Below are 144,179 nucleotides of genomic sequence, written 5' to 3'. Positions count from 1 at the left end.
ATGAAGATGAACCCAAAGAAGCCCACACCAAGACACATCACAATTGAATGGCAAAATTTAAAGACAAAGAGAAAATCTTAAAGGCAGCAAGAGAGAAACAACTACTTACCCACAATGGAGCTCCAATAAGTCTAACAGCTAACTTCTCAACAGAAAACCTATAGGACAGAAAGACTGCAAGATTTGCTAAAGGAACTGCTATAAGAAGAAGAAGAAATAGAGAGAGGAACACAGGTACAAAGGAGAAAAAGGGCAATGAATATGTCCCTATCAATAATAACCTTAAATATAAATGGATTGAAGGTTCCAATAAACAGAGCTGCCAGAAAATCAAACTGTATGGAAGTNCTAACAGCTAACTTCTCAACAGAAAACCTATAGGACAGAAAGACTGCAAGATTTGCTAAAGGAACTGCTATAAGAAGAAGAAGAAATAGAGAGAGGAACACAGGTACAAAGGAGAAAAAGGGCAATGAATATGTCCCTATCAATAATAACCTTAAATATAAATGGATTGAAGGTTCCAATAAAAAATAGGGTAGCACAATAGATAAGAAAATACAACCCATAAATACACTACCTACAAGAGACCCAACCTCAGAACAAATGATATACAAAAAACTTCTGGCCAAGATGGAGGCCTAGATGTATATACTTTGCGTCCTTGCAACCAAAAGAAGGACAACAAAAAATTTAAAAACAAAAAGTAAACAGCTGCCAGAAAATCAAACTGTATGGAAGTCTGACAACCAAAGAGTTAAAGAAGAAGCATTCATTCAGACCGGTAGGAGGGGCAGAGACAGCCAGCTGGGCAGAGAGGACTCACAGCAGGGTGGCAGCTGGCAGACCTGGGCAGACAAGGGGCAGCTGGAAGTTCAGGCAGTTCCACACTTGTGTGCAGATAAACCAGGAGGAACAACTGGGGAGCAAGACAGACTACAATGCAGGTTTCCAGCACAGGGAAATAAGCCTCAAGACCTCTGGCTGTAAAAATCTGTGGGGATTGTGGTGGTGGGAAAAACTCCCAGCTTCACAGGGGAGTTTGTTGGAGAGACCCACAGGGTCCTAGAACATACACAAACTCACCCATACAGGAATCAGCACCAAAAGGGCCCAATTTGCTTGTGGGCAGTGGGGGAAGTGACTGATACCCAGTGAAGAGCTGAGCAAGTGGCATTGTTCCCTCTTGGACTCTTCCCCAACAATGGGCACCAAAAGGCAGCGATGTGGTTTGTCCCACTCTGGTGAATACCTAAGGCTCTGCACCTCACTACATAACGGGTGTGCTGAGACCAAAAAGGATGGCCCAAATGAAAGAACAGATCAAGGCTCCAAAAATAGAATGAAGAGATGAAGAGGTACCCAACTTATCAGATGCAGATTTTAAAACGCTGGTAATCAGGATGTTCACTGAAACGGTTGAGCACAGTTGCAAAATAGAGGAAAGAGTGAAGGCTATGCAAAGTGAAATAAAAATATACAGTCTATTCATTCCATAAAATAGAGTCTATGTATTCTACAGAACAGATTGACAGGTATAAGATGGGAGGGAGGAGGTGGAGGCTGATGGAAAGGTGAATGGATTAGTCAAGGAACATACATGAAAGACCCATGAGCATAGACAACAGTGTGAGGATTGGCTGTGGAAGTGGGCAGCATGCTGAGTTGAGGGGGTAGAGGGGAAAAATAGGAGAATTGTAATAGCATGAAAAATAAAACATTTAAAAATAAAAACAATAAAATTGTGAATTTATTAAAAAGTAACTACCTCCCAGAAGCAATCCAAAGTGTAACACTCATGCCCACATCAACAAAAAGATTATATTCTCTACTCCTCTAACTTCTCCTTCCCTTTTATGTCCCAGAATTCCTCAGAATGCTTACTTTTTATGAAACACTAGCATGTTTCCGTTTGGCTTGCAGCTAGAACCAGAACTCAGATTGTTCCCTCTCTGAGAATGATAGACTCAACAAATGCTATGAGAAACTGGGTGTCCAGAACGTGCTATGCTGCATCTGCCAAAACAGCTGGAACCTGTGTAGTCCAAGGAAACTCTCCATCCATCACAGCCAGTGCTGGGTCACGTTCCTGCTGCCTTTCTGGCGATGGTTGCAGCAATCACCACAGTGCTTCTTCAAGGTGTGAGAAAGAATAAGCATTGCCACACCCACGAGTGTTAGCATAAAATTGGCCTGAGCTCCCAATGTGACAGTTAATAATGTCACCCAGATCACTGCTCTCTAAGTACAAAGGCCTCCCCCTCACCCCACCACTCTGGATGGCTAATTTGGGAGTAGTTCTAGTGTCTTCCATCCCATGGACCCAAATTCACAGTTCCCTTTGACTACCAAGAGTGAGGCGAGCTCACCAATTGTGTCTCTGCCTGCACGGAAACTTTTTTCTTTGGGACCTTCCACGACCTTCTCTGACTTAGTCGGAGTACCTGGATTTGTTAACTTTTGGATGGGTTTCTTTTTTCTCATGCCTTCAAATTCACTAATCTTTTCTTCTGCAATGTTTAAGGTACCATTAATGCTATCCAAGGGTATTTTCCTACTTCTTTGCATGCATGGTAATCTTTGATTGGAAGCCAGACATTGTAAATTTTATCATGTTGAGTACTGGATATTTTTTGTATGCTTGGGCTTTGTTCTGAGATATAATCTAAGCTAGTGGAAAACAGTTTGGTTCTTTTGAGCCTTGTTTCTTAGATTCCTTAGGTGGGACCAAAGCCATGTTTAGTCTTGGGCTAACTGTTCCCGGATACTATGGCTACACCCTTCTGAACAATCAGTTCAAAGCTCTGTGAATATTGAGGTCTTCCAGTGTGGTTGTTGGGAGTGGTCATACTGTACCTGGCTCTGTGTGAGTGGTCATACTGTTTCCTTTAATCCTTACGAGTAATTTTTCCTTTTGCCTCTGACAGTTTCCTCACATACGTGCACTGTTGAGTGTTCTGCCCATAGTCAGGGGGCACTACAGATCTCTGGGTTCCTCTCTTCTCTGGTGCTCCATCCTGCAAACTCTAGCCAGCTTGTTCTTCTGGGATGCTCAACTCCATCTTCTCTACTCAGCTGTCTCCTAGGCTCCTCCACTCTTTGCACCACAGCCTGGAAACTCTTTTAAAGCATCAGACTGTGGCAGACTGATCTCATTTGTTTTCTGTATCTAAGATGACTGTCCTATATTGCCTGATGTCTGGTGTCCTGAAACCATATATTTTATCGTTTTCCCCCAATTTTTTGGTAGTTTGAGATGGAAGGAAATATCTGATCCCTGATACTCATTTTGTTTGGAACTATAAATCCACCCTAATTATGAATATCAGACAGACTTCAATAATTTTCCATTTTGGGAGGAAGAAGTGGTGCTTTGAGAATGTCTAAATAAGAGAGGTTCTTATTGGAAGGAGGAACTTAAAAGTTGTATTTGCACAGTACTTTACATAATATTGATAAAAAGCCACATTTTATCAAAGAATATGGGAGATTATGGGGAAGGGTCCAAACCTGCTCTTGGTGCTGCTGCCACTGGGTTGGCGTCTCAATCTAACCAATATGCTGTGCGGCTGAAATGAACACAAATTTATATTGAATTCAACTGTAATTGAAAAATAAAATAATAAGTTCAAGAATTTTTAAAAAGATGACTGTTTCTGGTGCTTCTAAAGCAGAAATATCTTTCAAGAACCAACATGCACTCACATAGAAATACATTCATCTTTTTAATTTTTAAAATTATTTCACAAAAATGACAGCTTTGGATGCTGAAAGAAATACAGAAGAGGCTGGCATGGAGCCTTGGCCAGTTGGCTCAGCTAGTGAGAGCATCATCCTGATATGCTAAGGTTACGGGTTCGATCTCAGGTCAAGGCGCATACAAGAACAAAGCAATGAATGCATAGATAAGTGGAACTAATCAATGTCTCTCTTTCTCTCTCCTTTGCTCTTTCTCTAAAAATCAATCCATAAAAAAATGTAAAACAGAAGTGTCTGGTGTAGAAGTGCCTGTAATCTAGTAGGAGAACAAGTCATATGTTTATTGAAGGTCGCACAAGGAAAGAAGAGACAACTAAGTACATAAAAGTACAAAGTGCCAATAGAAGGAATGTTGTGGGTCATTCAATGAGTGGTAGAAAAAATACCAATGTGTTTCAGTTTGGAGGAATGGGCAGTCACTAGCAGGGATGGTTTAATAAGGTCTCCTGAAAGGAATAGAACTTGTGCTGTGCTTGATAAAATTTCAGTACACAGATTTTAGATTTTTACCCTGAACGATTCATTGTGATTTATTTCCAAATAATATTCATTTTGAAGAATGCCTGCAGAAGTAAAGTCTCAGGAAAGGGAAAGTGGCAATATTATACAATTTAATGTCCCCCACAATACAAACTCTAAAACATTACTTCCTATAGACACTGCTCCTGGGCTTTCCAGCTGTGGTAAGTCCCATAAAACTGCTTTTAAACTCTTACCTCACCCAGGTTGGAAGAGAGAGACATTGTTCACAGGCCGGTACCAATTCACTGAGTACTTAATAGTGTGAGGAACCACCATTATTCCGATCATTACCCGATTCAGTGAACATGAATGATGGACGGGAGATGAAGCTGTTTCAATGCTGCTGGACACATTCATGTAAGATTGGCGGTATCATTTTTCTGCTGCCTGTACAAGTCTCTTACAGAATGGATGCAGAAACACTACTGGCAGTGGAACTGCTCGCCAGTGCAGCAGGAGGACCATGTCATTTCTTCCCGTTTCCAGGAAGATACAGAGGAGCAGTAGCATGCAGCATGTATCAAGGGAAACAGTAAAGAAAGCGGGTGAAAGTAAGACTCATGGCATCAGGCAAATGAAGACAAACCCACAAAGAAGAAAAGTACAACCTTGTGGTCTCTGCTTCAGAGCAAAGGTAAATCGGGGACAGTTCAAGAAAGCTAGGCGCATCCAGTGGGCAGTAGTGAGCAGAGGTCATCAAGATTAGAACACAGTAGAGAAGCCCTGCCTTGCTTTGTTTATCAGTGAATGCAAAACAGTCCCTTGGGTAATGAGACTGTTTCCTCCGGACTTGGCTGGATTGCGTTGTTCAAAACATGAAGCATAATTTTAAAAGACGTTTAATAAAGCTTGACATTTTGTTTTATAAAATTATATTTGCCATTATAATTACTTTTCAGAGTAAAATTTTAGAAAGTCTTATTTATTTCTTTTCCTGTATCTTACATCATTTCCTCTATCTTACAAAATTTGATTTCTAATGTCAAATTGAACTTCTTTCTCATCATGCAAAGAACTTATGAATTTCCAAATACTGTAAGTGCATGAAGACAGGATTCAAAAATACTTTTAACTCTCATGTTAACTTGTTTTTATTATTCCAATGCCAATCAAATATTTTTAAATTATTTCTACATGAAGAATAACTATGGATAATTAAATCCAGGAATTCCATCCTAATTTACTTTCCTTTAGAAACAGCTACCAATAAATAAATGAGATAGCATTATTGCACCATTCACACCAGAACTAGAAGCACACACATTGCAGTGTGAACACCAAGATGGACACACTCTCCAGGGGTGTCCACCAGGCAGTGTGACTACGGATTGAAACCCATGAGAGTCAGATAACCATACAGTCAGTATCGTGTGTATAATAATCATGCTTGACTTTTATAGCCTCAAAAGACAGAGATAAATGAAAAGCACCAAGATATTATAATCACTATTTCACATTGAAGCTGAATCTCCACACTCAAAAATGTTTGTAAGAACTTCCTTCACGTTCACTGCTCATTCCTGTACTGCTGATTTTACAGATCGCCTACTAGGTGACCGACACTGTGACAGTGGAGAAATGAGTGGACAGAGCCCTGGGCTAGGTGTGTAACGCGGCTCTGCCATCTCCTGGCTCAGTGGCCTTCGGAAGCTTCCTTAGCCTCACCCTGGCTTTCAGTTTTCTTACCTGCAAACTAGATTGTATTTAAATTGCATTTTAGCTTAAAATTTTTATTTTCTTATGAAAGATAAATTTATTTTTATTTTTAATGCCCTGGCTGGTGTAGCTCAGTGGATTGAGCACAGGCCTGTGAAGCAAAGAGTTGCCGGTTCGATTCCCAGTCAGGGCACATGCCTGGGTTGCAGGCCAGGTCCCCAGTAGGGACACATATGAGGCAGCCACACACTGATGTTTCTCTCCCTCTCTCTCTCCTTCCCTTCCCCTCTCTCTAAAAATAAATAAATAAATATTACAAAAATTATTTTTATTTTTAAATCAGTGAAGATATAGGCAAGTATGGCTAACTAAAATTTTAGAATGAATTAGAAAAATAGGTTAGGCTATGTTGTTAGTGAGACCATGGTATTGGGTTGGCCAAAAAGTTTATTTATTCTGTAAGCTGTCTCTAGTAGCACTTAGTTGTCCTTAACTTCGCTCAAAACAATTTTGTTAGATTGTATGGTGAGAGCTGTCATATTGGCAGGCACTTAAAAAAACAACAACAACAAAATTGTTGAATTTTTGTGCAGCCATTTTAATATTGAAGAGGGAAGAAAATCAGCAACCTTTTTAGCACGTTAGGCTTTATTATTTCAGGAAAGATAAAAATGCAACTGAAACACAATGCAAGTCTTGCGCAGTATGCAAAGAAGGTGCTATTATCAATCAAATGTGTCAAACGTTTGTGAAGTTTTATGCTAGTAGAGGTTTCTCGCTGGATGACGCTCCACAGTCTCATAGGCCAGTTGAAGTTGACAGCGATCAAATCGAGACATTAATTGAGAACAATCAACATTATACCATATTATAGCCAACATATTCAAATCAGTAAACCTATTGGTGAAAATGAAAATATGTGTCTTTTATTTTATGGAAAGAACTAAACAGGCCTTTTGGCCAACCCAGTATAATTCCCATTCGACCTAAGTTCTAAAACAGATTCATACCAACTCCTACTGGCCAACATTGCAGAATAATGCTCCGAGTCCAGATTTGGGCACATGTGTAATAGGTAAGCGATATTTCAACTGAGAAAGCATAAGCCCTACTGACAATAGTATTGTAGTTTCACCTCTGTAGACCAAAGGGCAACACTGACATGTGCTGACTGAGGCTGATTTCCTGTTACAGAAATGAATTGGAATCTCTCCAGGTACTTGGTGAAGTCAGAAGATGGAAATGCAATCAGGACAAAGTGGCCCTTTTGATTTGAGAATGGTGACAAAGAGAAGGTGAGGAACTGAAAGAAAGGACTTTGCCCACTCGAAGATGGAAGGTGTGTTCCTTATGTCCTGAGCAGCAGATCCTGTAGCCATTTTCAGGAGCAAATAAGGCACAGCTCCTGCACATTGCTCAATGCCCATTTTTATTTCAATCCCCAAACAAAAGGCATTTACTTTGTGCCTGTTCTGTACCTGGCACACGTCTAACACAATGGGGATACAAGAAAGAGTTCCAGTTTGGTGGTGCTTACATTCTAGCTAGGGAGACAGATAATATGCATTATGAAAAACCAAGTGCACTAAGTGCTGGTGGAAAGAGGGCTACAAAAACTATGAAATCGTGTAATGAAATAGGAAATGCTAAGGAGGAGGGAGATGGGCAGTAACAATGAAGCTAAGGCAGTCGATGAGGTCCACTCTGAGGTCAGGATGAGGTGTGAATGGTGCAAAAGAGGCAGCCTTACAAAGATGATGGGGAAATGTGTTTTAGTCACCCAGAAATGGGACTCCAGAGTGTCTGAGGAACAGAAGGAAAGTTCAAAAGGGTGGAGCTTATGGAATAGAAAGAAAAGACATATTGCAGGCTCCTGTATGTCATAGAAAAGTGTTTCAGTGTTCTTTCAATTGCATTCGGAATCTGTTGAGAATTTTAAGCTGAGGATACTGTTTATGTTTTAAAAATATTATTGTGTCTGCCATGTGTATCGTATTGTTTGGGAATGAGAAAGGAAAAAATAGCCCTGGCTGGTATAGCTCAGTGGATTGAGCACGAGCTGTGAACCAAAGTGTCATCCGTTTGATTCCCAGTCAGGACACATGTATGGGTTGGGGACCAGGTCCCCAGTAGGGGGTGCATGACAGGCAACCACACATTGATATTTCTTTCACTCCCTTCCCCTCTCTCTATAGATAAATAAATAAATACAATCTTTTTTTAAAAAGGAAAAAATAAACTTCACATTGAAAAATTTTGCAAAGCATTTCTTTACTAAAAAAATAAAAACAGATTTTAAAAGGTGAAACATTTGATTTATCTTCATGTGTATCTGAATAAAGGCTTAACAAAGTATTCTTGTTGTTTGACTGTTCTGTAATCCATGTTGTTAAAACAGTCTCCAGTGGAAGGAGTGATTTTAATAATGCCTGAAAGAGGGTCTCAGCCTGGGCTGGGTGGATGAGGAGTGGGAAAGGAGACTAGAGAGGAGCAGATAATATATGGAATGTAAATACCAGCACAATCAATATTTATTTGACTTCAGCAATCAAAAACATGATTTATAGAAAAGTAGAAAAAGGGGAAACCCAGATAAATAATTAAACTTATCCTAATAAATTAGAAGTATGGAATGATGATAGGAAATAAATCTGTACTTTTTTAGAGACAGAATAAACACCTTTTCTTGGTTTATTTAACTTAATAGGTCAAGATTTGGAAACAGGTGATTATTAAAATACAAGGAAGTAATAGCCACTAGCAAACATCTAAGTATTTCTAATGAAGAATTTGACCCAGTATAACATGTATGTGTATTTATTTACTAAATACTCAAGTAATATCTTTCAGAAAATTTTCTACACAAAACAAAATAAGAACAACACAAAAGGGCAAAATTTTTTTCTGTAGCTTACATATTACCAAAGAAAACAGCTGTTTTTTAACATTTTGTTATGTTTTCCAGTCTTTTGGGGAGTTTTGTATTGCACCTATCATTTCGTTGCCTGCTTTTATGCCATAATGTTTGTACACACATATTACATTGTGTGCATTTTCTTATTTTTCTACAATAAGCCTATATTGGTCAGTAATCAAAATAGTTAAATACAGTAGCATAATAAAATTGATAACTATTTTAGGGAGAAAAGCTGAAAAATGCTTTTACATAAACTTAGTTAAACTTTTAAATCTCTAAGTAAACTAGAAAATGAATTTTTATTTCTGTTTAAGTGTTATCTGAGAAGTGTTATCTGAGAATAAAGTGTTATCTTTATTTATTCATTCTATTTGTCGCTGTGCAATGCATTGTGGGGTTAGAAAACACTGAATGACTCTAATCTCAAACTGTTAGAGGGGGAAAAGGCACATGTTATGTTAAGCCAGTAGAAAATAATTCAGAACATCTAATAAACAAGAATAAGACATATACAATCTAAGTTCTGCAGCATGTTAGGACAGTGAAGAGCGAGTTCCAGGACACTGAGGTTACTTTGTTTGGCCAAACACACTTGTGTGCCAGACATTGCCCTAGACATTGTGAACACAAACAAGCATGAGATGAAACCCTTAAGCTCTAGTGCTGCACTGTCCACTAGGGTAGCTACTGGCCACGTGTAAGTGCTGAGCCCCTGAGACATGGCCAGTCCAAAGGGCGATGCACTGTTAGCACACAACACGTTAAATTCTGATACATGGAAGAATATCAAATACGCTATTGATTTTATATTGAACACATGTCTTTATTTTGAGTAAATGAAGTGATACTTTTTATATTAAATACATTGTTTTTGAGTACATGAAATAATAATGTTTTGAATATACCGTGTGAAATAAAAGTAGTCTGCCTGTTTCTTTTTCATTTTTTAAAGTGGCTGCTGAAAAATTAAACTTTTACATATATGGCTCACTTTGTATTTCTATTAACCAGGGCTTCTCTGGATCTTTAAAATCTGAACAAGAAAATGGCAACTTAAAGCCATATCAGGCTGTTGGGAACCGCTCTGCCTGGTTTCAGGAGTTGTAACTGCCCCTCATGGTTAGGACTGAGTGAGTGACCTCCAGAATGTGAGCCACAAGGAGACAAAGCTTGTTTCTGCTTCCTCCCCCTGCCCCCAATGCATGGTCAGATAGTCGATGACAGGTAAGACCCCTGGGGTGGACGCGGGGCAATTTAAGCCAGACACAATCACTTGGGAAGCCATCATGGAAGGACTTTCGGGATTGCAATAAAGAGGAAGTGATGGACCCTCACCCCCCACCCCCAACCGGCTATTCTGACACAGCCCGAGTCCCCGAGTCTTCTGGGAGAAGCGCTTCCTGGCTCTAATCCACTTAAGCCTAAAACCTGTGATGGGGGAGGTGATGCAGCCCCTTGCCGGCTAGAACGGGATCCAGGGTGATCTGGCCTAAGAAAGAGTTTTCTGAAGTCCTGTGGAGCCAGCTTTGCTAAGAGTGCTTTCATTCATATGATAAGGGCGAACAGGAAATGAGTATGTCTCCCAAAGTTTTTGCAGCCCCCTACCCCTTAGACACTGACTAAGACTAAGCCCTCAGATTTCTTTGAAATGTTATCTACAGTTTGATCCTTGCCACCTGTATTCCTGTATATTACAACCCAATAAAAGCCATTGAGGAAGGGGCTCCTGTCCTTTCTCCTCTGAGAGATTGGCCACTTCTCCTCCCCAAGCAGATCATGTCTTGGTAGTGTTACTTTCATCTGTGGCAGACAGGGGGACTTGCTGGCAAAGTTGCCCCCACACCAGACAACCTGTACAAAGTGCCAAGAGAGAGAAAGAGACGTTGTAATTGCCAAGCACCTATGACCTACCCGGCAGTATGTCAGGTGAGGGATAAATCTTAGCTGGTGCCAAGGAGGAATAATTGTAACTCTGATGGAAAAAATAAAAAATGGAAAAGGGTGGGAAGATATGATGTTTCTGTGGTCAGTGATAATAGACAAAATGAGTTGCGAGCAATGGTGGAATATGTAAGTAAGCATGGACTGGAATAGTTTGACCTTGAATCTCAGGAGAAAATATGGATTAGTGATGAATTTTGGGAGTTGCTGGAATAGATGTGTTGGTTGACTTATCTAACGGAGGAAGAGAAAGAAGAAAAAATGTCTCTCTTGTGGATGAACTGCATTTAGAGGACGAAAGAAGACAATGGAGAGAGAAGAACCAAAGCAATGTCATGTCATAGAAGCTAAGGGAGAGGGAGAGTCGAGGACAAGGATTGATTCATTCTTTTTTTTCTCTTTGTGCTTTTATTTACATTCATTCAGTTTTGTTCATAAATCATTGATCAAACACTCTCTGTCATCCACTGTGGGAATTGCTGAAACAGACATGGGGTGACCATTGTACAGTGCAGGGGAGGACAAGGGGAGAGGGCAATGGAGGCGGACAGAAAAATGGGGAGGGTACAGAGCTTTGCACAAATGACAATTTAGTGATCAAAGCTATCAGTCCATCACAGCACTAAAACAAGAATCTAAATCAATCAAAGGCAGGATCAGGAGGTTACTAAATGAATCATATAATACAACTAACCAGATATTTTGATGATATTTACTTTTGCCATGTAGATATAGCCTAAAGCAGGGTTCATCAAGCTCAGTGACACGGATGTTTGGACCAGATGACATGTAAGGAGCCGTCCTGTGCACCTCCCAGGGTGTTTTGCTGCATCATCACTCTCTGCCCACTAGGTGACAACAGCAACCACCTCTGCTTCTGTCCCCAAGTCCTGACAATCAAAGATGTTGCTAAATATGGCCAGACGTGTCCTGAGAAGGGGCAAACTGTCCCTGAAAGACAATTACTCGCTTGAAGTAAAAATTCAGCGATTAAATATGTATGACAAATAATATTAAAGTCAGGCTAGAGGACAACTCCTACACCTTTTGATAGGTTCATACATGGAATTTATCTTGCTCCCATAAAAATGCCTTGGCGGAGTGCAGTTTGGGAGGGGGTGTATGTAGTCATCTGAAGCCCAGACTCCTGCCATCTTTGCCATCTCCAGTGGGGGGTTATCCAGATTTCCCTGGGTGTCCACGTCGAGCTGGCAGACAGGATCGCACAGATGGTTTTTATGGACAAGTCCTGAAGAGAACATACCACTTCTTTTCACATTCCATGAGCCAAAACTGAGGCGCATTTCCACTGGGAAGTAGGCTAAAAAACATCACCCAGCTACGAGTCCAGGAGGGAAGGGAAGTATGCTTCAGGAGCAATTATCCAATCACTGCCAATAAACCAAGTTACCTTGGACCTCAAATGTAACTCTGTTCTTAATGATCAGATTTCAATATTTCCGTGAGTCAAACTGATAACATTGTCAGATGAGTTTCCATGTGTCTTATTGCCACGCACAGGCACTGTTGCTTTAGAGGCAGCAGGATTGAATTTCCGTTGCTAAAGAAAAGCAACAAGATGACTCAGGGATTCTGTGCTGAAAGACACATACTCATTATGCAAATCACTTTAATAAGCAGTTGGGGGACGTTAACAACGCTGGCCTTCGGAAAGGGGCAGAACAGAATGCTACGTGTTATGACTGAAATCACAGGTGGGCTCGAATAAGCTGCCCAAGTTACCTCAAGAGAGGGATGAGGCTGGCTCTTTGAATGTGGATGTGGGTACAGATACTTCATGTCTATAATGTTGTAGTTGAGACACGCAAAACATCAGTCATCAGGAAAATGAACTAGCCTTCATTAAAATCATTTGAAACAATAACTCCCTCAGTTTCTCAAAGCTCCGACTTAGTTTAAAAGTAGAATAACAATCAGTTTGTTAAAAGAGCATTAGCGCATCACACTTTCTGTTCTTTTTTGTTCTTTCAGCACTTGAACAATTGCCATAATTTACCTAGTAAGCTAGGCAATCATACTCACATTGCATAGATGACAAGGTTACAAGCTAACAGGAGGTAAGCTTGCCCTCCAGCACCAGAGGGCAAAAAGTAGTGCGTTAGCCACCCCAGCTCAGAGCGTGTTGGAGACGGGGACCTGTTAGAGACGGGGACCACCCTGGTTATTCAGAGGACTGACCACCAGATAAACAAGTCAGTCTTCCATTTGGATCTTGAAGCACATTTCTTCTTGGAAACAATATTATAAACCTGACTTGTTGCCTGGGCTAGATGCAAAGGTCTATGTAGCTCATAATGTAACTAAAATGCAAAATTATTCATGGAGCAGTCTGGACTAGCCCATTGACGGGACTAAATTTCTTCTATTAGATTTGAAGGCAGGAAGATGTGGTTGAGTAGCAACTGGGGCTCATAATAAACCGCTTCTGGGTGCATAAAAAAGACAGCAAATAGAAGACATCTGGTACCAAGTACGACCATGAAGGTTGGTCCTGTGTCATTCATTTCCATGTCCTTCCATTTTCCTTCCACCTCAATGCAATTATCTTTCCTGACAGTTGTTTCTATGGTGTGCTGAAGTGCAAATACAATGACCTTTTGCAAAATAAAATAGGAAGTTGCTGTACCTGGACCACTTCTAGATGCAGTGTGGGACCTGGAGTAAATCATTTTGCCTGTACCCTCCTCAGTGTAACAAGTCTGTTCAGGGGAAATTACGTCAGAGTGAATTTTTAGAGCAGTCATGATGGGAAATAAGCATCAGCGTATTAATGATGTGGCTGAATAGTTTCATACACGTGTGAAGAGAGAAGGCACTAGGCCTTGGATATGTAGCCTTAGGCCTCTATGAAAACTTCAGCAGCAACTGGCACACTAGACTTTTCCTACTCATGACCTTCTTCTTCTGAGTCTCTGCACTATACCAGCCAAATAAATCCTAGGAAAAGAAAAAGGGGAGGCCAGCCTGGGTGGACATGGCTACCTGACCAGCAAAGACACGGCAGAGTCGTTATGGCCTCCATGTCCCAGCCCCTTTGCTTTTAAGAGGACTTGTGTGACTAGTTCTGGATGATGGTTGTGAGTCAAAATACTGTGAGAGACTTCAAGGCCGAGGGGGTTAAAAGCCCAGCGCGAGCTCCTTGTGCCCTCTTCTCTTTCTGGGACTAGCTTGGGGGCCTATGTTGTAGGGGAAGCATCACAAGCTGGAGGGAGCCTAAATCCCCAGGTCACAGCTTAGAAGAGAGCTATCTAAGAAAGCCCTCTAACAAACATATTCACTTTAGGTGTGGCCTGAGTGAGAAATGAACAATATAGCACCGATGTATTGGTATAGCTCGTTCGGCTCTCAGAATACCTTTACTAATACGTAGCATAATTGGCCCAAATTGGACTGGTATGAAGATAAATGGCGAATGAATAATATCACATATAAATGTTTACAGGAGGTTAGAGAAGTATTATTTATTGTGGCCTGCCTGGATCAGTGAAGTTTTACTTGGGAAGAAAAGTAAGCTGGGGGCTGAGACTGATTAAAAACAGAAGAGGAAGAGAAACCTGGCCAGGAGCATCAGCACAGGCAAAGCACTGTGACAGCTCTGTGCAATGATTGTCTGCAAAGTATAATCAGTGGACATCTTCGGCTTGGCGGTAAATTTGAAAAATGATTTTGAGAGGCTGGTAACCTTCTGGAGGGAATAATAGTGGAGTTTTGAATAACATGCCCAAACCCGATTCAGCTGGTTAATGAGACTCACTGGAGATTTTTACACAGTGCAGCGGCAACAGGAAGTTGGTTTTGGAAAGAAGTGAGCAGACAGGTAAGGTGCTGTGACGTGGACTCCAGCCAGCGGGGTCCGTGTGTTGTGGCTTCGACAAACAAATTGACATGGACTACAGAAGTCCTGTGGAGAAAAAGGGACATCGTGGCCACTCTCTACATAGGAGAGGGCCCTGACCCTGCCTGCACAGGCCTTTTTATTGCTTTTCTGGGCACTTTACATTGAAGATGGTCCTCATTTACTATGCGCAGGTTCCCTTTGATGGTTACCTTTTATAGATAACAAAGGAAAGAATGTTGCTAATTACTTCAAAGAAAAGGATGTTTGCAAATCAAAGGGAAAAGTGGTTGAACTGGTTACACTCCATACTTGGTAGGTTTAGCACAGATTTTAGGAAGTTACTTTTGTTGCAGACCGCTCTGCCTGGTTCTAGGAATTGTATCTTGACCCCTTGTGGCTAAGGGTGAGGGACAACCTCTGGAATGTGAGCTGCAGGAGACAAAGCTTGTCTCTGGTAGCAAACGTTGCCTCAGTTTCTTCTTCCTGCCCCAAAGCTTGGTTGGAAGTCAATGACTGGTAAGACCCCTCACAGTGGGGGGGCGGGGGCAACCTAAGCCAGACTCGATCACTTGGAAAGCCTTCATGGAAGGACTTGGGGTGGGGGAGCTGCAACAAAGAGGGAGCAATGGACTCTCACCCTCTGGCTTGGACATAGCTCAAGCACCCATGTTCTCTTGGAGAAGTGCTTCCTGGCTCTAATCTGCTTAAGCCTGAATACTTGGGGAGAGGAGCAGCTCCTTGCGTTGCTAGAGCGTGTCCTGGGGAAAAATCTGGTATCACCAAGACTTCCTGATAAACCTGGGAAATCTGCTCTGCTAAGAGTGCTTTCATTCATATGTTAAGGGTTCGAGCAGGAAGCCCTAAAACTCTGTTCCTGACAAACTCTGACTCATACTATGCCCTCAGATTTCTTTGAAATGTTATCTACTGTTTGATCCTTGCCACCTTGTATTCCTGCGTATTACAACCCGATAAAAGGCCCTGAAGGAGAGGGCTCGAGGCCTTTTTCCTCTGGGAAAATGGCCACTTCTCCTCCCTAAGCAGATCACATCATATCCCAGTCATGATTACTTTCTTCCGTGGCACATGGGGGGACTTGTGAGGAAAGTCGTCCCCACATTCTTTAAAGATACGCAGGAAACATTTGCTGCATCAATTCAGGATAAGGGAGTTTTAGCAAAAAGGAAGACTCAAAGCAGCCTAGGTCCAAGGCAGGCCTGATTCCCCACGGGAATTCCTGATTCCCCCGTCTATGGGCTCGGTTCCTGTGGGCTGACTCGCTCCCTGATGGTTTCCTGAATCAGGGGCTGTGCAACATCCACCATGCCACTTGGATAGGTTCCCTGTAGGGCTGGGGAGGAGGGACAGCAGGGGGAAGACAAGAGGGAGCACACACACTGCTGCTCTCAGATCTGTTCTCCTCCCCACGCTTAGGATGTGTTCCTGAATCTGTGCGGACATCTTCATCTACCCAACAGCCTTTCCTCACTTCTTATTTGCTAACAAATATCCTGAGTTGGTTAATGGCAGTGATGTGTATTGTCTTGCAGATGAGTTGCAGTTGTTTCGAGTCAGTCATTTTTACCACCTTCCTCTCTTCTAGGTGAAGCCACAAAAGGACTGCGTGAGTCAGGACTGCTGAAGGAGATGTCAGGGAAGCCTGTGAGGAAATCATTTCCCATCTGGGAAACTATTTTCTTCATTGATAAAAGAAAAGAAATCTTAAGAAAAAAGTTTTTACTCTTCCTCACTCTTTCCTCATACTCTTCTTTCTTTGTCAGCGATTGTCATAGCCGGAGCTGTGACACCCAGCTTGAGACAACATAACGAGTATTGTGGAATGGAATGAAAAGCACATATTTGTTTGTTTCTTTTATTTTTCTTGAGTTTCTTTCTTTAAGAATTTCCAATGACAGGGACTTCTGGTCAAGATGGAGGCATAGGTAAACAAGGCTAGCCTCCTTGCACAACCACAGCAACAATTACAACTAAAATACAAAACAACTATCATCCAGAATCACCAGAAAATCAAGCTGTATGGAAGTCTGACGATCAAAGGATTAAAGAAGTCCCATTCATCCTGGTGGGTAGGAGGGACAGAGACACAGAGATGTAGAGATTTGGGGACATGGAATGGGCAGTCCTACACCTATATGTGGTGGATAAAAATTGAGAGGGATACCTTGGGAGTGAGGGATTCCAGCCTCACACCAGACCACCCAGCCCAGGGTTCCAGTACCAGGGAGATAAGTCCCTATAACTTCGGTCTGTAAAGTCCAGTGGGGTTTGGGGTGGCAGAAGAAAGTACAGGATTTTCAGGCATCTCTGCTTAAAGGGCCAAAAATGGTCTTCGGACTTAAATGCAGACACACTCCCTCTGGGCTCCAGCACCAAGGCAGCACCTGGAGGGACACTGGTGGCAAATGGGGAGAAACTGAAGTGTCTGGCATCAGGGAAAGTACCGAGGCACAGCTTCCCCTTGGACAAAACCCCATAGGGTAGGCAGTGGCCAATGTCCCTTACAGAGCCTTCTCCAACACAGAGTCAATGAGCTGCAAGGCAATATCCGAGACTCCATCAACTTGGTTCACACAGATTGTCCCACCCTGGCAATTACCTAAAGTGCCACCACATCCAAGTAACTGGTGTGCTTTTCTACAATATACCACACTACTAAGACAGGGAGTCAAAGAAGCTCTACCTAATACACAGAAACAAACGTAGGGAGGCTGCCAAAATGAGGAGACAAAGAAGTATGGCCCAAATGAAAGAACAGAACAAAACTCCAGAAAAAGAAGTAAACAAAATGGAGATAAGCAATCTACCAGATGCAGAATTCAAAACATTGGTTATTAGGATGCTCAATGAGCTCATTTGGCATTTCAACAACATAAAAAAGATCCAGGCAGAAATGAAGGTTACAGTAAGTGAAAAGAGGACAGATTTAGAGGGAATCAACAGTGGAGGGAATAAAGTCAAAAATCAAATCAATGACTTGGAACATTAGTTTGAAAAAAATATTCAATCAGAGCTGCAGAAGAGAAAAGAACTTTTAAAAAGGATAAGCTAAGGAGCCTCTGGGATAACTTCAATTACACCAATATTTGAATCATAAGGGTGCCAGAAGGAGAAGAGAGAGAGCAAGAAATTGAAAAGTTCTTTGAAAAAATAATGAAAGAAAACTCCTTAATTTGGTGAAGGAAATAAACATACAAGTCCAGGAAGCAGAGAGTGTCCAACAAGTTGGACTCAAAGATGACTACACTGAGACACAGCATTATAAAATGTAAAAGGTTAAAGATAAAGAGAGAATCTTAAAAGCAGCAAGAGAAAGGCAGAGAGTTATCTACAAAGGAGTTTCCATAAGACTATCAGCTGATTTCTCAAAGGAAACTTTGCAGGCAAGAAGTGACTGGTAAGAAGTATTCAAAATGATGAAGAGCAAGGACCTACATCCAAGATTAATCTATGAAGCAAAGCTATCATTTAGAATGGAAAGGCAGATAAAGTGCTTCCCAGACAAGGTAAAGCTAAAGGAGTCCATCATTACCAGTGCATTATTATATGAATGGTTAAAAAGACTTATTTAAGAAAAATAAGATGAGGCCCTGGCTGGTGTAGCTCAGTGGATTAAGCATGGGCTTGTGAACCAAAAGATTGTGGTTCGATTTCCAGTCAGGGCACATGCCTGGGTTGCAGGCCAGTTCCCAGCAGGGGCCAGTTCCCAGCAGGGGATGCACGAGAAGCAACCATACATTGATGTTTCTCTCCCTCTTTCCTTCCCTTCCCTTCTAAAGATAAATAAAGAAAAGAAAAAAATATGTGAACAAAATTTAAAAAAAAAGAAAAATAAGATGGTCAGAACTGTGAACTTTAAAATGGCAATAAACTCACAGCTATTAACAATTGATTCTAAAAAACAAATTGAGCAAACAAACAAGCAGAACAGAAACAGAATCAAAGATATGGAGATCATTTGGAGGGTTATCAGTTGGGAGGAGGGAGGGGAGAATGGGGAAAAGGTGCAGGGATTAAGAAGTACAAATCTGTAGGTTCAGAGTAGACAGTGGGATGTTAAGAACAGTATAGGAAATGGAGTAGCCAAAGAACTTATATGTATGACCCATGGACATGACCTAAGGAGGGGATTGCCAGAGGCATGGGGGATACTGGGTGGAGGGGTGCAAAGGGGAAACGTGTATATATATATATATATATATATATATATATGGTTTTGTGTGTAATATATAAAAATCATTATATATGTAATATACATAAATCTTTACATATATTGCCGCAGCCCGCTGCAGCAGACGTGATCACGAAGTGAGGCGAGGGACTAAAATAATGGAGAGGACCATAAGCTCTGCTGGCATTATGGCAACTTTATTCAAGCAACAGCTGTCTTAAATACAAACTGTTAATGCCTAAAGCAAGACTGCAGGGAACTAGAAACAATATTGTTTTTCAAAGTTAGTGCACTCCCTTAAGCTACCAAGGGCAAGAAGTTCTCATAACCATCTGGGAACATGACACCTGCACCAGAGCCTTGTTGTGTCCTTCAAGGCTGGGAACTAAAAGGTTAGGAAAGTGTCAAGGTACCCGCCGGCTCCAGGGACCAGAAACCAAGTTCGTCCACCATTTTCACAGTGGAGAACTCTGTCCTTGGCCCCCTTAAGGCCTGGCGGACCCCCACAATATATCATTAATATATAATTACGTGTGTAATATATAAATCATTATATATACCAACGTACTAAGATAATCATTACGGGTGTAATTTAATTATATATAAATTTTCAATTACAGTTGACACTCAATATTATTTTGATTTAATTTCAAGTATACAGCATAGTGATTAAATAATTCCATAATTTACAAAGTCATCCCCTCAATAACTCAAGTACCCACCTGGCACCATACTAGTTATTACATTATTATTGACTATATTTTTGTGCTGAAGTTTGCTTGGTGAGGATACTCCCTACCTCCAGATTTGCTATTATGGGTGGTCATTAGATGTCTTCGTAGATTAAATGATAGTTAACTAAGTTTTCTTTGCTTGGAACTAAAAGCATATCTGACTCATAAATTGCACAATAGATTCTTTCTGAAATGAATAAAAAAATTTTCATATCTCCAACCTATGGTAAGCTGCACCTGACGATTTCACACATGGAGACATGTCAGAAAATTGCATAAAAAGATCTTAAGCAATCAAGCTAAGACCCTTGCAATATATGCATATAACTATCTTAGACCCAAATAAGAAAGATATCAGACAAACAAAGAATAAAAAGTCACCTGAAAACCCTATAAAAGCTAATAGAAATCAAGTCGTCAAAAAGCATATAAATGTAGAAGCCAAGCAATTCACCAGATTACCATCAATGACAAGGATAGAAATAAATAAGGCAAAATATTCAGAAGATAAAAAGAAATCATTATATTCAGAAGAAATAGTATTATTTTGCCCAAGGTTTGTAACATCATTGACAATAAAGCATCTAGAATTAAAGCTTCCAAATAAGAAGTAAATATAATTTTTTCTCCAGACACAAATTTAATACATGATGTAAATAAATTCAGTGGGAGTTATAATGTTCATACAGAAATACATTCATTCTGTTCACTGAAGAAATAGTTTATCAAACTTGTTAACAGATATCCCATTGTAAAATCAATTGGAAAATAATTGCATAAAAATCCTTTGAAGCCTTGAATAAGATCTATATATTTCTTGAACAACAAAAACAGGTGTTCTGAGGAAACTCAGAAGTGCGTGCAAGGAAAGAGAACACTAGTGTGCAAAAAGCAATATTCTATCTGATTCTGATTCTCTTTCTACCTGGGAAAAACTATTCTGTTCTGAGACTGTTTTCATTTGTGTTTTTATTCAGTGCTTTTCCATCAGTTGAAATATCTGGCACAATTTTATTCTCAATAATAAATAACAAATAATAAAAACAACTCTATTAGTTTTCTCTGGCTGCTGCAACAAATTACCACAAGCTTCATGGCTTAAAATGACAGATATCTTTTCTATCATATTTCTGAAGTCAAGACATCAAAAACCAGTATCCCTGGGCCAAAATCAAGGTGTCACCGTGGCCACACTTTTTCCAGAAATTGTAAGAGAATCTGTTCCTGCTTCTTCCCCCTTTTGGTGGCCACCAGCATTCTTAGTTTTGTGGGTGCATCACTCCAGTCTTCAAGACGGTCATCTTCAAACCCCTCTGCTGACTCTGCATTGCCTGCGTCTGTGTACACAATGTTTCTCTGCCTTCCTTTTATAACAACACAGGATTGCTGTCAGTATTAAAGGGCCCAAGCACTGACTCACTCACATAAACTCACTCACTCTGAGCTCCATTGCTGGGGTAACCATTAGCAAAGCAGCAGGAATGTGTGTAATGGAGCTATTTTTAGGGCATAATAGTTTAGGACCCACTCTGATAATAGATAATTCTGGGGTAGTCTCTTTATCTCAAGATTCTTGACTTAATTGTGTCTGCAAAGTGTTTGCGTGTGCGTGTGTGTTTTACCATGTAAGGTAAGATTTACAGGTTTCAGGCATTAGGATGTGAATATCTTTGGGGATGAGGAACATTTTTTTGCCTTAAGACAAAAGTATGCTGAAAAGAGATAAATAAAAAATGGAAGAGATGCCAAGAAAAGAATACCCCAACAGCAGGAATAACATTCCTATTACTCATATGGATGACTTTTAATATCTTACTGCAGTCAACATCTTTATTACCAAAGAAAACAGAAATTAAAGACAACTTTATTTTATTAAATTAATGTGGTAATAAAGAAATCTTCAAATAAAACAGCCAATTCTAATAAGCATAATTTGGAAAATTACTGGCCTTTCCTCTGAAAGAAATAATATTACTTAAGGTGAAGAATGTATCTCAGAATTTTTGTGGGGAACATGATCCAAAATCATCACTGCTAGTACAATTCACTTGGACTCCTTATGGAATAAAAGAACATTGGGTGAGATATTTTCCGTACACCAGCATTGTATTTGCAGACTTCTGTAGATAAGAAAGAAGGAAGGAAAATATTGCCAAGAATTTTGATACTACAAAGACTAGAAGAAAATGCTGAATGAATTAAGCATGTTAGGAAATTTTATAACCCAGAGTAGAGATCACTCAGAAAATTTATAAAATAACTTTGAATTATAATGGAACTATGGAAATTGAGACTATTATTTTTCTCCTGCCATTTATTTTGTCATTCTCTCCAAATGTATTATTGCATACTAGCGAACCCAATAAAAAGGCAGTTTAAAATTACAAGAATAACAAATACTTTCATTTTATTTTCCTTGCCTTTCTGAATATTTCAAAACTTCAACATACTAAGAGCAAAGCAAAGGTTTACATACATGCCTCTAAGAGTATTTACTAATATTTCCTTTAATTCTCACATTTTAGTTTATCCTATAATATTCTGCCTGGTATATATATGTTGAAAACTAAATATTAGGCTTCTGGTCAAAGTGGCAGAGTAAGTAAACACTGTGCTTTCCATCTCCCACAGCTACACCAAAATTACAACTAAGTTAATAGAACCACCATCATTGAGAACCACCTATCACTGAATTCCTATAACTAAGCTATAAAGAAGCAGCCATGTGGAGACTGATAGGAGGGGTGGAAATGGGATAGACGGGTTCCCCAATCATGGTGGCAGTCTGGGAATGAGAATGACGTCTCAGCTGAGGAGGTTCCCCCCGAGGAGTGATGGGTCCCAACTCCACACTGGGGTCCCCAGATTGGGGCTCCAGTGCTAGAAAGAAAAGTTCCCATAACATCTGGCTGTGAAAACCAGTGAAGATTACATCTGAGTGAGATGGAGAGCTTCTTTCAGTATTAAAGGGCCTAAGCACTGACTCGCTCACACAAAGTCACTCACTCTGAGCTCCATTGCTGGGGTAACCATTAGCAAAGCAGCAGGAACGTGTGTAATGGAGTTAACTATTTTTAGGGCAAGGACTGGAAGGGAAAGGTCAGGGCATCTCTCCAGGGACAGAAATGCTGGCAGGTACCATTGTCCTTTGTTGAACCTTCCCTACAACCAGCCAATAGACTCAAGGAGACACCAAATCTCAGCTCTCCCTTTACTTGGCTAATCATTCACTGTACCCTGGTATTTTTCTGAGACCCGGCCCCACCCAATTCATACTCCCCACCCAAACGACTTCCAGTGGCTCTTCCACTCAAGTAACCTTCATCAGCTCAAGCTGCATCTTTCCTAAAATCAAAGGTGCAAAAACACCAAACAAGCAGCAGCTGGTCTAAATGTGCTTCATACTACTTGCAAAGAGGCACCAAACCCAACCCGAGTGGCAGCTGGTCTTTGGAACTATGGAAATTGGGACTGTAACTATTATTTTCCCCTGCTGTTTGTTTATTTTTGCCATTGTCTCCCAATGTATTATTGCACATTAGCAAACCCAATAAAAAGTAGTTTTTTTTTTCGCAGCCAAACTTCACCCAGGAAACTCTAAGCCCAACACAGGTGGAAACCAACCACAGATCACTTGGCAGATTCTCCCAGGTGGTCCTGGGTTGAGCAAAAACAGTAGCTAAACTTGGCTTGCATGAGAGACACTTTCAAGAGACCCCAGTACCAACATGTGTAATGGCTGGCTTCAGATCACACCAGAGCACAAGCTAACCAGCTCCACAAGTGAAAAATTTTCCATGGGCACACTCAGCAAACACCAGAAGCTCGCTACAAGTGAATCCCACTTCATAGAGTCAACCCCCATGAAAAATTTTCTCCACTGGAGTCAAGACCATTCTTCACAGCCAGTCAGCCTAGAGGTCAGTCCCACACACTGACATGCCAACAGCAATCAAAGCTCAACTACAACATGAGGGCACATACAACCCTAACTAGGCACACCCTTGGAGCACCTGCCTCAAGTGATCAAGGAGACTGTACCAATTGGTCCCGCAGGACACCTACTACATAAGGCCACTCTGCCAAGACCAAGAGACATAGTAGGTCTATCTAATACATAAAAACAATTACAGGGAGTGAGCCAAATTTAAAGGCAATAAAACATGTCCCAAATAAAAGAACAGGTAAAAAACTCCAGAAAAATAACTAAATGAAATGGAGTCAAGCAATATACCAGAAGCAGAATTCAAAATACTGGGCAGAATTCAAAATAAGCTCAATGAACTTAGGGGAAGACAAATGAACACAGAAAAAAACTTGAACAAAAAAACAGAAAACATAAAAATGGAGATAGAAGACAAAATAGAATCAGTCAAAATGTAGAATACAATAACTGAAATAATGAATTCGATGGAGAGAATCAACAGATTAGATGAAGCATAGAATGAAATCAGTAATCTGGAAAAGAAGCTAACAGAAAACACCCAACCAGAAGAGCAAAAGGAACAAAAAAAAAAAAAGAATTAAAAAAATAGGACAGTTTAAGAGACTTCTGGGGCAAGATCAAGCATGCCAATATTCATACCATAGGGGTACCAGGAGAAGAGAGAGAATGAGTATTTAAAAATCTATTGAAAGAAGTAACAATAGAAAACTTCCTTATCTTGGCAAAGAGGATAAATAAACATACAAGTCTAGGAAGCAAAGAGGGTCCCAAGCAAGATGAACCCAAAGAGGTCCACACCAAGACGCATCATAATTAAAATGCCAAAGGTTCAAGACATAGAGAGAATCTGAAGAGTAGCAGAAGAAAGGTAGTTATTTACATACAAAGGAGTTCCCATATACTCTCAGATGATTTTTCAATAGAAACTTTGCAGGCTAGAAGGGACTGCAATATTCAAAGTGATTAAAGCAAGGACCTACAACCAAAATTACTCAGTAAACCTATTATTTAGAGTTGAAGGAAAGACTCTCTTCCAAACAAGAAAAAAATGTATGGGAGTTAATCACTGCTAAACCAGTACTACAGTAAATGTTAAAGGTACCTAATTAAGAAGAAAAGATAAAAAATATGAATAGGAAAATATAGGAAAGGAAAAAATCCTCGCTGATAAAGGCAAACACATAACAAAAGCAATGGATTAACCAACCATAAAGCTGTAGAAGAGTTAAGAGGCAAAGTAAGATCACATCTAATTACAACAATAAGGGCATTTCAAAATGATAAAGGAATAAATTAAACAAGAGGATATAAATACCACAAGCATTTATGCACCCAGTGCAGGAGCACCTAAATATATAAAGCAAATTGTGACAGATATAAAGATAGAGAATAACAGTAGCAGAGTCGCAGTATGGAAATTTGACACCCCACTGACATCAATAGATAGATCATCCAGGCAGAAAATCAACAAGGAAACAAGGGCCTTAAATGACATATTAGACCCCAGGAAGTTAATTAATATTTTAGGGCATTTCAACCCAAAGTAGCAGAATATATATTCTTTTAAGTGCACATGGAATGTTTTCCAGGATAGACCGTATAAAAACAAGTCTCAGTAAATTTAAGACTGAAATCACATCAAGCATCTTTTCTGATCACAATTATATAAATTTAGAAATCAATTACAAGAAAACTAAAACAAAGCACAAATATGTAGACGCTAAATAATCTGTTCCTAAACAATGGGTTAGCAACGAGATCGAGAAATAAAGGGATGCCTTGAGACAAATGAAAATTAACACACAGATATCCAAATTCTGTGGGACACAGAGAGAGCAGTTCTAAGAGGAAAATTCATAGCAATACCAGCCTACCTCAAGAATCAAGAAAAATTGGAAGTAAACAATCTACTCTTACATCTAAATATGAAAGAAAAAAAAAGAGGGCCCAGCCCTGGCTGGTGTAGCTCAGTGGATTGAGCGCAGGCCTGCGAACCACATGATCGTGGTTCGATTCCCAGTCAGGGCACATGCCTGGGTTGCAGGCCAGTTCCCAGAAGGGGACACACGAGAGGCAACCATACATTGATATTTCTCTCCCTCTCTCCTTCCCTTCCTCTCTAAAAATAAATAAATAAAATATTTTTAAAAAAGAGAGGGCCCAAATAAATAAAATCAAAAATGAAAGAGGAGGTATACAAAGTGACATCAAAGAAATACAAAGGATCAAAGAAATACAAAGGATTATGAGGAACTGGTACAAACAATTACACACCAACCAATTAGACACCTTGGAAGGAATGAATAAATTCTTAGAAATACAGAAACTTCCAAGACTGAATTAGGAAGAAACAAAATCGAAAGAGACTCATAAGTATTACTACACTTGAATTGGTAAACAGAAAAACACCTAGCAAACGAAAGCTGTGGATCTGTAGCTCCACAGGTAAGTTTTAGCAAATATTCCAAGAAGAATTAACACCTAAACTTCTCAAACTATTCCAAAAAATTGAAAGAGAGGGAAGGCTACCAAACTCGTTTTATGAGGCCAGCATTACCAGATACCAAAAACAGAAAAAGACACTACAAAAAGAAAGAAAGAAAGAAAAAATTATAGGCCAATATTTTCAATGAACATAAATGGAGAACTTCTCAACAACATATCAGCCAAATTCAGCAAATCATCAAAAAGCTCCCATACCAAGGTCAAGTGGGGTTTATTCCTGGGATGAAAATTTGGTGCAATGTCTGTGATACACTACATTATCAAAATAAAGAATAAAAATCATATAATCAAATCAACAGTTATAGGAAAAAATGACAAATGTTGCTAGTAAATGGAGCAACTACTTAATAGTGCCTCCTATCTGGGACATTCACAATGTGCCCTCCCATCCCGGGCTCTGAAAGAATGGAATATGGTGACAACACCTTTTAACTTTTTCTCACCCAGCATTGCCTGCTCTGTATGTTTGTTAATACCCACAGATTGACCAAGTTTTTCCATAGTTACTCACCCTTTAAATATTTCTTCTCTTCAGAGAATAGAGGTTGTGAGTTAGATATATGGACTTTGCACTCAGACAACCTGGGATCAAACCTTAATTCAGCTATTTACCTGTTGTATGACCTTGAGCAAATGATTCAACCTTTTCCAATGTCAGTTGTCTCCTTTCTAAAATGGGCATCATAATAGTACCTTTCTTAGAGGGTTGTTGGGAAAATTTAAGTAACTTCTATGAAGTATTTAGCCTAACACTTGGCATACAGAAATTTCTCAATTTTTTAATAATTATCATTGCATTGCTACTATCAGAGAGGGCTCAGGTGTCTACATTTCAGCTACTCATAAATAGGGGGTGGAGGGTTCTGTGCTCCACCCCCACCTAGACCTTGTCATTCAGAAGCAACAGGTTTGTACACATAATGAATCTCCCAGCTGGCCTCCCTTCCCATCAGAATCTGTTCCAAATGTGACCTATCACATCAAAGTCTAAAGAAAAATCTCACTTGGAAGCAAATTCCAGAGATAAATTTATCTACTCCAGTTATCTAACCTAACAAAACTGCATAACAAATTTACCTTGCTTATAGCTCTGATTCTTCAACCCTTTCCCCTTCTGTAGCTCTCTTTCCTTCTTTGGCTTTTCAGGTCCAGTACTGCTTTGGCTAATTTTTCTGTGTTGCCCCCCTCTTCCATCCAGCATTCACTGTACTCATTTAAGGTTACCTGGCTATGCTTACTAATCCACCAGTTCAACAAATACTTACTGAATACTTAAGTGGTTCTTGAGTTCATGCATCACTCTGAGCATCTAGTTCCAGAATACGACTTTGGCAAAGGGCAGGATTTGCATGCTTACATAATATGAAAAAGAATGCAAAGAAAACACTTCGCTTCCTTAGCAAGCTCCCTGGTAAAGAAAGTAGCTTCCAGTCAAGAAGCCCTTTGGTTAGGAGAGAGGTTGTGAGCAGAGCAAGAAGAAGCGCGACCCAGTGACAAAGGTTGAGTTTTTCTATTGCAGGCACACCTCTTGCCCAGATGTTTTCCAGAAAGCTGCTGACAGAGCTTTGGCCAAGGATCATCCTTTTGTCGGCTGATAAACTAAGCCCTGTTTTATATTTAACTCCCTCCAATGACAGAGGGGTGGGGTGGGGATGCTCTGTTTATAAGGAAGCCGCGACACTTTTCTCTTCAGTCTTCTTCCTGGGGCTCGGCCACTCTGCTACCCGCCCCCCTCCGCCCCCCGTTTCCGCAGTCATCCTGCAGCGGCTGGGCGGAACGCGCAGGGAGAGGAGAGGAAAGAAGCCGGAGAGAGGTGCGGGAAAAGCGAAAACAGGCTGCCAAACCGGGGCACTCCTTCCAAGTTAAAAAGGAAGTCTGCCGACGTTAGCTACATTTAACATCCTTTCGCGTGTAACAGTCTACTTTGGAAACAAAAATGAACTTTGCGGAGGGAGAAGACTCGAAGAGATACTGCATCAAAACGAAACATGTGGCCATCATCTGCGCGGCGGTGGTGGGTGTAGGGCTGATAGTAGGACTTTCTGTTGGCTTGACCAGGTCCTGTGCTGTCCCAGAAGATGCCCCTTCTCCCAGCCCTTCCACAGCGAGCCCTCCCACGGCGAGCCCTCCCACGGCGAGCCCTCCCCAGGACCAGGGGGCCTGCCCTGCAAGCACCGATGAAAGCGGAGCCTGGAAGAATTTCAGGCTGCCGGACTTCATCATCCCGGTGCACTACGATCTGGAGGTGAAGCCGGTGATGGAGGAGGACACCTACACGGGCAATGTGACCATCGAAATCAACGTGACCAAGGCCACCCGGTACCTGTGGCTGCACCTCCGGGACACCAAGATCAGCCAGCTCCCGGTGCTGAGGCGGCCCTCAGGGACGCAGGTAACAGTCCAGCGGTGCTTCGAGTACAAAAAGCAAGAGTATGTGGTGGTGGAAGCAGAGGAAGAGCTCGCACCCAGCGGCAGCGAGGGTCTCTACCGCTTGACCATGAACTTCGCCGGCTGGCTGAATGGCTCTCTTGTGGGGTTTTATAGAACGACCTACGTGGAGAAAGGACAAACCAAGTAAATATTAACTTTTGCTCTACTCACCCTAAACTCACATACTTGCTTTCTATTTCTTTTCCTTTCTTTTTCACTCTCCACCTTTTAATTATTCTGTTGGTCTCACATTTATCCAAACTTGGTGTCAGTGCTGCCGGTTCGTCTGGGAAACAAAAATTATTGCCCTGTTGTATTCTCAGTGCCTATCGTAAAACTTGAGAGTACCAAGTGACCTGCGCAAAGTGAACAAACATCAGTGCAATTCTTTCATTCTATTAGGAAAAGTCATAATGTACCAAACCCCATCCTTAATATTTAGTATAAACTAAGATTTGTAAAAATTGTAAAATATTTGATCAATTTAACTGATCATATTCTTGGCCTCTATGGCAATGATTTTTAAACTGAACCTTTAAAATGCTATTATACTAAATTTAAGTGAAAGTCAGCACATGTCAATTATAATTTTGACCATTTTGTTGGAGAAAAGACACTGATAGACTAAGTAATGTTCATAGAGTTGTTGTCTTTGTATCTCCATCTGGAAGTGAGGGCGGGACTGTGCCCTTTTATTTCGTATGGCCAGAACCATTTACAGATAAGCTTTCAATAAATCTCACTGAGTCCACACATCAGTGGCAAAACAGATAAATCTTTGCCCTTATCACCTGTAATGCAATATGTATGTGACAGAAAATTCTATTAAGGACATAAAAAGGTATATAATTAAGGACATAAAAATATTTTTCCTCCCCAGTCTTCCAAGTGTGTGCGTGAACACACAAGTTCCTTTCCTGAGTCTACAAAGATGGTTACTTGCCTTGGCCATCAATCAGAGGCTATTATTAGACCTGCGTTGAAGGCAGAAAGTCAAGGATCTTAACAAACCTTCACACTGTGGGTGTGGCCCTGTATCAGGGAAGAAGTCTACACCTGAGGTGTCACTGAACTTAAAACTGCTTTGGCCTTTGCTTATTACTTGGACTCTGAACAGGTAATGATTAAGAAACCTCAGTGTCACAGTTAACAGAAACGAAACTGGGGCCGGCTCTCTGGGTCAGCTCACAGATCCTGCAGCATCTCTTTCTTATGTTGTTTTAAGCATCTTACAGAGCAAAGCAAACCTTTTGGTCAAAATTCTTTCTGTTGTTTGTCAGAGACACCCAAGGACTAAAATAAAATATTTAAATAGCCCTATCTTACTATGGTACACTAATACATTGAGTAGAAATGCTAGTTTGAAAAAAAATATTTGAAGAAGGATGCTTGATGGTGTATCTTAATATCACTAGTGACAAAATAAAAAGAACCTATAAATACTTTCACCATCCAGTGGTAACCCCATTAACATGTTAATGTAATTGGGATATTTTTCTAGGCAATCAAAATTGTAATTATAGTTTTCTATGTATCTAGAATCTTTGTTTAATTATATTTTATTGATTATACTATTACAGTTGTCCTGATTTTCCCCCAATTTGCCCCTGTCCACCTAGATGGTTGCCACATCAGGGGGGCCCCACTCCCTCAGGCAATCCCCTCACTGAAGTTCATGTTCATAGATCAAGTGTATAAGTTCTTTGGCTACTCCATTTCTTATACTTCACTTTACATTTCCATGGCTATTCTGTAACTACCTATTTTGTACTTCATAATCCCCTCACCTCTCATATCCCCTTCCATCTGACAACCATCAAAACTTTTTGTGTATCCATGACTGTCTCTGTTCTTCTTGTTTTTTTTTAGATTCAACTGTTGATGGATACAGATTTTTTGCTATTTAATAGTTCATAGTTTTGATCTTCTTTTTCATAAGTCCCTTTAACATTTAATGTAATAATAGTTTAGTAATGATGAACTCCTTTAGTTTTTTCTTGTCTGGGAAGCTCTTTATCTATCTGATTCTAAATGACAGCTTTGCTGGGTATTGTGATCTTTCTTGGCTGTAGGTCCCTATTTTTCACGACTTTGAATATTTCTTGCCAATCACTTCTAGCCTGCAAAGTTTCTTTTGAGAAATCAGCTGACACTCTATGGGAACTGCCCTGTAGGTAACTAACGTATTTTTTCTGGCAAATCCTCTCTTTAACCTTTGGCATTTTAATTATGATGTATCTTGGAGAGGACCTCTTTGCATCCATCTTGTTTGGGACTCTTTGTGCTTCCAGGACTTGCATGTCTATTTTCCTCAACAAATTAGGGAAGTTTTCTTTCATTATTTTTTCAAATAGATTTCCAATTTCTTGCTCTTTCTTTTTTCCTTCCCTATGATGCAAGTGTTGGGTTGCTCGATGTTGTTCCAAAGACTCCTTTCACTATTCTTGTTTTTTGGATTCTTTTTTCTTGTTGTGCTGATTGTTTTTTGCTTCCCTGTGTTCCAAATCATTGATTTGAGTATTGACTTCAACCACTCTAATGTTATTTCCCTATAAATTATTTGTTTCAATTACTGTATTCCTTATTTCTGACTGGATCTTTTTTGTGCTGGTGAGGTCTTCACCAAGTTCCTTGAACATACTTTTAAGCAGTGTTTTGAATTCTGCACTGATAGAATGCTTACCTCCATTTCATTTAGGTCTTTTTCTGGAGTTTTGATCTGTCCTTTCATTTGGGCCATGTTTCTTTGTCTACTCATTTTGGCAGCCTCCCTGTGTTTGTTTCCATGTATTAGGTAGAGCTGCTTTGACTCTGTGTCTTGGTAGTGTGGCCTAGTGTAGCAGGTGCCTTGTAGGTTCCAGTGGCACAGCCTCCCTCATCACCCAACGTGGTTACTCAAGGTGTGACCTTCGTGTGGGCTAAGTATACCCTTCTCTTGTAGTTGCACCTTGATTGCTATTGGCAGATCAATGCGAGGGTAATACCCAGGCCAGTCAGCTGCAAGGACTGGTTATGACCACTTACCACCAACCTCCACTCTCCATGGAGGATCAACTATGCAGGAGTAGGGTGGTGGTACTCAGACATGGTCTGTAGCTGTCTACTGTGTGCACTGGCCCTGGGGTTTTCCAGGTGGTGCATGCCAAGGTCAGCCCCAGCCTGTGTTTCACCCAGGGTCATCCTGCCTGAGTTGTAAAGCAATCTGAGATGGCTGCTACTTTTGCTGAGCTTGGAGATTCCCACGTGAAGCCAAGCCATGAATCTAGGCTGGCTGCTACTAGTGCAGGATCTGGGGTTCACTGAGATCAGCTGTTGCTTGTTGAGAGGATTTAGGAAATTGTGAAGCATGAGCCAAGAACAACCATTTATATGGAAAAGCTGCTTGGGTGGGTCTATAAGTTGTGTGGGGCAGAGTCTCTGGGAATCTCTAAGGCAGGTCAAACAGTGTTAGCCACGTTGATGGAGTCTCAGTTAGAGTACCAGATTGCTGGCTCTGTGGGGGGAGGGTTTTAAAAAGGGACAATGATGTCTGCCTGCCTTGATGCCAGACACTTCAGCTTCTCCCTATATGTCACTGGTGCCTTTCAAGTTGCTACTGTGGTGCTGGAGCTCTGAGGGAGTGAGTCTGGGTAGGTGAGTCCATATGTGGGTTCTTTGAGAGGAACTGCTTGGAGCTCTAGCAGTTTCTTCCATGGATGCAATTCCCAGTGGTTCTGCAGTCAGAAGTTGTGGGAATTTATCTTCCTGGCCCTGGAATCCTGGGCTGGGGTTCCTGGTGTGGGGCTGGGAATCCTCGCTCCTGAGACATCCCTCCAGAATGTTTAATCTACCACACTTGGGTCAGGGACCAGGTGGCTTCACATCGGTGCTCCTCTTACCAGTCTGGATGGATGTGGTTTTGTTCTGTAGTTTTCAGGCTTCCATTCAACTGATTTCTGATGGTTCTGAGTGATGGTTGTTGTATATTTTAGTTGTAATTTTGGTGTGATTGTGTGAAGAGGCAAGTCATGTCTGCCTGTGCCTTCAGCTTGACCAGAAGTCTTATCTATATACCTTCTTAACTTAACATGTTATAAGCATTTTCCGCCCATTCTTAAATACTTTCATGAGTCTGGTTTAAAAAAAAACTGCAATATTCCATTGCATGAGTGCACTTTTATTTTTTAAAACCAATTCCTTGTTAGACTTTTGAGTGCTTCCACTATTTTATTACTATAAACAAGTCAGAAAAGAACACAGTTGTAAGTATGTCTATAAGTGTGTATCTGTGTATTACCTAATGTTAGTGTATAAAAGGTATGAATAAACCCAGAAACTTGTAACATTTATTTTATTTATTTCATAAATAATACACATTCACTGCAGAAAACTTGGAAGCCAGAGAACATTGTAAGAAAAACTAAAAATCCATTTTTAGGTCCATCACTCAAGTATAGTTTTTGTTAATATTTAGGCAGATATTTTTCTAGTATTTTTTCTGGACACCGATAAGCATATGACATTATGCTGTACATAGTATTGTGTAACGTGCTTTTAGGATATATCAACACTTAACATGTCATTTGGTATTCTTCCATAAATAATTTAATGGATACATGATAGTTCATTGTATGAATCTAATGGGATTTATTTAACTTCTCCTTTAAACCTGGGCATTTAAGTTGCTTCTGCTCTTTTACCTATAAACACCTAATGTTCATAACATTTAATGAACATCTCTATAATAATCTGTGTAACATTCCTAATATTTCTTTAGGAAAATGGTGCAAACTACATTATGTATGAATGCATGCACACATGTATTTTATACACATATATGTATATATAACCTGGGCATGCACATGTGTGTAAGTGTGTGTACGTGTGTGTCTTCAAACTGCTTTCCCAAAGTATGTCCCAAGTTACATTTCCACCAACAATGAATGAAAGTACCCATCTATCTGGGCTACACTAACACTAAACTGCTTTTTTAGAGTGTTTGCATTTCATTGGAAGAAAAGGCATACTATTCTCAAGAATATCCATCTTTGAGAGATTCAAAAAGTTCATTAGTGCAAGTTAAAAATGAGTCAGATCTTTTGAATAATTATTTCTAAGGTTTTAAAATTGTTTCTCGGGTTGTGAAAACAATAGAAATTTCATTCAAGTAAAGCCATCAAAACACATTATAAAAATTCCGTACACTACAGGAAGGCCAACAAATATGAAACAATGTTCCACTAATAAATGACACATTTTAAAAAGCACTATATACAAAAATATATATTGTTCACTCTGATTCTTTGAGTTATTTGACTGTACCGGTTAATTTTACCATAAAATGTATATACGAGAGCTGGCGTTCTGAAACTCAGGTGTCTTAATTGTTGGTCAAAAAATACGACGTGTCAGTAAGATTGGCAAAGAAGGCCCGTGCTCAGTTAGGTCCTCCGGGAAGACTGGTCTTCCCCAGCTTGTCTGTTTTCATTGGTAGCTTTCGAGGTTCTCACATTACACAGGATGCTGCCAGTTCTGCTCTGCACACATTCTTTGGAATAAATAGTTCTGGCACATACTCAATAACTTCATTTAAGCAACATAGAATGCTTTCGGTTTTGCTTGTTATGAACTATTTCAAACATATGAGAAAATGCATTTTTAAGCCTCTGGACAATGTAAGCCCCTCAGGGTTCCCATACCCAGCGTCCACGTAAGGACCACGGGAGTGGATGTACTGGAGCAGCACCATCTTTTCACATCCTGCAGTGAGCTTTATCATATTGGGTGCTCATATACTGAAAATTCCACTGTGGTGATAGATTTTCGGTATGCAACCAAAATTATATTCTCTGACTTGTCTGCCTTTATGTGAAATTTAACTTCAAGATTGAGTATTAGCAAGATTGGGATAGTATTTGTTGCAACCATAATGCAGACTAAACACGACTGCACTCAGAAGTAACCCAGATTACTTGATTTCTGCACATATAACCCGGACTTGAACTTCACAGAAGGGAGACAACTATCTGAGCTTCTTTCCCTCAAAATTGTGAAATCGAGTTGTAGGAGAAGGCAGAGCCAACTTAAAGTTCCCTAGTACCAGTCTCCACATCATATTGCTAAAGACAGGCTTGTCGTGAGGCTTAGGGGGACAAAGTCTGGAAATACTTCGGTCACTTTTCCTCTCTGGTCTGTTCCTTAAGGTCTGAGGAAAACCACTCAAAGGATTGGAAGCTTTGGAATGTTTTCCTGTGTGCACCACCAAAACCCTCACTCTTTTCAGTTGTTCTTGTCCCAGACAGAGTCCCCTCTACACTAATCTCCAAAATATGTAATGATATTTTTTACTCTCCCAGGTTCAGCATTTCTTTCTCAGCATTTGAATTGCTCTTATACGGCATTTCCCAAAGTAGGTTCCACAGAGCTGTAGCTGCATGGGTCATTAATAGATTTTGCCAAAACAAAACGGGAGGGGAGGGATTCTGTTGCCAAATTAATTTTGGGCAATAATATTAAATATGGTATGGTTTTTTAATGGTGGGACTTTTCAGAGACTTTTATATGACAGTGTCCATTATGAATTTCCAGAGACTGCCATAGTTGTCATTTTCCAAACTTGTATGAGTGTGGACACTTCTGTGGGTGTGTGAGAGTACACCGAGTGTCTCTTGTTCACTGCCTGGCACACAGTGAACACTCAAACATTATTGAATGGATATGGAAAAACAATTTCCTGCAGGCCTTTGCACTCCTAATGCCCTCTGGCACAAACTGGGACAAGCCACAGTGCTATCGCCCCTTTCCCATGAAGGGCTCCGAGTTCTGCTGATGACATCCCTACCTCCCGACTCAGTCAGAGTGAGAAACTTCCCTTGGTTTCTTTTCTGCCCTTCTTACGGAGGAAAGGTGGAGTTGGTCAATGTTTTTTTTTTTTTGATTTAAGAACACAGTCTTTATAAGTCAAGGACTGAGAATATTGGAATTGACAGAAATCACAACAATGTAAAATGGGGACAGATGGTTTCCAGTTTGAGAGTTCTTTGTAACATTGGTAGGCTGGACACCGAATTTTGATATTGTGGGTGGGATTTTGGTAAGCAAATGAGAAGGTGAAAGCAGGCAAGAGGGAAAGGCACTGAGTCAGAGAAGCAGAGTGGGGAGCTAAAATTCGTTTGTGTGAGAGGTTTATATGAAGAGGTGAGCTAGAGATAACCCTAGAACACCTATAAGAAAGAAAAGGAAGGAGAGCTAAATGATGGGCATTATAAAGGAAAAAGTAACCGGTGACTATTTAGATGTGGAGGGTGAAGGAAAGAGCCAGGTTTATACTTGGATACAGGAGAGACATTGCAATGACCCAGGAGAGAGAAGATGAATATCAGGTAGGACAGTGGTTTGGAGACAGGAGAGGACACAATGGAGAAGATCGTTGGGAGGTAAGAGAGTCAGAATTTGCAAACTGGTTGATTATGCAGAGGGTTAAGTTAAAGTTATGGGCCTAGGATGCCCCAGATACCTGATCCGAAGAACAGACTACACATTAGTTTGAAATACAGGAGAAGGATTAGGTTAGAAGAGAAGGCCCCAAGTTCAGTGTCAGGCATGCTGAATGCCAGTAAGACATCTAGGGAGAGATGTCTAGTAATCATTTGGATAAATAAGTATGAAGCACAAGGTTAAGCCTTGTGATAAAGATTTAGGAGTTAAATGGAAATATGATAAAAAATCAGTGTGATGGTCTTAGCGATATGTGTGTGTCTTAGTGACATTCTCACATGCATGGACATGCAAACTCATTTGTAATGTTGATCTTGAAATTTTAGTTGTTTGTCAGTTTGTTCATTATACTCTTATATTGATTGATACAGCAAGCTATTAGTATACCCATTATCAATAAAGAATCTTTTTTTTTTTTGGTCTTGTTTACTTGCTGCAGGAGGCTTAGTTATTTTCATTATTTTAGAAGAAAGGGAACAAAACAATTTTACTTGACCTTGGATGTCATCTTCTTAGAAAAAAAACAATAGGAAAAAAAGGTTAATTAATTAATGGGTTGATTCAAACCACCGAAAGCCTGTTGGAATCTGAATAAGCTGGATGGGTTGTCTTGCACTGATCAGCTTCCCTGCTTAAGTCTGGAACACTCGCTTGCTCTGCACAGGCACCTAGCAACCGTGGCTGCCTTGCTTGCATCAGAAGCCTTTTGTTTAAGGTTTTCACCCAGACCTTGCTATTTATTTTGCTGGATTAAGTCATTAAATTGCTGACTATAGCCTGAGAATCTTCACTGGAAATAATATGCTAAGTGATTTATGAGATAATCAAGTAGTTTGGTTTGTTTTTGCAGTTGATGCCGAGTGAACTGGCCTGTGACTTAAATCATCCCGTTTTCTCTCTCTGTTCTCTAAAGTCTCCTTGATGTGACGGAGTCAGAGAAGTCAGAGGGCCATTCTTCCCTTTTATAAATTAATAAGCTGCGTAGAATTATATTTTTAATGTGCTGAGCCTCGAAAGTGACTTATGAATGTAGCACAGAGAGGCCCTCATGGAAAAGTGGTTTACCTCAGCTGTCCGCCTGGCACCGTGATTACTCAGGACATGCCCAGCAGTCACTCCCAAATGTATTGTGCTGTTAGCCAGGCCTTTTCCATTAATCTGTAACACAACCCAGCTGATTTTAAAAAGGAAAAAAGTTTAATCACTGAGTAAAACCTCCCACCAAGAAGTCGTGGTCTGTAATTGTTTTGTACTGCCTTCTCATATACCTTGTTTTCAAATTTGCACATCTTTACAAAACTTTAGTAACTTTGGATGGCATTTAGCATATTTAAATAGGAGCTTGTGAGTTCTACAGGAGTTCATGAGAAAACGAGTTATCACTTAGAAAAATCATATGGTCTGTAGTATTTACACACAAACTTTAAAAAAACTGATTTTGTTCCAGTACATATATTAGTGTCAAATGAGTACATTTTGAAGTCTGTTGGTTATGGAAGGTGCTCCATCAGAAAGCGTAGTTAGGCAGGCTCAGCCAAGCCTTGACCTGTGTGGCACCCTGGTTAGGACTCTGCTTTCTCATCTTGGGGTGGTCGATAGGCTTTTGCTTTGGAGCACTCTGTGCAAAGCTGTTTCGAGGGGCCGAGGACCTGGCGTGGTCTGCAGGATGGGAGGAGCTTAACCAGTCGAGTGCAGCCTGCGTGATCTGCACACAGGAGTCACAGTGTTGTCAATCCTGGAGACAGTCTTTCTTTTCCTGTAAGATGTATGAATGATGTGTTGGTGTCCTCACCAAGAAGTGGCATCTAAGGGTTCTGAGGAAATAAATGTATAGATCCTTATGTGCAGACGTCTGGATAAACAAGTCCTGTGTATACATTTAGGATACCTATTTTGAATTTATACAGTTGTACATAAAAGTAGCTGTATTATTTAAACCTGTGTCAACATTTTGGATTTTTTTTTACTCCTACATTTGGGACTTTTTCATTTGGTTGATTCAAGTTGCATATGCTATGTGTGCATGAAAAAAAAGTATAGTTAGTCTTCTAGAATTTAAGAAAATAGAATGAGGTGTATCTTAATCCCATTTATGTAAATTTCAAGAGAGTTTCAGTGTATTACTACATGTGACCTAACCCTTCTCTGTGGTCCCAGCCCTGTGAAGAGGCCAGATGTGCTTTGGAAATCCAGCTGTCACAGATGAGGGCATTAAGAATCACAGATTTTGTGCTTTGTTGCAGGATCACACTTAAGGAGCTGAAGTAGAGTTAGAATCTAGAAAGTTTTACTCTTAGAAGAGGATTTTCCCCATAAAATCATATTTGCTTTGCAATTAGAAAAAAACAGTGCACGTTTTGTAACCCTTCTTGTTAATGAATGTTAACGAATGCTCCTCTCTCTTGCAATCTGCACAGTGTTAGAAACTTCAATTCACTAGTTAAATTGCTATCCTCAAAAAAACTCATCATTATATTATTGAAACTCAGTAATCATTATATTATTGAAACTCAGTAATTATTTTGTTGAAGAATAAATTCTTGACTGAGACGTTGAGTATTTTCTTTTATTTTGAAATAATTTCAAATTTACAGAAAAGTGTCACGAATGTTATGAGAGGGTCCTAAAACACTTTACCCAGATTTGACAGTCGTTTACGTTTGTCCTATTTCCTCCCTCTCTCTTCCCCTTCATTGTTTCTCTCTCTCTCTCTCTAAGTGTATCAAAACACCGTTTCCCTTTACCTCTTAACACTCAGTATATATTTCTTAACACACAACATTCTCTAACAACCACTGTGCAGTGATCAAAATCAGGAAATTTAACATTGTTATAACACAATTATTTAATCCACAGTCATAATTAATTTTCATCAGTTAACCACAAATGTCTTTTTGAGATATTTTTTTCACAGTCCTGAAGACAGTCTGGATTCGTTATCACCAAGACTGTAGTGCCCATTAGATTCCCTTGAACTAGAACTGTCCCCTAGACTTTGTCTTTTACAACCTTGACATTTTTCAAGAGTTCAGGCCACTTATTTTGAGAACATCCCTCAATTTTAGTTTTTCAGACTTTCCTCATGATTTTAGAATGCAACTTCAGCATTTTGTCAGGAATTTCATGGAAGTAATGCCGTGTCCCTGTCTCTGTTTTGGCATCCACCGCCCATCATTTCTAAACCCATTATTCCTGCTAAAATTATTGCCTACCAAATAGATTGCCTACCAACACTTCCCCCATCATTTATTTGTTCATTCGTTTGATGAGAATAAGGATTCTTATTTTATTCAGTGGAGTATAATCCCATCGCTTATTCTGGTGTTCCAATTCCCTCGGACTTGGCTAGTTGTAGTACCCTCTAGTGGACTCCTGTGTCCTTTACTTGTTCCCATGATTCTTTGAGAACCTCCTCAGTGTGCGTCACGCCATCATGTTCCAGGATCACGTTCCAGGATCTTGGACTTTTCCTGACCCCACACTGGAATCAGCCATTTCTCTAAGGGATCCTGGTTCCTTCCAGTAGAGGCTGGTATTTCAAAACGATCTTCTGGGAACTACTTGTGTTCACTGCTTCATTGCTACACGCCTGTCATGGCATCCAGTTCTCTTCAGTGGACAAAGCTAGGAAATGTATTTTTATATCCTTTTATCAATAGCTACTTGAAAATCATTCAGTTTATACCAAACCAGCATTTACAATTTAATACCAAGGCTACATTCTAAATTTCCCTCCTTACAAATTTAGAAATTATTTTCCCCAGCATGGAGAAAGCTGCTTTCCATTATTATTTTTTTTCTTTTACATTTGCTCAGACAGAGAGGGCTTTTTCTGAATTGCTAACCTATGCCACTGCAACAACAAAAAACTGCTTACTAGAGCTCAATATTCATATATAGTTATTTTCAGGTACAGTTTATTTTTTATTTTTTATAAAAATATGGTTAGATTTATTTGTGATCAGAAAAATACAACTTAAAATGACAATGAGGTATCACTTACACCAATTAGACTGCCAGAAATTAGAAAGCTGAATACTGCCAAAATTGGTGGGGAAGGAGGGGCTGTCGCAGCCGACTCATGACTGGTGGGGGTAGGTAGCCCAGGACACCCATTCTGAAACACAGCCTAGCAGCAATGAGGGGATTACACACAGCAAGCTGTGACCCTGAAATCCAACTCTTCCTCTTCCCGTCCATCTGTAAAGCCCATGGGTTGTAGGTAGGATCTGTGAGTGGTCCAGCCTGATGGTCCCTGGCTGGACACAGCAGTGACCTTTCTCCAGGTTACTCAAGAGGAGTCGAGGCCCCCCAGCACTGGTGGCAGGTTTCTCCACAAGATGGCCTTCCTGGCTTTTCCATGTTCTTAGTTCATATCTTAAGAAATTAGTGGGGGGTTTTTGTTTTTGTTTTTTAAAGAGGATAGTGACTTGTGTTTTGCAGTCTGCCAAGTTGACTTCATGCTCCTTTGCTATTTGAGTGGCATTCTGTTAGATAGGTGGCATCCCAGGTCCCAGCCCAGACCTGCTGACTCAGAACCTGCATTTCAACAAGATCCCCAGTGATTCTTGTTTATGTTGAACTGTGAGAAGGGCCACTCTAGGCTGTCCACACCACTTCATCCCAATCCACTTTTCACAGCCTTTTATTTTGAAATTTTCCACAAGCAGATCTAATTTCTTGTACTGTCTTCATTTACTGAGCATCAGTTGTGAAGCAGCCACCGTGTCAGCTCCGGATCAGCATTATCTCACGTACTCTTCCTACCTGCCTTGTGAGGTAAATGCTGTCATAAAATTCTGTTTTTAAGAAATATATTTTATTGGTTATGCTATTAGAGTTGTCCCAGTGTTTCCCTCTTGGCCCCCTTCCACTTGGCAACCCCCATTAGTTCCCAGCAATCCTCCCCCTTAGTTCAAGCCCAGGGGTCACGCATGTAAGTTCTTTGGCTACTTCTTTTCCTATACTGTTCTTCACACCCCCCATCTATTATTTAACTACCTATTTGTACTTTTTAATCCCTGCACCTTTTCACCCATTGTTCCCATTCTCCCTTCCAACTGATAATCCTCCAAATGATCTCCATATCTATGATTCTGTTTGTGTTCTGCTTGTTTGCTCAGTTTTTTAGATTCAACTGTTGATCACTGTGAATATATTGCTATTTTAAAATTCATAGTTTGGATCACCTTTTTCTTAAATAAGTCCCTTTAACATTTCATATAATAATGGCTTGGTGATGATGAAATCCTTTAGCTGTACTTTTTCTGGGAAACATTTTCTCTGCCCTTCAATTCTAAATGATAGCTTTGCTGCATAGAGTACTCTTGATTGTAGGTCTTTGTTTCTTATCACTTTGGATACTTCTTGCCAGGTCCTTCTAGCCTGTGATGTTTCTTTTGAGAAATCATCTGACAATCTTATAGGAACTCCTTTGTAGGTTAACTCTCTGCTTTCCTTTTGCTGCTTTTAAGATTCTTTATCTTTAACCTTTAGCATTTTAATTATAATGTATCTTGGTGTGTTTGTCTTTGTATCCATCTTGTTTGGGACTCTCTGTGCTTCCTTGACTTGTACATATATTTCCTTCACCAAATTAAGGATGTTTTCTTTCATTATTTTTTCAAGGAAGTTTTCAGTTTCTTGCTCTTTTTCTTCTTCTTCTTCTGGCACCCGATGATGTGAATGTTGGTATATTTGAAGTTGTCCCAGAGGCTCCTTAGCCTATTCTTATTTTTTTTAATTCTTTTTTTCTTTTTGCTGCTGCTTCTTTTCTGCCTGGGGATTTTTTAGGTTCTTAAAGTATCTAATGAGTTCTTAGCCATCCTAATAACAAGTGTTTTGAACTCTGCATCTAATAGATTGCTTATCTCCATTCGTTTAGTTGTTTTTCTGGAGTTTTATTCTGTTCTTTCATTTGGGGTGCATTTCTTTGTCTCCTCATTTTGGCAGCCTCCCTACATTTGTTTCTGTGTATTAGGTAGATGTTGCTTATCTGTGACCCTGAGTCATTCTCTGTCACTCTCCCAGTTTTATTTTGTATAGAGCTCCCATTATGTTCCTTATTTAAATACTATTCACTTATCTACTTACATATCTGTTCATTTTGTCATTGTTATTCCTTCAGCACACAGGATAATGCCTAGCAAATGTGTGCATCTGAGAGAGAAACAGAGAATGGAAGTAGGGGGTTTGTTAAATATTTGTTGGATGAATGAATGATCTAGTAATTTAGTTTGGTAACCTTTATGATATAGCTTTCTTTGTTCCTGAGGATTTTGAAGGACAAAATATTTTCTTTGCACAAAATATTAGTGACTATAAGTCAACACTTTTTTTACTTTTCCTTTCTTTTGTATTTTTTACTTTGCTTATTCTTCTAATGAGTAATACAATAATAATACTAGCTTACTGTGATATGATTACACCTAAGAAGTATATACTCATTAGTTTTTTGAGGAATTGCACAGAAAAATATCTCTACTTTGAAATGATGGAAACATTAAAAATTAACATTTTTGCTTGCATAAGCATATGCAAGTTAGAATCATAAAGAAATGCTCTCCTCAAAAACGAGCTTTAAACCTGGTCAAAGTTTGCTTTGCCTGGGAGGTTACTCAGAGCCCTGCCTTTGCTTGGAAATGAAACTGTTTCCTCTGGTGTAAAATAAATGAGAAAGAAAGTACCCTTAGGGACAGGAGCAGTGACTCTGAAATATGCTTCTCTCCTCCGTGACAGAACACAGCTGCTCGCCCTCTCCCAGGCTGTCCAAATCAAGCCCCTGAGGTGGCTTTGGGTTTGTCTACTTTTTGTTCAGTGGCTTTGTGGTGAAGGGAATGATAGCTCATAACTGGGTTCATTGTTGCTCCTCTGCAGTTGCCATCTTTTTAATTACAATGCCAAAATAGCTAAAAATTTATAGAAAATATCTGAAGTTGTCTCTGGACTTTCTTTGATTTGTTGCCTTGAAAATTTCAGATATGTCTCGATAACTCTTTGATAGTTTCTGGATGGAAACTCATTTTAAGAAATGTAACAGTTATAATGACACCGTTGATTGTTTTCTGTGGAAATAGCAACATGGGGGCTGTTAGAAGAGATCATACACATTTTGTTTTTTTGTGTGTGTTTATTTCTAAGGAGCATAGCGGCCACTGACCACGAACCAACAGATGCCAGGAAGTCCTTTCCTTGTTTTGATGAGCCCAACAAAAAGGCAACATTCACAATATCTATCATCCACACCAAAGACTATAAAGCACTTTCAAATATGCCAGTGGAGGTGAGTATTTTTTTAATTTTTTTTTGTTCGCAAAGATAGTCTGTTTAAGATATTGCGTAACGTACTTGATTTGCTACGAAAGAATCTTACTGATTTCTAAAATGAAATGTACTCCAGTAGCTTAGTTAGAGTTTTCAAAACACATTTGGGGAATCTCTTTTCTTTGGATCCCGAAAGTCTTTAACCCAAGGAACACAGTCCAGTCAAAAAGCCACCATGGGGTTTTCAGCTTGGAGATAACGTAGTAGACAGACACCAGCTGGGCTCTGCTGCACTGAAAAAATGACAACTTAATGGCAAAGTAAAGAAACTACTGACTGAAAAATACTCCAGGGCCTTGTCACTATTCTTGGTTTATATTTGAATATAAATCCAGCTTTGAAGATAGAGGTATGTAAAATACCATCACTTAAATATTGAAGTGTAGAAGCCAATTTCAGGAAACAACATATGCACAGATTTTTCTGATGAATTTGACATACTCATTAAATTTTTTTAAAAAGGCTACAATAAGTTCTGTCTGTACAGTTATTCACATAAGACTTTTTCCACAGTTACTGTTCCTCATCCTTATAGTGGGTAATGTAGTTAACTAAATTGACATTACCTTGAAGTTGAGGTGTATTATACCTTAAACATTTGACATATAAAAGGGTAAGGCTTGTCCTTAGGCATAATTCTTACCTAACCAGTATCAGAAGGGCACCCTGCCAAAATTGTATTTCCCATCTTTCTCATCAACTATCTAAAATATCCTCACTAAAATCCATCCTCTTTTATTATAAATATTCCTCGGAAAAAGCACTTCTGTATGAATCAGTTCATCAACTTGTTTTTTTCTGGTGTCAGGTACCTGAGCAATTGAGTTATGATTGGAGAAGAGAGAGGAAAGAATAAACTTAAAGTATGAGACACCAACCCAGAAGACTGGATCAGAGGAAAATGCCATTAGAACGTGGAATGGGGAAAGTGGGGTTGGGAGGAAAAAGAATGCAAACTTTACTACCTTCTGCTTAAGACTTCCCCATATTACCTAAGGCCTTTGCAGAGTATATTTCTGGAAGTTCTAGAAAAAAGAGACTATTCTGTGTAATTAGATCAGAACTAATCCCAGTAGGTTTTTATTGCAGACCATCTTACTTCACTGGGGTTTCAACACTCCCATACTAGCACATGTGTATACTTGCTCGCCTTGTCAACCACCCATCAACTCTAGTTCAGCTTCCCTTGCTTAATTCCTTTTTAAAGCTTCTCACTGTTGTGCAACTTAATGTGTGACTACAGCACATGTGGAAATGTTTACACAGTGGGTAGCAGGAGTGGGCAAGTATTCATAGATGGAGTCTGAGGACTGGTGATCGGCAGCGAGGAAGGCCAAGCTGGCGTGGACAGAAAGCAGATGGATGGGTCAGCAGTTGCACCACGCAGTGGAACCCTTCTCTTTCTCCATGACCAGGGCAGTGACTTTAGTAGTGACCGTACCTTGGGTATTCGATACAGACAAGCAGAGATGGAAAGAGAGTCCAACATCCTAGTATACCTGGTACAGCTAGTGCCCTCACATACTCAAATCAGAAAGTACCTACTTAGTTCTTCCTGTGGTCAGGGCCTTGAGCACCAGCCTTGACTTCCTTAAGGAATCATAGCAGCTTCTCAAACACTAGGGTCGGGCTTGTGCATTTCATGTAGAAGGATAACTAAACTGTCCAATTTATATCACAGTCAAAATTGTATTTCTCTCTGAGAAACTTTGTACAGTGTATAGTTCCATCAGTCATTCTTTCATAGTCCTAAAAATAAAATAAATTTTCCGTTAGTCTTTTCAACATCACCATTTAGGGGTAAAAAGAAATTTTACCCTTACACTTTGGCAGAGGACATCTGACTAGAAAGCCGGGTTTGGAACCGTTGCTTGTCTTTGTACATGATCGATCTTTTGATAAATAAAAGTTTGTCTTCTGTTTTCAATAGAAAGAAGAGTCAGTGGACGATAATTGGACTAGAACAACTTTCCAGAAGTCTGTCCCCATGAGCACTTACCTGGTGTGCTTTGCTGTGCATCAGTTTGATTACGTGCGGAGGATGTCAAAAAGGGGAATTCCTGTGAGTCACATTATGTTTTTTAAAACTTTATCACATGCATTTTTGGTTCACTTTCTATTTTTTGAATTTTTTTTCATACAACAGAGTAGAACAGCTCATTAGTTACCCAACAGACAAACTCGTTGGATGGTACACTGAAAAACAGAGGAAAAATGTCAAGTAAAAGGAGAGGTGAAGAATAAACAAACTGAACAGACATGGAAAAGTGGGTAGCCTCAAATGATTGGGGTTGGCCCAGTTTAGTAAAGTGGTTGAATGGATGTGTCTGGGTGGGGCTGAGAGAGCCGGGAGAGGAAGAAGGAAAGCAGAGGTAGATCAATATTCTTTGAGTGACTAAGCCCTGAGTGGTTTATAGTGCTATTCCTATGTGTAATTCAAAATAAGACAACAGCAAAAGGTCAAAATTTTAAATATAATAAAATATAATTTTTTAAATATAAAATTTTTATATTTAATAATATAAAAATATAAATATAATTTTTTAAAAAGATATATATATTTAAATATAATAAAATATAATTTTTTTATCAGGATGAGTAATTCAGTAATTTTCTTTTGAAAACCAAATACTTTTACCTAACCATGTTTCTCATTTTGGAGTCCCCCATTTGGCTTATGTCCTAAACACTCACCTAATCTGTTATTCCACCTCTGTGCTACATTTTATGTTTATATAAATACCACTTAAATGATTTCTCTATCAAAGCTGAGCCCGTACACTCTATCTTAAATTGGTGAAGATTTCTTCTTTTGAGTGGGAAAAATAAGATAATACTGTCATAATATATTGTTTTCTGATCATCTGTTTGATAAGAGGAACAGAAAGCCAGTCAGTCTCTTTGGATACTTACCAGGGACTCTGAGTCAGGAAAGCTCAGTGGAATTGGGACATGGAGCTGAGCCAAGTGGGTACTCCTCCCTCCGCCTCATCTATAGAAGATGTATAGCCAGAGTTTTCTCTCTTGCAAAAACCTGTTGACTGTTTGCCTCACAAGTTGAACAGAACATGAAAGGAGAACTTTAAGGCATCCAATGCGAGTGACAATTTATGGTAAATTCCACCTCTTTGACACTTACGAAGTTCCCTGCCTGGCTCCCTACCCACTCACTCTAAACTGAAGTCCTACAGCTCACAACCAAGCACAAATGCTCCCAGCACACTCTCACTGCAGCAACAACAACCCGCCCTGCTCACATCTACTTAAGTGTAACAATAGAGGGGGCCCACACCAGACTTAATGGCACTATGTATTCTTTTTTTTTTAGCATTTTTTATTTATTTATCTTTAGAGGGGAAGGGAAGGAGAGAGGGAGAGAAACATCAATGTATGGTTGCCTCTCGTGAGTCCCCTGATGGGAACTGGTCTGCAACCCAGACATGTGCCCTGGACTAGGAATCGAACCGCGATCGTGTGGTTCGCAGGCCCGCGCTCAATCCACTGAGCTACACCAGCCAGGGCCCGGCATTATGTATTCTTAAAGCTGAACAGATAACTTGAGACAAGCAGGCATATGAGGAAAACAAGCAACACGAGAGAGAAAAATCCAAGACACAGTGGGGGTAAATGGTGACAATTGAGAAAACAAAAGATAATCCCGTAAAATAACACCCCAAATTACACTTACACACTCAATCTTTAATTATTACACTCAAAGATTCAAGAAGCTATGGTCACAATAAATAAAAACAAGAGGTTAGGAGAAAAAAGTGAGAAAAAGTACTCAAAGTTTAAAAACGTGTCTTCCCAAGCATAACCTGGCTCTGACCCCCAGGAACCCTTTTCTTTCTCTTCTAAAACCAGAGTCTGATAAGCTTACGCTTCGGTTTTTGCCCACTTCCTTGTATTTTTATGAACTCTATGGAGATGCCTATATTATTTAAAGCCCTAATATGTCTCACAGGTTTTCTTTCTTTTTTTTAATTGCACCTGCTATTTATGTACATTAGGAGCAATGGAGGCACATCAGAGCTTCAATTTATTGCACTCTCTTGACCCTAAGTCTCTATATTACTCTGTCAGTTTTAAAAATGTAGTTATTGTGTAATACAATATTTTAGTAGACATTTCATGAATCAAAGGACCATTCTTATCTACTCTGCTTCTGATAGTATTATTCCGGTACATTAATTATCTGCTATTCAGAATCAGATTATACTGTGCAATACAAGAATCTGTAATATCCTGATTAAACTTTCTTGGCTACGGTTACCCTTCTGGCAAGAGTTCTTTATATCAATAAATAAGCAGAGTCAATAAACTTAATCACACAATTAAGGTCTTAATTATATTCTTGGAGAGAGCATAGCTGATTTCAACATAGTTGAAATGTCCTTGTTGCTTATGAGAAAAATTATATTGGAGGACTCAGTACTAAAAAATTGTTAAGAAAAATGGTAACTGAGTTTGGAAGGTAGCTCAGAAGACTTTAACTCTGCATATGTTTTGAATATTAGCTGTATTGCATTTTGACTCAATTTTGGGGGAAAAACCCAGCAACTTACAGAGCAACTTCCAGTACTTGAGCAACGACTGAGGCCTGCCACTGATGGATTTTTCCACAACTCTGTTGGCAAGATATCTACACCTGAAGTTTTTCTCAGGTGTAGCTGATTGGTTAAGGGTTTTAAAGTGAATAGAATCACTGAATTCTACCCCCCAAAATAAAAAATAAAATAACCCGAACTATACAAAATGTAAAGAAATTCCATGATATTTTAGTTATGTGAGTTAACTCCTGAGTTAATATGGGCTTCTCTTGCTCTTGCAGGAGTCATGTCATGGGAAACAATATTGCCAGTAAGCATATTATCAATTTTTTAAAAAAATTTTATTTATATATTTTGAAGAGAAGGGAAGGGAGGGAGATAGAGAGGGAAACATTGATCAGCAGGAGAAATATCAGTTGGTTGTCTTTAGAATGCCCCCAGCTGGGGACCTGGCCTGCCACTCAGGCATGTGCCCTGACAGGGAATCGAACTGGTGACCTTTCAGTTTTGCAAGACTATGCTCAACCTAGTGAGCCACACCAGCCAGGGTACATGTTATTAACTTGATAGTTCAGCTCAAAGTCTCGCATTAGCATACACTGAAATCCATTTTCAATCCAAAACAATGCTACTCATATATTTTTAAGTTTTTTAAATTATAGGTTTAATACAAATACATTATAGAAAATTTGGAAGAAATAAAGCAAATATGAGAAAGAAAGCATCCCCATATTGCCACATATAAAATTACTTAAAATCTTTAGGTTTGTGGTGCTATCTACAGTACATTTGAAATTCATCCTCAGTAACTTGCCAGAATTTTTAACTTTGCACTAGTCTCCTAGGAACCGAATTTAGGAAAAGTTAAATAGCAAGGGTGACCTTATTCCTGAAAGCCAGTAAGTTCTAATTAAGTCTTGAATTTCTTGGGGGCATTTGACCTGTGTCTTCTGTAAAGAAGGTTGTGCTGAAAGGAGCGATTACCTTGCTGGAGATTATTTCTACTCCTGACTTTCATGAGAAGAGGAAGTTGAGAAGAATTGTTCACTAAGAAAATACTGGTTGCAAGTATTTGTTTAATTAGGTTTTTATACTATACCCGTATTAATTCTAATAACTCAGTAAAAGAGATTATATTGTGCTTCTTTGAAAAAGTCTTACAGGATGATTCCTGAATAGTAGCACCTAGAATTACACCTGTGAATGGGTCCTTCCTACTTGCCTATGTCTTTTTACTTCTTTCCATTTTGGTCCATTTCTTGTCTGGATTGGACAGATTGGTTGAGGGCATAAAATAAGCATGTCATAGATGTTTTATTCACTCTATTTTTTTGAATTGTTTTAGGTTTTTTAATTTATGCATTATACTTTGTTTTTTCTTCAGATCGTATAAGTCTTTTGCCTTCTTTTATGTATGCATCCCTTACATGAAAACAACATTATTAGAAAAAGCTATTGTTTTAATACTTAGGCATATTTTTGAACTTTGTATTTTGAAATAGTTTTGATTTTTTTTAGAAGAGTTGTGAGGCTACAACAGAGTTCTTTTATAATGTTTACCCAGACTCCCTCAATGTTAAAATCTGAAATAACATTTTATCACTTACTAAAAAACTAAGAAATTAATATTTGTACAAAAAATATTAACTACTACAGTCTTTATTTGAATATCACCAGTTTTTCTAGCTGATGTTCTTTTTTTCTGTTTGAAGATCCAATAGATGAGACCACATTGTATTTAGTCATCAGGTGTCCTTAATTTCCTCCAATCTGTGACATTTTTTCAGTTTTTCCTTTTTTTTTTGATGATCTTGACACTTTTGAAGAGTACTGATCATTTTGAAGAATGTCCTTCAATTTTGTTTTTTCTGCTGTTTTCTCATGCTTATGTTGGGGTTTGGGATTTGAGGAAAGTATTGCAGAAATGAGGTGCCCTACTTATCACATCATGTCAGGGGTACATCCTATCATGATGACTTAGTACTGCTGATGCTAACTTTGATCACTTGGTTAAAGTGACGTGGTTTTTCCCCCACTGTAAATTAATTACTCTTTCTCTTCCATGCTCTGTTTGTTAGAAGCGAGCACTAAGTGCGGCACACACCCAAGGGGAAGGGAATTAATTTCCATTTTCTGGAGGGAGGACTATCAAAGAATTAGTGGATGTATATTATCATTGCGTCAGTAATTAGTAAATACATGGGAAGAGATAATTAAAGGCTGTGTAAGTATCTTATTTCTCCTTAAAGTTTTGACCAGTCGTTACATGCATCAGTGGGTCTTGCCTATAACAATAACAACTCTTGTTTTCTAATGGCAATTGAGTCACTTCCCTCAGAGATATTTTAGCATAGGCTTATCTTATTATCTTAAAAAGATATTTTTGGTGTGGTTTTGCTAAATGATTTTTTCCAAAAATCATTCTGAATGAATTTTGATTTTTATAAAACTATGAGTTTTTTATTTATTTTACTGGAAAGATATTTCTAAATTAAAGTCTCTAATTTTCTCTAAAAAAGTATATTTAATTCAAGAAGCCATAGGTTATTGCTAATGATTCTTATTACTTATTTAAATTTAAAAAAATGAAAATTACATCAAGTTCTATAAGGTAAGTTAGATTTTTCAAATGTTTGTTTTTAGCTTTTAAAAAACTCTACTGCAGTAATAATATTCCCAAAGCATCAAACAAACTTTGACTTGAGTGGAAAGTAAGCTGTGAGAAAATGCCTTCTGCACCCTGACCCTAGGGGCTGGGTTCCTCCTTACGGTGCCCTTCACAGTGGCCGGGTTCTGAGTTCAGGGTTTCGAACATGTCTCCCATGTCCATAGTTACAGCACAGGAATCATTCTTAGTCACCCAAACATCAAACCAAGTCTGTGCCTATTTATAATTTATCCGCAGGTTATAGGCAAATGAAAATTTAGGAAAAATATATCACAGACCTGTGGTAAGGCAGTCATAGACAAAACTTGAAAAAAAATAATGTGTTACTCTTTCTTTCTATCAAGTATTACCCCCACTCAGCTTTTGCCCATGGCGAGAAAAACATTTTGAAGAACATAAACTTGTAAAATTAAGCACACTGGTATTGTATTCTGTAATATAATACAGACGGTGTGCCTTAAATATGCATTTATGGAATTAAAAACAATATAAAATTATTTTCTCTTTCCCATCCTGCTAGCTCATTCTTGATAATGAAACAGTTTCCCAGTCAGATCGTTTTATTTGTCTTTATTAAGCACCTACTATGTGCAGGAGGAAGATGCTAAGCCCTGAAAGGAGTGAAATATGCTAAGCTATCTGTACCTTTAAAGAGATGTGAAGCAAAGGAGGTCTCCACTGTCTAGTGTCACCCGAGTCTGTTTTCAGGTCTTTGCTGGTCTCAGCATCCCTTTGAGTGCCAAAGCCCTCACCCTTGGTTTTAGGAGTCCTGCAACAGGCTAGGCCATTTAAAGCGGTGTGTCTCTTGGGAGCAGTTCAGGTGAGACTGCAAAACCTCAACAGATGAACAGGTGTTAATTCTGCTGTATGATAGGCAGTAGACAGGCAGGCTTTTGTTGATAGGTAAAGTGACTATACATTTTACCATCTATAAAATATAAATAATAAAGTGTTCTTAATTATGAATAGAGGTATAAACAGGTAAGCAACAAACCTGGGACATTCCTAGGCAAACCTGCTTGGATGGTCACCCTTATTGATAGAAAATGCTCTGTAGACACATGCAGTAAGGATGTGGACCCAGGGCACAGCTGCCCTGCAGTGCGCCCCAGTGATGGTGGGAATCCTGCAGGCTGGCCGGCTTCTGACCCGGTGGTAGTGCCCTGGTGGCTTGCAGTCTGTTCGGCCGATTCCTTTCTGTCATGTGACCTTCGCGCCGCCTTCACCTCGTGCCCTAACACCCCCTTCCAGATTCTTGCTCCATCGACCTCACTATTCCTCTCCTGGCCCAGGTGACTTTCATCTAGTTATTTCCCTCAATTCTCTTTCCAGTCTGTCTTTACACTGTACATTCTGTGGTTTGCTTTTTCTGTTTTCATTCTAAAAGCCTTTCCTAACAGGGTCTTGCAGAGCAAATGGTTTTAGCTTTCAAATTTATTGTGTATTTTGGAAGTCAAAAACTTAACTTTTCCTTTTTACCCCTTCACTCTCCTAATGGTTCTAATGGTAATGTGGATACCGCAGTGCAGAGATCACCAACATAGGCTGAAGGGCAGGCTGAGAACATCAGTTGTTAATAATTCTATGTATTGATGTTTCTCTAATGGTGCCAATGCTCTTGATGAGACACAAAACAGTCTTACGTCAAGTGCTGCTTAGGCTTTAGCTGAGTTAATGCTCACAACAATTCTATGGGAAGGTACAACTGCTATTTCTGTTTTGCACTAAAGAAAGTCAGGTTTCCATGGTAGGAACAGAGAGAAGAGGCAGTATAATATAGTAAAAACAAACTTTGTACTGAATTCTGGTGTCAGTCTGGCCTCACACTTCATTTTTCTCATGTATACAATAAGGAAGTTTATTTTTAAAACTCTTCAAACTAAAATTGTAGTTAGAGGTCTACAACCTTATTTAAAACCTATGTGCGTAGTTGAATGTTGGACAGATTTGTGGAAAGTAATAATGTGAAAATACTCTGTTTTGTTAACTACAGTTGGATCCCGGACAGCACCTTATAATCAAACAGTACTATTTCTGCAGCAATACTTTTGTAGAGAAAAATATAAAGATTATTAAAAATTCTCATTAGTTAAGGTTAGATGAGTGCCAAATTAGTTTATTTTGAATGTATAATTTTTTTTCTATTTTCAGAGCTCTCTCAACTTTATAATTGTGGAAGCTGGACTAGTGCAGAGATTGGGATAAAGTTATTATCAGTGATACAAAATATTATAATCTATTATTATTAATAATATCAGATTCATTGAATTGTTGTGTTATGTGAGACATTATATGAAAAAGTTATATGACCTGGAAAATTTTTAAGGTCACTGAGGCTAGTGACCACTCATAATGATTACACTGCCAGGCTTTCTACAATGTGGTTTTGGCTTCAGGGCCCAATAATCATTGAATGTACTGAGGGTACGTGGTGTCATTCGGTTTTTCTAAGGAGGGAGATCTAGTAGGTCTAATCATCACAGTCAAAAGGACACATAAAGGGAGTGACAGTGACCAATCAGGAATCAGGACTTGCATTCAATTTCTCATTCCTGCAGACTCAGGAATGGAAGGAGAATGTTAAGCATTCCAAGACCATTCTTTATAGTAGGTTACAGTGTGATAAGAAAAAAAGCAGCAGCCACAACAATGATACAGCCCGTGTGTCACACTCCCCCGAAAGAACAATCAGCTGAATGTGGGCTCTAGAAAGCACAGACTCTTACAACTGACACCAGCTCAATAGATTCAGTGCTTTGAGACGTGACTAATGGTATCCAACAGTGATGTATCTTGGTAATTTGGTTCATTAAAGGAACATACTGTTTTTATTTTTATTTTTTAAAAGATTTTATTTATTTACTTTTAGAGAGAAGGGAAGGGAAGGAGAAAGAGAGGGAGAGAAACATCACTGTGTGGTTGCCTATCACACACTCTTTACTGGGGACCTGGTCCACAAGTGAACAGAACCTTTGCTTTGCAGGCTAGCCCTCAATCCACTGAGCCACACCAGCCAGGGCTTTAAAAACTGAATATATGCATACTAGTTAGTCATTTGAAGTCTTACAAATTTGATAGTTATATATAAAACATAAGTTTGAAGTTATAAATCTTATGTATAAGCCTGACATTTAACTTTTAGTAGAGTCCTTGAATAAGAAAGGTGTATATGACTTAGAAGGTAAGAAGAAGAATATACATACATGCTTACCTCCTCACTCTAAGCAATTTTAATGTGGCTAGTCATTTCCTTTTTAAAAAGTCATCTCAGTCAAAGCACGCAGTTAATCTGGAAACGTGACATTTACTACTTACTAAACAGTGATGACAATTCAGGGGTAATTTTCTGAGCTGAGGCTTAGCAGATGATGGAGGTGTGTTAGCCCCCTCTCTCAAGCCCACAGAAAGGAGGAGAAGATGCAGAAGAAGCCTGGGCTGCAGATGAGGTTAGAGAGCAGGAAGGCTGAGCTGAGGGTGAGTGAAGGCACCAGCAGAGAGGAGGATACTTTTCAAAATCGCCAAATCCAAACATCACAGGTGTTCTGCTGTTAAATGGATGCCACACAAACTACTGTGAAGCTTCAACTAACAGACAACGTTGACATGTTGGTAGTGTTTTAAAAATAAAACATAAAAATAAATAAAATATCTATGGCAAACTCATAGACATGCTTTGTGATGTAGGACGCACTCGTGGACTTGCTTTGGCTGATTACATGATGAGGTGAATACTCTGTGATTACTTAGCTCAGTTGGTAAAAGCAGTGGTTGATCTATGATTCTTCAAGGTAAGAATCGTAGCTCACAGGCAATGTGCAGGCAGGCCAGACTGTAGAGATGGAATATATTTCCATGGGGTTATGTTTCTCAGAAACAAAAGAGGAAGGGGCTATTTTCATTTTGGTTGAATTTACATTAATTCTGAAATATTAATTTCAGAAATATTAATTCCTGAACTTACATTAATTCTGAAACATTAATTCTGAAATATCAATCCTATTGAAGGACATGGCATTCCTGCTGCTGCCAATAACAGAAATACGGAGAGTAGGAAAAACTGGATTATCTTGCCTCAGCAGCGTTCTGCTTAATGGAAGTCAAACCACTGGCATGCGGAATGAGAAGGTTTGGGTGGAAAGAGCACATGCCTTTCTCCTCCTCGTGGGGTGGGAGGCCTCACCATTGTCTCCTCTTCCTCTTTCTCGGCAACCTCACTCTGCACACATTATGTGCAGCACGGAAGTACAGAGTGTGTAGACAACAATGGAGTGAGTCCAGAGGAGCTGCCCTTGCTGAAGTTGTTAATGGTAGAAGACGGAGGTGGTAGAAATTCTTAGGGAGTTTGGACACACCAATTTATTTATAGGTGAAGAACCCTGAGAAGCATCCTTTACACAACATGACCATCTGGTGTGAATGTGATGGTTTTGATTTCATATAGAGCAATGACCTGTGCTCTGTTTAGTGGCCAGCAGCTGGGTCCTTGGTTTCACTTAACCTCTTGGAAAATGCTTGTCATTGCAATAGGTCAGGAGGGCAGAGGGGAAATGTACCATCACTTATGGCAAGTTAAAAAAAAATCTCAAAGAACGTTGGGATGCTAATTGAGTGAGTTGTGTTGCCTTTGGAGATAAAGATGATCACATCTTTTCTCATGCAAATGAAACAAGGACATCAGTTACCAACTGCCAGACTTGTCTTCCAAAGTAGCTGTGCAATTTTAGGGATGTGAGAACAGTGAGCTAGTGCTGGCAATTTAAGGGATGCCCTTTCAGAACTTGTCCTTTAAATGATGGATTTCTCCATTGTGCTTCACTTCTAAGAAAAGATGGCTCAGATGTGTGCCTAAGTAAAACCAAAATTAGCAATGCATTTGAAATAATAAAAAAGTAGACATAATTTTCTTTCTTTTTTTTTTATGATGAGGCATCTGTTCCCATCAGGTATACATACTGGCTTGAATTTACCAGATGACTGCATCTTTTGCTTTGCTTGAGGATTTTGAACCATTTCTGAAATTCAGCAAATATACTTTATTTGAAGTCTTCACAAACTTTTTTATTTTAGTTTTTAAAGATTTTATTTATTTACTTTTAGAGAGTGGGAAGGGAAGAAGAAAGAGAGGGAGAGAAACATCAATGTGTGGTTGACTGTCACATGCCCCCTACTGGGGACCTGACCCACAACCCCGGCATGTTTTGGGAATCGAACCTGTGACCCTTTGGTTTGCAGGCCCACACTCAGTCCACTGAGCCATATCAGCCGGGGCTTCATGGGCTTTTTAAAAAGACATTTTTAGGGCAGTTTTTAAGTTTAGTTTACCACTAAATTAAGGGAAGGTACAAAGATTTTACATAGACAGGAGGACTCCAAGAAAACCCAGAATTATCTTCTGGAAGGTGGGCCCATTGTAGTACAAGCTTCCCCCACTAGTTGAGTGTTCTAGGAACCCCTCTGTATCAGTGTACCAGCTGGCATTGTTGTGAGAGGCTGTGTTTGACTTCAGCGAATTTTTTGAAGACTTTCAAAATATTAGCCTATTTCATGATGGGTTTATTTATAAGTGCGTCTGTCCACACTGCACTGGGTGTTTTGCAGTTTTTGACCAAAAGCAATGTGACCCCTGTGCCCCACCCTCTCTATTCACTTGATCTCACCTAAGCAACTCGATGTGGAAGAGGTGAAACAAAAAATGGCAGAAACACTAAAAGGCATCAAAATCAGTGAGTTCAAAAGCTGTGTTGAGCAGTGGGAAAAATGTCTCAATAGGTGTATTGCATCAAATGAAGAATACTCTGAAGGTGACTGAAGTTTAAATGTGTAAGGATAAATACACAATTTTTTGTACATAAATTCTGGGGTTTTGGGGTCCCACCTTGAGTGCCCCCTGCTCTCACACATTTATAGCCTTTCCCATGATCAATATCACTTCCCCAGATAGTTTTTTATGTTACCCCGGATGAACCTAAAATGACACATCATGTCACCCAAAGTCCATAGGTTACTTTAGTTAGGGTTGAGCCTTGGTTTTACACCCTACAGATCTCACCAAGTGTACAGTGATGTGTATATATCATTATATCATGCAGTGTTTTTACTGCTCTGAAAATCCTCTGTGCTTCACCCATTCATCTCCTCTGCCTCCCCCATACTCGCTCCAGGCAATCCCTTTATTGTCTCTATAGTTTTGCCTCTTCCAAAATGTCATATGTTTGGAATCATACAGGATGTAGCCTTTTCAGATCAGCTTGTTTCATTTAGTAATGTGCATTTAAGTTTTCTCCCTGTCTTTTGATAGTTCCATAGCTTATGTCTTTTTAGAGGTAAATTTTCCATTGTCTGGGTGGAGCACCATTTATTTATCTGTTCACCTGCAGGGGGACACCTTGGTTGCTTCCCAGTTTTGGGAATTATGAATAAACCTGCTATAAATATCTGTGTGCAGGTATTTGTGTGGACATGGTTTAAACTCCTTTGGGTGGATACCAAGGAGTGTGACTTCTGAGTCACATGGTAAGAGTGTGTTTTGTGAGAACTGCCAGACTGTCTTCCAAAGTAGCTGTGCAATTTTACATTCCCAACAGCAATGTGTGAAGGTTCCTATCCTCCCTCACCCTCACCAGCATTGGGTGGGTTAGTGCTCTGGATTTGGGCATTCTAGTAGGCATGTAGTGGTATCTTGTTGTTTTCATTTGCATCTCATTGATAACACACGATGTAGAACATCTTTTCACCTATTATTTGCAGCTAACTATTTCTTCTTTGGTGAGGTGTCTGTTAAGATCTTTGGTCCATTTTTTAATTTGGTTGTTTGTCTTCTTCTTGTTGAGTTTTAAGAACACTTATTGAATGTTCTTTGTATATGTTGCATAACATACCTTTATCAGATGGGTCTTTTGAAAATGTATGTTCTCAGACTGCAGCTTGTTTTCTCGTTCTCTTGATATTGTCTTTCACAGGATAGAAGTTTTTAATGAAGTTCAGGTTATCAATCATTTCTTTCATGGATCGTGCTTTTGGTGTTGTATCTAAGAAGTCCTTTTTGCCTCCAAGGTCATCTAGGTTTTGTCTTATGTTGTCTTTTAGGAGTTTTATCGTTTTGTATTTCACGTTTTGGTCTATGACCCATTTTGAGTTAATTTCTATGAAAGGTAGAGGGTTTGTGTCAGATTTATCTATTTATATATAGTTTTAAAGATTCTATTTATTTATCTTTAGAGGGGAAGGGAAGGAGAGGGAGAGAAATATCAATGTATGGTTGCCTCTCATGCGTCCCCCACTGGGAAGTGGCCTGCAGCCCAGGCATGTGCCCTGACTGGGAATCAAACTGAAATTCTTTGGTTTGCAGACCTGCACTCAATCCACTGAGCTACACCAGCCAGGGCTTAGATTTATTTATTTATTTTTGCATGCGGATGTTCAGTTTTCCCAGCACCGTTTGTTGAAAAGACTGCCTTGCTCCAGTATATTGCCTTTGCTCCCCTGTCAAAGATCAGTTGATTTTATTTCTGCGGGACTATTTCTGGGGTGTGTGTCATATTTATCTATGTGTGTATGTGTTTGCTAGTACTTCGTTGTCTTGGTTACTGCAGTTTTATATTAAATCTTGGAATCAGGTAGTATCAGTCCTCCAATTTTGTTTTTCCTCTTTCAACATTGTGTTGGCTATTGCAGGTCATAGCTGCTTAGAATTGGTGGGAGGGGGGATCAATACTTGGTTTGATTTATAAATGATGTCACAGAAATATCCTGGAGACCTACAGAATGATGTGGCTTATCAAGCTTCTTCCCTCTCAGGAAAACTTTGAATCATTTTATTTTAGGTTCTTGAAGTAGAATAGTTAAAATATCAGAACAGTCATTTCGAATGGGACTAAAAGGCAATGGATAGAACACAACAAGCGGTACACATGGATCCAAGGGCTGTTTAGATGAGGAAACTCACGTGATTGATTTCTTCACTGGAAAACTACACAGAAATGATAGATCAGATAGATAAATAGAGATAGAAGAATGGACAAATAGGTAAATATATAGATGCATAGACATTAAAAAGGCAATGTATATTCTAAGTAGAAAAAAGGTAATAACATTTTAAAAATATATTGAACAGTATGCCAGGCATGGTCTCAAATTATTTCTAGTGATTGAAATCACTCAGTGAGCTATGCAGTATTATTTTGCTTTCCATACGAGTCTCAGAGAAGTAACGTGAACTGCCCGTGTACACCTGAGATTCAGGTTAGACTCACTTGGTTCTAAAGCCGACCTTCTTTGCACTACTTCTTTATGTGTTTTATGAAATGAGGAAAAATTTTCACTGAATGTTTGTGTTTTGTTTAATAGCTCACTGTGTATGTACAGCCAGAGCAAAAGCAAACAGCTGAATATGCAGCAAACATAACTCAAAGTGCGTTCGATTTTCTTGAAGAATACTTTGGTATGGATTATGCTCTTCCTAAATTAGGTGAGAATCATTTTTTTCTTATTTTTTAATATTTCTTTTGCTTTCACCTAAGTTAACTCACTTCTTCCAGTGTTATCATCCTCAGTTAATACTCATCCCTAAGCCTTTTTATCATATACCTACAGTATGTGTCTAACACTTAGTTGATGTGGAAAGATCCATTCTGGATCTTCCAAGAATAAGCTCTATACTCTGTTCCTACCTGATAAATATGTAGTCTTTTACTTAACAAATAAAGATGACAGTACCATATGTGCACAAAACTGCAGATGTTGATAATGATGGAGCCAGAAGTGGCAACCTAGATCAGTTGATTTCAAAATGAGTGCCCATCCCAATAGCTTCCATTGCGTCCCTACCATCAATGAGTTAGGAAATAAGAATAAATGATGCTGTCAAAGTCCCATGTGCCCCCAGTCTTTCTACTATTGCACAAGACGAATTCTAGATTCTCCAGCAGTTAAAGAGAAACAATGGTGCTTCTTCCATGGATATTTTTCTAATGTGGGAACATTTTATTTTTAAATAAAAATAGAGCTATAATCAAAATGGTATCAATATGACACTTCAATCAATGGCAGAAATTCTTTATTAGTAAGTTTGGGTGGTATTAGCAAAGACTTCAAATGGAACAACCATATAGATGTCTGCAGAAATGAAATACAAGCAACAAAAAACCAAACCAACCAAAAATTGACTTTCTAATTTCGGCTTCTGCTCTTATTTTGATATAATTCTCAATGCAAGGCAACTGGAATGCCAAATTCTTTGCATGAGAATGGCCGTGCCTCTAAGCAAGTTTGTAGATAACCTCATTTTCTCTTCAATGGCAGTGGCTCCAATGTTTAAAAAATTGCTTAGCAACTATTATCAGTAGAGGAAGAGGCAGGAAGAGAAACAGCTTTTCATCACAATCAGAATAATGTTTAATAAAATGTTCAACACATCAGTTTGAAAGTCTTTTTTCTCTTTATCTTACCTGTGCCACCCGAGATGATCCAGGAAGTGGAAGTCTCCCAAATTTATGTCTCTCTTCTCCTTGCTTTGTTCCTTCCTGTCTGCTACCGCCGCCACCGCCACCACGTCTACTCCTGCAACTCCGCAGCTACTGTCACTACCACAACTGCTACGACTTCCTCCACCACTGCTTCTGTCACTATGACTACTGCATCCGTGGCCACTGGGACCGCAGCTACTATTACTACTGTAACCACTACAGTAACAACGATTGCAACTACTTCTATTGTAACTGCTACCACAACTACTACAACTGATTCTACAACTTCTTTTCCTCCTGAGCGTCCTCCTCCTCCTTCATACTTTTATATGCATTTTAACTTTTTCAAAATTGACTCTATCTTAGACTTTCCGTAGAAATGACATCTGCATTTATTACACCTCCCCAAATTAAATTCACTGGAGGTAATTATAATGTCAATTCTCAGCAAAGAAACTAGGTTACAAAAACTTCCTTTTTTCCAAACAGTAGGTACATATTACACTCCATAATATTATGGAAAAATTGGCCTGGTGGGGAATATTTCTCCATCTTTTAAGTGGTAATCTTGTGAATCTAAGAATGAAGATAACATGAAAAGGAAACTATAGCTATAATCGTGACCTCCATTTAAGATATATCCATTTTCCTTCTTTTATAAAGACCTTTAAGTGTCACTATTTTAACCAGGAAAAGGCTTCCTTATATGTTAGGTGAAATTTTAATTTATTTCCATTTATGTGTTTCATTTACATTCTGTGTAATGACAAAGAAATTATACCATTATGATAGTTCATTAACTGGAGAAGGTGGACTCTGTCTAGGACCCGAGCTGAATATTTCCTGTTTGGGGATTTGACACAGAACTGGTCAACACTGCTTCTTCCTGTTAAGTAGTATGTCCAAGATTATAGGCCCCAGAAAAAATAAGGAATAGAGAGTTAAGATAAAATTCAACATTTTAGACCTGGAAGGGGATTTAGAGAGAATGTCATCCATTTCATATTGATCCAGCTAATTTAATACATACAGATTTAAGGTAAGTTTACTTAATTCATAAAGAATCAGGTTGACCTTAAATTGTACAGAGTTAGGGAAAAAAGTGGATTTTGTGTTTTCTAGTGTTCTATAACCTTAGATAGAAATATATTTTTGTGCACTTGGAAGCTCTGTACTTCTAAATCCTCATTTGAAAAGTTTATTTCCTTAATTTTTACAACTTATTCCTAAAACAGATACTCTGTTATCTAAGTGAAAACTATTTAAAAAGCTAATAAAAAAGAAGGACAGCAAGGAACAAAAGACACAAAATTATAGAGGACTTGAAAAGAGCATTGCCATTTGCAAAAATGTGTAATTAGTAAAATTGTCATTAAAAAAAAACCAAGATGCTGATATCTGGAGCCAACAGGAAAAGGTCCGTGGAAATTCTGAGTGCATGAGACCGAAAAGTTATTTTTAGACTTTAAAATGTATTCATCCAAAGAACTTAAATTGGTAAGAAATGTCATGAACAAATGGAAAGAATGTACTTCTCACTGGACTCTCTTTTTCCATAGATGAAATTGCTATTCCAGATTTTGGCACTGGGGCTATGGAGAACTGGGGACTCATCACGTTCAGAGAAACGAACTTGCTTTATGACCCCCAGGAGTCGGCCTCATTAAACAAGCAGAGGGTGGCCAGTGTGGTTGCCCATGAACTTGTGCATCAGGTATACAATCTTTGCATCAGATTTGCTGATTTTAAAACATGGTTTAGACCACAGAAATAATCAAAATTAATTATAACTTAGCAAATTAAAAATAGCCAACTCAGGAAGTCCTGCTTGAAAGTCTTTCTTAGTGCTGATAAATATTTTACCATAGAGAAACTTTTAAGACACATTGTTTTGCCTTTAATAAATACACAATATGACTTCTTATATCTTTAAATATTCCCATAATACCTAAATCAAGACAAGAAACTAAGGGAGTTTTAAGATCATTTTAAAACCAGGAGATAAATGCTAAGGATGCCTTCCACTTCTGTGTCAAGTGACAAAATTTACGTGAACAAGTGATTTATTGAAATTTTCTAGGTCTCTCTACCAGAGGCACAAGAATTTAACTCCCACTTTACTGCTTATAATTTCAGTGGTTTGGGAATACTGTGACCATGGAATGGTGGGAAGACTTGTGGCTGAATGAAGGCTTTGCTTCCTTCTTTGAGTTCCTGGGAGTAAACCAGGCAGAAGGAGATTGGCAAATGGTGAGTCCCGAACACATGCACCCCAGGTCTCTCTTTTTCTCATGCAGAGCAGATTGAAGCATTTGGATGATCACCCCAAGTCCGGGCCATGTGAAATGGTGAATTGGGAGTTCCATTATGAGAATGGAGTGGAGCTAGCCTGCTCTACTGAACTGTGCCTTGCTTGCAGCCTAAGCCCAGGCCCAAGAGGGCAAATAGCCACCAGGATTTGAGGATATCCTTGATAGATGTACTCAGGAGTATGTGTCAAGGCAGGAAAAAAATAGCTTAGACAATGCCAACTCTGTGTTCAGGAAAACATCTGTAGTCCTAACCCTTTGAAAAATGTCTAAGCTTAATTTTGTAAATAACTTACCTTATGTAGGTTGCTTAAACAGTGTGGAAAGAGATGAGAGCATAAACGTAGTAGTTAGACTCAGGTTCAAATCCTGGATTCATCACTTCTTAGATGCTGTCCAAGGAATGTGGCCTTGAGCAAGTTACATATCCTCTCTGAGTTAGTTCTCTCCTTTATGAAAAAACATTGTTCTCTGTCTTGTAAGCTTAAAAGCTCCCAAAATGTATATATAATTATTGTTACCATACTGTGTGTCCCTGTGATGGAGGCTTCTATGAACTTTACAGGTATTTCTTTCTGAAAAGCTAGAGTTTTGGGTATTTGTATTTAGGTAGTAAAAGTATTACTACCTGTTTGTACGCAGAAAAGTGTCCCGTGTACATGTGCGAGAGTAGAGCACTACAGTTGCATACTGTGTGGACTACTGCCCTCTTCTGGACAGAATAAAAAGACAATGTTAAATGCTTGAAGCCTAGTTTCCACAACTTTAAAAAGTAAAAAAGTTAATTTGTAACAATTGTTTCTTTACTAATTTAATCTACATCAGGGTTTTCAACCATGAAACTATTGATATTTTGGGCCAGATAATTCTTCATTGTGCACTGTTGTCCTGTGTCTAATGATATTTAGCAGCATTTTGGGCCTGTGTCTACTAGATGCCTGTAATCATCCCATTCCAGTTGTGAAAACAAAAATGACTTCCATATTTCCAGATGACCCCTGGGGGACAGAAATGGAGTCCTTTAAATGGAATTACTCATCTATTCTGACAATTCCTGATTTCATAATTTATTGAAATTAGGCTATATAAATGAAAACCATTTTATCTTTTATTTTCTATAAAGTAATCTGGTACCCTTCTTATGTCAAGCTATAATTAGAAATCAAAGCATTTTTGATTTCTGCATTATGTATATATATATTTTATATAATACATATATTTCTGTATTATTATTTCTGTATTGTGTATATTTTATATATAATCCATAATATTTTAACATTCCAATTTCAGTGCTTCAAAACACCATTTAAATTCCAGAAGGATTCAGTATGCAGTTCTAAATGAAATTTAGTCACATGATTCAACTCATTCATTCATTCCTTTCAGTTAACACTATGAAAAACTCAAAACTGAATAAAAATTTCTGCCCTTAAAAAGTTCCCAGATTAAGAGGGGACAGATAAATAAAGATGCATCGTGAGAGAGCTTGGTAAGCAGCCCAAATGATTTCACAGGTGAAATCATTTCATGGGTGAAATCATTTCATGGGTGAAACCCTCATGTCCTTGTCTCAGTTGGCAGCACAACTAAGACTAAAGCCAAATGTCCCGACATGAGAACCAGATCCTGTCCTACTTAACTAAGTGTTTTACAGGGACAGAGTGAATTAAAGTCCGAGGCAAAATGACCCGGATTGGCAGTCATCACTTAACATTCTGTTACCTTGAGTGGGAGCTCGGTACTTCTAAGTCCTCATCTGAAAACTTTATTCTCTTAGTTCCTCACAGCTTAACTTGATTAACAATAGTACCTGCCCTATTGAAAAGGAGACCATGAAATCAGATAATGTACACTCATATTTTTAATTCAGTAAGACCAATACAGTTTTTTACTTTTTTATTAGTAGTGATTTAACAGAGTTAGATTTGAGAGTCTAACTGATAAAGAATCAAAGCAATAACAGCAGCTGTGCCAGGCGTTCCCTCTATGCCCGGAGCTGTGCCAGCTGCTTCCCATGCGTTAGCTCTTTAAACTGGCTGCGCAACTCTAAAAAGTAGATGCCATCATTACCTGGGTCACAGTTAAAGGGACTTGTTTACACTTATGTTCAAGAAAATGGAAACACTGAAAAATGGAAAAAAGGAAGCCTGACTATAGGACTAGATGACTCCACTAGTCTGTTTTGCTGAGAAAACAGGACTGGAGTGAAAAGATGATTATTAATTAGAACTAAAGCAAAAGTTATGTTTTCTTTAATTAATTATGAGTCATCCAAGTTCTAATGATTAGTTGAGAAAAAAATTTTTTTAACCCAAACATCAATTTTTGACAAATTGACTTGCCTCCTCACTTAAATCTCAGAACAAATCTGTGCAGTGATATCACATTCCCATTGCACAGATGTGGACACAGGGCTTGGAAAGTTTGGCACCTGTTTGAAAGTCACGCAGAAGTACCAGAAACAGAACTCACAGGTGCTCATGTCCTCTGGGCCTGTAATAAAGATAGAGACAGAATGAAAGGAGTTATGAGAAGGAGAAGGTAATATAATCAGTATAGACCAACTAGTGTACAACATGACTAATTTGAACGCTTAGTGCTTGTTTTAAATATTTTGAGTCATTTGTATTTATTTCCCCCAATTTATATTAAATACATGATACACTGCTCTATGAATGAGTATAAAGAAAGTACTATATTTCTCCGGTTCATTCTCTCACTTTAGCGCAACCAGATGCTACAAGAAGATGTACTGCCTGTACAAGAGGATGACTCTTTGATGTCTTCACACCCGATTGTTGTCACTGTGTCAAATCCTGATGAAATAACATCTGTTTTTGATACAATATCCTACAGCAAGGTAAGGAAAATATGGCATTGTTCTTAATATCTTCCTGCTTACTGCTTTTTCTTTAGTAAATGCCTAAAAGAGATGGTAAGATGGTCATACTATGTTAAAGAGCTTTAGAACGGTGAAGAACGTTTTCTGAGTGTTGAATATTCAGTGGCTTGTGTTCTTCAGTGGAAATGAACAGTGCTGATATTGTGCCCAGATTTTGAATCACAGTTTGAATTTTTTTTCTACTTTTGTTTATAAGAGCTGTCATGCTGATAATTGAACATTTAAACTTTAAGCATCAAATTTAAAATTGTTTTGATTTTTTGAAAGACAGTAAAACTTTTTCTGCCTCTGCGGTTGATACGAAACGCCACATATTGGACACCTTTTACAGTAGAGCCCTTCAGTGCTGCTAATAGGCATTTAAATCGAACTCAGTTTGAGGAATTGCTTGTATCTATTTTTAGATAAGATTTAACGATGGCTTTGTTAACATGTAAATGAGGCATTTTTATCCATTACAATTTTGTGGGGAATTGCTGAAAATCTGTGGAGACCCACAGGTTTACCCCACTTCTCTCTCATCTTCTGCAACTTCTCCTCTAAACACGTTCATGCCTGAGCGCAGCATCATTCTGTCTTGTTCCACATCAGCCTCAGAGTTTACCCACTATATTAAGTTGCTCAAAAGCCACAGAAGACTGACACATTTTGCATTCTCAGTGATATTTAAAGTTTCATAGGAGATGAAAAGTTATAATGACTAAAGTCAATGTTAGATAGAGTTGACTGGCACGAGCTCTGTTGGGCACATGCCCAGGTTGTGATGCCCAGGTGAGTGTGTGCAGGAGACAGCCGATCGGTGCTTCTCTTTCTTTCTCCCCCTCTGCCCCCTGCCCTCCTTTCTTGAATGAGAATAAAATAAACCTTTTTTAAACATTGACTTGAGTGGGGAGAAAAGCTTTATATATGTATGTGTATATATATATGTATTGATATTAGTATTTGAAATACGTAGCATCATATTTTTGGTCTTTTTCTCTCATATTATTCCTATGGCATTGTTCAGGCTTCTTTTATTTATTCGTGTTCACATTGTCAGTGATGCTTTTTCATCTTTTGTTAAAATGAACATTTCCAAACCAGAATTATTAGTATATGCTAGTAACTCACAAGGTGAAGTTTATATTTATTGAATCAGCTTTTTCCTGAGCCCTGGATACTCCATGGGTCTAAGATATTAGGCCTGAAATAAACAAATATTTATAACCCTCCTACTATGTACAAAAACAATTTATAGTAAAAGTTACTAACTTCAATGTTTTTCTGGTCAGTAACTTGAAAAAACTGATTAAAAAATCTATTAACAGGAGATGCCAGTACTCATATTACAATATGGAAAAGAATGTATAGACAGCAAGGGTAGTGATTAGATTCCTCAGACTGAAAAAAACCCAACGAGATTAATCACTTTCAGAGAAAGGGTTTTATACCTAAATTGTACATCTATCTATATTAAAGTATTTAAAAGGATAGTATCTCCAATATCTGCTTCCGTCTGTTAAATGTATTTTTTCAATTACTTAAGTATAAACAGCCAAAATTTTATCCTGAAACTGATTTCCTTATTCATGAAAGAACCCAGTACTGCTAAAACTTTCCTCCTTCATTAGGACAGCCCCCTCTGCTGGTTCATTGGGTGAAGTACAGTAATGACTTGAACCTCAAGTCACTGAAATGCTGGCCATTTTATCTATTTCTCTTTACCTTTAAGTTATTTCAGAAACACAGATACAGGGAGTGTGCCAAGTGGTATTGTAACCCTAAAATCACAAAGCTATAACCACATAATTTACCAGAATCATCTTCAAGAAGTCTCATAAATACGATCATGAAATACTAGTCACAATAGTGATTACCGATATTTGTCCCATATGTGTTTTTTATTAGTTTAATTTCTCACTTTTTTCCATCATAGGGAACTTCCATTCTGAGAATGCTTGAAGACTGGATATCACCAGAGAACTTTCAAAAAGGATGTCAGGTATGATTTAGCATTTTTAATGATATTAAAAGTAAATTACACCGATATGGGGCTGATGAATGTTAAGATGCGTGATTAATTAAGGGCACTTCTTAATTTTTACTTTTACTTTCCTTACTCAAGGATAGATAACATAAGTAAACACTAAAAAGTGATTTTACATCCACTTAAGTGCGTACATGGTATCAGTAATTACCATGTGCCAGGCCCTTCATGGGGAATTTTAAACAGATTACTTCCTTGTTGTTTGTTAATCTTTTACACGTGTCTGAAGCTGGGGCTGCCATAACAAAAGACCAAAATATCACAGACTAGGTGACTTAAACAGCAGACACCTACTTACCTCTTCACAGTTATGGAGGCTGAGGAGTTGAAGATCAAGTTGCCAGCATATTCAGATTCTGGAGGGGGCTGTTTTGCTGGCTTGTAGGTGGCTGCCTTCTCACTAGGTCCTCAGGAGGCTGAGACATTTAAACCTAAATACCTCCCAAAGACCTCATTTCCAAATACAATTACGTTGACATGGAGGATTAGGGCTTTACTGTATGAACTTCTACGGCTTTACTTTATGAATTTAGTCCATAGCAACATGATAGAAAAATATAAACCTATCTATTAAAGTCTTTGCTTACAATTTTTAGAAATACTTTTTCCTTACTACTGGATTTGAAAATTGTTAATATAAACATCCCTATTATGATGGAGTCAGTGAATAAAAAGAGCCTGCTTCCTTTTGGAAATGGAAATGACAGTAAACGTTCTAAAGCATTTCACATACCCCACTTAATCATGTTACTGTCATTAGATGTTTTGGTTTCATTTTGTTCTTCTAGCAGACTCCAAGCCAGTTCTCTCAGGGTCTTATATTACCCAAGTAGCTCCAGCGTGTCCCTAATCCTGTCTGCAGGTTGGGCCCTCTGCAGCCTAGCGATGGAAATGTCTTCCTAGTGTTTGCTTTCCACCTCCCACCTCCTACTCAGATGTCCCAGGAAGTCAGGCAGAGCAGCGCTGATGGCGCCCAGCGGATAAAGCAGAACACAGGTCGGATCAGCGGCCCTTCTGGCCTTCCCAAAGAGTAACGGGATGGTGGTTCCTGTAACTCTCTCACTGCCACCAAATCTGCCTCTGTGGCATTTAGTACTGTCCATACTGCCCCCAGAGGAAATGGTCCCCTTCTACCCAATACAAAAATTCCCAGGTGACCATTAAAGTCAGAAGTAAGGCTAAGATTTAGCAGATATTCAGGGAGTACATCAGTACCGTCTGTTCATTAATAAGGTATTCTATGTGGACATTAGGTGAAAAGGGCGAGGCTATGTGCTTGTTCTTATGTGTACATTGGACAATCTTGTAAGCTTTCCATCCGCTTCAAACTCAGATTTCCTCATATCTTTGCTCAGTGTAGGCACTGTTAGTGCGGAACTCTCCCATCCACGTCTGTGCATGCACTCCAGTGCCTAGTAGAATGCTTCACGTGTGTTAGGTGATACCCAAAATGTTTCTGGAATGAATGAGTGAGTAGTCAGTGATCAGTAATACAGAAATAAGCAGGCAATTCCTTTAAAAAATTAAATTAGAATTCCATTTGCATCATTTTTATTCCAAATTAAACTAATGGACAAAACATTCCTGGACTCTCCAAAGCTGACCCTGAATTAAATGCTGTTTCGTGTTAACTTCTTTAGAGAAGCACCGAGGGTCTTTACGAGTGAGTAACTGCTCCAATCATTCAGTAATAGTGTTGCGTTTTCTTTAGCCCAGGATCTGCTGTATAATTAGCTAAAAACCCAGGCCTGTCTAAAACTAATATTTCTAAAGTTAAAACTGTGTTCCTTCACCCTAACTGTGATTACAGATGGCACCAGAACCTGAATAGAAAAACAGATATTCATATTTCATACTATTATAGTGCTATGAAGTGAATTTGCCAACAAATAAAAATAACCGCCCCCCCTGCAAAACAGTAACTCTTTTCCTTCAATCTTCAAGCACTAGCTAAAATCAGAAAATAGTATATAAGGCCACACTCAATAAGCCTCAATAAACTCTCACACCAATTGGAACATCCCTTCACATAGTTCAAGGCTCCAAACAGAATTTTTACCTTGAGTTATCATCAAACTGCCTGCCATTGTCTGAGATCTTTCCCTTGCAAATACTAACTTTATACCAAAAGTGACTCTTCATTAGCTAACCAGGGGAGACACTAACTCTGGGGTGGCCGGCCAGCTGTCTCTTCTCTCTCCTGCTCATCACCTTTCCCCAAGCACAAATTAGCAAAGCAGGAATAGAGTGAGGGGGAAGAAGAGCAAAACCACCAACAGGAAGCTCTTTAAGGCTGTGCTCATGCAGAGAAAAAGCATCATACATAATAGGGCCTTCATAACAGTATATGGTCATGAAATATTTAGAAACTCAGGAATATATATCCATTTCTTTTTCTCCTCACTATCAGCAGTACCTTGATAACACAGGAATGGCTCAGCTGGAAAATGTCCGTTCCCATCCCTGTGATATTGGTAATAGAAATGGTCCTTTCCTTTTCTGAGTGGCTGCTATTGGTTGACCTAGGTCATCATGAAATTTTTACTGGAATTGTGATCTTTCAAGGTGAAGAAGAAAATTTCTTAGGATGGAACATGCAGAAGTACAAATCTGGACAAAATAAAATGAGTACCTTTTTTCCATTTAATACTATTCTGTATTAGTTTCAGGTGTACAGCATAGTGGTTACACAGTCATCTACTTTACAAAGTGTCCCTTCTGGTATTGCCAGTACCCACCTGGCACCACACATGTCACAGTACTGTTGACTATATTTCCTTTGCTGCACTTTACATCTCTGCAAGTATTTTGTAACTACCAATTTGTACTTCTTAATCACTGCAGCTTTTTTACCCGCTCCCCCAAAGCCCCTCCCCTCGGAACCATCAGTCTGTCCTCTGAGTCTGAGCTCATCTGTGAGCCTGTTCCAACGTTGTTTATTTATTCTGTTCTTTAGATTCCACATATAAGTGAAATCATATAGTATTTATCTTTCTCTCTCTGACTTATTTCACTTAGCATAATACCCCCTAGGTCCATCCATGCTGTCATAAATGGTAAGATATTATTTTTTATGGTCAAGTAATATTCCATTGTATATATGTGCCACAGCTTTTTTATCCACTCATTTACCGATGGACACTTGGGTTGCTTCCATATCTTGGCTATTGTAAATAATGCTGTAAAGAACATAGCATTGCATATATTTTTTATATTAGTGTTTTGGGTTTCTTTAGATATATACCTAAAAGTGAAATTGCTGGGTATGAGGCAGTTCCATTTTTAAATTTTCGAGAAACCTCAAGACACTGTTTTCCATAGTAGCTGCTCCGGTCTGCATGCCCACCAACAGTGCACCAGGGTTCCCTTTTCTTCACAACCTCACCAGCCCTTGTAGTTTGTTGATTAACTGATGATGTCTATCTGACAGGTGAGAGGTGATATCTCACTGTGGTTTGCATTTACATTTTTCTCATGATTAGTGACATTGAGCATCTTTTCATATGGCTGTGGGCCCTCTGTGTGTCCAAAATGAGTACCTGTCAATATAAATATCCATTTAGCCTCTAGATTGATAAGAGCAAGCAAATGCAATTTTAAAAAGTAACAAGAGCCCTGGCTGGTGTAGCTCAGTGGATTGAGCACAGGCCTGCGAACCAGAGGATCGCGGTTCGGTTCCCAGTCAGGGCACATGCCTGGGTTGCAGGCCAGTTCCCTGCAGGCCAACTCCCAGCAGGGGACACACCAAAGGCAACCATACATTGATGTTTCTCTCCCTCTCTCCTTTCCCCTCTAAAGATAAATAAATAAATAAATAAAATCTTAAAAAAAATAAATTAGCATTTAAAAAAAAAAGTAACAATAACTATAGTGATGAAAACTACACAAACTGGTCCAGGATTCAGAATTCTTTACAGGGTAATAATCTCAGGCAAATCTCTTTACCTCTTTAATCACCATTTTCCTTTGCCCCTCCCTCAAAATATGGGAGTTGTATTAAATAATATGTAAGGTCCCTTCCAGTTGTAATATTGCTTATTTCTAAGCTCAAGACATTGTGAAAATATTAATAAACTCCTCCAAACTAATTTTAAGAAGCCACTATTCACTAGAATTTGTAATTAACAGATATCTATGGTTATAATTACTAGCATTCTGATTATACAATAAGCCAGGCAGTGGAAGACAAATACCATACGATTCACCTTTAACAAGAACCTAATCAACACAACAAACAAACAAAATATAACCAAAGACACTGAAATAGAGAACAGGCTGACAGTCACCAGAGGGGAGAGGGGAGATGAATTTCAGGGGAAAAGAGGAAGGGTTTGCAGGAACAATGATAAAGGACACATGGACAATAAGGGGGGGGGCTGTGGGGCGGGGTGGGGGGGTGGGGGTGGGAGATGGGAGGGACGGAGGAGGGTCTGCAGTTGGGGGGGGGGAGGCAGAAAACTGTACCTGAACAACAATTAAAAACAAGAAAAGAGAGTGTTCTTTTTAAAGTGAAAAACAAAAACAAAAGATAAAATGAGCTATTTGTGCAAATTCTGGAATGAATGAATACCTGAAATTGAGAGAGTACGTACTTGTCCTTTCTTCTCCCTTCCTTTGCCTGCCCTCTGGTGGCAGGGCTGACTTAGAACAAGTCTGAAGGCAGCATTCCAGACTGGCCAGGGCCCTATCAGGCTCCGTGGAGCAGTCTGCTAATGCTGTTTTATCTCTCTATGCCTAAAAAGGAGAGGGATTTAGAAGCTAATGTGATTTAGGTCCGGTACCTCCTAAAAATTATAGCAACTTAGAGTGAAAATTATATGTGCAAAGTCAACCACTAGTTATTTTCTTTGGAAATTGAAGAAACACTAAGGTAGCTTCTGTCTCTGTCCGAGACACCCAGGTTGTAAGCCGGAGCGCGCTAGAGAGAAACGGGGCATGGGGTGGGGGTGGGGGGTGATGCAGTGGGAGCCTGCAAGGGTCCTGGAGAAGCACCAGTGCGCTCAGTTTGAGATTGGGAGAAGGCTGCGGCGGGGGTGGGGATGGGGGGTGTTCTCTAGGGAGATGTCCCATTATTTCTGAAAACTCAGATGTACAGAGATTTTCATGAGTAGAATTGCCTACAAAGGAAGTCTTTTAGTTAAAAATGTGTATTTTAAAAATGCCTGAAGAGTGAAGACTTACTTGAATAATTTCTCCAATTTCCCCACCATCGTTATCATTGTTATTCTCAAGCTTGCATACTCATTCCTGTGCAGTGGGGTCTGCAGAGTACTGCCTGTGGGCAGACTCTGGCTTCCCGCTCAATTTTGTAAGACCGGCCAACAAAATTGTTTCTAAATTTTTAAGTGGCTAAAAAAATCTGGAAAAGAGGACTATTTCATGACACATGAAAGTTACGGGGAATTCAAACACCAGTGTGCATGAATGAAGTTTTATTGGAAAGCAGCCGTGCCTATTCATTTGCATATTATTCCTGGCTGCTTCTTGGCTATGGAGGCAGAGTTGAGTGGCTGCAACAGAGATTTTTATGGCCCTCAATGCTTAGAATCCTTACTGTGTAGGCCCTGGCTGGCTGGCGTAGCTCAGTGGATTGAGCGCGGGCCTGCGAACCACAGGATCGAGGTTCGATTCCCAGTCAGGGCACATGCCTGGGTTGCAGGCCAGTTCCCAGCAGGGGACACAACGAGAGGCAACCATACATTGATATTTCTCTCCCTCTCTCCTTCCCTTCCCCTCTAAAGATAAATAAATAAAATCTTAAAAAAAATAAAAATAAAATCCTTACTGTGTAGGTTTTTACAGGAAAAGTTTGCTGAGCCCTGGCGTAGAGCCAAGCTCCTTTGTTTTATGTCCACACATCACTTCATCCTTCATGTGTGTGATGGGGTCATACAGTGTCTGCGGTGAGAAGACACCACTACAACTGAAGGTAGGAGGTGCAGCCAGTAGGGGCGGCCAGGTTAGCACCACTGAGTAAAGATCACGGAATTGTGGGTCATCCTTCAGAGTAGATCAGAAATGTTAGGGACGGTTGACTGTTTGCTGCACACTTGACTCCCTTTAAGTATCTTATATTGCTTGTCATGAAAAAAATGAAATTCCCAATTCCATTGATGAAAAAACCCTATCTCATCAGTAAGAAAAATATTTCTTATGCATTACACGTAAGTTATTGTTTGTGCAGTGTTGTTATAGGTTAACAATGTTTTACATACAGTATATCATTTGCTTTTCATTCCAGGTACACTTGCTATATTATACTTCTCAGGGAAATATGTCCAGGGGATTCAGGTCATGTTGGGAAAGCATGAGAAAAGCAAACAGTGACTCCTAAAGAACGTGTTCTCTTTCACATACAGGCTTATTTGAAAAAATACAAATTTAAGAATGCAAAAACTTCAGATTTTTGGGGAGCACTTGAAGAGGTAAGGAGGAGTATATACCCAAATATTTTTTTTGTTTTATTAACAAATGATTTGCCAATCACTCCTTTATTTGATTATTTATCTCATGTTTTTAAAATCCTAGGCAAGTAATTTACCAGTGAAAGAAGTAATGGACACGTGGACCAAACAGATGGGTTATCCTGTACTCAGCGTGGAAAATAAGAGGACCATCATACAGAAACGCTTTCTGCTGGACGCAAGAGCTAATCTTTCTCAGCCGCCTTCCGATCTTGGGTAAGGGTCTATAATGCGTTTCAAGAGAAAAGCAGAAATTTTATGGAAATAATGGCCATGTGTTTAGATCTTGCTCTTCATCAGTACATGATTGATGGGGGATAATATGACAGTATGGTGTCTTTAGGGAAACAAAGGCATTTAAAAATGGCTCAGTGGTCTTCGGGTTCAAAATGCATCAAAGTCCTATTCTTCCCAGATATCACTGAATAAAGAAATAGAAGAAAGAAAGAAACAGAAAAGAAAGGGGAGGGGATGGAAGGGAAGGGAAGGGGTTCCATGTACCAGAGCATTCTAGAAGAAGGAAAACAGAAGGAGAAATATTGACAAAAGACAAACTAAGGAAGATGCAAACAATGAAAAGAGACTTGCAGTGTAAGTGAAAGCTGATTGTCCCTTTCCCTAGGCAGGCTCTGGGCTCAGTGTCAGCGTGAAGAGTTGGTGGCAGAGGTGAGAAATGAGGCTGAAAATAGGCAACTCATTTGCATTCTAGACTCAGGACATTGTGCCCTCAGAACTTGCCCTCCACTTTTCCTTTATCTACTGCCAACCTTCCTTCTGTACAGAGCTCTCAGAAGTCTGGCAATGACTCAAGGCAAAATTCCAGAGGGCTTTTTTTTGGGGGGGGGCGGGTCTAAAGAAATTGACTTACATCAGTAGAGGAGAGCTAGGGATTTCCCTTAGGTTGAGACGTCCAGAGTGAATCTTCCCTCGTTATGGTAGGATGGGTGGGTGGAGATACCATCTCCCCTCATTCATGCACAGTCAGACTTCCCAGTGAAATTGTGTTCATTGGAGAAAACAGTGTCAAAAAACCCATGACTCCTGCCCTGGCCAGGTAGCTCAGCTGGTTAGAGCATTGTCTCCATATGCTTGGCTGTGGATAACAGCAGTAACATCATGCTGGTACCTTGGAATAACTGGTCGTAATGTGAGTTAATGGAAATCAGCTGATACTATACACTCCTCCCCATAGCCAGTTTATTACCAGTACTCCACAAGACATCCTTCCTTTGCAGTTAGAAGGAGGACCAATACTCACATTTATGAAACAAAAAGAGCAGAATGAGTACATTATTTAAAGGGAAAATTGTAACCTACAGAGAGTCTAATAATAATAAAATAATAGTAATAATAATTTATTTTATTAAATTTTGACTGTTAAAAGGGGAATGAATGAGAAAGTAATATAAGTAAGTAAATCACCTTCTTTCTTGGGTGAGTTAATAAATACTATCTAAAAAAGTAGAGGTGTCAAGAGTTATGAGTTAGACATTGGAAGAGTTAAAACCAGAAGCATTTAAAAGAGGTTGCTTCTAAGACGTGCTGGCCTGTGGGAAGTGTGGAGAAGGAGACTGTGGCTTTTCAACACTGCTTTCTCTACATTTTGCTAAAGGATGTTTTGCTTACTAATTGTACAAATGAAATTTTCCCAAGCGCTTAAATGGCAGTTACAAACTCAGATTCTCTTGCATGTATCACTTATAAGAAAATTTTGAACATCACTTAAAATTTTATTAAATTCCATTTGCAATTTCAAAATACAAACACCTAAAGACATAGATTTATAAATCTAGTTTTAAAAACCTTAGCCCTGGCTGGTGTGGCTCAGTGGATTGAGCACTGGCCTGCGAACCAAAGGGTCACTGGTTTGATTCCCAGTCAGGGCACATGCCTGGGTTGTGACCCGCCCTTCCCCTGTCTCTAAAAATAAATAAATAAAATATGAAAAAAATAAGTTTTTTCTATACATTTTTATGAATTTAACAAATTAAAATTTATAAATATAGTATATCAAATTTCTTGGACATTTTCAACATACTAAGAATCAAACCTTTAACTACCAAATTGGAACTATCTAGACAAATACAGCTATGTATTAAGGTATTCTAAGAATTCCAATTAAAATTACAAATCAGCTCTGGCTGGTGTAGCTCAGTGGATTGAGTGCGGGCCTGCGAACCACATGATCGAGGTTCGATTCCCAGTCAGGGCACATGCCTGGGTTGTGGGCCAGTTCCCAGCAGGGGACTCATGAGAGGCAACCATACATTGATATTTCTCTCCTTCTCTCCTTCCCTTCCCCTCTAAAGATAAATAAATAAAAATATTTAAAAAAATTACAAATCAAATATGTCATTTCCTCTAGTTTGCCAGACTTTTTAAAATCTGAACTATGTGAAAGCCGACAAAACATGTACAACACGACTGATGATTTCAGTTTATCATCCTTGTGTAAATGCTGCTTGTACAAAAGTCTTCATAGTTTATCTCTTTATGTGTAACTGAATGCTTATTTATATATATGTTTCTGAAGTGCCAACCACTCCCAGATTGAGAGAACAAAATCAGGATCTGGGGATCTCCAGCCCCTGGGTGTACCCCTTTGGGATTGTCACTCCAGACCCCCATTACCCACCTGAGCCTCTTCCTAGGCTGGATCCTGGCTACACGGGGGCTACACAGTGTGGCACTGGTCCCCTTGGACATTGTCCAGTCTCACCCATGCTAATTTTCATTGTCCCTTCTTTTAACTTCTTGACAGTTTGTATGGAAAAAATTTTGCATCCACCCCAACTCAGGTGGCATGTAGTCTCCACTGCCTGATTTCCACTGGGAAGCCCTTCTCCCTCGTTATCTCTTTTTTAATAGTCTCATTGGCCTTATTTTATAGTCACATATATAAATCATCGCAGATCAATTATTCAGTAGCAATTAGGATGACACAAGGAAGGAGAGGTATAGGGTGTGAAATGTGTCAGGAAGTGTTTCATTTATGAACTGTAGCCTCCTTTCTTTATTGTTACTGTTTTATGTTCTAGCAAATTAGCTTGGCCAAGTTTAATACTGGTGGAGCCTTTAGGTATTAAAATTTAAAAGTATTTCTCTCTTGTGAAACAAGCTTCCGTTTGGAAGTTTCACAGCAATTATTCTCTCCTGTCACATGTATCCACTGCTAGGCTGAGCCTGAATTGATGGGTAGGTCAGGACGTGTGGGGGGTAGGGAGCTACAGAGGAAGTGATTTCCAAGCTGAGTAAATTGGTGTGGGGGGTTGGCCATCCTGGGTGTTCAAGACAAAAACAACATGTCTGAGGGCTCCACAGTTGAAAAGCATGAAATGTGTAACATGCAACACTCATTGAGAATTTTCTAAGTAGCTGGCACTATTTTAAACACTATTTATGGTCTATTAGTACAATGGATGGGGAAGTGGAGGCAGCAAGTGCTTACATTCTTTCTGCATGGTTACACAGAGTAGAAGCCATGGAGCCTTGACTCCAACGCAGGCTGTCCGGCCCCAAGAAACTGGGCAATCAGGAGGCCCTGGGAGGAGTCGTGGGTGACACAGCTGGGAGGAACGCAGATGCAGGGCATGTAGACCATGTTAAAGGTTTTGAACAACGGTGTGCTCACTCGAGGACTTTGTGGAGAGAATTGGTGGATCTTATTTACATTTTTCAAAGTTCTCCTCTGGCTGCACTATGGAGAACAAATCAGAGGGCGAAGAGTGGGACAGGGAGACTGGCTAGGGTAGTACTGTGGGGAGATAGGAGAGCCGGTGGAATGATCCGCTGCACCCAGGGGTGTGGCCGATGTTTCAAAGATTAGGCTGAGCTCAAAGTCCTAATTAAAGAGCAAAACAACATTCAGGCAATTCAATCAGATGCATTTTGCAAAAACAATCTCCTTTTAGAATATTGTTATATAGTGTTCATAGCCATTTTTTCTAGAGAAATGCAAAATCTTTACAGACACACTTTGAGATGTGTGTGTCTATGCTCAATTCTCCAGCTTTATGCGGTAAGTAACAGAACCTGTGTTCCGGCTTCTGATTCAGAGCTTTGGGAATTAAGTCGCTAACAGCACACTTGGGTGTTTACAAAAATTCAAATTGGCGAAATACCTTCTGTCCATGACCTCAGAGAATGAAGAGCCCTGAGAATTATTAAATTAGCTACTTGCAAGGTACTGGTTGGCACCTGCACTGGAGAAACACGGAGAAGGCCCGCGCTGCTCCTTGGGGTGGAGGCCTGCGCCCAGCCTCCCTCCTGGAGCCCTCAGGCAGGCAGCGCTCCCGGCCAGGGGAACTGCAGACACTGGATACCGTCCTCTGATCCAAGTTCCGAAAATTAGTTGTTCTCCCCAAACAAAGGGAAATGTGAGTGCCTAGACCAAATGAGATCAGTCAGGGAGTGTCTGTATACTTCTTTATCATTTGTTGACTTTGGAAAGCAAAAATTATGATGGCAAAAATTTTCACTCTTCTTCACGGTATAAGAATGAATGGAAACAAAGAGGTGACTTGTTATCAACAGAATAAAGTCTGATTGTCCTGTTAACTATAAACTGTTTATTTCATAGTTACTGTTTTATGTTCTAGCAAATTAGATTGGCAGTATTTAAAACTGCTATTTAAAACTAAAAAAAGATTTCTCTCTGGAGAAACAACTTCCGCTGGAAGAACGGCACAGTAACTGCTCCCGTCTGTCTAATGCACCGCCCCCCCCACCCCGATTCCTTGAGCCAGAATCATTAACACTGTTCATGAACCAGAGAAATTGAATTTTTAAAAACCGCTCCTTGGTTATGGGTTCTTCTTCACACAGAGGAGAAAAAATTATTTAGAAGTGAACTAAATATAAATTCATGTCTAAAATTACTTTTTAAGTCATAATAAAACTATAAGTGGCATTCAAGTTTTAAAACATGGAATTATGTCAACATTTTACCTTCAGCTACTGTTTTTACTTTATTTAGGTTGATACATGGATGATGTTTAGTGCTCGTTTATCATAAAGTCGATCAAATTGTACCATTTAAAAAAAAACATAGTTACATATGCATAGAAAAACAAATGTAGGAAACAGGTGCTTTCCTGTTGAGAACACTTGTTAAAAATCGGTAGTTGCTCCTGAGCAAATAGGTGAGATAAAAACATATCAAAAGTCATTCTTACGTATTTTTCACTTGATTGAAAATTTAGATTGTAATATGTTCTTTCCTGCCCCCAGAAAGTAATGAAGTCCTTCTCCAGCCCTAGTGGCCTCCTGCTCCCTATTTAGGTATGTTCATGTCAGGTAGACAGTGGTCAGTTAAGGCGCACTATAAACTCAATAGCATCCTTCTCTTTCTCACTGTTTAAATGTTCCAAGATTAGGGAATTCTTACTGACCAGAAACTTTTTATAATCCAAATGGTGTAAGTTATGGTTTTAACACCATGGGCTCAGCCATCTCTTAGCAACGGTCCCAATCCAGGTCTCCATCAGGGGGAATTTGCTCTCAGGCAAACTCGTGTCTTTGACAGGCCACTCAGTGTGGAAGCACGGGCCTGGGGGTGTTACCTGGGCCAGAGTCAGTTTCATGTTTAATGTTCAGTTTGAACATTAAAGTGACCATATTGAATACTGCCAGAGCCTGTTATATTGTTAGATATAAAGATAAAAGTGAATTATGCTTTTAAAAATGAAATCTGATACTCCTGAATTTTAGATAACATATAGGGACTCTACTGCTTTGTTGATGTACTTTCCATTGCTTCACATTTTGTATTCTATAGTCTATTATTTTACTCAGCTTCACCTAGATTAGATCCTGTAAGCGATTTTAAAACTATAAAACTATATAGCCTCAACCCTCTGTCCTTTTTTGTCTTAATGATACTCTTACAGACCTCAGAGCAACATTTTTCAACATGACCTTAGCAGTCTAACTTGTGCTCACTTCCAGGCACAATGCAGCCCCAGACACCATGTTTTGGAAGAAACAGTTGAGTGTGTGCATGGGGCTCTGTTGTTTCAATCAGGTTGGCACTGGGGAAAGGCAAGGAGAAATGAATATTAGTAGTTTACATGCAGCAGCAATGAGCAGAGCAGTGAAAGAGTGAAATGTGTAGGTAGGATAGGGCTTTGAAATATGCTTCTTTGTGTGTCTGAGAAGCTACAAGGGATCATTCTTAGGTTGGCTTCCCTAAAAGCAGACCCTAAGGTGATTGTTCAAGTGATAGCCTCTCATTAGGATGGTTTCTAAGCAAGACTGGCAGAGGACGGGGAAGTGGGAAATCAGGCAGAAAAGGGTACAGTATCAAGCCAGTGTTGCAGAAGACAGTGTCTGGAGACAGTGCTTCAGAGAGGAGGTCCTGACAGATGAGGCAAGGAAGTCTCATGCCCATCCATCGCTGGCTGAGGGCTGCATCCAAGAATGTAAGTTCCCTGGCCAATCTGGCTTTCCTTGCTCAGGCAGCCAGAGGGCAGTCCTCCGACAGGGAGATCCGGGTGCTGGCTGTGACAGGGAAAGCACAGTGGAATCTGGGTGTATGAAAATGACAAAGAGACTCGAGGAGGTAAGGGTGGCCCATTGACAGCGTCTGCTGCAGCAGCCAGGAAACAACCTATATATTGGGTCTATGAAACTTGCAACCCAAAACATCCCACTGCAATGGAATCCTCCAAGAGAGCTAGTAAGAACTCAACCCTATAAAACATTTCAATCACTATGAAACAAAGCATAATTTATTTCATGTAGATAGCAAAATATATTCTCCCTGAACGACATAAAGTTTATTATATACTGAAAATAGGAAATATCATTCCCCCGTTTTGTACCAGGGGCTCAAACAGATGAAGAAAAACAAGGCCGGCTGTGAGAAACCCAGACACAGCCTCTTCGTATCCCTAGATTTCCTGTATTGTTCTGATTGATAGAAGACGATAGGAGAACAAACAATGAACAAGACATTTAAGATCTCATTTAATTTGTTTGTATCTAGTTTATTTTTCAATTACAGTTTACATTGCTGATTATTCTGTACTAGTTTCACATGTACAGCAAAGCAGTTAGAAAATCATGTACTTTACACAGTGGCCGCCCACTGCTTCAGATACCCACCTGGCCCAGGTGTCCCCAGTCCCCAGGCTCAGACCAGAACTTGTTGGTGGCCAGTCAGGAACCAGCTGTACAGCAGGAGGTGAGCGTTGAGCCAGGGCGTGAAGCTTCTTTTGCATCACCTCCTGAGCTTCACCCCCAGTCCTCTCTCCCCACCTCCACCCCCATGGAAAAATTGTCTTCCACAAAACCAGTCTCTGGTGCCACAGCTGGTGAGGACCACTGTGCTGGCCCGATACATAGTTACCAGGATATTATTGACTCTACTCCCTACTTATGCTGTAATCTACATCTCTGTAACTACAAATTTGTACTGCTTAGTCCCTTCACCTTTTCACCCAGCCACCCCCCAACCCCCTCCCCATGACAACTGCCAGTCTGTTCTCTGTATCTATGCGTCTATTTCTATTTTGTTCTTTAGATTCCACATGTAAGTGAAATCGTATGGTCTTTGTCTTTCTCTCTCTGGCTTATTTCACTTAACCTAATACCCTCTAGATCCATCCATGCTATTGCAAGAGGTAAGATTTCATTCCTTTTTCTGGCTGAGTAGTATTCCATTGTGCAAATTACAATTTTTTTACCCACTCACCTATTCGTGGGTACTTGGGTTGCTTGCATATCCTGTCTATTGTAAATAATGCTGAAATGAACACAGGGGTCATATATCATTTAAGATCTCCTTTATGAGTTTTTAGGACTAAAATGTTAAATATATATTGTATCAAAATACAAAGGTTACCTCCTCTCCCCCCAAGCCACCACAAGAAAATGCTAAGTATCAAGAGGAAACTGAGACATGCTTGCCTGATGGTGTTTTCTTAGTGCCCTGGTTCACATGGTTCTAAGTTAGAGATTTTTGGAGCATGAGAAATTTGAAGAGATGATGGTGGTGGTGGTGTCACTTCAGCATGGTTTCTAAAATGTGTTATTTCCTTTGCACCATTTTAAGATTGCCTTCTGAATTCTAAAAATGCTCTGTGTTCCTCAGTTTCGATAGAAACTGCAGCATATTGGAGCACGTTGCAAGTGTGTGTATGAATGCTCAGTGTTATTATATGATGTTACATTTATGCAATATCTTTCTCCCAAAGCCTCGAGGCATTTTATTGAAATAGTCATCTTTATCTTCAGCTACTTTTTTGATCCAAAGTTCTAAGTTTTAGGAGTGTATGGAGATTGAAAGCAGTTTACATGGCCCGTCTTCATCACTCAAGAGCGTTGTATGAACTGTATTCATTGCAGCGCATACGCTGGGTGATCATTTACATAGAACGTATGCTTGTCTATTGCTTTTTAATTGTATTTACTTTGGTTATGTTTTAGTTCTTTAGTACTAAAAGTAAAATTTTTCTTTTTAAAACACTTTAGTTACACGTGGAATATTCCAGTTAAATGGACTGAAGATAATGTGTTGAGTATTACACTCTACAATAGGTCAGAAACGAGAGGTAAATGTCATCAATTTATTTCTTCTTTGGGTTAATGTGATATAAACATAAAAAATAACAGTAAAGCTGAAACTTATAATGCAAATTTCAGCTAGAAGAGATATCTTAAATAATTTATGGATGCGTACAAATACTTATCTACAGCCAGGAGAACTTTCCTGCCTTGAGATATTCTTTTTAATGATTTACTGCAACTGACAGGATATAAATCCCATATTCAAAGGACAAGCATCCCATTCTCAAAAATTGGAAGATCAGTCAATGTCCTTTTGTTTTCTTTCTCCCTTCCCTCCCTCCCTTCTTCCCTTTCTTCCTCTTTCTTCCTTTCCTTTATTTCTTTATACCAGATTCGTAAGCTGTTGATTTTTTAAGATGTTATATGACAAGCCTGGTTTTTTAAATGCTGTTAAGTTAGACCTACCATTTTCCCAAATCAACATGTTGAGATATTCAGATGATCTTTTCTGAGCTGTGAGTTGTCATCAATAGCTCAAGACACTATCAGTTTCTAAGTCCACTCATCCATGCATTTCTCCATCCATCCTTCCACTATCTCCCTAAATGAATTACCTGGCACTTGCCTGTGTTAAAATTCAGCTGTGACTGTTCTGCTCACTTAAATCGAAATGAATGCATTTCTATATCCTGTCTCCATTGATTTGTCTTTTTCTTTCTTGGAAATTGCACTCATATAAAAACAAGGAGAACGTACAACATGCTGTCTCCTTCAAATCACTGAAAAAAAAAATAACATAAGGCATGCTTTAGCACCCACCCCAGAAGAATCCTGCGTTTTGTACTTTACCATTGTGTCTGCGTTGGGTTTCAAAACCATGGCTTGTCTAAGACAACCAGACACTTCCTCACCCCTTCACACTATCACTTGGTTTCAGAATAGTGTTTGGTCACGGAGGGAGTGGACTTGGTTGGGGTGGGGGGCGAGTGGGGGAACGCAGACAACTGTAATTGAACTGCAATAAAATAATTATTAAAAAAGAATAGCATTTGATATAAAATTTCACCCTTGGCTTCTTAAGCATCGAAGTATTTAGATCACCTATCTTTTATTTGCATATATTTATTTGCTCCTGCAAAATATTCTAAAATATTAGTTAGGTATTATTTCCCCTGGCAATTAAAATTTTACTCTATTTTCAGTAGATTATTTATAAAAAAAACTGCTTTATTGAGATATAATTCACATGTTATGCAATTCACACATTTAAAGCATATAGTCTAATAGTTTTTATTTTATTCATGGATACATGTAACCTTCACCACATGCAATTTTAGAACATTTTAATCACCTCGCAAAGAAACTCCATACTCTTTAGTTGTTAACACCTCCCAAACCCATTGCCCTAAGTCACCACTAATCCATTTTCTATCTTTATAGATTTTCCTGTTTGAGACATTTCATGTGAAGGAATGGTGTATGTAGTATTTTGTGACTGCGTCTCTCACTTAGCATGATGCTTTCGGGGTTCATTCCTCTCACAGCATGTGTTAGTATTTCATGCCTCTTTATCGCCAAGTTATATCCATGTCATATCAAGATAGCTTTTATATACTTAGCAATCAGTTGATTGGCATTTTTATTGTTTCTGCCCTCGGGCTATTATGAATAATGCTGCTATAAACACTTGTGCAGAAGTTCTTGTGTGGGTAGTGTAGGTTTCTTCACCTTGGGTTTTTTTTTTACTTTCTTTATAAATTGTTTTCGTGATTTTTTTTTTTACTTTAACTGTAATCTCTACCCGCTTTGCAACTGTCCAGATAAGATCCTTTTTCTGTGGCTCTTACAACAAAACTTTCTCTTAGTCATTTATGCTACAATTACTTTAATTGTTGTGATTGACAGTTTTTCTGAACTCCTCCAGAATTCCCAGACCAGTGCTATTTTGTCTTGGTATTTTATGATTATGCTGTGTTTGAGTACCAAGTTCTATTTTTTCTGAACTGTCTTCTGATCATTTTTGTACTCATAAGCACATTTGCCAAAGGAAGACGGAGAATCAGAAAAGAGACAGCTTTAAAAGTGTGTAATAGCACTGATTAAAGGCGTAATAAGGCCAAGATCCCATTGGGAGGTTTTGGGTAGATTTGGTTTAACCATTACCATGTATTTTCCCCATTGGTCACCACTGGTTCACTGAAGATTGGAGAAATGTCTTGGAAACTGTTTGATTTGCTGTGTACAAATTTAAAAGCATGAATACTTGGTTTATACTGACGTAATTTGCCCATAATTTTTATAAAGCGAGGCTCCCACACAGTGAATTTTCTAGATTAACTAAAGCTTACTCAAGTGATGGTTTGGCTCAGTGGATTGAATGCCATCCTACCAAATGAAAGGTTGCTGGTTCGATTCCCAGTCAGGGCACGTGCCTGGGTTGTTGGTCAGGTTCCCAGTTGGGGGTGCATGAGAGGCAACCATGTATCTCTTGCACATTGCTCTTTCTCTCCCTTTCATTCTTTTTCCCTTTCTTCCCCTCTCTCTAAAAAAGAGTAAATTTAAAAAGTTAACAACAATAAATATTTTATATATTATTTATATATTAGAATATTTGAATAATCAATTTCATCTTTAATTAAATAAATAATTGATTCTTTCAGGCAGGTATTTATTGAGGAATAACTTATGTGCCAAACACAGGTATAGGCGTGGAGACAAACTGAAGCGGAAAACGTCGCAGTCCTTACCCTGCCTGCACTTATTGTCCGGGGAGAGTGTGGGCCCAGCAGTATGCAGTATAATGCTGTGCTGTACGTGCCTCCTGTGGTGATAGCCGGAGGTGCTCCCCGGAGAAGCACTGGCCTACATCTGGGGGTTCAGGAAAGGGCATAAAGAAAGAGACAGCTAGGCTTAGAGTTAGGGGACCTAAAGGCAGAATTTAAATGGGTGCAGGACTTGACTGAGTGTAGACAATGCTCTGGACAGTGAACACTAGTATGACAGGAAGAGAGCAGAGGGCTCTCACTGCGACTCTCTGTCTGTCTGTATAGCTGGCACATTTTTTTTCCCCTGTAGCTATTGACTCACCTGGCTCACCCCTTTCCGTAGACTATTCCTTGAGGAGATGGAGCTTATCTTTTGTTGTTCTTTTTTATCTCCTGCAGGTACCTAGTAATTGTTTATTGAATGAATGAATGAATCAATCAATAAATTAATTAGTAAACTCTTAATGCCCACTGAGCTTTGATGACAAAACCTATTTTTATCTGAATCTTCAGAATCGTGACGAGTCACGTAGCCAAAAGCAAACTAGCCATCTCTTCCTATGTCAAAATGCCTGTTCCATTCTCAGGCTATGCACTAAGTCCCTGTTTCCTATTTGGGGACACCCTCCGCTTGCAGCTCAGTGTACTGAATGGGCAGTCAGCTCAGGTTACCAGCCTTACCTCCCTGTCTTGGCTGCTTCGATGACTCATCAGTTAGAAATTTCCCAGGCAGTGATGGGACTTCCCCCAAGGTCTTTTCTTTACACGTTATATATAACAAAAGGAGAGAACCTTGCCCTGAAAAATCTCTCTTCTTGCCATCTGTAGCGTATTTTATGCTGTCGGTTTTATTAATCCTTATTCTTAGTACTGTTTACTTTATATTTTAAACAGTTCCATTGCTGTTTAAGTGTCATGTGATTTGTCTTTTCTTTTTAAAGTCAATTCCAAGCTCCCTGAAGATACAAACTTCACACATCAGACTTCTTGTCCCCTGCCCACGCTGTTCCCAACAGGGTGCTGTGTGCATCCAAAACCTTGCTAAGAGTTTAGGAAGTCGTTGCTTAATGAAGGCTTGCTTGTCTCCGGGCAGCTGTGCTTTTGGAGATGACCTGTGCATCCTTCATGCCTCTGGGTTTAGTGTTACCTGCTGTATTTTCGCTTTTGTCAGTGCGTCTACATTTAATAGTATTCCCCCTCTTTGTTTTTAATCTCCTGCTTTCCAACATTTAGAATAATTGAAGATTATCACATGATATCAGATAACTAATTTTGCTAAAACATAGGATTTTAAAATAGGCATTTCTAAACACAGGGTCTAGGAGAGGATCTCGGGCATAACCCTCATCAGGACTTTGTGGTGACTGACTTCATATTTGGGAACCCATTCTAGGTGGTTCAGATGGCCAAATTCTGACTATATATAAATAGGATTTTACTAAAATTTGATGGTCCTCATATTTAAATTTTTCATATGAGCTACACCAGCCAGGGCTGGAATGTTTGAATTTTGATTGGATTATTAATGATTCAGTTTTACAGGTTCAGAAGCTCAGTTTCATCGGGTCACCCCTGGTTGACCAAGTCTTAGAAGATTTATTCACATAAGTCAAGAGTATCAGAACATTATTTTGTTATTTATGCGAATAAGAATATACTTGCCAAAGTGAACTAGAATGTTATATCTGGTAATTAGGTTATCTTTTTTTCAGGAAGGAAGTTTATTTCAGAAAGATAAAGAGAGCGCTGGCTGGTGTAGCTCAGTGGATTGAGTGCAGGCCTGCGAACCACACAATCTCGGTTCGATCCCAGTCAGGGCACATGCCTGGGTTGCAGGCCAGTTCCCAGCAGGGAATACATGAGAGGCAACCATACATTGATATTTCTCTCCTTCTCTCCTTCCCTTCCCCTCTAAAGGTAAATAAATAACATCTTTAAAAAAGTTTAAAAGAAGGATAAAGAGAGAACTAAGGTAGATCAGTTATTTAGAGATGTCATACTGTGGAAGCCTTATGTATCACATTAACCAGGGGGGTCTATTTATTTAATTTAGAGGCTATCAGTAGTGACTGCATGAAATAAAAATTTTTTATTCATGCAATAGTCCAAGGGAAGTTTTCTTGACTTGCCCTTTCTCCAAGGTGGTCCTCCCCCATATAAGGACTGAGAAATTATTTTTTACTTCTTATGGCTCCACCTCCCTCCTGGACCTTGGACTCCCCTGCTGGATCTTTGGCATTTGGTCAGACGACACAGGAAGATAATGAAGGGACCAGGCCTAGAAGAGCACTTACTAGTTTCGTCCACACTCATGGCCAGTTTTCAGTCGTGTATAGCCACCTAACTGTAAAGGAGGCTGACAAATACAGTGTAGCCGTGTACCCAGGAGGAAGTGGGAACAGTGTGCTAAATAGCTGACAGGTCTCTGCCACATACACTGTTCTCGGTAGGAGCAGAAATGTTAAAAGATCTGGAACACATATACCAGCCCACGTGGGTGCCTGGTTCCCTGGGCAGACTGGAGACACACTGACAGATTTTCCCTGTCCACCCAGCCCTTCTCTGCAGTGACGGCGTCCCCATCGCCAAAGTCACAGCTGGTGACAATCTTCATCAGGATAGCCAGTTTGCACTTTTCCAGATTTCTGTTTATTATATGTTAAATATTAATATTATAACTTTCTTTTCTGGGAGATACTCTAGGCCTTGTGCTGAGTTTGAGGAGGGACAGAATCATTAATACTTTCCTGACTAAGCAACTTGTTGAAGACCTTGCCACAAATGGATAAGCAATGCATTTTTCAGTGTTTCATGTTAGTCTTAGGTCCAGAGAGAGAAATTTTCTTCTTGACCCCAAATCCTGATAGTGCATCATCCTACTTGAAGTTTTTAGCTCTCCAGCACAATTTGTGCGTAATACATAACAATTATTACCCTTTATCTTTCAGCTACTTTACTATTGTGTGATACATAAAATGTAATAATATATAAGCTGCCATTTCACACTGAAAAATAATTCACTTAAAGATTAATGCAGCACAGCATTTTTATAACCAAAGAAAAAATATTTAGTTTTCTAGAGATCTCAGGCTATCACAAGCTGTCTAGTTGTCTAAAGTTTGTTGTAATTATTAATATAAAATAGTACATTAAGGAATTATTATGTGTGCTGTCTTACTGAAATCTATTTGGGTTGAAATTAAAGAGCCACTGCATGAAATTTTGAAAAGGTGTAGTCATTTATGTTCTAAATCATCTAAAAATAATAAAAAATTTTTTCTAGAAGGAGCACCTACCCCCAAATTAATTCATTCAACATGCAACACTTTTGTGCATAAAATCAGCAAGAAAGAAAATAAAATAATACATAAATTGAATGATAGAGTATTATATGACCATTAAATTTACATTTTCATGTATATAAAACAAAATTGCAGGTGTTTATAATATAATTCCAAAGAAAAAGATTACTAATTATAAAAACAACAAGGTTCCATATGTGCATTTTCTGTGTGTGTGAGCAGGTATATGGGAGATACACATTCATACGGAAGATAAAAGCATGTTACTTCCATTCTCTATAATAAGCATCAGTATGTTAGTCCCAGTTATTTCATTATGTAACTAAACAACCAACAGTATTTTGCTGTTGACAACTGTTCTGAAAGTATCATGAACTTGGGAAGTCTCTAACTACTAATTTCCTGGATCTCAGCTTCCTCATCTATAAAGTGAGAAAAATCACAGTAACTTTAGACAGGCTTAACTAGGTATATATAAAGCACACTAAAATACTGCAGTGTTTAGATGGATTGCCAGGAACTTCTCCATGTTATTTATATTTGCTGTGCTATTTATAGAGCTGGAGGCATATCCCCTTTCATAGTATGGGGGATAGTTACCATCTGTTGTGCACACAACTACACGACCAGCACTTTGCTGTGTTATCTTATTTAATCTTCACAGCAACCCTGTGAGGGAATTTTATCCCTGTTTCTCTCGTGGTCAGCTGGGACACAGAGAGGTCAAGTGATTGGCCAAGATCAAACCGCCCGTGAGTCACAGAGCAAGGATTCTATCCTTGGTCTGTCAGACTTGGAAGTCCATGCTCTTTCTCCTGTAACACATGGCCCTGTGCTTAGCAAGAGGCTCTCCCCCTGATACAAACATTCAAAGTGTGTGTTGCCAAAAGATTAGCTTCCTTTTAACAACTTGTCCATGGGAGAACGACAAAGAAAGAAATACTACATGAGTGAGGTAAAAGTTTGTAATTTGTCAAGTGCCTACTCTGAAAGGTCCTGAAGAAACTTATTGTCTTGTTGAAGAGGGTACAAATACATTATGAAAAACTACTGTGTCCTGGATATCGTCCAAACGTTATAAATACTTGCAAAATTTAAATCACCTTTCTTTCCAAACTGACGCATACTCCTCTGTTCTCTAAGGGCAGATTCGTTATTCATCCAGTCATGCAAGCCATTTTCCTACTCGCTAACTCTCCATGTCAACTGAGAAACAGAATTGTGCTGATTTTACCTGTGCTGTGTCTCTTGTATACATCATCTCTTTTCTATTTTCATCATCTCCACTTTAGGGTAAGCCCTCGTTCTCTTGCCCTGCATTATTACAGTGGCTCTAGAATCTCCTTCCCGTATGTCTCTCATACCACTATCAAAATTATCTTTCTAGAAAACAGATTTAAGTATGTTGTTTCCCTGCTAAAAAGTCTTCACCATCTTATCATCCTCCAAAGACGGCTTCCTTAACGTGGCTTCACAGTGCAGCCCCAGCCCTTATTTCCAGCCTCATCTCCTACTTTCCAGGATCATGGTCTACACTGTCAGTGCACTGAGCTGTTGGCAATTCCTCAATACATTAAGTAATCTCACACCTTATTTAAATTGTACACTGGCCATGCACACACACTATATATATATACTCCTATACTTTCCAATATATGTATATTGGAAAGTATATATATATATATATATATATATATATATATATATATATATATATATATGAAAGTATAGGAGTAATCCTAACAAATCTGGTCATGTTGGAGCATAGCTATTATGTGAAGGATGTATTTTACCTAAATCTTAAGTCTGTGTTCCTTCAACGTTGAGCTCCTAAAATCTGTTTACTGGAGCCTTATATAAATAGCGGGCGCTACTTTAAAAAGTTAATTCAGAAAAATCCATTGATGAAAAAGCATTGGTGTAATCAACTGAAATAAAGTAAAAGATTTTACAAAGATAAAATTGGAAGAGCAAGTATGGAATAAATTATAAAGTAAAAGATGTCATGTTTAGGTTTCAGTTCTAGCACAAGCCTTGACAGTTTAAAAGTTTTACTGATTCTCAAATCATCCTGCTTAGCAATAGCCATTTCCATGAATTTGAATGTTGATTTTAATAAACAAAGTATTTTTTAAATGTTTTTACATTTTTGTCCTCTCGCCAGGCTGTTTCAGTGAATATTCTTTGTGTGATTAATCCATCGTGACCTCCTTGTTTCTAGGCTTTGTTTTCTTTTATTGAAGGATTGATGAGCACAAAATTATTTTACCCTTTTGGTAAGCTTCTCCCAGTAAAAAATACAAATCACAAATTACAAGGACACTTACATTCCTTTTTTTTTTCGGTTCACATATTACAGTGACATTCTAATGTTGGGCAACAAAATAAGAATTAGGCTTTGGGGTTTGGAGATAAGTCAAATTCAACTCTTTTACTTAATATTTCTTCTCTTTTTTCTTTATGGTCTGGGCCTAATGTCTCTGTGTTTACATTGTATGCAAATATGTTTCTCATTAGTGTTTATTTACTATCACAGGAATCACTTTGAACTCTTCTAATCCTAGTGGAAATGTCTTTCTCAAAATAAACCCAGATCACATTGGGTTTTATCGTGTAAATTATGAAGTACCAACCTGGGACCTGATAGCTACCAGACTTAACACCAACCCCAAGGTAAGAGTAGCAATGACTGTGAGTTGTATTTTCATTCTAAGAACAGCATCTTAACACTTTACTTTAAGCATCATGTTTCTTAACTCTCTTTCTTCCTCTTCCCAGGACTTTTCCTCTGCTGATCGGGCAAGTCTTATTGATGATGCTTTTGCCTTGGCAAGGTGGGTTTTGGAATGAGATTAGATCATTTAAAATACTGTGGATTTTGTCATAAATTTTCAAAATGAATTACAACAAAATTTAAGAATTAATTTTAGTTTAAAATATCCCAAGCCACTATTTATAACATTATTCTTTTCTTTAACTCTTCTTTTAAAATTTATATGAGCCTCTCATAGCCACAATACTGATGGTCCCCTTAATACACACACAAAAACCCACCCACCTTGTTGATTCTGGGTAGCGTTTGTCTATATCAGAGTCCTTGAGCTAATTAGGAATGAAGTTTGCAAATGCTTAAAAGGACACCTTCCTAATTTGATTCAGGAAAAAGATAAACAATGTGTTTCGTAAGCTCAGTTCTGTGAGCGGAAGCCCATTGTAAGATTCTTATGGCTGGAGTCACCACATACTGTTCAGGTCATGGGAGTAAGAAGAATGAGAGACCATGTGCGAGGACTGTGTAGAATTAAAATACCATTAGGAAACCTGACTTTTTTTTTCATGGCCTGAAAGTGACCTACATTTAAAAAAATAATTAGCATAGACTGGGGGGATAGAGTAGTAACTATAGTAACTCTAAGGTTTAATTTTTTTCAGGTAGTCTAACATCAGTAATTCAATTGGTATTTGTTGAATTTGTGGCACTTTTGTGGGAGCTAGGAACACAGCTGACTTTTTTGCTGGCCATGTAGTGGCTTCATGCTAGATACGAACTATGTACCGAGAATGAGACACAACTCCAGTGCGTGCTCAGCAAATTGTAAAAATGCATCCACCATTGATTAGTGGCAACAAGGAAGAATTTGGAAAAGCCCTTCTGAATTCATAATGTAGCATCCCTTTTCGGTAATAAACATTATGATTCACTTTAGTGAATCTCCAAGTTTAATCTCCTGGGTATATAACAAATTAATTATAGTAGTTGTCCCTTATTTGTGGTTTTGCTTTTCTTAGTTTCAGTTACTTGAGGTCCACTAGAGTCTGACACATTACTTTTATTAAGTATATTATAATTATTCTATTTACTTATTAGTTATTGTTAATCTCTTACTGTACCTAATTTATAAGTTAAACTTGATCACAGGTATGCATGTGGTAGAATATATATGTGTATATATATGAATACAAATAAATGTATTGGAATATATATACATATACATATATATGTATTCAATACATGCATATATATATATATATATATATATATATATATATATATATGGGGTTTGGTACTCTTAACAGTTTTCAGGCATCCACAAGGAGTCTTGGAACATGTACCCTGTGGAGAAGGGGGAACGATATTGTATTTTCTTTTTTTAAATTAATTTATTGTAAAGATTTTATTTACTTATCTTTAGAGGGGAAGGGAAGGAGAGAAGGAGAGAAATATCAGTGTTTGGTTGCCTCTCATGAGTCCCCTGCTGGGAACTGGCCTGCAACCCAGGCATGTGCCCTGACTGGGAATTGAACCGCGATCATGTGGTTCGCAGGCCCGTGCTGATATTGTATTTTCACTATATTACAGTATGTCAGTCACTTGTTTAATAAATACTCATTGAGCACCTACTCTGTACCAGACACTATGTAGACTTGGGAAATTATAATAGAACCATTAGAAATTTTTTCAGGAAAACTCTCCTGTGAATATATAATAACTTTTTGCAAAGCTTAGCATCTTTGCTGTTAAAAATTACACAGATCTGTGATACCTTTATAGCTTAATTCCCATCACAGCACAATACACACAGTTCTTTTTGCTTTAAGAAGTAAAAGCCACTTGAACAGCTCTCTTTGAGGAACCGTGTATAAAGCGAATAACTCACACAAGTGAAAGACTTTCTTACATTTGCTCAGCTCCTTGGCCATAGCCCCATAAAATTTTGAAGAGCTGCAGAAAGAAAGAAAGTGAAACAAATCTGAAAACCACAAAATTTGAAGAATCACACAAAAATGAATCCAGAAAAGACCTGAAATATGAGCTGAGCTATTGAGCTATCATCCAATTTCCTTTTGCAACATGTGAGCAAAGCACGACTCCGAGAGGAACACACTCCACCAGTTTTAGCTAGCGATGGGTCCAGACCAGTCTGAAACCTTAGGAAGAAGGAAAGGAAAAATGTTTAGTAAAATAGGGAAGTGCCCCTGGGAGGACTGGCATTTACGTAGTTCTACTCAGGTAGACTCAGGTGTTCAAAAAGAAGTGTAACCACAAGATATCACATTGCAGAAGCAGGACTAACAGGGCGCATCTAAAAGTAAATGTATTCTTGATTTCCTTGTCCCACATTTGAGAAGCTAGGACTCTTATTGCCCTGGATGGAATATCCAGCCAGACACATTTGTTAAGATAAGATGTAAAAATTTACCCGGTCACTTTGCATCAGTCCCCCAAAGAAGCTCAGTTTGATTTTTTGCCCAGCCCAGGGAAATCATCAAAGTTGTCAACTTCAGAGTTTTTCCCAGCCCCCGCCTCAGGACAGCTTCAGGCCAGCTACCTCCAATGGGAGCAGGGTGCTTGATTTCCTCTCCATTTCCCTGTGTGAAACATCTGCTTCTCACCCGTTATGCTGCCTCTGGTTGGTCCAGCCTTAAAGCAAGGAGAGCAAGTGAAAGCAGGAAACTCCTGGCATGCTGTCTACTCTTGCTCCTCTCTGAACCTTGGAGATGTTTAACACTGATTCTTCTTATGTGGTGTTTTCATGGGTTTTTGCTGCTCACACCCATTTCCTGGCCAAGGGTGTTTCTCCTGTGGTTATCTTGAGGGACAAGTGACTACCTCTGACCCACTTCTGGTCCACAGCAGGTGTTCATGTATCCTTTGCCCCGGCAAAGTCTGAAAGGACAGGCCACTCCATTGTCCCACTGTTTCAGTCTGAGGTCATAGTACTAGCCAAACACAACCCCTTATTCTTTAGATTTCGCAGGGTAGGGTGTTAGACATCAGGCCGCTGTGCCTCCGAGGTCCAGGATACACCTGTAATGTTCTTCAAGTGGTCCCTCTAAAGGCCCCTTTCTTAAGCTTGATGTGAGGGGACAACCTCACAGTAGCCCGACGGCACTCCCAAAGCCCTCTTCTAAAATGTCACTCTCTCCCACTTAGCTATTCCAACCTCTTTACTAGGATGGTGGTTGCTTATTAGCTAAGGGTCACAAAACCTGCTTCTGAGTATGTTAGCCCCAATTTTGTGGTCTGCATCTTACTTTGGAGGGTAGGCCAAAGGGCCGAGTTTTAGGGCCTTGCCAAAACTGAGGCAGAAAAAAACTCTTTGTTGCACACCCGTTACAGTAGATTTTATTCTTTTCAATCGCTTCTGCTGTGCTCTGCAGCCCCCTGTGTGCTAAAGCCAGGAGAAGGGTCAAGATTAACATAAGGGAAAGCAGAGATGGCTAATTGGCCCATGGGCTGGAGCAGGAGTTTCTGGGTAAGGGAGGGATGGCACAGAGGATGGCTTAAAAGAACCCCTAAGCTAATAATACAAACAGAATTCTGGCCAAGTTTAAAGGATCAGTGGCTCCATTGATATGCAAAATAAGGGCCACTGTTAGCAAATAAAGACCACCAGGGGAGCCTCAGCCATGCCTAGATGACCAGTTTTACCATTTTATAAGTATTTGCAGTGGTGACCAGAGGACAACACAGAACGGGATAAGCAACTGTCCAGCCTCCTCATGGACAGTCCTTTGTAAATAATAGGGAGAAGTAGACAAATGGGGAAAGATAAGCAGGGTCTGTTTTAAGCCAGAAATCTGAACTTCATTGACACTTTAATGTTGACCAGATACATGGGAACTTTCCAAAGCTCTCCACACCACCTGAAGGCTTTGCCGGACATGAACACGTGGAGTCAGTTCCATCCACATGGGCACCTCTCTTGGTTGTTCTAATGTTGCCCTTCAGAGCTGCGTTTAACAAGACACTGTGCTTAACCCAGGCTCCTCTGAGAAAGACCATGCAGTCACATCCAGGAGAGCAAAAAGAAATCTCTGCTACAGGATTCCTCATAGTTCCTGCCTGCCTCAGCCCAGGACAGGAGAACAGGAATTCCCTCAGAGGACCCCTTTGTCCTCTTCTTCTCCATGGAGTTGGGGGGGAACTTTCTTTAAGGTATAGCCTCCATCCTCTCTACACTGTGAGTTATAAGAAAATTCTATGATTTGAGTCCTTCAGGCTGGGTTCTCATTGTATAAATGGAAGGTTTTGAAATAAGGAACATTCTCAATCAAGTCCGGCTTTCAGAATGGCCGTTTGCTATTTCCTAAAAAGAAATGAAGCTTGAGACTCAAAGTTGAAAAACAATGCTGTTTTCCGTGGAGTTCCCTAGAAGCAGAGTCTGAAATGGGAGGGTTTGTACTTGTGGCTATTGACAGTGCTCTCGTGAGGTAGAGAGTACATGGAGCAGGATGGAGCGGGGAGGAAAAGCTGAGCAAAGACATGGTCTTATCTGGAGCCTGGCTTTGTCAGATTCTACTAGGAAGCTATGAATTGTGCCACAGAGTGGGGTCAACTACAGGAACCCAGGATGGCTTGCTGCATTCCTGAATCGGGTGATCGATTAATGGTCAGGAGTAAGGGTTGTACAACCTCTTAGGCAAGATAAATGTTTCTGGCTTGCAGAAGGTGGCAACTGTGAGCCAACATAGAGCTGTAAAGAGATACGGGTGAGCCACTATAGAAGACTGTTCTAAAAAACCAGTTCTTCACTTGTGGTCCCAGCAGTATCAGCATTGCCTAGCAACTTGTGAGCAATGCGGGTACTTAGGCCCTACTCCAGACCCATGGAATCAGAAATTCTGGGACTGAGACCCAAGAGTATGATTTAACTGGCTTTCCAGTACTGCTGATAGAGACTTAAATTTAGGGATCATGGTTCTAAATGGTAATTGTTTTTCCTCTGAGGTATCACATACCACTGATCCCAGGGGTAGAGCTGCAGAGTAACATGGCTTTCGGGAAGTGAAAAGTACATTATCTTAATTCTCAAAATATTATCTCCTGTGATATCAAGCCCCCCAAATTCACTCCCATTCCACTGTTCTGGCCATATGACTCAGATGTAAAGAAAACAAGGGATACCAAAGCGGAACTATTACATAGCTATCAAGTGTGCTGGAAAAATAAGACACCAGGAGAAGATCATTGATTTTTCAACATTTGAATACATAGCACTTAGTCAGGGCCTCTAACCTTTGGGTCATCAGATTTATGGTGTCCAAATAACCAATTTTTCTGGTCCTAGGAACCAAGACCCTTCTAATCTTTTCACCTCCCAGAAGTATGCAGCCCACTTGATTTCTGACCAAATTATCTGCCATTCTTTCTAAAATTTCACTAACCTCTTTGCTAATTTGATCCTTAGAGCAACAACTATTCTTCAGCATTACCCTAAAAAAAAAACACTGATTGGATGTAATCATTGCTCCAACCTCTTGGGAAAACAGAGAATGATTAAAATTAGCAAATTATCAAGTTTCAGGTGTCAACATAACATTCTGCAGTTTTTTACTTAACACATATTCTCAATAAAACACTCTATTTCTCAATATTATTTATACTTTTATTAAAGGAGGCTGAACGCTCTGAATATAACTCCTAAATCACAGATCAGGAACCGAGACAATAAGAGAAATCAGCTCCTTGAACTGAAAAGAAAACTCTGTATCATATCTCATTACTAAAAAGCATATGATGCCAAAGACTTGTATTCTTATCTATCTCTCCTCTAGTCAGACTGTTCAGAAGTCAAGATATAATTACATTACCTTTGTTCACAAAATGACCTCAAACATAATAGCACTCAATACTTCAGTGTTACTAATTCAATAATCTAAAATGTATTTTTAATGCAAACTTACAAATATAATTTAGAAAAATAAGATTCTCATAAAATTCTTCCTAAAACCTAGGCTCAAAATTGAAGCATGACAGATTTCTAAGAATATGATTTCAAAAGATTCTAGCGCTCTTCCTAAGGAGGAAGAAATGGGATTCTTTAAACTTTTAAATGCCAATAATACCTTCAAATTTCCAGGTGGAACAAAGTTTATTTTTATTTAGCCATAGTATTGGAAAATGTATAAAACAGGAGATGTTTTATGGGAAATATAAGTTCACTTGGAATGTTTTAAGCATTTATGAGTTGTGAGTATTGTTATTCATGTTTCTTCATTTCAAATACAAATAATTTCATTCAGATATACTAATGATGATGTATTTGTCTATTATAATTAGTTTATAAACCTAACATTTAAAAGTTTCTATTCATCCATATTAATCACATGGCTGTTGTTTTATCTCAAATTTTGCCACAGAATTTTCAAATGTACATTTTAATGTTCTATTTTCCCATTTACTATTGAATGTTTGAAAGCATAATATATCATTGTGAACAAAACTATTTGCTTAAGCTTCAAAAATACATTTTCTAAATTGTGTAATAGAAGGATTCTCATTAACACTGAAATCTGTAATCTCCATATTAATTCTTTCAGTTAAATGGAAGCTAATTAATCTTTCTAATTAACTGTGGTTTGTTTTTCCTTTCTTAGAGCTCAGCTTCTGGACTATAAGGTAGCTCTGAACTTGACCAAGTATCTCAGACTGGAAGAGGATTATTTACCATGGCAGAGAGTCATTTCAGCTATAACCTATGTTATTAGCATGTTTGAAGATGATAAAGAGCTATACCCTATGATTGAGGTAATGTTAATGGTATATTGTATGAAAATAAATGTTTAGTCATTAGCACAATAGGAAAATTTCTGAGAGAAGGAGCTCCTGGGAGATAAAACATCTTTCTTGCCAAGTGAAGTCAAAGGAAAGTACAATGACTTGATTAGGCAAAGCAAAGAGGTGCTATTTTTCCATTTTTATTTTATTTTAAGTTATATTTTATTCACTATGCTATTATAGTTGTTCCAATTTTCCCTCCTTTACCCTACTCCACCCAGCACTCCCCACTCCCTCAGGCAATCCCTACACTCATGCCCATGGGTCGTGTGTATAGGTTCTTTGGCTACTCCATTTCCTATACTGTACTTTACATCCCCATGGATATTCTGTAACTACCTATTTGTACTTCTTAATTCCCTCACCTCTTCACCCATTCTTCAAAGCCCCCACCCACCTGGCAACCATCAAAATGCTCTCCGTATTCATAATTCTGTTTCTGTTCTTATTGTTTGCTTAGTTTCTTTTTTAGATCAATTGTTGATAGAATATATTTATTGACACTTTAGTGTTCATAATTTTAATCTTTTTCTTGAATGAGTCCATTTAACATTTCATATAATAATGGCTGGTGATGATACACTGTCTTAGGGTTTTTTTGTCTGAGAAGCTCTTTTTCTGCCCTTTGATTCTAAATGATATCTTTGCTGGCTAGAGCAATCTTGGCTGCATGTCCCTGCTTTTTATGACTTTGAGTATTTCTTGCCAGTTCCTTCCAGCCTGCAAAGTTGCTTTTGAGAAATCAGTTGATACTCTTATAAGAAATCCCCCGTAGGTAACTAACTGCTAAGATTCTTTATCTTTAACTGTTGGCATTTCAATTATGATGTGTCTTGGAGTGGGTGTTTTTTAAACCATTTTGTTTGGGATTCTCTGTGCTCCCTGGACTTGCACGTCTATTTCCTTCACCAAATTAGAGAAGTTTTCTTTCAAATAGATTTTCAATTTCTTGTTCTTTCTCTTCTCCTTCTGGCATCTCTGTGATGCGAATGTTGGAAGGCTTGAAGTTGTGCCAGAAGCTACTTACACTGTCCTCATTTTTTTAATTCTTTTTTCTTCTTCTTGTTCTAATCAATTGTTTTGTGCTTCCTTGTGTGGCAAATCATTGATTTGATTCTTAGCCTCATCCACTCTACTGTTGATTCCTGTATATTGTTTTTTATTTCAGTTATTATATTCTTCTGTTCTGACTGGATCTTTTGTTGCTGTTGGGGTCCTTACTAAGTTTCTTGAGCATCCTTACAACCAGTGTTTTGAACTCTGCATCTGATAGATTGCTTAGCTCCATTTTATTTAGTTCTTTTTCTGCAGAGTTGTTCTGTTCTTTCATTTGGGCCATGTTTCTATGTATTTGGTAGAGCTGCTATGACTTCCTATCTCAGTGGCCCATGGCCTAATGTAGTAGGTGTCTTGAAGGGTCCAGTGGAACAGAAGCCTCTCTTATCACCCAAGCTGGGTACTTGAGGTATACCCTTCATATAGGCTCAGAACACCCTCCTCTTGTAGTTGAGCCTTGATTGCTATTGGCAGGTCGATGGGAGGGACTTACTCAGGCCAGTCAGCTACAAGAACTGGCACTGGCTGTGACCCCTGACCACCAACCTCTAACCTCTGTGTAGGATCAGCTGTGCAGGGGCAGGGTGGTGGTATTGCCTTAGCTGTCCAATCAGTGGGCATGCTCAGTGATTTCCAGCGTGGTGCAGGCCAAGGTCAGCCCCAACTTCTGTTCTGCCTGGGGCCACCCTGCCTGAGCTATAAAGCAATCTGAAATGGCTGCTACCTGTGCTGTGCTTGGAGATCACAGGTGAAGCCAAGCTGTGAGTCTAGGGTGACTGCTGCTAGTGTCCATCTTGGGGGCCACTTAGCAAGAGGTACAGGGACTGGAGGTCACTGAGGACAGCTGTTTCTTGTTTGAGAGGATTTAGGAAGTTGTGAAACATGAGCCAAGACCAACCATTCATATGGAAAAACAGTTTGGGTGGGCATGTAAGCTGGGTGGAATAGAGTCTTGAGGGATCTCCAGAGTAGGGCAAACAGTGTTAGCCAGATTGATAGAGTATCAGATATGGCACTAACCTGCTGGCTCTGTGGCTCTGTTCAGTGAGTATTCAGAAAAGGAACAATGTTCTCTGCCTGCCTTTTTGTCTGGGAGAAAGCTATTTCCCAGCTCATGCTTTGATGCCAAATACTTCAGTTTCTCCCTGTACGCCACAGCTGCCTTTCAAGCTGCTACCCGTGCTGGATCTCAGAGAGAGTGGGTCTGAGGAAGTCCGTGTGTGAGTTCTTAAGAGGAACTGCTTGGGACTCCAGAAGTTTCTTCCACCAAGTCAATCCTCACTTTTTTGGCAGCCAGTAGTTATAGGAACTTTACTTCCTGGCACTGGAACCCTGGGCTGGGGGGCCTGGTGTGAGGCTGGGACTCCTCACTCCCAAGATATCTCTCCCAAATGTTTATCTATCACACATGGATATGGGACGAGTCTGTTCTGTATCTCCACCCCTCCTACATGTCTGGATAGACATGGTTTCTCTTATTTCATAGTTGTCAGACTTCCATTCAGCTCAGTTTCTGATGGTCCTGAGTGATGGTTTTTCTATATTTTAGTTGTAATTTTGATGTGGTTGTGTGAGAAGGTGAGCTGTGTTTACCTATGCTACCATCTTTTTTTTTATTCTTAAAATAATTATTTTATTTTTTTTCCAATTTTTTCCATCTTGACCAGAAGTCTGCTATGTATTTTTTACCATGAAGTGTATCAATATTTCTGGTTCAGTATATCACTTAAAGGTATATTTTAGTGTTATAAGAAATACAATAATTAATATTTTATTTAAAATAGGCTGCATTTTGCCCTGACTGGTGTGGCTCTGTTTGCCCTGACTGGTTGGGCATCACCCTGCAAAGCAAAAGGTTGCTGGTTGCATTCCATTCAGGGCATCTGACTGGGTTGCAGGTTTGGTCCCCATTTGGGGCATATACGAGAGGCAACCAGTCAGTTTCTCTCTCACATTACTCTTTCTCTCCCTCTCTTTCTCTCTTCCTTCTCCTCTCTATAGAAAATAAATAACATCTTTTTTTAAATAGGCAACATTTTAAGTCATAGATACTAACTAAATCTTATTTTTTAATGAATTCTTCTAGGTCAAAATGAATTTATTCTTCCCAAAACGTAACATGATATTTCTTTGTTATTACTATAGTTATTTTTATATTGAGACTTCGTTATAAGATATTCTAAATACTTTGCTTTGTGATTTCTGTAGCACTTTAGCAAGACATGTGTAATTTTAAACAAATTCTGGATTAGAATCTCTGTCTCTTCCACTTGGTAAATGAAAGAACTTGGTTTCACTTGGACAAATGGTTTAATATTTGTGAGTCTTAATTTCCTTTGTACAGTGAGACTGTCAGCACCTGGCTGCCTATGGTAATGGGATAGTTAAGATTATATAATATAAACATCCTTTGTAAATCCAAAGGCAATATACAAATATTGAAGTAACATTATTATTTCATCAATACTTGAGCAAACTTCTCAGTGCAGCAAGTATGTCAAGTGTTATTCTGCTTCCTGTAAGTGTTAAGTAAGAAGTGGAAATTGAAAGGGGCATACCCAGAGTTTTAAAAAACGCTAGAGAATGTTCAGGATGTTCTTATTTTCAGGATTGAAGCAATAATTACAATGTGATAAGAACTGAATACATCTCTTTCCTAATGACAGGCCCAAAGTTCTCTGAACTAGTAGGAAAAAAGGTTAAAACCAGGGGCCTGTAGATTATAATAACTGAGAGACTGTTGATAAAGAATGAATGATTACTCATTGTTCATGGTGCTTTCATTTCAGAAATACTTCCGAGATCAAGTAAAGCCAGTTGCAGATGTTCTGACATGGAATGATACTGGAGACCACCTCACAAAGTGATTTTTTACGTGTTTAAAATGAATATCTATTCAGTTTCTGTCTGTTGGTTCTAAATTGTGTTGAAAAGTATGTCAGGCCCACCTTTGTGTGCTTTTGTTTTCTAAGGTTGCTCCGTGCTTCTGTGTTAGGACTTGCCTGCAAGTTGGGAGACACGGAAGCCTTGGACAGTGCTTCCCAGTTATTTCAGCAGTGGCTCACTGGGACTGTAAGGTGACTGTTCACCATGCTTTCACTTGTAGAAGACTTTAAATTGTGAAACAAAAAATTAAAACCTTTGAAACACTGTTTATTCTTCTAGGATTCCTGTAAATCTCAGGCTTCTGGTGTATCGGTATGGGATGCAGAGCTCCGGCAATGAGACTTCATGGAACTACACTCTTGGTCAATACCAGAAGACTTCATTAGCTCAAGAAAAAGAAAAACTGCTGTATGCATTAGCGTCCGTGAGGAACATTACTCTGTTGTCAAGGTAACTTGGAGCTTTTTTCCCCACTTCTATGAATAGTATTTGATGTTTTTTTGTGTGTGTCACAATCTCTTATAGATGCTATTAAAGTATAATTTTCCAAGAAAATCTATTAAAATTATTTTCCCTGCAAGAAACAATCTATCTGTGTAATAGTAGCTTAAACAGTAAATAAATGTAATCTCATATGAAAAAATGCAAAAGGTAGACAGTTTTCCGTTGGGAGCAGTGGTTCAATATTCATCCAGGACCCAAGTTCTTTTTCTGTTCTGTCATCCTCAACATGTTGGGTGTCTCCTGACCTCCAGAGTTCCAGCCATTTTGTCTTCATACATATACTTGGATGTTCAATGGACGTAGGACAGGAGCAAAAAAGAGATCCTCCTCACAAGGCTCTGTCTTTTATGTTAAGAGATCAGTTATCTCCACTTCCCCTCACAATCCAGATGTGGGTCACACTTGATTGTTCTTGGTCATACTCTGGATCTACCACACAATCATTTGTGGATGAGGATGAACTTGAATTGCTTGACTGGTTTGGATCTGTCACGCTCCGTTGGAGCTGGGACGGGAGTCTAGCTTTCCTAGGATCAAGGACAGCTTGATCCAGAGCTGGTGCCTGTCAGCAGAGGAGTGTCTGCCACAATATGCATACACTCACAAATAAAGTATATTTACATTCCATTCAGGAGGTATAAAGACTTCCTGAAGCTCATCTATGAATCTTCTACTCCACACCTGTGCCACAAGTCTACTAACTTCAGCCTTAACTCATTTTTTGCTTAGTTGAGTTTCTGAGTTATTTACTTTATTAATTTAACCAAATCGTAGGTTATTTCTTTGTATCGTTTGTGGAACTAAAATTGAATATAACATGATATCTAGCCCTGAAAAACGTAAGGGTTCATGAGAGAGGCAGAATGTAGATTATAAATTACAAATACAATAACCACTTGTAATGACTACCAGAAACTGTTTATACCTGACAGGGCCAACAATGCACCATCACCACCTTGCTTCAGGGCTCTATGTCAGTTCTCCTGCTCCCTGCTCTAAGATAGTCTACTAAGAGCTTGATCATCCTGGCAGTCCACAGAATACCACATCGATCTATTATGTGGATGGCATTGTGCTGATTGTATCTGATGAGAAAATTAGCAGATACTGAGATGCCTTACTAAACTCTTGTGAACTGAAGGGTAAAAGGTAAATTGCACAACAAGTCAGGGGCCCATCTCTCCAGTGCAGTTTCTGGAAGTTCAATGGATTAGATCATGTTGAGATATTCTCTCCGTATACAGCCATGGCACAAATTTAATAAAAATCTATTGATTTGGTCACTTTATCTATTGATTTGGACTTATTTGAATTATACTATAATTATAGCCAACTAATCTAACTACACAGGTTATGTTAAGAGATTATTTCTTACAATCAGTGAAAGAACAAATGAGACTTAACTGTTATCCCACAGAAATCAGAGCATAAATATTTTCCCTGAACTTACTGGCTTCTTTTTTATAGGTCAGTGGGATAATAGGTAAGTGGGCAACATGCTTCTTTTCAATAGATAGAATTATTTTTCTTTTTTCTTTTTATTATTTATTAGGGCAAAATTGGTTAATAAAATTATATAAGTTTCAAGTATACAATTCTATGATACATCACACAAAGTCAAATCTTCTGTCACTATATACTTGACCCCTTTACCCTTTAAGTTTTCCCATCTTCTCCCCTCTGCTAACCACCATACTGTTGTTTATATCTATGAGTTTTTGTTTGTTTATTTGTTGCTTTCAGTTTTGCGTGCTGCATAGAACTGAAATCATATGATTCTTGACTTTTCCTGTCTGACTTATTTTGCTTAGCATGATATTCTTAAGTTCTATCCATATTGTCACAAAATAAGGAGATAGTTAAAATTGTGTTTTTTTAGTGTTTTTAGTACTTTCGAAATAATTCAAGTTTTAATGTTTCTGTAGTTTACATCTTACTAGCCCCCAAAATTATAGGTTCCTTTCTTTAAAACAGTTAAATACTTTAGAAAATTTTAAATTGTGTTTCATTATTTGTCATATTTAATTAACTTGGTTGGTTGGTGCCTCAAGAATTGAATTATAGGAATGAAAGCTTTGTTCTATTGGAATTTAGTTAGGGATGAATGAACATTAAAGTTCATTTTGAATTTTTGGCTTCTCTTAGGTATTTGGATTTGCTCAAGGACCCAAACCTTATTAAATCTCAGGATGTGTTTACAGTCATTCGATATATCTCATATAACAGCTATGGGAAGAACATGGCCTGGAATTGGATACAGTACAACTGGGAATATCTAGTCAACAGGTGGGATGATCAGATAATGGTTTGTTGTTCTCTTTGTTGGATACTGTGTGAAACTCTTTCTCTGTTTACTGTACTGTCTCTGACATTTATACAGTATCTGAAATGGGATATTACCAGAGGTAAAGGATCATGGTATTTTCCTTCCAGTGAATAAATGTACTAATTAATTTTGATCATAACTTATTTTTGGAAAGTATTCCATCTCATCTGTAGAATTCTGAGATCTGGAGAGATGCCTAAATCACATTACTTTTAATTTGGTTAAAACAAGTTAATGTAATTCTGCCTGTTGTGATAGTACCTAGCATAATGGCAGGTACATATTTAGTTCTCAATCAATATTAATGAAAATTAAATGGGAATTCTGAGATGTGTGTTCAGATGAGAGCCCTATATCTTACTGGGCTTATATGAATGATAAATTTTATGTCCCTTGACCAGATAGTTAAATTTCAGGTAATTTGAAAAGTTCTTAAAAGGAATCTACACTTCCCAGTCAATAACTTTTAATATGGAAACAACAAATTAACTAGAGAAATTCTTTCCCAGTTGTTTAATTTCTTCAGCCCCCATACAAATGAAATATTGCTATTCTTGGTCCTAATTCTCTAAATTTAGTGCTTATTTTCCATTAAAGGGGTGTATCTTTGACAGAGCAAAAAATAAAATATAGCTTATAGATCCCAAACAGATATGAAAACATTGACCAGAAGACCTTTAGCATCTGAAATCCCCACACCAAGAAATAGCCTCTGTTAGTCCCTTCCAGTTTCTCCTGTCTTACATCAACACTGCCTAATTGACTGCCTTATCAGAAATATTAAATATGACAACTTTTCTTTACATTCCCTTTTCTATCCCATAATTCCCTAGAGTGCCATCGTGTTGATTCCTATTTCCCCTCCTTCTGGGATCCAGATTCAGTCTCCAGCTCTCAACCAAGTTATCCTACATTAGGTTTATTTTGCCCATTTGTGATAAATTTTTGCCTTTTTTATTCTTGCAATGATTGATAGTAACCACTCAGCCGTCTCTATGGAGATTGATTGGTGCACACGCACACATGTGTGATATTCTGTTCATCTGTTTGTAATTGTCCAGTGAAATGCTTGGTTTACAATGAATAAATCTGCTTATTCAGAAAATGTTATCTAGGGGTAACAGTTCATATTATGCAAGGTAATGTCTTTCATTTTGAGAGATATATGCCTCGTGATAAATACTGTGTATTTTGTCTTAATTCAAAAGACTAAACCTTTTATTGGTATATGCTGCAAGAAAACTATGTAGATGAAAAACAATGCTTCCTTTTGAATTATTGTGAAAAGACAAGTAAATAATGTTCATTTTGCAAACTGTTTATTATAAGGCTTATTTAAATAGCTCTGGTATAATTTATTTCAAATAATGCATTTTTCACTTTTAAAAATTAGTTCATTGTTAATCCTCTTAAAAATTAAGAAGTAGAAAAACAGGTGTTATCTTGTCCTAAAAGTTATAAACATCTGGCCTTAAAACACATCTGTTAGACATAATACTGAATTTTTTTCAAGAAAAATGAATTGATAAAAAATTTCTGGTGCTAGTTCCAAAATCCACACTCAAGGGTTTTCGTATTTCTTCATAGCCTAGTAATCTAATTCTCATAAAGTATTATTTCAAAGAGCTCAAACATAAAATTATGTAATAACCACATGATGGACACACCCCCCCAAGATGCCCAATATTAATTATGACTAGTTTCAATAAGTAAAATTTTCTTATTAACATTGGATAGGACAAATTAAACAGAAATGAACGAAGCTTTATCCACGATTTCTAAACTTTTGAACATTTTCCAGATTTCAAAATGAGTGGTTTTATTGCCTCCATTTCTGAATAATTTATTACCAATTATTATATAAATTATATAATAATTTATAATTTATAATATATTTTTGTCATGTGAATTTTATGACAACTGATGGCCACATCACTAATGTCCTTTTCCAGTTTGAAACTTAACCACAAAGTTCCAAAGACACTTCAGAATTTCTTTTTGCCTTTATTTATTCCACTAAACTCTTAGATGAAAGTGCCACTAAACTCTTAGATAAAACTGTGAAGTTGGATGAGCCCAATAAATTAATAATGTAGTATGGTAAAGTTTGCTTTTAATTTATGAATCTAGCTGAAAAATTAAGTCAATGGAATATGACCAAAACCATTCAAACACTACCACATAAACAAAATAATTTGAGAAACAAGTTTTGGATGTGTCAAAATTATTTATTTTGAGCAACAAAGTACTTATGTAAATATTAAGTCTAAGAAGTTTATTTTTATATAAATTCAATAAGAATTTAATTACTTTTAAAAGTTATCAATATGATAGATGTATTTGATACTGGTTTCTTGTGTATGAATTATATTTGTTCTTACAATTCTAGTGTTTATACAGGTAGTTGTAGTCTTTTTATTCAGTCTATTCATTGCTAGTTCCCAAATATATCCTCTAATTTTTAGTCTCTAAGAACAAAACAGAGGAGGAATATCACAGAAATTATAGAAGCTTACTGATAAAAAATGTTTTCTTTTAAAATGTTAAAACTCAATAATTAGCAGACTTTTTGAAATCTATATACTATCATGATAGCAACTTAAGTATAGTTTCTTTTTTTTAAATTCCCATTTTCTTATTATGAGTTACTGTTTTGTACAAAATGCAGGTAAGCAAAATTAAGGATACAAAAATCACCCATAATTCCACCTAGAAATAACCCCTTTTATCATACTACTGATTTTTCCTTGAGTCCATTTTTTAAGAGAAATAATCTGGTTCCTGTTTTCATGGATCTTACAGTCTAATGATAGAGACCAATATTAACTTTAGAATCATAGACATTCTTGTATACTTAAAATTGTAATAATTATAAACAGAAGAGGTTCAGAGCACTCTGAACCTCTGGTTTTCCTCTGAAGGGAAAACCAACCAAATCAAGAGAAGTTGGAGGTTAAGGGCTTTCCTAAAGGAAGTGGTGGTTGTGCTGAATTCTGAAGGAAGAGCAGGAGTTAATTGGGCGAACCAGAGTGGAAGCATTCCTGGCTGAATGCTTGCTGTCAGGGAAGAGGAAAGGTGAGAGTCCCTCTTTGCAGGGTCATATTAAGATTTGAGCTTTTGTTCTAAGACCAATAAGTCACTTAAGGGTTATAAGTAAGAAAATGAAATGTTCAGTATTATTTTGAAAAGAAAGCTCTGGTGCTGAGGTAAAGCACAGACCTAGATGGAGGCCAGAGTGAATTTGGGAAAAGCAGTTGGAAAGATAGTGCCATAGTTTTGGCAAAAGATAACAGTAGATTGGACTATGGATGTAATGATGAAGATGGAGACATAAGAACAACATTTAGAATTGGGTGGTAGGTTAGAAATGGGAGACAAAAATGAGGTGTCAGAGAGAATGCCTAGATTTCTAGAAAAGATAAGATTTGCAGAAGGAGAATGATGAGTTCAGTTTGTTGTATGTGATGCTTTTGATTCTCTGTCAAGATGTTAAAGTTGTTTCAAGGAGGTTATAGTTCCTTGTCAAATGTTACTTAAGGTTTAAGTACACTGAAGACTGAAAAAGACTCATTAGATTTGTTGGCATAAAAGCTATTGTAACTCTAAAAACAGTTTTTCAGTGGAGTGATGGGAGCAGATCTCAAATTAAAACAGATGAAAGAGTCAGTGGTGAGGAGATAGAGGCAAGAACTGAAGAGAAATATCTCAAAAAGTTTGGCTATAAATGGGGGAAGTGAGAGAAAGGAAATTGAGAGAGATGGCAGATCAAAGGAAAGATTTTTTTTAACTGTGGGAGATAATTTTAGTATGTTTAACATATTTAAAAGCTGGTAAGAAAGATCCAGTAAAGAATGAGAGATTTAATATGTAAGGCAGAAAAAATATTTTTAAAATAAAATTTTTAAGAAAATGGGTAAAACAGGAACCACAGCACAGGTGATGGGAGGAAAACTGGTATATTTGTATATTTGCAGGATAAAAGACATAGGAGTTACTATTTTATTTTCTGTGAAGTAAAAGGCAAGGTCATCTTTTGGGGGAGAAAGGAAAGCGGGGAGTGTTTGGAGGTTGGAAGACAGTGAACATTTAAAAAAGGCAACTCAAAGAGGAAGAAGAGGAGTTGGCCAGAACAATGTAGGAGGATTGTCAAGGTGGAGACCTTATTTAAGATAGATAGAATTTATAGTGAGACAATGTGGGGAAAGCTAGGTGACCTCCCTTGATGGAACTTGGTCACATGGTGCAACCACAGAGAAAATGCCTATTGATTTCATGCAAAGCTGGAGTTTCGCTAGACACACACAATTAAAGTATAAGGGAACAATGACCGGTGTGGTTTAGTTGGTTGGCCATTGTTCTGCAAAACGAAACACTGCTGGTTCCATTCCCAGTCAGGACACATGCTTGGGTTGAGGGTTCAGTCCCCAGACGGGTCACATATGAGAGGCAACCAGTAAGTGTTTCTCTCTCATATCAATGTTGTTCTCCCTCTCTTTCTGCCTCCTTCCCTCTCTCTCTAAAGATAAATAAATAAAATCTTTGAAAAATATATAAGGGAGTTCAGGACTGAGGCAGAAATGTTCTTAAAAATGGTAGACTGTGAAATATAAACTATATAAGAAAATAAGCCAAAGAAAAGGAAGAGCTTATGGTCCAGGAGAAAGTAGGCGTAGCAATGCCCAGAGGGCCAGAAATCCCCAAAGGGCCACCTAAAGGGAAAAAGTGGTCTAAGGGAAACTGAAAGAGAAGTTGTGTCACGGCGGGTGCATAAATGAATCATTTTGGAGGAAGAGTACTTAAGGATGATCACAAGGTATGACAGTGGGAATTGATGGCTGAAATAGAGTAAGGAAAATATCACTAGAATCGAGGCAGTCAAGAAATAAAGGAGCTAAGATGTTACATCAATCGTCCATGTGAGCCTTGTAATTGCCCAGCATGATCCAATGGCTTGGAGTTCGATGCCAAAGTGTATCATCAATGAGGTGAGAAGGAATAACCTGAAGGGACACACATTTTTAACAATCATGAAAGAATAATGGTCTGGAGGCAGCAATGGGAAGCTCAGCCCACCTATTCCATTTTTGACCTGGTGTTACAAAGGGTGTGGGAAAATACACATTCCCCACATGTGAGGGGTTATCTCCAGAGGACTAGATTGCAGGCTTGAAAAGAGTGGGGCAGTCTAGGAAGCTAAGACAGAGACGAGACGGTGCACATTATGGGGACAGTGTTGAGAATACATGCCTCAGAGTCTTAGATTTTGGATAATGACTGATGACATTAAGTAAAGGGAAGTGGCTTGCCTTAGACTTCTAAGACAAAAGATGAAAGTCATGGTGGATTTCAATTCAATGATGTCCGGGATAAGAGTGAACATTGGACCTAGTGCACTGAAGATCATGGTTAATTATTAGAACTTTTTGTCTTTTACACATTGGTTTATTTTCTCTTTCTATTTCTTTTGCCAACTACTGATTCATTATTTTGCTAATTTCAGGTTTGCACATTTTTCCCTCTCACTAATTTAAAGGATTCTTTATATAGGTAAAATATTTTTAGATCAAAGTAATACATTACAACTTTTAGTTTGATGGCATTTTTAATATAAAACTTTTTAAAAAGTGCATGCAACAAACTTTATCAGTTTTTATGTTTGGGGTTTCTGCTTTTGCTATGTGATAATTATTAATGTAAAATTTCTCCTTCTATTGTTTACTTCTTTATCTATTAATGTATTTTATTTTATCGTTCTCTAACATTTCAACAGTTCACATTTTTTAAATTATATTTTATTGACTATGTTAGCCCTGGCTGGTGTGGCTCAGTGGATTGAGTGCCACACAAAGTAAAAAGGAAATGTTTGCATCTAGAGAAAAGACTTGAAGTTCTGTGTGCTTATATTCTCTTTTACTCCCCTAAATTCCTCGTCAGGTACACACTCAATGACAGATACCTTGGCCGGATTGTCACAATAGCAGAGCCATTCAACACTGAACTACAGCTCTGGGAGGTATGGAGACAAATTCCTCTGTAACTTGTCCAGGAATGGACTAAATTAAACTTTTTTTTATAACACAGAGATGGTATTCTTTTTTATTCAGATCAGAGGAACAAGGAGAAAGAAATAATTCTTGTACCTAATTAAATGTACACTTATTTTTTCTAAACTGAAAAAATATCGAATAAGCAAGAAACAGACAGTTTAAAATCTGAGAAAGGCGAGCTTTAGAGGTCTGCATGGGATCATTCAGCTTACCAAGCCATGAACAGGAGGCCTTTCCTTTCCTGGTAATTGTTACCCTGGTATAAGTTGGTCAGGATGTGATTCCTTTCAAAAGTCATGATTTTGGAATGTGAAAACTTAACCCAAATCTTTTATGTTTCAAACATCTCAGGTTCCTGAGGGAAGAATGTATATTAATGTTGGGCACATTGTATGAATTTTCCGTATCTGTTTATTAGATATTGGAGTGTCAACATTCTTCTATGTATTAAGAAACAAAATAATTATTATTTTTAAATGGCAAATAGTTGAGTTTTAGGGAAAGTTCTGGAGGAAATTGGTAGGATAGAGCAAGTTTAACAAAGATTTTTTTGTGAGTCCTTAATAAGTGAACTGAAAGTATATTAAAATGCTCCTGACTTCTGCAGTGAAAGACCGAGCAAAGCCATCATTCCACAGACCAGGTTTTCCAGGGACTGCCCTGAGGCATGCACAAAAAATACAGAAACCAGCAGAAGCAGGAATGGACATGTCAGCTGTTAGTAGCTGCCCTCCTTCCCCCATATGATAGAGTCTATTGTAGCTTGATGCTCTGCCAGGCATCCAAAGCCATGGGTGATCGTGACTGTTCTGAGAGATGGGCTCAATCTAAATGATGGACCAAAAGATATCTCTCGATGTTGGGTAGTGATCCTGAATTTCCTGGGAAGAAGGAAACCAATCCCATTTTGTAAATGGCATTCTTGAAGACTAATTGGGCTTTAAAGTGCCTTGCTTAATTATTTCCCTCTTTTTACAGGTGGAGAGTTTTTTCAAAAAATATCCAGAAGCTGGAGCAGGAGAAAAACCCAGGGAGCAAGTGCTGGAAACAGTGAAAAACAATATTGAATGGGTAAAACAAAATAGGAAGAGTATAGCAGAATGGTTTGCCGATTTACCTAGGAATGGTCCAAATATCCTATTTTAATTTTGTGAATCTGTTGTTTCTACTATTAAGTATTTGGGGACCTGATATACAAGCACTGTGGGGAGATCCTTATACGCAGATTCTGCTTTTTCTAAGTATTATTTTTTATGTTTTGTAAAGCTTTAAAATTGTTTGTCTTTGTTTATGAAAGAAGATACAAAAAAGGAGTTAATGTACTCAGGGATTTCTTCTAAGTGTACTTCATAGGAGATTCTTTTCAAAGTGAGGATAATGTAATAGCCATTTAAATGTCTTTAAAAATCATTCTTTGTATCTGAAATCTGTGAAAATAGAACAATTTGGTCTTAGCTTTACATTTTCAGTACCAAAGAAACGCCACTAATCTTTTCTCTTGATTGATTTTTAAAGTTGAATACTGATACTTGAGGGACCAATATTACATCTTAATCTTTACTTTATTATTCAGAATTATACAGATCTAATACCATTCTATATACCTATGTCTTATTCCTTTAAATCCTACCAAAGTAACTAAGCTTAAATTTTACTCAAGGGTTGCATGAAGTAGCCAAAGACATGGCTGACTGTTGCCTTTGCTCTTATAACATCAACAAGAGGACTCTCTTCTCCTTTTTAAAATAAATCTGAATGGTTACCTTGAAAATATATATATTGTTTTTCAGTGTCACTTTACTCTTAATAATAACAGCTGCTGTGTTTCCCGAATAATTTAGCACAATGAAACTCTGATTCAAGAACCCCGCCTTTTTCATGCCTGGTACTCCATCAGCCTGTCCCATTCCCTGCAAAGCTCCCTCAAATATGCTATGAAATTAGAGGGAAGATGGTGCTTAACTCTGCTCCATGGACTTTAGAGGAAAAAGGCTGAATAATTGGAAACTGGTCAGGAAGAAGCAAAGGCTGATTATTCTATAACACTAAATGGAATTAAAATTTAGCTTCAAACTAACCTAGCAATCTAAGTGTGAAAATGAGGAAGCACATGGCTGTCTGCAGCATGACTCTGCATATCTGAGGCTCTGTCTTCTTATAGTAACTTTTATGCATTAACCCCTATCCTAATCCATACAGAATAGCACGGATCAAATTTAAATCCGTGACTTGATTAAAGACATCGGTTATATTTAATATGGTACTTGATGCCTCGTAGATCCACAATTTAAGTCCAATAAGTAGAAAAGATGGTAAATTACTATGTCCCAATCTTCTACCTTTAGAAAAATCTAAATTTATTTAGAACCTTCTGAAGTATAAAATCATTTAAGATTGGCTTGATGGTAATTGAAGCACATGAAAACGATAAAGATTTTAGCATTGCCTTTACTTCCATAACAATGTGCCCTAACCGAGTCCTGTCAAACTTTGTAAACTTTCTTACTGCTGTGTCTCAGTGATCATTTTCTCAACCTACATAGCTAGTCTGACAAATTTACATGAAGACTGGGAAGAAATCAAAAGATAAAAACGAAGAAATTTCCAGACCAAAACCTAAAAACGATTATTTTAAATTACTTCAGCCCTGGCTGGTGTAACTCAGTGTATTGAGCTCGGGCCTGCGAACTACAGGATCGCAGTTCGATTCCCAGTCAGGGCACATGCCTGGGTTGCAGGCCAGTTCCCAGTGGGGGACGCACAAGAGGCAACCCTACATTGATATTTCTCCCCTTTCCTTCCCCTCTAAAGATAAATAAATAAAAAATATTTAGAAAAAATAAATTACTTCAGAAGAAAAACCACATTAACATTCTAAGTCATTAGGACGATGACACTATGAACTTCAAATTAACCACAATCAAAACCAGCACTTGAAGTCTTGTATTGTTTCAAGTATACAAAGAAGTAAGATGAATTATTCTTCAGCTTTATGTAATAAATGAATTTTTAAAGGAAAAAATATACAATGGTAAGTAAAATAGATTTCAGCTTGAAAGCCATTCTGTTTCATTCTATTTTAAGCAGTAAAATTGAGAAGGAACTGTTTAATCCCCTTACCCCACAGGAAGAGCTGTGCACACTTTGCCATAATTAATTCACCAGCCCACCAGGCCTTCTCTTTTTTTTTGTTTAAATCCTCACCCAAGGATATGCTTGTTGATTTTAGAGAGGAAGGGGAAGAGACAGAGAGAGAGAAAGAGAGAAGGAGAACATCAATGTGAGAGAGAAACATTGATCTGTTGCCTCCCTTATGCACTGCAACCAGGATCGAACCTGCAACACTTTGGTGTATGGAACGGCATTCTAACCAGCTGAGCCACCTGACCAAGGCAACAGTATCTGGTTTTTAAAAGGCTGATGACCGATAGATAGACCTGTGCCAAGCACAATTTACTACTGTACTGACTTAGTTTTGTCACAATTTTCACAGGGGAAAATTTCGTATATTGTTTGCAAAATTAAACCACAGTAAAACCATCAACTTTAAAAACATAACGGGGGAAAAATCATAACTGGAAAAATGATCGCCAAGGTCACGTAGCTAGAGGCAGAAACAGCAGTACTGCCTTCCCTCTGGGCAGCCTGTTCCTGTGTTTCAGATTGTTGCTGTGCACCCACATAAAATAAACTGGAAGTTTAAATAATGAACCAGGAATGTAAAAGTGACATGCAAGGAAGGCCTGGGAAGCAAAGGTATACATCTGGGTGGAAGGCAATGGTATTCCTACAGTCTACCCTCCGTGTTGTGAAGTATTAGTCCAAAAACAGACAAATAGGAGATGGGAACAAAAATCTCAAATAGTAATTCTTAAAGGAGATTAGGAGTAAAGAGCGATAAAAGGAAGGGAGTAAAATTACCTATGGAGCTTTCCAAAACCTTGTTAAATAACGATAATATCAAACAATTTTTCAATTTGCCAGGTACTATGCTAAACACCAGCACTGCAAGTGCATTGATTTTTACATGTAAACTTTACAAAAACCCCATAACATGGTACCATTGATACCTCTATTTTACAGATGGAAAAACAGAGAGAAGTTAGAGAACTTGCCCAAGGCCATAAAGGTAGTAGTGGGCACCAGCCAGGATTTGAATCCAGGAAGTTCATCCCCAGAACCTGTGTTCTTAATGACTCTGTTGGAGGAGAAACACACCTATTAAAGTGAGGGTGATCTGGATTTGTATTGCAGCTACTTGGCAGTCCAGCACCCTTAATGTTTTTATTGTTCAGTTTCCTCATCTATAAAGTAGAGATAAAAGTAATAACTACCTCAACAGGTTGTTGTGAGCATTAAATGCAAAAACGTATGCAAAGGATGCGCGTATGGGAAACAACCATTCCATAAAGATAGAGTTAAAATAAGTTAAAGATAGAGTTAGATAAGTTAAAATAAAAAACTAATGAAGGCCAACCTTGAAAACACCATGAGTGGTCAAAACCAGTTTAGTCACATAAACACAGCTTAATTCACCTTTGTTTTCAGGACTAACTTGACCTGGGTCATTTCTTGTTTATACCTCTGGAAATCATAAACTAAACAATGTGTTATCCAAGGTTGACATGAGTTAGCCACTAACCAATTCCCTGTTGTGTAAGAAAATTCTAGTATTATAACCAGTCACTCTAAAAAATAAATAGACATTGCCTTTTCTCTATATAAGCTACCTTATAACAATTTGCCTCTGAGCTTCGTTCATGTTTTGGTTAGAGTGCTCCCAGTCCATGAACTATCTTCCTGGTGTGTGCACAATAAATTCTTCCTAATTACTACTTCAGTGGTTAATTGGTTTTACTTCAGCTGTTTCTAAACTTTTGACAGATGCTGTTACTGTGACTATTATGATATCTCCCAGGCCCCACTTAAGACACTAGTTTGGAAAATGTAATACGCTTGGTTCAGAAATAACCAAGCCTAGGCACTAAGGAGAGGCAATGTGTCAGACTATGTTACTGTTCACAAATCGTCACTTCCCTCCCTGGGAGAGGATTCCATTATGTCACCCAGTGAAGTCTAGCATGGGTGCATGATGTGCTTTGGCCAGTGAAATGTGAGTGAAGGCGATGTGTGTCGATTTCAGGCAGAAGTGTTCAGAGCCGGCCGTGGTTGCCATGTTCTACATTCTCCTTCTGCCGCGAGACCCAGCAGTGCTCCAGACAGAGGCTGCTCATTTCGCCTGAATGTGGAATGAAAACAGCACGGAGCAGGACTTCAGCAACACAGTGCACATGCATTGTGACTGAGGAGTAGTACCCTTTGTTATTGTAGCTCACTGAAATGTTGGGGTTGTCTGTTACCTCAGCGTAATCTAGCCTCATCTGTCGGATATGAACACCAACCTAACATGGTGCCCTACGGTAGTTATTTAGCTATTTATTTCCAGTCCTTACTCTTCCTCCTTCCCCTATCAGGGTTAGCAATTTTGCCTGATTATTTTTGTAAGACCTGCAAGCTAAAAATAGTTTTTACTTTTAAAATGGTTGAGAAATCAAACAAAAAATAATAGTTCATAGCACATGAAAAGTATATGAAATTCAAATGTCAGTGTCCTTAAAGTTTTGTCGGAACACAGCCACACACATTCATGTACGTGTTGATTCTGGCTGGCTTCCTGCTACAACGGTAGTGCTGAGTGGTCGCAGTAGCGATCTTAAGGTCCACGCAGCCCCAAATATTTCCTATATCGAGGCCTTTTACAGAACAAGTTTGCCAACCCCTGCTGGATCTCATCTTTACTCCTTTACTTTTGCATTCACAATTCCCCTCCCCCAACCCCTTCTTCCTCTTACTCTCAATACGGGTTTCTCACTATTGACTTTCGGGGACTGTGAATTCTTTGTTGCGGAGGACAGTCCTGCGTGTGGTGGAAGGTTTAGCAGCATCCCTGGCCTCTCCATCCTCTAGTTGCCAGTGGCACCTCTCCCAAACCAAAAATGTCTCCAGACATTGCTCAGTGTCCTCTAGGAGGTCAAATTATCCCCCCTGAAAATCAGTGCCTAACCTTGAACTTGTCAATAGATGTGGCAGTATTAGTTAGCTATCCCACAAGACAGGTGAGGAGAATGCTGCAGACGGAGGGCAATTGTGCTTGGAGTTAGAGTAATTGAAGAACCAGTGAGAGAGAGAGAGGCATGGGGGGAGGAGTGGTGATGAAGAGACTATTGGATAAGACATTCATTCAAATAACTAACATTTATAAAGTACCTGTTACATGACAAACCTTGTTTCAGGTACTGGTTGTCCTAGCTTTAAGAGTGAATTTAGAAGACAACAGAAAGAAAAATTGGAAAAATTGAGTCAGGGTAGCAGGGGAGTAAGATGAGACAAATGGGCAAGGAGAGAACAGGAAGGCAGTGACTAACTCCAGCAGTCCGCAATATCATGACCTGATGCTCCACTAGAGAGCCCTTAAATATTCGTATTTGCCACATATATAAATAAAATGTTTAGGATCTAAGACCACTTAAATAGATTTAAAGATGTGCTAGATATTGTCTACTGTCACTGGGCCAACATTTCTACCAACTTCTATGAACTGATCTTTCTCTATTGCCAGGCTGGGATCTTAAAAATGGCAGCTCCTAGGTTTCTATGTGACTTACCAGTATGTTCTGCTGTCATTATGCACTTGCATGAGGTTTGGAAGGAAGAAAGAGAAGGATGATCAGAGGACTTTCGAGGACAGTGCAGGGGAAACCAGTTCCTGGGGTAGACATGAGTTGGCAGCCTCTCGATGCTACAGCGTTGTGTATTTGCCATTTCTGTGGTACAAGGACAGAAATAACACCAGCTCTGATATGACATGAGCACTTCCTCACTTCTGGGTAACATGAGGAGTTTCTGGTATCTGGGTCAGAAAAGCACAGATGTACAATCTTGAAGCCAGGGGCCTGACAGTGACCCTCTAACTTCTCTTTCTCCAGATCCTATAATGGTATGTAAGTGCCAAATTCCCTGAAAAAAAATCATTTTCTGCTTGGAACATCTCCTGTATTTCCTAAACTGACCCCTGAATGATATGAAGTGGAACTACGTGTTTTGTTTTGCTTTATATCTTCATTTCCCCTGGGCTCCTTTCCCGCCCATTGCCCTTACGATATAACAAGCTACAAGGTGCATCCTTTGTTCGGGAAAGATGAATGAAACAGGCTGACCCTCAAAGAGTCCACTCAAGAGCTGGCAATTTTTAATGTATGGAAAAAGTTACGGTAAACAATATTTGGAACACATTATTCCCTGTAGTAAAGAAAAAGGAGCTGGAGCAGTGTGTTCCCTTTTGTGGGGGGACACACAGGTCATTGGAAAGTACCACTGATAAACCAACGTTCACTGCCCCCATTCCCTCAGATGTTAAATGTAGAGTTGCCAATTGACCCAGTAATTTCATTCCTAAGAATATATCCAAGAGAAGTTCTTATGCCTACATAAGAACATCTATATTAATGTTCATAAGTAACCAAAAATTAGAAATATCCCAACTGCCCATCAACTGATAAATGGATAAACAAAAGATGGTACAGCTATACAATGGAATATTGTTTGGCCATAAAAAGGAATAAAGTAATGATATATGCTTTAATGTGGCTGAACCTTGAAAACATTATGCCAAGTGACAGATGATAGTCACAAAATACCACTCATGGTATTACCACTCATTCTATGTCTATGAATGTCCTGAATAGGCAAATCTATAGCAATAGAAAATAGGCAACTGGTTACCAGGGGCTTGGGAAAGGCATATGTGAAGTGAGTGCTAATGCTTCCTTTCTGAGGTGATGAAAATGACCTAATCCTAGATAATAGAGATGGTTGCACAACCCTGTAAATAGACACACACAAAAATCCACTGACCTGTAACACTTTAAAAGGGTTAGTTTCATGATATATGACCTATCTCAGTAAAGCTATTATTTAAAAAGTTGTCTTCCTGCTTTGGAGCCTCACTAAATGACAGGGCAGTGTTGGATCATGCAGAGGCCTTATATTCTCTGTAAGAGCGGCAATTTTCCTTCTGCCAAGACGGAGAAATTTATCTCCTTAAAATTGTTTCTACTTCCAGATTCAAGAATTTGCCTCCTTAATTCAAAAGATGTTTATATTTTTATTCAAAGATAAAGCTGGTTCCTAAATTGAATTTTTCATCATCAGGACTCTACGTGGTCTTGACTGAATTAAAAGTCACAGTGCTGCCCTGGCTGGTGTAGCTCAGTGGATTGAGTGCGGACCTGCAAACCACAGGATCACGGTTCAATTCCCAGTCAGGGCACATGTCTAGGTTGCAGGCCAGTTCCCGGTTCCTGGCAGGGGACGCACGAGAGGCAACCATACATTGATATTTCTCTCTTTCTGTCTCTCTGTCTCTCTCTCTCTCTCCCCTTCCCTTCCCCTCTAAGATAAATAAATAAAAATCTTAAAAAAAAAGTCACAGTGCTGTTTCCCCCACCTCCTGTCCTTCCCACCACAGTACCCATCCCGAGGGCACATTGGCAAACTCCAGTGACCACTCTACCGAAGCAGAGAAAATTGATGGATTTGGGGGGTTATGATACATAGGCATTAAAGAGGAAACCTTGTCTTTCTGCGGGGGCCGCCAAGCTGGCAGATCCTATGCAGCCGATCTCTCCACACAGAGACGCCGAGCAGAGATAAGCAATTAAGAGTGGAAGGATAGAGTCTTGACTATTACTTTAGCCCCTGAATCTAGTTGCTTGTATATAGACTGTCCTTAGATCCTTGAGATACATAAATCTATAAATCTTCTGTACATTTAAATTAGTTTAAATTGAGTTTCTCTCATGTTCAGTGAAAAGAGCCCCAGTATGAAGTTGCTTCACATTCTCCCTCCCCGCCCCCACACAAACACAAATTAATTATGTAGCTAGGGGAGAATATTATGCAAAATAAATTACTAAGGCTAATTGAAAGGGTCAACAATTTTTACTTGATAAAAGGAAGAAAGGAAAAAAGAGAAGGAAAAAAGAAGAGGAAGGGAGCACTCATTTGAAAAGGAAGGAAATAGCCCTGGCTGGCGTAGCTCAGTGGATTGAGCGTGGGCCTGCGAACCAGACAATCGCGGTTCGATTCCCAGTCAGGGCACATGCCTGGGTTGCAGGCTGGTTCCTTGCAGGCTAACTACCAGCAGGGGACGCACGAAAGGCAACCATGCATTGATGTTTCTCTCCCTCTCTCCTTCCCCTCTAAAGATAAATAAATAAATAAAATCTTTAAAAAAAAAAAAAGAAAAGGAAGGAAATAGAATTGTCATAATGATGATCACATATCAGCATGTAACAGAAGGAATCTTCTAATTTGTCTTCCAATATTCCTACAGACAATTTTTCCTCCATTTTAAAACAGAGATAAAATTTTATATAATAGCCCTGGTTACTAAGATGAATGTAATAGTTATTATCACCCAAACAAAGGCAATCAATCATTGATCTTCTGGGACCATGTGAATTACAAGCAAACCTCTCCCTGCCCCAGGGAAAAAAAGACTAAAAACAGATACTGAGGGGAAAAAACTAAGTTACGTGAAGAAAAAACATATTAATGAAGAAGGATGAAGCACACAGACTAAAAAATATTGGTTTGTTAATTTAACCATGTCTCATGTTACCTTATGTATTTTTATAGACCTAGGGAGAATTATACACGTCTAATTAGAAGAATATGATCTTATAATCTAAGGAAGGATAAGGTCCAGAGGTGAGAGTGAGGGCAACATAGTTTTTATAGAAAACTAGCCCTGGCTGGTGTAGCTCAGTGGATTGAGCGCGGGCCTGTGAACCACACGATCACGGTTCGATTCCCAGTCAGGGCACATGTCTGGATTGCAGACCAGTTCCCTACACGGGATGCATGAGAGGCAACCATACATTGATATTTCTCTCCCTCCCTCCTTCCCTTCCCCTCTAAAAGACAAATAAATAAAATCTTAAAAAAAGAAAACTCATAACTCTTATTTTCTATACATGTAACTTACATAGTCAATGTTCCTCTCAACCAGAGTTGCTTTCTTTGTTTTTCTCAGTGTTAATACGTCCTTTCATACATCAAAAATTATGATTATGAAAAGAGAATTCCCCCAACATGTACAGAACACGGCACCCAACACCAATTTAATGCCCATTCTTCTCAGGTGCACATGCAAAGTTCTATGGGACATAAAATAAGATGTAATACATTTAAAGAATTTAAATCCTATAAAATATGTTTTCCACCTACAGTGGGATTATATTAAAAATAAAAAACAAAAGGAAATTTGGGAAACTTATAAGTATGTACAAATTAAGTGACAGTCCAAAATAACCAAAGAATCAATGAACAAATCACAATAGAAATTAGACAGTACTTTGAGATGAATGAAAACAAAAGCACAATACATCAAATCTTATGGGATACAACAAAAGTAGTTCTCAGAGGTAAATCCATAGCTGTGAATATCTATATTAATGAGGAAGAAAGCTCTCAGATCAATAACTGAAGCTTCTACCTTGACAAACTGGAAAAAGAAGAGGAAACCAAACCCAAAGCAACTAAAGAAAAGGAAATGATCAATATTAAAGTAGAAATAAATTACATAATAGAAAATATCAATGAAACATAAAATTGGTTCTTTAAAAATAATGACAAATGGGCCGACATTTGTCTAAGCTGATCAAGAAAAAGGATTTACATTTCCAAAATCAGGGATGAAAAAAGGGGATAACACTCCAACCTTACAGAGATAAAAAGAATTATAAGAGAAAACTATGCACAACTGTGTGTCTATGAATTATATCACTTAGACAAAAAGAAAAAATTCCTAGAAAAATTGAAACTATCAAATTGACTCAAGATGAAATAGACACTCAGAATAAACATATAACAAGGAAAGAAACTGACTTAGTAATTTTTTTAAAAAAATCCCAGAACTAAATGGCTTTCTTAGTGAATTCTACCAAACATTTTTTAAAAGTTATTAACACAAATTCCTTTTTCACAAACTCTTGTGTAAAACAGAAGGAAAGCCTTTCTGCCAGACCACTGCCACTGTCATGGACACGAGTCATGTGCAACCTATCTAGCTAGCTAGGATCACAGGTGCTGAGCAGGACCGGCTCGCAGGGACAGTGCACGCAGGAGTGTGTGGGATTCATGGACGGCACAGGCCACAGCATTATCTGCAATGTGAAAGGTCCCATGCTCAAGGGCAGCACCCAACTTGAGTCAGAGCGAGAGGCTTGAAAGCTGTGTTGAGTTGGTGTCTGGGTCCTGGATGTCTGTGTGAACCAGATGGTCCATGGGGAAGACATTCAACTGTTAATAAAGCATTTATATTGTATATAAAAGGATAGAAGGAAAGGGAACACCTCAGTTCCTTCTGTGAGGTCATTATTGCTCTGTTACTAAACCAGGTAAAGACAAGAAAAAAATCACAAGGAAAATAACCCCAAAACTATAACCAATAGCTCTTTTGAATACAGTTACAAAGATCCTCAATGAAATACTAGCACATCAAATTCAGCAACATAAAAAAATATTAAAGACCATGACCAAGTGCCAGGTAAAATTCATCCGGGAATGAATTTGACATGTGAAAATCAGCCAATGTAATATACCAAATTAACAGAATAAGAACAAAAATTGCATGATCCTCCCTACAAGTGCAGAATAAACATTTGACAAAATATAATACCCTTTCACAGTAAAACATTCAACAAGCTAGGGATATAGGAGAATCTCAACCTTTTAAAGGACATCTATGAAATACCAACACCTAACCTCACCATTATAGGTAAAAGACTAAATGCTTTCCCCCTAAGATTAGGAACAGGTCAAGGATGTTCTCTTCTGTCAATTTACTTAACATTGTACCAGACATTCTAACGAGGGCATTTAGGTAAAAAGTAATAATGATTAATGAAAGACATCCAGATGGAAAGGGAAAACATCAAATGGTCTCCAGCACCAGATGACAAGCTCTTAGGCGTGGAAGATGCACGCTGTAAGGACTACTACATGAGTTTGGCAGGGGGCGGGATACAAGGTCAACATACAAAATTCGTTGTGTTTTTACACACTGGCAATGATAACTCTGAAAATGACATTAAAATCCCTACCTAAATGGATAAAATACTTAGAAAAAAATACTTAACAAAAGAAGTGCAAAACTTGTTCACCTAAAACTATAAAACATTGAAAAAATTAAAGATCTAAATGAATGGCAAGACTCCTCAGGTTCATAAATTGGAAGACAATATTGTTAAAGTAGCAATATTCCAGAAATTGACACAACATTATCTTTATGAAATCCCAGTGTGCTTTTTTTGGCAAAAATTGGCAGCTGATCATAAACTTCATATGAAAATGCAAGATACACAGAACAGCCAGAAGAATCTTAAAAAATGAGAACAAAGCTGGAGAACTCACATTTCTCAATTTTAAGATTTACTACACAGCTACAGTAATCAATACAATGTGGTACTGACATAAGGATAGACATAGAGACATAGGCAATAAAATAGAACTGGGGTTTCAAAAATTAATCTTTACATTTATGGTCACTTGATTTTTGACTAGAGTGCCAAGATAATTAAAGGGTAAAAAAACCCAGTCTTTTCAATAAGTGATATTGGGATAATCGAATATCTACATGCAAAAGGAAAGGAAGTTGGACCCCTTTCGTTCACCATACATAAAAATTAACTCAAAAGGAACCATAGATCTAAGAGCTAAAACTACAAAACTCCTAGAAGAAAACTTAGAAGTAAATCTTTGTGACCTCAAATCAAGCAGTGATTTCTTAGCTATGACACCAAAAGTACAAGCAACAACAATAAAATAGGTAAATTAGACTATATCAAAATTAAAAGCTTTTGTGTTGTAAATGATACTTTCAAGAAAGTAAAATGACAAGCTGTAGAGGGATGAAAATATTTGCAAATCATATCTATAATTAAAGCTTTGTGTGCACAATATAAAAAAACTCATATTTCCATAATAAAAAGACAAATAGCCCAATTTAAAAGCAGGTAAAATATTTTAATAGATATTTTCCCAAGATATAAAAATATCCAATAAGCACATGAAAAGATGCTCAACATCATTAGCCATTAATGAAATGAAAATTAAAATGATCAAAGTCAGGGGCATGTAAAGTACAGCACAGGGAATATCATGCTTTATGGTGTAATAACTAGCATGGTGCCAGGTGGATACTTGAAATACTCGGAGGATCACTTTGTAAGGTATATGAATGTCTAACCATTGTAGTGTGTATACCTGAGACTACTATAAAATAATATTAAATATCAACTGCAATTGAAAATAAAATAAAAAACACAATGAGATGCCACTTCACACCCACTAGGGTGGCAATAATAAAAAAGACAGACAATAACAACTGTTGGCAAGGACATGAAGAAATTGGCACCTTCCTACATGGCTGGTGGGAATGCAGAATGATGCAGCTGCTTTGGAAAACAGTTTGGCAGTTTTTCAAAATATTAGATATACAGATATTTTATGACCCAGCAATTTTGTTCCTAGGTGTATATCCAAGAGAAATAAAAACATAAGCCCACGCAAAAATTTGCACACAGATGTTCATAGCAACATTATTCATAATAGTCCAAAATGGAAACAACACAAAAGATGAAAGATTTAAACATATGGTCTCTCAGTATAATGGAATATTATTGAAAATAGAGTGAAGTTCTGATACATGCTACAACATAGATGAATCTTGAAAATCATTTAATTGTATGCTTTAAGTGGGTGAATTTCATGGTATGTGAATTATGTCTCAATAAAAATGCTTTTAAAAATCAATCAGAAATTGAAGAGAAAGAGAGAGAGAGAGAAAAAATGCCTTCAAATATATAAAATCAAAATAGAGAAATACCATTTCCAATTTTTACCAGTCAGGTCACCAAAATGAAAGAGATTGGAAAAATTCACTGTTGGTGAGGGGATGGGAAAATGGCCCTCTCACCACTGCGGCTGGCAGTGTATTGAAATCGTCCTTTTGATGAGAATTTGGCAACATATACTGTATCACAGTTTAAAATCTGATATCTTTTGACCTGACAATACAATTTCTAGAGATGTATCCTGTATATCCTGCACAAAGACCTTTACATAGTATACAAGAATAAAAGGATTTTCATTACATATCCCCTGAAAGTAAATAGCCTATGCCCATCACAAAACTTTTACATTAATTACTGTTGCCATACACTGGAATAAGATACCAGCATTCATAGCCATGTTCTTTACCTCCTTTGCTATTACCAGTAAGCTCGTAGCTAAGGCCAGTTCACTAAGTCCCATCCTTATTCAACTCTAAAAAACATTGCACTACTAAATATACATTCTCTCTTACATCATTGGTGTTTACTTCTCTACTGGACTCTGCATCAGCAAAAAAAAATACGATTTCCCAAAAAGTTAAAAAAGTGTCTTGATCCTGTTTCTTTCTCCAGATCTCTTCTTCTCTTTGCTGTAAAATTCATCTAAAGAGTTATCTATGCTAAACATTTTAGAAAAAATACGTTTAGAAAAAACAGACTTCTGGTCAGGATGGAGGCATAGATAGACATGCTTTGACTCCTCATACAACCACAGAGAGAATTACAACCGTATCTCAAAACAAATAACGACTGGAACCATCAGAAAATTGAGCTGTGTGGGCGTCTGACAACCAAGGATTTAAAGAAGCCACATTCATCCAGACAGGTAGGAGGGGTGGAATGGAGAGGCAGTGGTGGAACAGGTGGTTCCACATTCAAATGTGGTGGATAAAAACTGGAAGGAATACCTTGAGAGTGAGGGATCCCAGCGCCAGGCCAGACCCCACAGTGCAAGGTTTCAGCACCAAGCAGATAAAGCACCGTAACTTTTGACTGTAAAAAACAGTGGGTATTGGGAAAGTGGAAGAAACTGCCAGATTTTCAGGACAGTCTGTTTAAAGAGACCACACAGACTTAGAATGTATGCAAACCCACCCACTCTGGGACTCACCACTACGGCAACAGCTGGAAGGGTGCCGGTTGCATACGGGAAGTGGGTGAAGTGACTGGAAACGGCGAGTGATGGGCAAACCTCCAGAAGCCAGGCAGCAGCACTGTCCCCTCGTGGAGCCTTCTTACTACACAGAAGCACACCGCGGTGAAGTGGGTTGCCTTGCCCTGGCAATGACCTAAGTCTCCCCCACACAATTTATAGGTACCTTTTCTAAGACAGGGAATCAAAGCAGCTCTACCTAATACACAGAAACAAACACAGGGGAACTGGTGAATTGAGGAGACAAAGAAATATGGCCCAAATGAGAGAACAGAACTAAATCCCAGAAAAAGAACTAAACAAAGTGGAGATAACCGACCTATTACATGCAAGGTTCAAAACACTGGTTATCTGAATGCTCAAAGAACTTATTGCAAAAACATAAGGGAAGAAATGAAGGTTACACTAAGTCAAACAAAGGAAAATCTACAGGGAACCAACAGTGGAGAGCATAAAGCCGAGGACCAAAACAATGATTTGGAACCTAAGGAAGAAGAAAAGCATTCAATCAGAACAGCAAGATGAAAAATAATTTAAAATATATATACATGGGCCCTGGCTGGTGTGGCTCCGTGGATTGAGTGTGGGCCTGTGAATCAGGAGATCGTGGTTCAATTCCCAGTCGGGGCACATGCCTGGGTTGCAGGCCAGTTCCCAGCAGGGGCCAGTTCCCAGCAGGGGATACATGAGAGGCAACCATACATTGATATTTCTCTCCCTCTCTCCTTCCCTTCCCTTCTAAAGACAAAGAAATAAAATTATTTATATATATATATNATATTATTATATATATATATATATATATATATATATATATATATATATATATGGATTGGCTTAGGAACTTCTGGGATAATTTCCAACATCCAAATCATAGGGGTGCCAGAAGAAGAGGAAGAGCAAGAAATTGAAAACTTACTTGAAAAAATAATGAAAGAAAACTCCTTTAATATGGTAAAGGAAATAGATATATATGCAAGTCAAGGAAGCACAGAGTCCTAAACAAGTTGAATGCAAAGAGGACCACACCAAGACACATCATAATTAAAACGCCAAAGTTAAAGAGAGAATCTTAAAAGCAACTAGAGAATTACCTACAAAGGAGTTCCCATAAGACTATCAGCTGATTTCTCTAAAGAAACCTTGCAGGCAAGAAGGGACCAGCAAGAAGTATTCAAAGTGATGAAATGCAAGGATCTACAACTTAGATTATTCTATCCAGCAAAGCTATTATTTAGAATTGAAGGGCAGATGAAGTGCTTTCCAGACAAGATAAAGCTAAAAGAATTCATCATCACCAAGCCATTATTATGTGAAATGTTAAAGGAACTTAGTCAAGAAAAAGAAAATCAAAGCCATGAACATTAACATGGCAACAAATTTACTACTATCAACAACTGAATCTAACAAAACCCCCCAAAAAGCCAAACTAAGCAAACAACCACAACAGGAACAGAATCATAGGATTAAGATCATTTGGAGGGTTATCAGCTTGGAGGGGGATGGGAGGAAATGAAGAAAAAGGTGTAAGGATTAAGAAGCATAATTGGTAAGAACAAAGTAGATGGGAGGATGTTAAGAACAGTATAGGAAACAGAGAAGCCAAAAAACTCATATGCACGACCCATGGACATGAACTAAGGGGTTGGGGACATTGTTGGGTGGAAGGTGGGTACCCAGCAGAGGGACACAAAGGATGAAAAAATGGAGACTACTGTACTAGCATAATCAATAAAATGTTTTTTAATTATCAAAAACTTTCTGATTTTAAATGGGTATGACATCAAACCTTGCAATTCCGCTGCCAGGATCCCTAAATCTTTGTATGTGTGCACCTAGAGATATTAATTTATTTGTTCCACAAATATTATACAACATTTTTTATGTCCAAAGTCTGCTAGAATCTGGCACCGTTTCTTTTATCAGAGAATAAAAGACTAAAAACAACAACAACAAAGAGTTGTCTATGCTTATCTAAAATTTCTTCTCGAGCCCATTCTAACTGAGCTTTCATCCCCACTATTTCACTAAAACTGTGCTTTTGAGGTCACCTTGCTAAATTCAAATGTCAATTCTCAAAGCAATTCTACAGAAAGGTAGGATAATAGCATCCAAGTATTTATTAATACCTGTCTTAACTAAAGCTAAATTTAAGATTATTTAGACAACCGAAATGGACTATATCCTTTAGACAGTCTCTCAAAACAACATTTAAAACTGAGTTTTAGTACATTTTATCAAAATAGTGAGTTTGAGTGCAGATTTCCTCCCCTGTTACCTTAACAGTCAAATGTACTGAGGTTTATGTTGACATATTCTTATAAAAGTTGAGAAGCAACTGCATGAATGGAAATCCACTAAAAAAATAGAACCATTGTGCAAAGCAAGATCTTCCCAAATACTGGTTTTGCATCCATCTGCTCTAACACACAGGCTGATTATTCTGGCCCCAGAATTATAGGATACAGAGCACGGATCTAGTTGTTTTAGTCTGTTCAAGGTTTTAGGAAAATATTCTTATTGTTCTTCCTCAGCCATCATCCCTCAGAGGAAAGAAGTAAAACAACTTTTAAATAAAGTATCATAAAATCTATAACTCTAATCAATATATCTTTGCAATTCACTTCAAGATAAATTAAAGGTGTATTATAATGGGAAGGATTTGTGTCAACATTATAATAATGATTATCCGAGTGATGCAACTGATTTCTACACAAGGAATTAGAGGTCCAGGGCTAAGGATCAATAAAAGCTCAAATAAGTGCACGCTCTTCCTAAAAGATTTATCCACAACCTGATGAGAAGGAGAATCTATTCTCTGATTTTTCAGAAAAGTCCAAAGTTGAAGTTTATCAAAAAAGTAGCTGGAAAATTTAGACAAAATGCATGGAAAACTAACAAGTGCCTACTTTGGGGTAAGTAAGTACAGGGCTCTCTCTCTGTGTGTGTGTGTGTGTGTGTGTGTGTGTGTGTGTGTGTTTTCCTCTTTTAAGTATAAAGTGATAGACGACACTGTAGATCCAGCTAGGATTAGTCAATGCCTAAACATGTAGTGTCAAAGCTTAGCTTAAATTTAAAAAAAATCAAAGGTACAGTCGTAAAATGAGAATGTAACAGAGCAACATGGGACCTACAATTCTACTCAGAGGGGCTGGCCTTGTTTTGTAGAACTGAGAAGTGTCCCAGTGGTCAACTAAGGTCTGATCTTTGAACCCCACTCCCTGGATTCAGGTTTCATGTAACTGCCCCAGAATGTACCCTAAGTCTTGGTTCTGGCTGTCATGCTTAGGTTTTTCTCACATAAATCTTTTTAAAATATTTATTTATTTTTAGAGAGAGGGGACAGGAAAGAGAGAGGGAGAGAAACATTAATGTGTGGTTGCCTTTCAAGTGCCCCCTACTGGGGATCTGGCCTGCAACCCAGGCATGTGCCCTGACTGGGAATCGAACCAATGACCCTTTGCTTCACAGGCCCGTGCTCAATCCACTGAGGTACACCAGCCAGGGATCACATAAATATTTTTATTTGTATATTTCTTGATGGTATTGGGAGAGAATTTTCCTTATTTTGAGGCAATAAGGAAAAACAATGAAGTATGCAAAATCTCATGTGGACACAGACTGATATGGCCATAGTTTTAGGCATGTCTTGTTTAATCACCTGCCAATCTTTTTCAAATGAGACACTGTCAACAAGAGGAAATTATGAGTATTAACTCAATGGTGTAGCTATCTACAAAGTAAACTCAAGGATTAGGGTGATATTTTGGTTATTTCAGAAAGATTCCATTGTGCAGTTTTCCAGAATGTTGATGCAGATACTGTAAATCCCTAGGAAACTTCTCTGGCAGGAATCTTTCCTTTTCTTTCTTTCCAAATGTTAGGAGAGAATTTATTTTCAACTCCTAATGCATCCATCAATGTGGAGGTACCTTCCAGCAGAATATAAGGACTGGCCTTTTCCTGCCTCTTACTCACTTCTCTCATCATTTTTAGGAACTGGGAATACATGGGTCAACCCTCCCCTCCCCTTTATTTCCTCTTCCAGGAGGCTTCCTGTTCAGAAAGCATATGCTCCAACCTGCTTTCAGCAACAGAGCACACTTAGCCACATAGGCTCCCTGTGGGGAAGGGAAGTGGGCCTCACGTTGCCACGGGGCTGTGACAGGGTGGTGAGCCCCGCTAATGCTTTGAGTTCAGTATTATTACTGCACCCTGAAACTATGTCTTCCAACCTAGTCTTTATGGTAACAGTCCCCTATTTGTCTCTCAGTTGACTGTGAATTCAGCTGGGGACAAGTAGGCACACAGAGTATTGATATGCTAAAACTCAACACCAGTACAAAGTCCCTCCCAGGGCTGCACGAAACTACCTTTGCCCAGCTATACCACTTAACTGACCTATCATGTGGGGGTCTTCAGAGAAACGCAGGATTGTCTGACTAGGATTATTGAGAAATATTCCCAATTGTCCACTCTTTACCTCTGAATATACATCTTTAAGTGTATAATGGTAAGTAAATGTAAGTTATTAGCTTTCAACTGCTATTTTAATAACAGAAGTTGGCCTTAAACAATAATTTGAAGAGTTGGTCAAGTCCTAAGAGAATGAGGACCTAAACTCTACCTTGAAGAATTAGTGACGCATAGCTAGAGGGACAAGACAAAGCAGGGAGGCTGGAGTTTTTAATAAACTGGATATATGTATGTAGAAAAGAGTGAGGGACTAGGGCCGAATGCAGGATCATGATAGTGAAAGGTAAACCTGACCTCGTGTAGTAGGGTCCCTATGTGAAGTCTTGAAGTTAACCCGAGGCCTTTATCTTATAGGCAGTTAAGGACAGTGTTGGGACTGTGTAGTTGTGTCCCTCCATTGTAGTGCTGCCTTGGCATCCATTCAGCTTGGCCAACGGCCTGCGGGAGCCTTAATCAGACACTGGACTCCCTCATGTAACACATCCCCTAGATAAGAGCCTGCAGAGTCACAAGCAAATGTCAATTCCCAGTATGTCTTCCCCACAGCCCTTCTGATCAAGTCTCCCCTGCCTCCCAGGACTCTCTGTGGAGCTTGTCAAAATCTTGCTCTTCCAGTTTGAATCGATCAATCCCACCTTAGCCTGGAACCCTCAAATCACCCACGGACCTAACAAAGCATGCTCCCCAGGTGTTGCGTCTCTCTCCCTGTCTTTAGTCTACCTTGACCTCCCCCTGTGGCCCTTCGAGGTGCGTTGTGCACCTCTGCCAGGACCGGTGAGTAACAAAACTTCTCTATTTCAGTTTTTCTTCTGGCCCGTTGCTGAACTGCAGCTCACTGTCAATCATCCTGTGCTCCACTTAGCACATGTTATTTTTAACAAAATCATAACAGAACTTCTAAAATCTTTGAATAGAGAAACAATACACTGAAAATAAAGGCTTAGAAATACTAGTTTGATGTTTTGTAATGTTAGGTGGATAGAGGTAGCAATAGAATCAAGTATGATGATGCAGGAATTCACAAGTGATGAGAGCCTTAAGAAACGGCCTTTCTTCCTGGTATCACCAAGTTTGTTTAAAGCAAAATCTATGATTAATCTTCATTTGCTCACCGGATATTCACTTCTCAATTCACCCATAATATTATTTCTGCATCTGAAATCACTCTTCTGTGTTAGTTTGCTAACACTGCCGTAACCAAGTACTTCAAACTGGTGGCTTACACGAAGCCTAGATGACTGAGTTGTGGTGTCTGCAGAACTGTTTACTTCTGAGGGCTGAAGAAGGGTCTGTTCCAATTCTCTACTCAGGGTGTAGACAGCTATCCTCGTGTTCACATGGCACTCTCCCTGTATGTGTCTGTGTCCAAATTTCTCCTTTTTATTAGGACGCCAGTCAATGAGATCAGGGCCCACCCTAAGGATCTTCCTGTAACTTGATTATCTCTAGTAGAGATTCTATCTCCAAATAAGGTCACATTCTGAGGTATGGGGGGACTTCAACATATGAACTTGTTTGGTGGGGGCACACGACTCAACCTTTTACACTCCTTGATGTTTTCCTCTCCTGGCTTCTTTAGAGCTGTCTCTCACAGTCTCTGACTACTCCTTCTCATTCTCTTTTTCTGCTTTCTCTTCCTTCATCTGGTAGCCTTAAGTATTGGTATTTCCCAGAATTCTGTTCGCCTTCTTCCTGTTTTTCATTCTACCTGCGACCCCAAGGGCTCCATGCCTGCATGGCTACAACTGTCATATACTTACAAGGGTGCCTCCAAACTATATCTAAAGCCCAGTCTCTTGCATTTGTCAAAATCCATAGAATTTTACAGCACAAAGAATAAACAGTAACGTACAAATTAGGTGAAAAATTCATTTAGGAGGACAGAAGATCTGGAATAGAGAATGTGACAAAAACAATTTAAATTATTATAAATCTATTTACGACTTCACTGAATGGGGGAGAGGAAAAGGAGCTGACTTGTGTAATTGTGAAGATTAGTGGAATCTATAAGACTAAGGGCAGAAAAAACAATACAGAAGCATTGTACTTTAGTTGATGTAGTTTTTCCCAAAGGAGTTCTGGTTAACAATTCTAATTCTGCTACATGTGGTAGAATTGAACAATTAAACAAATGGATGGCAAATGGTGGGAGTCAGGTGTCTCACTACTGGAATGGAAATCTAGAGATAAGCAAGGGAAGGAAGAATAATCCGTGTGGTGATAGATGAGATCTTGAGGCATCAGTATGAACTTTCATTTATTTTAATATGGTCACAGATGGCTACATATAGAGATACTTACAGATATGTATATACAGAGAGATCGGTGTACGCACGTTTCCTTGCTTTATCAGCTGACAAAAACTCGATGCAATGACACCCCAGTAATATTGAGCACATATAGTATGCATGTTGGTTTCTAGGACTCTTTTTTTTAAAGATTTTATTTATTTATCTTTAGAGAGGAAGGGGAGGAGAGGAGAGAAATATCAATGTATGGTTGCCTCTCGTGAGTCCCCTGCTGGGAACTGGACTACAACCCAGGCATGTGCCTTGACTGGGAATCGAACCGCGAACGTGTGGTTGACAGGCCCACACTCAATCCACTGAGCTACACCAGCCAGGGCTGGTTTCTAGGACTCTTCTCCAATAGATTAAACCAAGACTCCGGGGAAAACTGACTGATTCTAGGACTGAGGCTGGAAATATACAAAACCAGCCTGGAGCATCGTACAGTGTCAGAAAGTGAGGAAGTGCTGAAAAACAACACAAGACAAAAACCTCACAACTGTGGAGGTATGTCAGGGGGACACAGGAGCCCAGGGAAAGAGCTCCAATGGCCAAAGTTAGACTACTTTGATAAATGAAGTAGTATTGAATAACCCAAAGTATAAAATAAATATCCATGAGTCACACTGATCTAAGTAAGTGATTAAATAAATTAATAAATGGCGGTGAGTGCATAAATCTCCTTGGCAGAAGTCCACATCATTGATGTAGATGCTCTCCCTCCGAGGAGGTGGAGCACACTCCTCCCCTTTGTGACTCAGTATTTGCCCACTGGAGGTCTGACTATATCTTGCCTGTTTAGAAAGTACTTTCTGAATATGCTTTTTATTGAAAACAGCGGGTAACAGAAAAAAACCATTTAATTCACCATAATGATTAATAAGAAAAGTTGCCCTGGCTGGCATAGCTCAGTAGATTTGCCTGTGAAGCAAAGGGTCGCCGGTTCGATTCCCAGTCAGGGCACATGCCTGGGTTGCAGGCCAGGTCCCCAGTGGGGGGACACATGAGAGGCAACCACACATTGATGTTTCTCACCCACTCTTTCTCTTTCCCTTCCCTTCTCTCTAAAAATAAGCAAAAATCTTTTTTTAAAAATAAGAAAAGTGGCAGACACCATTTTGGCCATGGATTATGCCTTAATAAACAACTGAAAAGTTGTTTATTACTGGTAGGTTTTCCGTCTAATTGCAAAAAAAGGAAATTTAGTAACAGCCCAAAACAGTGCAGGCCTACATCGAGTGCTGACATGCAAAAGCACACCCCAAAAGTAAGCGTGCCTTCATCTTCTATGTAGACACCACCAGCAAAACATGAAACAGAACTGATATAAACCAAAAATAATAATAAAAGTGTAAAATAAAAGAGGGGACTGTTAATGGAAAAAAGCCCATCAAAATGTGAATGGCAAAGACGCACTATTTTCTAAGTAATTTCCAGTTCCTTACTCACTCTGGGGAAAAAAAGCTCTTTTAAGTAGATTAATGCTCACATATTAAGAATTAAGAGCAGCCTCTAGTGGCAGGTAAAGGTTTTTACAAAGTGGCCTTGCAGAAACCAAAACAGTCATATGCCACATGACTACGTAAATAATGGTGATGCCATAAGAGTCTAATGGAGCTGAATATTTCCTATTGCCTAATAGTGTTAGAGCTGTCTTAAAGTCATAGTGCAACACATTACTCATGTGTTCATACAATGCTGGCGTAAACAGACATACTGTGCTGCCAGCTGTATAAAAGTATAGCACATACAACTGTGTACTGTACATAGTATTTTTAACATTTTTAAAGATTTTATTTATTTGTTTTAAATAAATAAGAGGGGAAGGGAAGAAGAGAAGGAGAGAAATATCAATGCATGGTTGCTTTTTGTGCGTCCCCTGCTGGGAACTGGCCTGCAACCCAGGCATGTGCCCTGACTGGGAATTGAACCATGATCCTCTGGTTTGAAGACCTGAGCTCAATCCACTGAGCTACACCAGCCAGAGCTGTAAATAATATTTGATAATAATAAGTGACTATGTTATAGGTTTATGTATTTATTATAATATACTTTACTTTTTAAAATTAAGTTTATTGAGGAAACACTACTGAAGAATGATTTCATTTTCAGGTGTACATGATTATAATTTAACATCTGTGTACTCTGTTGTGTGCTCCTTACCCAAGGTCTAGTTTCCTTCCATTGCCGTATATCTGGCTCTTTTCATTCATTTTGCCCTCCCCCACCCTCTTTTCCCTCTGGAAACCACTTTTTACCTTTTAGTGTCATTTAGAGCACTTTTTATTGTTATTTTAAAGTGCATTCTTTCTACTTATAAAAATAAAAGCTTGCTGTAAAACAGTAATTCAGTGTTATGCATAAAAACACATATATATGCAGCCTCATATACTGCTGTGGGCCACATCACTTTATTCCATTTTTTTTTCTTGTGCTTGATTTAATTTCATGTTGTTTTACAAATTTAATGTAGCCTAAGTGTACAGTGTTTATAAACTCTATAGTACTGTGGAGCGATGTCCTAGGCATTCAGTGGTGAATGTCACATTCATTCACTACTCCCTCACTCACTGACTCACCCAGAAAAATTTCTAGTCTTGCAAGTTCCATTCATGGAAAGTGCACAATACAGGTGAATCATTCACCTTTTATACCATATATTTTACTGTGCCTTCTCTATGTTGATATATGTTTAGATGCAAAAGTACTAGCCATGGTGTTACAATTGTCTACAGTATTCAGAAGTACAGTAGCATGCTGGACTGGTTTATAGTCTAGGAGCAGCAGGCTGTAGTACCATACAGCCTACAAGTGAGGCTAGACCATCTAGACAGTGTAAGTGCACTCTCTGATGTTTGCACGATGGTGAAATCACCTGATAATGTATTTCTCAGGACATATCCCTGTTGTTAAGCAGTTTATGACTGTATTTGCTTTGAGGAGAAAGTACCCAAGGAACCCAAGGATGCTCGGAGCCAAATTTCCTAACCAACTTTAGCAATTATGTATAATTTCACCACACATTGAATGTTCTTAATACTTACATTTTATTTTTACTCTTTTTTTATATGTGTAGTTTAAAAATCTTCTTCAAATTCTTTGTTGACAGCCCTGGCTAGTGTGGCTCAGTGAACTGAGTGCCAGCCTGTGAACCAAAAAGGTGGCTGGATCAATTCCCAGTCAGGGCACACGCCTGGGTTACAGGCCAGGTCCCCAGTAGGGGGTGCACAAGAGGTAACCACACACTGATGTTTCCCTCTCTTTCTCTCTTTCTAAAAATAAATAAATGAAATATTTAAAAAAATTCTTTGTAGCCCTTGCTGGTATAGCTCAGTAGATTGAGCACAGGCCTTCGAACATAAAGATCACAGTTTGATTCCCAGTCAGAGCACATGCCTGGATTGCAGGCCAATTCCCAGAGGGGATGAATGAGAGACAACCATAGATTGATATTTCTCTCCCTCTTCCTTCCCTTCCCCTCTAAAGATAAATAAATAAAATCTTTTAAAAAATTATTTGTAGCTAGAGATAGGCTATCAACAGAATCAGCTCTTATCTGAATCATGGGGAGGAGCTGAATATTTTATTGCAAGAAATAAACCAACGGACAAAAACCTAAATGAAGACAGAGGTTTGATGAACTGAATTACAGCTCTCACTTAGGCTTTTCTATCTCTCTGAACAAGGAGTGAACGAAAGTAGAAATAACTTTGAGGAAAAGAGAAATATCTCCGCTACCTGAGAAACAATGAGTTTATCTGAATCTCATTGCATTTTTTCAGAAGGGGCCCTTTTCTCCAACAAGGCAAGAGCAAGGCTGAGAATATGCCAAGTAAATATTTTGTTGTTGTTGTTTCATATTCCTGTGTTTCTCCTTCTTCTGAACTCTAGTATACTCATCTAAACGCTTGGTTTCTAACCACTTATGAAATTAAAGATGAATAAGTAAATAAAATATGTTCTTTCTCACCAATTATTGCTACAAAAACACCAGTGTTACTTGTGAATAAAACTCAGGAGTGCTACTGGGAGGTAAGGTTTGCCCACAGTGACCACTCCACTGCAGTGGCACAAACGACACTCACAGGACATGCCGCCTACAGGAACAATCAGAAAGTTCTGTGAATATCGGAGGGCAGGCATTTTTTCAAAGTTTCCCCAAAAGAAAGTGCCAGGGAAGAAGACAGGAGTTACTGCGTTAGAGAAGGCCGAGAACGGAGTTTCACAAATCCTTGCCTCCCTCGACTTTTGATTAGGTATCACCATTTAGAAAGGTGTGGAATGGCGAGGCCACAAACCTCGCGCGCCTTCCCGCTGTGTGAACACCCTTTCTTGTTCTCAGGAGCCCAGGGGATTGTCCTGCGCTGCCCCCTCGGCTGCCCGGCTGGGGTCGCACCTCCGCCCGACCGGACCACCCCTGCGCCCACCCCCGCGGCCCGCCTTCCTCTGCGCGGGTTGCAACCTCCAGCTCCAGCCCAACCTCCTCCAGGTCGGAGCGTGCACCACGGCAGAACCAGAAGCCTTGGAGGCCCGGGGGGCGAGGTCAGCGCCTCAGGCTCTTCAGCAAATGGCGTGCTCCGCCTAGGAGAGGAAGGCGGAAGACTCGGGACAGGCGTAGAGGCGACCGGAGCCCCACGAGGACGTAGGTGGGCTCGCCTCGCCACGCAGACCCACGGGCGGTCGTGGGGGGCGGCAGCCCGGGACGGCGTGTGGTGCGATGAGGATCCCAGGGACCCGGGAGGCGGGCCAGAGAGCCATCTGCTTGCAGACTTGCCCCTTGCTTAGCCTAGTCACGTCTCCATGGAAATAGTGCTAATTGTTCCTTCACTTGAGAAAAGAGAGTGGAAACAAAAATTTTGAAACCTTGACAGGCCCTTTACTCCCATAAGATCCTCCTGGAATTACTTCAAGGGAGAGTGATTCATCAAACAATATTGCCTTCTTTCACATAATTAATATAGTCATTTAATTTTTTTGAGTTTCTCTGCTTGTCTTTCACAGGTGCTTTCAAATAAATTAATCTAGATTATATTTCATTATATTTTATTTATTAAAATTTTCTACCTCCTCGTAGGAGTGCTAAAATGATGAATTAATATTTGCTGAGCATTTGGAAGGTGGAGTTACTTTATTATTATTGATACAAGAAAACAATAACTTGATGGGATTGGTAACCCACGCCATCTGCTATGTTAACTGAGATGACATTGTAAAAAGGCTTTGCCTATTCAGGCAAAGTGGTTGAGTATAGAAATAATTATCCAGGTAATTTAAATTTCAGAGAAAATGGAATCCTGCTTTGAAGAAGAGTAAGTCTCCTGATCAATTTTGTTTGTTTTGCCCTGTTATTACTGCCATATTTATTTTAATCAGTTGTATAAGTGTAATCACCTATGCAACTGCTAAACTTTAATTTCTCCTGTGATTTAAAATGAATTATTTTAAAACGAGGTCTGCGTTAACAATTGGAGAATTAAATAATGCTCTTCCTTTCACAGCCACCCCAGTAGTTTACTTTATATTCAGTTATAGGAATTTAAATTTAAATAAAACTCCAGTGCACTTGAAACATTTTTATATCTATATCATTGTTTGCACAGCATTTTTGACTAAGGAGTAAGGTTGATAATGTCTAATTTTTCTGAGGTATAATGTAACCAGAGCAAAGACATCCATTACACCTAGAATTAGATTTCCAGTTAAACTCATTCCTACCATAACACTTCACTAGGACGACTGCTCTAATTCCCCCACTTTACGATGATAGTGTCAATATGGCCATTGCTCTCAAAATAACATGGTTCCTAATGGAATTCAAAAGTAAGCTGAAGAGTTTTGAAATAAATTATTTTTTCAAGGCAGGATTTTTAAATGGACTGTTCTAAAATATCCAGCAAGCGGCTCTAATCAATCATAATGAAACTTCCCTATATCCAATCACAGAAAACATTAAAATGCAACATCACAAAAGTAGGCCAGACCACTATCATCAACCTAATAGTCATCATTATTTATATCATTTATATTACTCAGGGCCAACAGTGCCAAAAAGTGAAGTGATATTGTGAATTCACTAGAGGGAGCAATTTTTTTTTAGTAAATTAGTATTACTTAGTTCTATATATTTAGTAGTCCTAGACTGCATTTGGACATTTAACATAATTTGAGTAAAAATATGCAGAATTTATGAGAGAGATATATCAGTGAAGATGTCATTTCCAGATTTGCTTAGATGTTTTCTTTAAAACATCTAGGAAGAGCTTGAAAACACAAAATAGATCAAATCCAAGGTAATACTCAAGCTAACATCTATCAGCATTTTCATCTTATTTTAATTTTCACATACTTGAACTTTTAGGCAAGAAATTATTGCTGACAAGAAATTATTGGAATCTGACCCATTAAAAGTTCAACAACAATCACAGGAACAATAGCTAGATTCCGAGTGTTTGATATAAATGCAAATAAACTTCAGATCCAATTGAATGAAGATACTTATTCTAGTTAATAACATAAAAGGCAAATGTTCAGATCTATTCATATTTCTGCTATACATTTCTGTTTTTTAGCTGTTGATGACTTAACCTCAACAATTAATTTAGATATGCATCCTATTTGATATAGTTAATGCTTATGATTTAGCCAGAAAAATGTTTTAAGCTAAAATTAATATGGAATTAATAAGTAGTATTTATACAATTGGGTTTAGTTGTATTAAACATCACTTGTTAAATGTTAATGGTTAATGATATAGATTTGGCCTTTGTAAACAAAATAAACTTTGAGTTATTGTTGAATTAACCCCAGTTTTTTTAAAAGATTTTATTTATTTATCTTCAGAGGGGAAAGGAAGGAGAGAAACATCAATGTATGGCTGCTTCTCGTGAGTCCTCTGCTGGGAACTGGCCTGCAACCCAGGCATGTGCCCTGACTGGGAATCGAACTGCGATTGTGTGGTTCGCAGGCCCTCGCTCAATCCACTGAGCTACACCAGCCAGGGCTGAATTAACTCCAAATTTAATAATACCAAAGATGCTACATTTTTAAAAGGTAATCTTATTTTATTTATGAAATAATTCATTCAATACATATTTAATGAAGTTGTATGCTGAGTACTGTTAGGATCTGAGTATATAAAGATAAATAAGATCCATTTTAGCTCACAATTTAGTGACTTTTTAAAAAAACATTTGTCTAGTAATTTAATTACACTTATGTTTCTTAACTGTGTATTTAAAAAGCTTCCTCAAATCCTTTATTGAAAATAGTGACATTTCTCTCTCTCTCTCTCTCTCTCCCTCTCTCTCTCTCAACACTGGGAAACCAGCATAGGAGCTCAGAGTTTAAAGAAAAATGTTAGAGTCTTCCAATTTATGAGACATGTTTAGAATATAAATTGTCAATTCTGGCAGCTCTACGTCAAGTAATTACTACTGTTTATTTGTGTGTGGATGGGCCGGATGTTCTCCACACTGCATTCTCCAAACTCTTTTCCCTCAAAAGAATGTAATCTGAGTATTTGTGCTATTGAATTAACGGTTTTGATGTTTTCACTTAAGAATGAAGAAGCAGGATAGGTGACTTAGGAATCTCTGGTAATAGTCAGGGTATCGCACGCTAAATCTCTCTTTTCCTATTACACTATCTAAAACAGTACATATTTCTACAGTGTTATAATGTACTGAATTAATCATAGTCTTTTATAAACCATAATGATGTATCAAAGTGTCTATGATATCACATTCTAAAATACGAAGCTCTATATTCTTTGTCACACTGTTAGTGTCATTCCAAATGCGATTCTATGAATTTAAGTGTAAATATCAGAGCTACCAAGGAAGAACCATAATTGAAATATATTAGGAATAAGGATTACAAAAGTTGAGGATGGATCAATTTTCTTCGAAGTCAAACTTTGTAAAAACTCTAAAACCTTAAACTATGACTTAAAAAGAATATTGAACTTTCATAAATATTGTACATACCAATAACAATGAGATATTTTGATAGTGGTATTTAAGTTGAAGAGACTGTTGAGAAAGTAGAAATGCATTCATTCTATATTTACAAATGTATTTTCTTTTAAAGTTATGAATTTACCTCCTATTATAGAAAATAAGTACCAATAAGTAGCAATAAGTAAAATAATATCCAGTATTAAAATTTTATTTGGTTTATGTCAATTTGTCTTTAAAACTAAATCTTCAAACATGGTTAATTTAACAGTAGTTTTAGAATTAAAGCCCTCAGCCTCTCTAAGAAGAGAACTAACTAGCTCTGACTGGTGGTGTTCAGTGGGTTGGGCATTGTCCTGCAAATTGAAAGGTCACTGGTTTGGTTCCCATAAGGGTGCATACCTGAGTTAGGGGCATGCAAGAGGCAACCAATCGATGTTTCTCTTGCACATTGATATTTCTCTCCCTCTCTTTCTCCCTTCCTTCCCCTCTCTCTAAAAATAAAATTTTAAAAATCTTTAAAAAATAAGGGAAGTAACTACGTTCATTTTTCAGTATTTTACATACTTAACATTGTCACACACAAATAGCCATCAATGTGAAAAGTGGATATGTCTATCATGATCAGAAATATACTGTCTCAGAAAATTTCCAGATTCTAAACCCAGACCAACTAAGTTTTTAAAGAAACTAAATTTATTTGCAATATACATTGAAAATTAGTGCTCTCCATTCTCTTTAATGATAATTAAGATTACCTCATTTTACCACTACAAGAAAAACAAAATTATACCCATTTAGAAAGCCTTAGCCCTCGGCTCTTTGTGTATTTGCAATTTATGAATGTTAATGCCAATGGATCCCAGGGCCTGGTGGAGGTTCATAGGCTGGGAACATATTTTGTAAGGCATGAAAAAAGCAGACATTCTTCTTCAGTTAGAAAGCAAGGAATTTGAAGAACTTTGAACTAAATCTGAAAATATTGGCATATTAACTGAGATTTTGAAAGGCAAGTATCTTTGATTGTTGATGTATTTATAAATACTTTGCCTTATATATTTTCTTCTTAATCTTTACTGGTAATATAAAATAAAATAATGATGGTAGAAAAAATAACTTGGGAGGTTTAGCCTGGAGGAGCAATGGTAAGAAAAATTCTTACATTAAGAATTTTCTCAGAAAGCAATTTAAGAATGGGCTTTCACATTCTTGAAGAGCTCAAAACACTGAGTCAGTGTAACATCAAAAAAATGTTCACTTAGGACTAAACTTGGCATGTTAATATACATTATTCTAGTGAAAATATGATTACTATTCTAATTTGAAAAATGAAAATATTTTAAAATGTATGTTGACTTCTGGTAAAAATGGAGGCATAGGTAAACACACCTTGCCTCCTTTCACAACTATAGTAAAAATTACAACTAGACTACTAAACAAATATCACCCAGAATTGTAAGAAAATTGAGCTGTATGGAAGTCCAACAACCAAGGATTAAAAAAAAGACATATTCCCCCAGATGGGTGGGAGGAGTGGGAACATGGAGATATGTGGAGAAGTACAGTGAGGTGGACAGGCGCTGAGAGGCACAGGGATACAAGATGGGCAATCCCACATCCAGGTGTGGTGGCTAAATATTGGGAGGGCTACCTCAGGAGCAAGGGATCCCAGCCCCAGACAAGATCACCCAGCCAAGGGTTCCAGCACCAGGAAAATAGGTCTCTATAACTTCTGGCTGTAAAAATCAGTGGGGGTTGGAGTGACAGAAGAAACTGTGGGGTTCTCAGAAGACTCTTCTTAATGGGCCTGCAATAGATATAGGACTTACACAGACTCGTGCCCTCTGGGATCCAGCACCAGGGCAACTGCTGGAAGGGCACCAGTTGCATACAGGGAGAGAATGAAGTGACTGGCAACAGGGCAAGTGCCAGGAGACAGCTTTCTTCCAGGCAAAAACTCCAGTGGCCCAGGATCAGCATTGTGCTCTCTCTCCTTTTTTAAAGTACATTTTATTGATTATGATATTATAGTTGTCCCATTTTTTCCATTGTTCCCCTTCCCTCCAGGATTCCTGAACCCCTAAGTTCATGTCCATAAGTTGTGCATGTAAGTTCTTTGATTTCTCCATTTCCTACTGTTCTTAACAGACCCTCGTCTATTTTGTACCTATGAATTGTGCTGCCTAATCCCTGAACCTTTTCTACAGATTATCCCCCTTCCCCACTGATAACCCTCCATGTGATCTTCATTTCTATGATTCTGTTCCTGTTCTGTTTGCTTAATTTGGGTTTTTTTGATGATTGTTGTGGGTTTCTTCTCACTTTACTGCTTGTAGATTTGATTGTCTTCTTTTTTCTTAGATAAGTCCCTTTAACATTTCATATAATAAGCACTTGGTGATGACAAACTCCTTTAGCTTTACCTCGTCTGGGAAGCACTTTGTCTCCCCTTCAATTACAAATGATGGCTTTGAGGGATGGAGTAGCCCAGGTTGTAAGTCTTTGCTTTTCATCACTTTGCATACTTCTTACCTGCAAGATTTCCTTTGAGAAATCAGCTGACAGTCTAATGGAAACTGCGTTGTAGGTAACTGTTTCCTTTTCTCTTGCTGCTTTTAAGATTTTCTCTTTATCTTTAACCTTTGGCATTTTAATTATGATGTGTGTTGGTGTGGCTCTCTTTGGGTCCAACTTGCTTGGGACTCCCTGTGCTCCCTGGACTTGCATGTCTATTTCCTTCACCAAATTAGGAATTTTTCTTTAATTAATTTTTCAAGCAAGTTTTCAATTTCTTGCTCTTCCTCTTCTCCTTCTGGTATTCCTATGATCTGGATGTTGGCGTATTTGGAGATGCCCCAGAGTCTTATTCTCTCCTTGTTTTTTTGAATTCTTGTTCCTACATTCTGTTCTGGTAGATTGTTTATTTCTTCCTTATGTTCCAAGTTGTTGATCTGATTCTCAGCTTCATCCCTTCCACTGTTGGTTCCCTGTAAATTATTCTTTATTTCATTTAATGTAAATTTTATTTCTGCCTGGGTTTTTTTATGCTGTTGAAGTACCAAATGAATTCATTGAGCATTCAGATAACCAGTGTTTTGAACTCTGCATCTGATAGGTTGGCTAACTGCATTTCATTTAGTTCTTTTTAAAGTTTTGTTTTCTTCTTTTGTTTGAGTGTGTTTCTTTGTTTCCTCATTTTGGCAGCCTCCCTTTGTTTGGCAGCCTCATTTCTGTGTATCAGGAAGAGGTTCTTTGACTCCCTGCCTTAATAGCATAGCTAATTGTAGAAAAGTGCACTTGTAAGTTGTATGGGGCAGGGCCTTTGATAATTATCAGGACAGGGCATCTCATGTCACCATTCTGTGGTTCTGTGTTGGTGAGGGCTCAGAGAGGGGACAGCGCAACTTCTAGCCAAGGTGGAGGCATAGTTAGACATACTTCACCTCTTTGCACAACCATAAGAAGGATAACAACTAATCTCAAAACAAAATATAACCAGAACTGCCAGAAAAGCGAAGTGTGTAGAAGTCCAACAACTAAGGATTTAAGGTAGAAATGTCCAGAAGGGTGGGAGTGGCAGAGATGGGGAGCCTGGGTAGAGAGGACACAGAGTGGCAAAAGTGGCAGTGAGGCAGTGGTGGTGGTGGCTAGAAGAATGGGCCATCTCACATTCAGTTGTAGTGGATACAAAATGAGAGGAACACCTGGGGGTAACTCATCCCAGCACCAGGCTAGACCATGCAGCCCAGGGTT

The 144,179-nt window shown here is 38.7% G+C and overlaps 1 protein-coding gene and 1 pseudogene across 1 annotated transcript; both read left to right on the top strand.

Annotated features, from left to right (window-relative positions):
- Nucleotides 1-27,665: 27,665 nt before the first annotated feature.
- ENPEP (glutamyl aminopeptidase) lies at nucleotides 27,666-112,367 on the top strand. The gene is made up of 20 exons (XM_037031886.1): nucleotides 27,666-28,602; nucleotides 43,075-43,216; nucleotides 45,188-45,319; nucleotides 58,822-58,942; nucleotides 61,499-61,653; nucleotides 62,076-62,189; nucleotides 64,974-65,108; nucleotides 67,066-67,131; nucleotides 73,536-73,601; nucleotides 73,705-73,856; nucleotides 82,113-82,192; nucleotides 90,752-90,888; nucleotides 90,994-91,049; nucleotides 97,597-97,747; nucleotides 101,623-101,696; nucleotides 101,806-101,910; nucleotides 101,999-102,169; nucleotides 104,369-104,509; nucleotides 110,484-110,562; nucleotides 111,575-112,367. The coding sequence occupies exons 1-20, from the start codon at nucleotides 27,965-27,967 to the stop codon at nucleotides 111,740-111,742; spliced, it is 2,883 nt and encodes a 960-aa protein (XP_036887781.1). The 5' UTR covers nucleotides 27,666-27,964; the 3' UTR covers nucleotides 111,743-112,367.
- Nucleotides 112,368-121,698: 9,331 nt separating this feature from the next.
- Nucleotides 121,699-121,900, top strand: LOC118977141 (40S ribosomal protein S28-like; annotated as a pseudogene).
- The last annotated feature ends 22,279 nt before the right edge of the window (nucleotides 121,901-144,179 follow it).

The sequence above is a fragment of the Sturnira hondurensis genome, unplaced genomic scaffold (assembly GCF_014824575.4).
Source record: "Sturnira hondurensis isolate 20B ecotype Veracruz unplaced genomic scaffold, ASM1482457v3 Scaffold0021214, whole genome shotgun sequence".
NCBI lineage: Eukaryota > Metazoa > Chordata > Mammalia > Chiroptera > Phyllostomidae > Sturnira > Sturnira hondurensis.
Note: the sequence above shows the minus strand (reverse complement) of the source record. Positions and strands in the feature narration are given on the sequence as shown.

Excerpts from the sequence above, each read along its gene's own strand:
- ENPEP (XM_037031886.1), top strand. The coding sequence starts at position 27,965 with ATGAACTTTGCGGAGGGAGAAGACTCGAAGAGATACTGCATCAAAACG. Across the intron at positions 62,190-64,973 it reads CAGAAGGAGATTGGCAAATG|CGCAACCAGATGCTACAAGA; the intron begins GTGAGTCCCGAA and ends CTCTCACTTTAG. Across the intron at positions 73,857-82,112 it reads CAGCCGCCTTCCGATCTTGG|TTACACGTGGAATATTCCAG; the intron begins GTAAGGGTCTAT and ends AAAACACTTTAG.